Source organism: Porites lutea, chromosome 11, assembly GCF_958299795.1.
Source record: "Porites lutea chromosome 11, jaPorLute2.1, whole genome shotgun sequence".
In the NCBI taxonomy this organism is placed as follows: domain Eukaryota; kingdom Metazoa; phylum Cnidaria; class Anthozoa; order Scleractinia; family Poritidae; genus Porites; species Porites lutea.
Window position 1 is genome coordinate 26,036,453 of NC_133211.1, and position 107,500 is coordinate 26,143,952.

The 107,500-nt window shown below is 38.4% G+C and overlaps 7 protein-coding genes across 8 annotated transcripts in view; 5 read left to right on the top strand and 2 right to left on the bottom strand.

Annotated features, from left to right (window-relative positions):
• The first annotated feature begins 7,866 nt into the window (after nt 1-7,866).
• On the top strand, nt 7,867-26,308 carry LOC140952550 (lethal(3)malignant brain tumor-like protein 4). The gene is made up of 16 exons (XM_073401976.1): nt 7,867-8,185; nt 13,322-13,501; nt 16,304-16,578; nt 17,325-17,460; nt 18,117-18,205; nt 18,578-18,830; nt 19,319-19,401; nt 20,787-21,018; nt 21,246-21,328; nt 21,599-21,824; nt 22,316-22,552; nt 22,899-22,992; nt 23,572-23,754; nt 24,247-24,293; nt 24,978-25,201; nt 25,723-26,308. The coding sequence occupies exons 1-16, from the start codon at nt 7,936-7,938 to the stop codon at nt 25,831-25,833; spliced, it is 2,703 nt and encodes a 900-aa protein (XP_073258077.1). The 5' UTR covers nt 7,867-7,935; the 3' UTR covers nt 25,834-26,308.
• Nucleotides 26,309-28,946: 2,638 nt separating this feature from the next.
• LOC140952553 (ubiquitin-protein ligase E3B-like) lies at nt 28,947-53,265 on the bottom strand. Its single transcript, XM_073401978.1, has 32 exons — nt 53,034-53,265; nt 52,635-52,684; nt 51,646-51,695; nt 51,123-51,187; nt 50,903-50,965; nt 50,182-50,286; nt 49,156-49,203; nt 48,049-48,100; nt 47,778-47,863; nt 47,306-47,388; nt 46,417-46,522; nt 45,839-45,959; nt 45,696-45,730; nt 45,231-45,260; nt 44,685-44,797; nt 44,063-44,199; nt 43,035-43,187; nt 42,639-42,813; nt 41,088-41,209; nt 40,916-41,018; nt 39,703-39,802; nt 38,925-39,047; nt 38,238-38,315; nt 37,152-37,250; nt 35,916-36,029; nt 34,995-35,132; nt 33,816-33,881; nt 33,446-33,504; nt 32,529-32,711; nt 31,167-31,278; nt 30,678-30,770; nt 28,947-29,870 (listed from the first exon to the last, which is right to left on the bottom strand). Exons 1-32 carry the CDS (start codon nt 53,145-53,147, stop codon nt 29,676-29,678), a joined length of 3,171 nt encoding a protein of 1,056 aa, XP_073258079.1. The 5' UTR covers nt 53,148-53,265; the 3' UTR covers nt 28,947-29,675.
• Nucleotides 53,266-53,268: 3 nt separating this feature from the next.
• Nucleotides 53,269-61,932, top strand: LOC140952551 (cilia- and flagella-associated protein 119-like). The gene is made up of 13 exons (XM_073401977.1): nt 53,269-53,360; nt 53,450-53,481; nt 53,585-53,650; nt 54,304-54,400; nt 55,453-55,525; nt 56,236-56,306; nt 56,450-56,520; nt 56,723-56,768; nt 57,092-57,152; nt 57,685-57,725; nt 58,961-59,012; nt 60,573-60,637; nt 61,660-61,932. Exons 1-13 carry the CDS (start codon nt 53,343-53,345, stop codon nt 61,783-61,785), a joined length of 819 nt encoding a protein of 272 aa, XP_073258078.1. The 5' UTR covers nt 53,269-53,342; the 3' UTR covers nt 61,786-61,932.
• A 7,435-nt stretch (nt 61,933-69,367) lies between these two features.
• LOC140952070 (cyclin-dependent kinase 2-associated protein 1-like) lies at nt 69,368-73,124 on the top strand. Of its 2 annotated transcripts, none has more exons than XM_073401485.1 (3): nt 69,368-69,563; nt 70,486-70,653; nt 71,693-73,124. In XM_073401485.1, the coding sequence occupies exons 1-3, from the start codon at nt 69,389-69,391 to the stop codon at nt 71,758-71,760; spliced, it is 411 nt and encodes a 136-aa protein (XP_073257586.1). In that variant the 5' UTR covers nt 69,368-69,388; the 3' UTR covers nt 71,761-73,124. The 2 variants fall into 2 exon arrangements, with proteins under 2 accessions (XP_073257586.1, XP_073257587.1); XM_073401486.1 differs by lacking the exon at nt 69,368-69,563 and adding an exon at nt 70,298-70,414.
• Nucleotides 73,125-76,392: 3,268 nt separating this feature from the next.
• LOC140951924 (mitochondrial translation release factor in rescue-like) lies at nt 76,393-77,841 on the bottom strand. The gene is made up of 2 exons (XM_073401300.1): nt 77,413-77,841; nt 76,393-76,726 (listed from the first exon to the last, which is right to left on the bottom strand). The coding sequence occupies exons 1-2, from the start codon at nt 77,689-77,691 to the stop codon at nt 76,499-76,501; spliced, it is 507 nt and encodes a 168-aa protein (XP_073257401.1). The 5' UTR covers nt 77,692-77,841; the 3' UTR covers nt 76,393-76,498.
• Nucleotides 77,842-77,943: 102 nt separating this feature from the next.
• Nucleotides 77,944-98,954, top strand: LOC140952100 (uncharacterized). Its single transcript, XM_073401526.1, has 15 exons — nt 77,944-78,941; nt 79,998-80,594; nt 81,823-81,871; nt 83,542-83,703; nt 85,275-85,328; nt 86,998-87,045; nt 88,273-88,337; nt 89,533-89,610; nt 90,882-91,163; nt 91,705-91,848; nt 92,539-92,795; nt 94,292-94,341; nt 95,426-95,515; nt 96,671-96,733; nt 98,677-98,954. Exons 1-15 carry the CDS (start codon nt 78,475-78,477, stop codon nt 98,758-98,760), a joined length of 2,490 nt encoding a protein of 829 aa, XP_073257627.1. The 5' UTR covers nt 77,944-78,474; the 3' UTR covers nt 98,761-98,954.
• A 4,545-nt stretch (nt 98,955-103,499) lies between these two features.
• Nucleotides 103,500-107,500, top strand: part of LOC140951535 (piwi-like protein 1) — a 37,747-nt gene continuing 33,746 nt past the window's right edge. The window contains exons 1-2 of the mRNA XM_073400806.1: nt 103,500-103,541; nt 104,779-105,487. Of these exons, the coding sequence (XP_073256907.1) occupies nt 104,817-105,487 (671 nt within the window). The 5' untranslated portion in view covers nt 103,500-103,541; nt 104,779-104,816. The remainder of the gene's footprint in view (nt 103,542-104,778; nt 105,488-107,500) is intronic.

Consider the following 107,500-nt stretch of genomic DNA (forward strand, 5'->3'; position numbering starts at 1 on the left):
TTATGTAATTTCTGGTCATTATTTTACTTCATATATATTTCTGTGAATTCGTGATATCTCAATAAACCTGATGAAGACTGGTATTGGCCAGTCGAAATATTGCAACTTAACTCTATTTCACGTTGTTTGATCAGTCCCTGCAAAAGTCTTCTTGACTGTAACGTTTTTATTTTATCTATTTTGACTGATCACGATCTTTTTGGATCCGACGTTGAGCAAGACTGTTCGTACACGGTTTTTGCAGTGGTTTTTTTTACCTTAACTAAACACTCTCAGAATTTGGTTTCTTCGGAGCAACTCTAACGACGGAAGCTTGGTGTGCTTTTCAACCTACCATGTTTTTTTAAGAAATGATTATTATGGGGTGGCCTGCAAGCCGCACCCGGTGTTACGTTTAAAATACGGTGTTTTCTTGTCTTTAAGGGACAGACATAAGAAAAGTGAAGGGGAGGCGGAGTAAAAAAATACAAATTAAAAAGATAAATCCAGTCTGAGATAAATCCATACATAAAAATGTGCATGTAGTCGTCGCAATGGGAGAAAAAATACATGAGCTAAGGGGAAAAGAGAAAAAAAAAACACGCACACATTGCGAACGAAAAGAAAAATTTACTTGCAATTAGAAGCAGAAACTGCCCCAGCCCCCTTCGATTTTCTAATGGCCCTTGGGTCCCCTCCCCCGGTAAAAAACCTTATTATGGCGGAAGTGGGACAACTATGAAAGTCCTGCGTGACATCCCACGACACGACAAAAGTGTCCTACGGTATCCGTGTTGTGTCGGTTGTGTATCATTTCACTGAATTAGCTTACATGTAAATTATTCATATGCTGCTCGATAAAGGGCAGAAATATCATTGATGCAGTTGAGACTTTCTAGTTATTTTACTGTAATCAGTACTGCGTTACCCTGTGGAGCGGAAAACTGAGGCATCGAGAAAATAGTGGTATACCGGCTTGGCTTTCTAAAAATAAGGCGTTTAGGCTTAATTTCACGAAAGTCAACTGAAACTTCATCAGTTTTTCCAGCAGATTAGAATGTAAAACTCAGTAGACATCAAATCCGGGGGGGGGGGGGGGGTACTTCCTAGTAATACTAATGAGGATGTGCCGCTGAATGGTGTCGCATTTTCATGACTGCATTGACCAATAGTAGGGCTGCATTTTCAATTGAGGTCGCTTGAATTCATGGAGTCCCACATTTTCGGGATTTGGGGGGTCATAAAATTCAGGTAGGTAGGGATTTTAAAACACTGAGGGAAGATTTTTACTTCATTAAGTTTAACAAATGTGTCAATTTACTGCAATCTTCCAGGATGACCTAGTTAAAAGGCTTTACAAGTTGCATAAACAGAAAGTGAAAATTACATTTACCCAAAAGTCAGTAAAATGGGTCAGTATAGTTGGCTACTGAATAGGCTATAATGGGATAAGGGTTCTAAGGGGTAAACAGCACAAACCCAGCAAAAATTAACCCCCCCGGGCATCAAATATGTAAGACTTTAACCTGAATTTCATCCGATTACTTCGAGTCGTTATTACTCCCTCCGTACGACGTTACTGAGGCAGTAATAACGACCCGAAGTAATCGGATGAAATTCAAGCTAGTAAAACTCACGCTTAGACGGATTGTCTTCATTTACGTTTTGAGCCTCCGACTGCTCAAAGCTGAAGCGTGGTACAGCTCTGACGGATGAAGCACGTTATAAGTCTACGAAAAGGTATCCCAAATAGAAAGCCGACAAGACAATATTAATAATCGCGCCAGCCCTTCCCCGGTCTAATTCTCCCCATGTCGGCAACCAACAAACCATGCACGTGAAGAAGTTCGACATTTTCCCCTGTCAATGCAGCTAATCTAACTTAAATAAATCTCAGGCGGAAACACCCAAGGAAAAAATCATCTAGAAACTGAAACGAACACGTATCTTTTCACCCACACACCACACCCAATGGCTAAAAATATAATCGATATTAAAAATCGGACTGGAAAATATTTCTGCCTGCCTGCTCCGATACTGTTTTGCCTTTCGATTCTTGCAGTCCTGTTTGATTCAAATGAAACTGAGGTTAATAGTTTCTCTTGTACGAAAATTGTCAAAATTAACTGAACTATTAAATACTCACACTGAATTTGCCAATTCTTGTCTTGAGGTCCCTCGCTATTACAGATACCCCAATTCATTAAGGGACAGAAAAAAAAAAAACAGCAAAAATGACAGACGATTGACCGAAAAAAAAAAGAACAACCACAAGAGCAGCAAAAGAAATGAAAACTGACATCGCCACCGGGCGCAGTAGTTTAATACGTACTTGGAGCACTGTTTAAAGTCACTTCCGGACACCCAGGAGTCTTTCAGCGTATTCAGACATTTCGTTCATCTTGTATCATCGTTTTTAAGTGAATATTGGTTGAATTTACGAATCACTAGTGTTACGGGCGCGTCAGTCGAGTTGTAGCCGTAAAATCCCTCATATAGGCAAATACTGTTTGAAAGAAAACACTTTTCGCAAACCGCTATTCTGAGACTTTTGCTAATTATAAGTCCTCGCCGACCGAGATCACTAACTTTAGAGGCCCGGGCCTGTATCTCCTTCGAAATAATTATGAGATCTTTTATCCTCTCCGCGTGATTTCCACCAGTTCTTACTACCAGTATGTTTCCTCATAAAAAATGTAAGATTGACAATGAAGGGACAAGTCTTCAATATTTTCAACAGAACTTCGCTCTTCGTAACTGCACATTAATTCATGCGGCGGGTTGTAGTAATTCATATTTTTTGTCTGTATTAATTGGCGTTCTTTGTCGGTGCCTTTTTAGCTGTCATATTATGTCAGACACACTGAAACGGCGAAAAAAAAACCGTTGATTTTATGCATTTTAAAATTTGTTTCAACGAAAATGTTTTCAGTAGAAATTTCTTTTGTACAAAAAGAAATATAGAGAAAGCGAAAATTATGTTAGAGTAATGTTTTACAGCTGACTGAATCAGTAAAAGCGGCTCGAGAAAATATAATATTTTTTGAGTTCGAAGAAGCGCATCGCACTATTTTTCTGATGTTTGTCATGTCGGAAAAAGTCCCAAGACTTAAAGATCTCCTTCAAGACATTTTACCTGAATTACAACTAGAAAAAAAATACTCTACATTGAAAAATACTGAAAGGCGAAATGATGCCAAATCAATATTGTAATAGCCTCCTTAACAACAGAAAACGGAATATTAACGAGAGAAGACATATTTGCAACAAGGAAACATTTGAGCGATATCTGAAAGATGACCACCGCCGTAAGATGATTCATTTTTGCTGTGGTTTATATCCATTGTCGGGTCTTTTTCACCCGATCGCGCCCATCTTGTGACAAGATTATTTTTGGTTAACAAGCTATTCTTTTTTATGGTTAAAACCGAATAATTCACGAAGAGAAATTTACTAGTTACTGCTCTTAGTACTAAAATGAAAACTTTCCCTGGAAATCTATCGTTGTGGAAAACATAACGTGTCGCTATTGTAAAAACACTGTGGTTGTCTATTCTATAATCAAAACCATTATTCGCTCTTTGTGACGCAAAACGTGTTAATTGAAGGGTTCCCCAATCTTGCATACTTTTAGAATATCTAAAATCAACATTTCAAACGACATAAACGCACGACGAGTCACTGTCAAAAGGTTTACAAGGCACATGTTAAACGCGATCGCGAATTTGTTTGCATTCCTGTTTCGTCAAAGAGAATTTTTTTCTCGCTTTTTTCGCACGAAATTGAAAATTTTGGCATCGCGGAAAATTTCCGGTGGTTTTACATAATAAAAGCTTCAATCACGTGTGTCATTGTCCTATGGCATTTGATTGGCAGTTGGACGAACGGCGAGATATCCTATTGTTAGCTGTCAATTCATTTCTGCTGAGAGAACAAGTCTGGGCTTCACTTCACAACTGGTAAGGATTTCTAAATCCTCTTTCTTACCCCTTTTTCCTCTTACAATACCAAGAAATTCACCTAGGAAGGAGGGCAAACAATTTTCCTTCCATTTTCAAACGAATTTTGCTGTCTTTTCGGGGCTTTAAGCTGATTTTAAAAGTAAGTTTTCTTCCAAGTCCTCTCATGCAAAGCCATGACTGGTTTTAAGGGTGTCACATAATAATCCTGTTAAAACGGCCTTGTTCGGTTCCACATCTTTTTGCAAACAAGAAGGAAAGAGTCAGTAGATTTTCTCTTGTTACTGAAGCTTGGGTTTTGGGTGAAAAGATCGAAAACAGTCGTTTAAAACTTAGTGAAAACCAACATGGACTACAAGGAACCAACACAACAAGAATTCACATGGAAGCGAGGTCAAGTATTTCACACAGGAACACTGTACAGTTTGGCTTTTTGTCGCCGTAAATGACCCGCTAGAATCCCGAAAAACCTCTTCCTCGCCAGGCAAAGAAATAACCTTTTTGTTTTAAAAGTGTTCTAATCGAGCAAAATACATGAAAAGAGTGTTTCGATTGAGGAACACGTTTGAAACTTAAGGTTATTGAATATTCAAACACGCACCCGAAAACACCTCAAGCGTGGACTTGACGATTGCTGATAAAACTTGAAGTTTACGGTAAGATTGTTAGCGTAACGCGTTCTTCTCCTTGTAGAAATAACAAATCTCAGTATTTAGGGAGTTTTCGTTCCTTTTTTGATGGGAAAAAACTCGAGAAAAATCCAATTTGTTGTCCGAATTATGGTTAGTACAAACGATTTTTGGTACCCTGCGCGGGTTGTTACGAAAATAGAGTACAAATAACTGATTCCCCGAACTGAATCACTATTTTTCGCTTTTGCTCGTTCTACTTTTCATCGTTGATATTCCATGAAGTTTTATTTTTTTTTTTCTTAAGGCTGTCAAACAGCGATTGATTTTGGAGCGTGGAAATCGTCCGACCGCTGCTGTAAAGGTCGTTTTCCTATTAAAACTTTCTGTTTCTCCTCTGGTGGCCGTCTTGTTTTCGCTTCCAGCAGTGTCGGACGTGAAAAAGGATATGGCTACAACGCGGAAAGTCCTGTTCCCTCCTAGATTACCATGTTTCGGAATTTTAGTTGTCATGTCACCCTTTATTTTGTTCGAAACGATAGTTGATCCAGTTTTGCAAACTCAATCCAACAGTTTTGACTTGATCTGAAATTCATTAAATTTCTGCCCTCGAGCGATTTAACTGATGACGCACGCTTCACGCAATGCATTAATTTCTGAATTCGGAAAAAAAGAGAAGAGAAAGGTAATAAAAAAGAAATACTTTGTGAAGTTTCTTGCTGCCCGGGTGATGTTTTTGACACCAAAGCTGTCATGCGTCCAGAAGAAACGGTTATTTTTCGAGACTCATTTTTCTCGCCTTCAAGGTTAGAACGAAATATGTTTATTAACCGCGACTGAATGTTTCATGACACGGAACTCAATCGGGTCTTTCAGTGACAAATATAAATATATTTGGAATTTTAATCGCCTGTTCGATCTCTTAAAACCAGGGATATCAAATACAACTTTCCTTTCTGAAATTAATTGGCGGTGTTTATGTTTTACTTTGACGTTGCTTTTCCTTGAAACGGTATAGCGCTTCCAAAAAGGAAGTAGCCAAAAAATTAAATACTAAAAAAACTTTTGAAAAATTTATCTCATCAGTCTTCCGCGTTTAAGAAACTTTTCCGAGGAGTTGTAATTGCCTTTTAGGTTCGAGAGATTGCTTAAAAAGAATTTGTTTTATTTTTTGTCTAAAGAAGTGAACACATGCGTTGAACACAAAATCACGTGAGTTATACTGATTAACACCTGGCCTTGAAGGATATTCTTTACAATATCATTGTGTAAAAATGAAACTGATTTTGCGTCATCTACACGTTTTGTCTTAAAACATTTACTTCTGATAGCTATCAAAACAGATAATTAATTTTCAGCTTCTTTTATTTTGAATAAAGATGAAGAACATTTTTAAATCTTTGTTTGCTTCCAACATAATAAGACTTCAAAAAGCTAGAGACTTCTTTTAAACAAAGCAATGTTTTTAGTGCATTTTTATTTTCTTCTGCTCAGGACTTGCATCACTTATATTACAATGTAATATGTGAACCATGTTCAGGTGATTGGTGTTCACATAACAAATATTAAAGACATATGATAATGTCACCTTTTTTTCTTTTTTTGGTGGGGTGGGGGAAGTTAAAAAATTTTATCCATAATTGAGCAGAAATGATACTTCAAGTTAATCCTTGGCATTTAGTTCTGGTAAGTTTGTCAAACTTGCAATTAGACTTTTCAACTTATAACACTGTTTCTGGATCAGTTCAGCTTTGGAAAAAAAACCAAACAAAAATGTAGGTTGCATTCCAGAAAAAAATATTAGTAATAAATTAATTTGTAATGCAGAGGTAGTTGCATATATACTAAATTGGTTAAGTTTAATAGTTATATTATTGTGAAAGGTTTGAAACTGGGAGTCATTTCATTAGTAGGTTGAGTATGATCATCTGGGTAAAGTTATTTATTTATTGTTTACTATGTTAAACATGACCGTTTTAAACATGTTTGTTTTTAGGAATTAGTGAAAGTCACAGCAGGATGAATGGAACAGAAGCTGCTTTAGCCATTGCTTCAACAGTTACTGGAGAAAACTTTGAACCTCAGACTAAAAGGCAGAGAATGGAGAGTCATGGAGAAGAACAGATAATGAACTTCACTCAGACACTGATACCTCCTACAAGCATTGAAAATATTGAGTTAGGTAAGAAATAACAATAATAAAACCCCCAATATTTGAACCCCATATTAAAAGACATAGTACACCTTGTTTATTAAAGCTGGTTTACATGGTATGATTTTTTGGTCTTCTATTTAACAGCCGTTGATCTTTGTCTCATCATGCAACACTTCTCCCAAGCATAATTATTGCAAGGAGCATTGCATGGCAAGACAAAGAAATGGTCGGCCTGCTTTGAAACTGATTTTTAAACAAATTGTAAAAGAAAAAAACAAAACTTAGGCTGATTTCATAAAATCTGGTATGTCTGCTACAGTGTTCATTGTAGAGATTTTAGACTGATGTTTCATTTTGGTGATTTGGCTGAGAAAAACATCTCTTACTTCTTAGTTTTGGTTTTACCAAATAAAACAAGTCCATACTTACATCAAATTGATGTTTTAGTAAATGGGTGAAGACAATTTTCTTGATGCTGTCCACATCTACAGCTGTAGTGTCAGTTACAATTAAGCTGCTGTGGCACCAAAAAACAGTCCCTGATTCCTGTGGATTTTATGTAAGCCCGTAACCAAAGGTTTTGAATTTATTGTTTGCGTGCATACATAGTTGTTCCGATTGCCATTTTATCATACTCTACAAACTCTTATAGTATCAAAGTGCTTATGAAGTCATATCATGCTGACACCAATGTCCTCTTAAAAGTGACCGCTCTCATCGAGGCCATTATCTCAATCCTTGGTTTGAAAAGGCCTTCATACATGTATTATGCAACTTTTGACCATGTGATCTATAATACATGTAGGAATCAAAGAGTCATATTCATTCTCTGATTCATTATAGATCTGCTGGTTCAGCCTGAAAAATGCTGGACAAAATGTTGTGAAAGGGGTAGAGATAGAAAAATCTAGAATGCTCAATCAGGTTGCAGAATTTGTCACCACTGTCACCTTGACCCTTGACCCTGCAGTTTGGGTTCCCTCGAGGATGATGTGGAAAAAGGCTTACTGGATTTTACTCCTCTCTCTTTTTCTCTGGAAGTTTCTTTTCAGGAACCCTTTTAATTTTTCACAGTATTGTTCCCTATAAAATTTTATGTCTGATTGGCAAACTGTGATATTTTTAAAAATTTACAGTGGCAAGTGAAAGTTCCAAACCTTCTAATGAAGACGTCAAGTGTGTTGTCAGCCAGGCTCCAGCCGATCTACCCAGCATGGAAAGCATAACATCGACTAATGAAAAGTTGACCCATCAAGCTTTAAAAGATGAAGTCGTAAGATCACAGGATAAAAGTGATGTCATTAATGGACAACCACCAAATAACAATATAAGTGACAACAAGAGTGCTGACATAAAGTCAAAAGATGCTGCAGTGGAAGTGAAGAAGGAGAAGAAACCTACTTTAGAAGATGATGATCCATTTGCAGCTTTGGACTGGAAGGATGGTATTGCTACTTTGCCAGGTACCTTATTTACCACATATTGTCTATCACAAATTTACTAATTCACTATTTTTGAAAAGTAGAAGGTTGTCTAAGGCTGAGTAGATGGGGGACTAAGTTGAAAAGGTGTTTTTAGAGTTATCTTTTCCATTTTGCTTGAAGGCAGAGAACACATGTGGCAGTACGTGAGTCCCGGCTTCTAATAAAACCCCTAGAGCAGTATGAGGGAATTGTGAATCTGGAACCATCTTGTATCACACAGTTTTCTCACTTCCCTTCCTCTTTTCGAAAAATTTCCTCAGCTTACAGCCAAGTAATTATGTTATTTTTCTTTTCATCACAATTTGCCAGAATCTGTTTATTCAGTTAATGCATATATTATAGTAGTGTATATAAAAAAAACAATCAAAACAAATAATTAATTGGGTTTTGGAAAATTAATATATACTGCTTTTTAATGTCTAGGGTAAATATGCAAGTACTTTATTGCTTAAAATATCCACTTGATTAAAATCATAAAAAAGTAAAATTAGTTCAGCATGTTTGCAAAGATTTTTCAGGTTTCAAACATCAAAAAATAAAAGATAAGATAAAGTACACATGTTGAGTTTTAAGCTCAAAACGTTTTTCAAAATCATGATTGTGTGATTAGTGCATGGGCTGTAAAATGTCATGATTTCATATTCATACTCTCATACCCCTTGGCTAATCAGAGTATGTGTTTAATTTTAGTTATTTTATAAATAGATGATATTCATGTACTTTTCGAGTGAAATATTTTTGAACATGAGAAGAGGAATTTTGTATCTCCAAGCAGCCATGTTCTATTTATTATATGAACACCACTGAAATACCAAGCCATTTCACTTGAACATTTTTTTAACTGCAAAAGGGGCAATTTATCACGTAGCCATTAAGCAACAGTGATCTTGACTTACACACATGTGAAGATAACATGTTATCTTCATGTGTGAAGATACCATAAAATTCCAAAAATAAGCCCCGGGGCTTATATTTTTCAAAGGCCCTTTTTGAGGGGCTTATTTTTGGAGGGGCTTATATTTGGAGGGACTTATCTACGTAGGGAAATTTGCGTCTCAAAATCGATTGGGCTAGCCTTATAGTTGGACGTAAATTTACCGTTTTTGCTTTGTTTTACCTTGTATTTTAGGGCAATTTTCCAATTTCAAGCCCCCATGGGGCTTATATTTGGAGGGGCGATTTAATGGAGCGTTTTTTACATTACCGGTTTAAGGTGACTCGACCCAGTTTTTTTGGGGGGGTACCATCCTACTTTGAAGCTCTCTGGTATCCCCACCTTTACTTTTATCGTAAGTCTAACACATAGAATGGATAACATATAGATCAATCTACAATATAACATAAAATTTTTGGCGATCGGAGTAAATGTCACGTGGTTATAATGTCACGCCCCTTTGAGGTCTGAGTCGAAAATCTGCTGTCGCCGGCATTTTTTCGTGAAAATCTCTCGGCTACACATAGTGCGCACTAGTGCCTTGCGCTGAACAGAGTTTCACCAAAATTGCAAAGACCCAATCCGAGAAATTCAGCGGTTTCCAAATTTAGGTCATAATTTATGCAAAAATGATAAGCAAACTTTACACGGATTATATCTAATAAACTATGAGATTCATCTCTTTATTTTGGGCATCGTTATAACAGATGGGTCCTTGCAAGTCAGCAAAACGCTTTACGGCCTTGTAAATGCGCGCGATTTCGAGCAAAGCAAACATATAGAAATTATAGTTTTCGCTATTTGTTGACGTTTGTCAGCGTTTAAGAGTCCTTCTCACCAAAAAAGCATTTTCTTAAAAATTCGTAGTTTTTTTTCCTTCAAATTTTTTCAGGGCCACAATTGATTAACTAACTACCCGGACTCTGAATTTCATGGTCATTGAAAAACTGTGACATTATCTTCTATAAGCCCAAACTTGAGTAAACATTGAAGATTTTTAGTGTTTTGGCTGAGTTTGTGCTTTGGGAGTTGTCTATTGTTTCTAGTCTGTCATTATACAGCATTCTTGTTCAGCACGCGTGCAATGACCACGCTTGGCTGACTTCCGAATGCTCACCAAGATATTCCCGTCACGAGTTGGTTTAATTATTGGCTTGCATTAAACCTATGAAAAAATGATATTTTTTTAATAGTAAGTAGATTTAGTGTGTAGCACTTCTTGATTATTTTGCAAAGGCACAAGAAGCACGAGAATTGATTAAAAATTGTGAGTTAAACCTCTATGTATCACGCGATGGCCTGTCTCACTGTACCAAAATTATTATATCTCGGTGAGCATTCGGAAGTCAGCCAAGCGCGGTCATTGCACGCGTGCTGAACAAGAATGCTGTATCATGACAGACTAGAAACAATAGACAATTCCCAAGGCACAAACTCAGCCAAAACGCTAAAAATCTTCAATGTTTACTCAAGTTTGGGCTTATAGAAGATAATGTCACAGTTTTTCAATGACCATGAAATTCAGAGTCCGGGTAGTTAGTTAATCAATTATGGCCCTGAAAAAATTTAAAGGAAAAAAAACTACGAATTTTTAAGAAAATGCTTTTTTGGTGAGAAGGCCTCTTAAACGCTGACAAACGTCAACAAATAGCGAAAACTATAATTTCTATATGTTTGCTTTGCTTGAAATCGCGCGCATTTACAAGGCCGTAAAGCGGTTTGCTGACTTGCAAGGACCCATTTGTTATAACGATGCCCAAAATAAAGAGATGAATCTCATAGTTTATTAGATATAATCCGTGTAAAGTTTGCTTATCATTTTCGCAAAAATTATGACCTAAATTTGGAAACCGCTGAATTTCTCGAATTGGGTCTTTGCGATTTTGGTGAAACTCTGTTCAGCGCAAGGCACTAATGCGCACTATGTGTAGCCGAGAGATTTTCACGAAAAAATGGCGGCAACAGCAGATTTTCGACTCAGACCTCAAAGGGGCGTGGCATTATAACCACGTGACATTTACTCCGATCGCCAAAAATTTTATGTTATATTGTAGATTGATCTATATGTTACCCATTCTATGTGTTAGACTTACGATAAAAGTAAAGGTGGGGATACCAGAGAGCTTCAAAGTAGGATGGTACCCCCCCAAAAAAACTGGGTCGAGTCACCTTAAGGGGGCTTATATTTGGAGGGGCTTATTTTCGGAATTTTACGGTATTATGTTCTCATGCAAAAGCTCACCTGGTATTTTGTTGGTGGTTATATAATATAAAAATAAATAATATCATATGTTGCAATAATTAGCAATAATTTGATAAGGTTGAGTATGAGTCTAGGAGGGTGTAATCAGCTGGGGCGGATAACACTCTCCGAGATCTGCATACGTATACAGATCATACAAAAGGCAAACCCAATATTGCTTTATTATAATCTCCTAGTTGAAAAACAAGCTAAATAATGCTTACCCTGATTGATGTTAAGTTTAATTCTGTCTTCATTTGCCTGTTTTCTCTGCAAGTTAAGGATATTAAGATATGTGTAGTCTGGTAGATATTCTTCGAAATAGCAGATGTCATCCTTCGAGATGTATTCTTGCTGTTCTTGCTTTGTGTTAAGGCAAAAGTCTCTTCTTTGCAAAATTTGTGAAATGCTCAGCCATTTTCTGCTACCCTACCAAAACAACACAACCTCGTCCCAGGGTTTCTCAGTTTCCATCGCTTAATTAATTTTTTGGTTATTTCCCCGTACAGTTTTGACATCATTTTCCAGATATCGCAACAAAGGATCTTCCAAATTTGTTCAACAGTAGTTCATGATCACTGAAGAATTAGTTGTGGGATTTCAATCAATCACAAGGCTGTGCTCTAAGGAAAATTGAAGGGAGCCCAGTGGTCTGAAACTGTAAAATCTAGGGTGCCCAGCATAAGATTTGTATGAAAAATCTAAGATTTTCTAGTTGCCCGAGGGCAAAAGTTAGGCACCAGGGGCCACCAGGAGCCCTGAATCAAGTATTCTGAAGGAAAAACAAGATACGACATATTATTTGGTACAAGTTAACATTTTTAGAGAGGGCATATTGCATGCACTCTTTGTGTGCTGCTCTTTGTTTAAACCTAGTGCTGCCTAACAAGTCCTGGTCATTGACCCATACGGGGAAGTGACATGCAAAATATATTACTGGTATGAATGCTCACTCCTCTGACACAGCAGCCTGGCTTTCTTTTACTCTCTTTTCTGGAATGCTGGCATCCTTAATATTATAGAACAAGTGGAACGTTTGTGTTAAATTTACCAGACAGTCATGGTAAACAATGACTGATCACTCCCAGTATTATAATATATGTATGTAATGTAGTTAATTTTTTATCTCAGGTAATTTTTATTTTTCTTTTGTTTAAACTTCATTAGCATACATTATCATACCCAAAAACAAAAGAAAAATTAAAATCACCTGAGATAAAAAATTAACTACAACATATATATATATATCTTTGGGAGTACGGTAAATGATCGATTATTAGCGCCGCGGTGCTTATTTCATTTTCCCTGATTACGTGCGACACTTATACGACAGCGGCACTTATTCGAGAGCTGCGCTTATTTCAGCTACGGGTAAAACACTGAGTGGAATATAGAGAGAATTAAGTGAGGTGCACGCTAGGTATGCGCAATTTAATATAAATAATATTACGTACACCTTGAACGGCAAGATCACTTATTCGAGAGTGGCGCTTTTTCCAGTAGTGGCACTTAATCAATCATTTACAGTATCTATAATTTCTACATTGTAAATTCTTAGCTTTTAGAAAATAGAATGGAATTATATAATAACAGCCAAAAAGATGGTTTTATGTGAGAAAAACTGCTGAGATCTACAGCTGTACAAAGGTGGAACAAAAATCTTAGTCACTCAAGGCAGGATGACAGGTTAACGAAATAGTACCCATGCAAGTGTGCATACCTGGGTCTCACTGTGTCTGCTTGCAGTAGTTGACTCATTATTAAAGCTCAGGGATTAAAAACACAATTTTGACACATATCTATCATTGATTAAACACACAATCATAAATAAACTATTACGTTGTTATATCATGATGGCTAATTGTTTTAATTCAGCTAGATTTTTTCATAAATAATAGAAAAAACATTTTCTCTACATTCACCTCTCTCTCATTTACAGGGAGTAACTTAAAGTTCAAGCTAACTGAGTTTGGCACACTGGAAATAATCAGCACAGTGGAAACAGAGAAAGGAGAAATAACCTGGAGCACTCAAACTGAACATCGTAAATCCGCCAGTGAGGAGACTAATGATACTGTTACCAAGGAAACAGCTACTACTGCCAGTAAAAAGGACAAAGGTATGTAGGAATTTACTTTTAACCCTCGACTAACCCTTGAATTCTGATCATTGTCAGATTTCATATTGTAGGGGACTCCAGGTAATGATAATTCCATATACATGTACATGTATTATGGAAAGTTCAAAACAAGACCTTCATTGTCAGAAGGAGCATACCAAGCTTTACAAAGCTTTACTTTTGGTGTTAATTATCAAGCCAATATTGAGCAAGATAGATCCATTTAATGACTTGAAAAATTGACCTTGTGGGAGAAAGAACTTATAAAGTTTATATGCCAATCAGCTGGAGAGACTAATTTTAGAAGTGGGGATGTAAAGGTTCAAAAAGTCAAAGTGAAAGTTAAGGAGGCAGTGTCACTTGGAAAGCCATAAATTATATCGCAAACAAGCCATAATTTAGCATGATCGATAGAGGAAAAGGGAGTGTAGTATGTTCTTGACTTTGGGCCCAGTTTTAGTTCTTTTTAACCAGTTTGAAAATGGTTCAACTACATTGTAGCTTTAAACGGTGTTTTTCTAGCAAAATCCCAGGGGTAAATGTGGGTAAAGGGTGCAAACATAAAGAATTTACATCATTAGACTGATCTCCAATTGTGTTGCAGGAGAATATTTTGAAAGATGCTCCACATCTGAATATAAAATAGTCATATACTCTACCGAACATTTTCTGGAGAATTATGTGTAGTAAACGGAGAATTCTCCGATCTCCGATGCCTAATGAACACCCTGGGGTAGGGGAGGGGTGGGTACATGTAAGCACCTCCTGATCCATAACTTGAAAAATGAGCATCTAATAAGAGTGAATAAAATGTCACCCAAAAATTAATAGCAAGGCATGTGTTTGAATGCTTCAAAATGAGAAGAGAGAAGGAAGACAAAAAGTAGCTCAAAACATGTGTCTGTGTGTATGCAATTATCTCTATTTGTAATAAGTTAAGTTATGTATAGTGTAAAAAATAGTGTAGCATATATTGTAATATTTTTAATTATTTGGAAAACTGCTGATGTGTCAGCTGGTACAAGACCCCAAATCAAATTTGTCTATTGTTTATAGTCTATTGTCCATTTGGACATGTATAGGATTGGTGCTGAAGTTACAAAATGTGGCCATTCCCTTATCGTAACTTTGCCCCATTTACTGGGGATAAACAAGACTCTAACAAACTATGGCTCAAATCAGCAAATTTGACTGAGATTAAAGTGATTTAATATTCTGCTCTTACATTCACTCAACACATTGGGCGTGTGGGAGCTACTCTCACAACTTGGACAGAAACTATAGTTATGTACTGAATCCTCTGTACTATGATTGGTTCAATTTAACATTCAATGCCACAGTAAGGTCATTCAAGGTGTAGTCCATCACAGTGTCTGGAATATCTTAAAAATCAAATGGAAATTGTCTTCTCTTGTTGTTGACCTATTTCTATAACAACAAAACATTAACAAAGTCTGTGACACCTTATACACAACACTGCTAGTAAGAGGTATGGCGGGGGGGGGGGGGGGGAGTATTAAATATTGCTTTACGGTATGTCTGAGGAACTTGAAGTTTAAGAATACTGGATAACTCTTTAAAAATAATCATCAGAAAGTTTGTGACATCATTCAGATGAATTGTATAGGCCAAAATTTGTGCCTCCATGCCAGGACGTGTACGAGAGAAATGGCCAGATTTTGTAACTTTCACTGGGCCTGTCTTGGGATGACGAATATCTTGTGTAAGCAGTCTTTCAAAAAGAATGTTTATTTAGCCATTCTTGTTTGAGTAAAGTAAAATACCCTTCATAGTTCAGATACACCAAAAGCCATAACTGGTTCAAAATTGTTTGGGTGAAGTAAAATACCCTGCCAAGTATAGAGGCACTAAAAACCATAAAGTAATATACCCTGCCACTACAGAGAGGCTAAAAACCATTACTAGCTCAACCTGTTTGGGTAAAGTAAAAAACCTTGCCAAGTACAGAGAGGCTGAAAGCTATATCCGGTTCAACCTGTTAATGGGGAAGGTAAAGTACCCTGTAACGTACAGATCGAGAGGCTAAAAACTATACCCACTCCATAAAAACTGGTTCAACCTGTGTGCAAAACAAAAGTCTCAAAGATATAACTGGTTGAACAGCATGCCACTGTAACCTTTCTATCCTCCTGGAATGTATTTTTCTTATTCTGTGAATGAAATGATTATACTATACTTGTCGAGTTTTCACTACAGAAATGATCTATCCTTTGGAGATATTGGTTCTGTGTTCATTTTAGGTTTTTTTAATTATTGAATCCTTGGGTTTGATTCTTTAACTGGGTGGCTTTCAATCATAATATCTTCCTTGTCCAGGCACCTCATGTCTTCAAATGCAAGGCAAGACTCACTGAAATCAAATGTTTGATTCAGTGTAGTCTGTATAAACTTTTAAAACTATTATGTCCCTCGGTTTTTGTTTGAAACAGTTACGTTCAACGTTAAAAAACTGTTGCCAAGATGCTTTCTCTCTGGTTCTTATAGTATCCCGTTTTTGTGTCGCCTAATGCAAGAGAATCCAAGACAGTCTTGTCTGGCGGGATTTCTCGCCGTGGATTCCGGTTTACAGGTACTGGATTCTGAATTCTTTGTCAGTGGAACTTGGAATCCGGATTCCAATGTTCAGTGGGATACCGGATTGCTTGAGCTGTATTCCGAATTCCAAAGCCTAGGATTCTGGATTGTGCAGCAAAAATTTTCCGGATTCCAGAATCTGCATTCCCTTACATAAGGCGATTTCTGCGTGTCTCTAACGTTCAATACGTTTGCTATTTGGACTAGTGTCTCCCAAGAAGTCGAAGACAGCGAATGGTCCCCCAGACACTAATGATATACTGTGCTGTGAGGTGTGTGGAAAGTATGGACTGCGTCAGGAATTCTCAGCGTCGGGTCGATTCTGTAGCTTGTCATGTGTGGGTGTCTACACAGGCAGAAGAAACAAAGGCAGAGAGTTTGTACGGAAGGTCAAAACTTCAGATGGCAAGATTGTGAAAAAGAAGAAGAAAGGAAAAGGAAAGAAAATGGGAATGGCAGAAAAACTAGCCACGACAGCTTATGTAAGTAAGCTTCTTTAGTTATATCCTTGCAAAAACGTCTAGCAGTCCCTAGCGATTGTCAGACTACCATCACGTGTCCTGTCTAGCGGACAGTTAATTGGAGCACGATAAAGAAAAAATCGCGGTTGGGCCAAGAGAATAAGCGCCGAAGTCGCGAATTTTTCTCGCGCTCCAACGAAACGTCCAGCTTCTTAAGTGTTAAAAGCCTTAAAGCGCTAGAATTGAAATAAATTTTAAAAGGCCTTGAGAGTTTCATATGGGATGTGCATGTAGAATGAAAACACTTCACATTTGTTTGTCTTTCACTGGTACGCTTTGGTTTGACTGAAAAAGTTGGAGCCTCTTTCCTAGTTAATCAGTGGATACTGTCAAGTGTTTTCCCGCCTTTACGCCGGCTACAGCGGTTCTGATTGGAATGTTTGTGGTGGTTTATTGGCTAGTGTTAAAGATCAGTAATGGTTTAAGGAACTAAACAAAAACACCTGTAGACGTGTTTGATTTGCCTATATAGGTACGTATATAACCTTAAGTCTATTTCACCTCGAATTTCAGAGTAGCTACAGAACGTTTGATACCACGCAAATTACAGTTTGTACGGCGATTAGTAAACATATTCCTCATTTTTGGGTCGGATACGGACTGAAAAATAGGCCCTTGTAGACTAATATTAAAAAATTTTGAATGCGCTTGTTATGTAACGCAGACATTTCAACCTCAGTCTCACTGATTTGTTTTGGTTTTCACAGGATACCGCAGCAGTACCTCAAGATCTTCCTTATATGGGCAAATTTAAATTGAAAAGTAAAGGAGAAAAGCACAAAATAAAAGCAGCCAAACAGCAAATTACCATAGAACCATCCAACCTGATGAACGGAGAGGACGGTTAGTTTACTCAATGTTCTTTCTCTCTCTCTCTCTCTTCTTTTATTTGGCGGATTTCTCCTTTTGAGGACTGGCCGTGAGAAGTGCGCTCACTGAATAATTCGTTGAAAACTGTGATGGTGACGATGATTGTTGCAAGACAAGTAAAAAAGGAAATAGCTGCAATTGTTTATGATTTTCCTAACCCAAGTTAGAGAAAAAACTGGCCCTAGTTGTTTGAAGGGTGGATAACGCTATCCACCGGATAAATTTCTATTTAGTAGATAGCGGAATTGGTTTTCCTAATACCTATCCGCTGGATAGTACCCCGGGTGCCATAGGTTTCTTTTTCTTTCCTAACTCCTGTTAGTTCGTTGTGAAGCTGCGAATGTTCGCACGGGCTATTTTATCCTAGGTATTTCGAGAACGGACCTCTTGAGATTGGGTAGCTGGAGTGATATATCCGGTGATCATGAACAGCGCTATCCAAAGTTTGAACAACCGGGGCCATGCATTTTTATTGACTGCATTTCAAAGTGGGAAAAAAACGTTTTTTCTTTGCCTTGGATAAAGGATACACTGAATTGAAATATTCGCAGCCCTAACTGACTTGTCAGTGCTTCTCAGGGTAAAATGTCTGGTATAAGACCTTAATATGCCATTGTATTCTTGTTTAGTTCCTTATGATTCTACCAAACCGTTTGTGTGGTCGGAATACTTGACAGCTTGTGGCGCTAAAGCAGTTCCAAACATCGTGTTTAAACAGGTCAGTACTGCAAACAATATTAACAACACTGCAACAATTCTTCTTTATTGAATTTATTACATGCATTGGTTGCCAAAATTAACAGGAAAAAATGAATGCTGTTCGCCTGGTTTTGTGACGAGAAAACTGAAGTACGAACTCGCTTCACAGAACCAGTTAATGAGGTTCTCTTTAATTTCTTGACTTGACAACAACTAGACGAGTTTGAAACTTTGATTCAGCTCACCGTATTGATAATGGTAATAAGACTGAGTGGGGTCCAATTCGGTCTGTAATCACACGTCTAAAAATCTAAAGGCCTCTAATGATAAAAATGGCAACAAATATTAAAACTCTCCCGCGGACATGGCATATTTGTCTTTACCTTTTTAGGAGAACCCATCACTAGATGTATTTCCAAAGCCAAACCACTCGTTTAAGAAAGACTACAAACTGGAGTGCGTCGACCCTAAACACCCGTCTTACCTCTGTGTGTGTACGATCGTCAAAGTCAAGGGAGCAAGACTGAGGCTGCACTTTGATGGCTGGTCTGAGAGTTACGACTTCTGGACAAACTGGGATTCACCATTCATCTTTCCTATGGGCTGGTGTGAGAAGAACGGACAAGTCTTGCATCCTCCAAGAAGTAAGTTCTTATAGTCGGTAACCTTACTCGCGACTTTTACTTTATGTATTTTTCATAGGGGCGTTAGCCTTAAAAAACCCATCATGGACGATCTGCACTGAATTCTCGGTGAACTCAAAACAAAACTCGACGAGATTTCCAAATATGATTTAATTAAAACGCTGAAAAACAAATAGTACCATTTAAGAGTGCTGGTAAAGACGTCTAATTGAATGGTCACACCCATTTCAGTGAAATGTTTTTAAACAGACGTCTGGAGTTGGTTCGTACCACTCTTTAGTTATTTTCTTTCGATTGACTCCCTTGAAGACAAACATCTCTCTAAGATTAGACACTTATATAAAGGCCGGTCCAAACGGTCTCAGACCGCCCCCCCCCCCCCCCCACAATAAACTTGTCTCACCCTCCCACAGTTTACTCTGCTTTTAGTGTTACGCATGTCCATGCCAATTTCAAAACCTTTCTTTTTTGTTTACCTCTATCTGCAGGTTTCGCTAAGCAGGAATTTTACTGGGACAAATATCTGAAGAAATGCGGCGCCAAAGCCGCTCCTGAACATCTTTTTAAAGAGGTATGTTGAGTTCTTTGTGAATCCTTTTGAGTTTGCAATCCTTGTGAATACTTTCGTTGACAGCCAGGCCCCAGTTGTTCCACTGGACATGTCTCTATCCGGTGCATCTGAACGAATTTTTTTTCAATGTGTAGTTCCAGAAAATATCCATACCCCCCGCCCACCACCCCACGGAGGGCACTTTTGCTAAAGACCTCCTACCCCCCTCCTGGAATTTCCATTCCAGGGGGTGCTTGTCATATCCCCCATCTTGGAATCTCCGTAATTATTCAGCTTGGTTGGGTGCCCTCGGAAAGAATATTTTTGTCAAAAATGTTGTTGCACTATATTATTATGTGAAAGATAATTTTTTTCTGCGATAAATGAGAAAAAAATCTTTTCACTCATGTTAATACGGTGTCTAATAATCTCAAGGACGTTATTAGCTTATAATTAACCAAACAGGCGATATACCTTACACTACTGACTACACGAATAATGTCACCTGCAAAAGAACCTGTTACATTGAAACTAAACACCATGTGAACTTTTATTACTTCATTTCAGTTAGAACATGTTGCAAGAAGGCTTAGAACACCACCAAATTACTGTGAATCAAATGTGTAATAAAGCAACAGCTAGATAACCGGAAGTTTATTCATAAACCGATGCCAATTGTATTAAAAAAAAACATGGCGTAAGCCATGAAAAAAGCATGTAGCCGACCGTAGATTAAAGATGATCAATGCAAACAATAATACTTGTTTTGAAACAGCGGTAACAGTAAAATAACTGATAGCTTGGTGAACAGAGAAACTGTTATTTATTACTCACCAATCTTACTCAGACCCCCCGGATAAAACCTCTGTAAGCAACCCCCACTCCCTCGGAAAATGCCTCGTTTGGGACCCCCCCCCCCCCCTCCCCTCGAAATTTCCGTTGTTCTCCGTATGGGGGGTATGGATATTTTCTGGAACTACACAATACTTATCCATTTGATAATGATTTATCCTGTGGATAGGCTTCGCACTTTTTGAACAACTAGACTCAGTTCTAGTCACCTTCTCGATTAAAAACCGCCATTAGAAATGACACTAAAACTCGATCGAGTTAGTGAGAGGAAACTGTTCTGCACGGTAAAAAAAAAGGTGCAAAACAGTCTGTGATGTCATTCATCGTACAACCTTCTGGCCCTTATTATAGCTCTCTCATGTACTAGAGGATGGCCAAATTTTTAATTGTCTCATAAGAAAGAAGCTCAAATTTCGGAGTATGTATGAATTTAAAGGCAATGTGCTTGGTACAGGGGCCGTGCGCGGGTGCGAGGATTAATGCAAGCAAATTGGGCATTATAATGGTTACTTTGAAGAGTTTCCTTCCATTAAACGTAAACATTCACTACCCAGGTTCAACCAACCTCGCACGGATTCAAAGTTGGCATGAAGCTGGAAGCTGTAGATCGCAAGAATCCGGATCTTATCTGTGTTGCCACGGTAACAAACGTGATTGGCAATCATTTCTTGGTTCACTTTGATGAGTGGGATGACTCCTATGATTACTGGTGTCAGGATGACTGCCCATACATCCACCCAGTGGGGTGGTGTGCCGAGAATGGCAAGAAACTTAATCCACCAAACGGTAGGTGATTATCTTGTTCCCAAACTAAAATGTCTTGGCCTATCACTTCTTTTCTCAATAAGTGTTGGGGGCACCCAGGCTCGTAAGCGTTGTTTAGTAAAAGAACGACAGAAGCCAGTCAGAACTAGGGCTTCCTCTGTTTAGGGAGTCTGCTGCCAGAGATCCTACTACATTGATTGTGATCCTGCCGATTGCTTTTTCAACTATAATTTTTTTTTGTTTTCTAGATGATGAAGTTTACACGTTTCAGTGGGAGGAGTATCTCAGGAACACTGGCACCGTGGCTGCCTCTCCGGATCTCTTCAAAAAGGTCAGCTGAATGTCTAAATACCTGAAACCCCCCATCTAGGCCAAATAAAAAAAGAATAAAAAGGTAAACAGTACATAAACACCGGTTTTATAAATTTTGTTTTTTCTTAAATTTGCTTTGAACATATCTACTGGAAGAGGAATGAAGCCTTGTGTGAAGGTAGAGGGAACGGCCGCTTTCATATACATTAATTATATCTGGCTGCAAATTGAGGCGATCGTGGCGACGTTTTTCGCCTCCCCTCTCAGCTATCCTCATTGTTTGTTCCAGCGTCCCAAGCCGAGTTTTAAGCCTCTGGAAAAGCTGGAAGCTGTGGACAAAAGGAACCCTTCCTTGGTGCGCGCCGCTCAAGTAGCAGCCGTGGAGGAGTACAGAGTCAAGGTGCATTTTGACGGCTGGGATGACATCTATGATGACTGGTTTGATGCAGACTCTTTTGACTTGCATCCGGTGGGCTGGTGTGAGAAAACAGGACATGCGTTGGAACCCCCTCTCAGTAAGTATGCCGAGCAACGTTGCGCGCTCTACCGCTTCGCGGCTCTTCTAAAGCTCTATTCATACTAGACTGCATAGCTGGCGGAAGGGATTGTTTTGTGCGGAGTACTTTCTTGGCGGTGGAACCGCGAGAGTTTCTCGCGAATTTAGTTTAAGATCAAGTATTCTGTACTTCTGCGAGCGAGGTTGATTTGCGCGGGAGTGTTACCAGAGAAACCAAAAAGTCTGTACACCTACCGTATTTACTCGCTAAACGACGAACTGTTTGCGTGACGATCAATTACTGTCCTCTCTGAAGTCTCCACTCCACTCCACAAAAGATATTTGTGTTTTACATCATAATTCCAAATGATAAACCTTAGTTGTTGTCAGTGATTGAAGAAATTTCCGATTTTGAAATGAACGTCGCATCCGCGGAAACGTTGCGGCCTTTAATCAAGTAAATACGGTACTCACTACCCAGTAAATTGATGTTTTTGGTTTTGTTTTTAGCAACACGGGAGAAGATCTCCAGCGCTGCCTGTCCGACCCCTGGGTGTAAAGGTATCGGCCACGTGAAGGGTGCTAAGTACTCCACGCATCACAGTACGTTTGGCTGTCCTTACTCACTGCAGAACCTTAACAAAGACTCCTGTCTTGTGGATCGGCTCTCTAACAATTCCATGACTGAGGAATCCGACTGGTCGTACGCATCTAAACAGAAATCTGGCGCAGTTAAAGAAGTTAAACGTAAGTCATCATTGTTTCAGCCGCAAGGTGTGGTGTCTGGGGACTCGTCTGCGGTCTAACAACCCTAAACTCTTATTTGAGTTTAGAATCGCCTTGATGCTAACTCTAATTTCCTTCAAATGTGTTAAAGAACGAAAGTGTCTACTTTTCATTTTACTTTTCATGACAAATCTTTTGAATATGTCGTTCCTCCTCTGATGATCTTAGAATTATAGGAAGTCGCCGTTTTCAGAAGTCAAATTTAAATTCTAGGAAAAACAAGTTGCTTTTTAGTGTTCAAAGTCCTTCATTCTTTATGACGTCTGGTAAACCTGTTTTACTGTCTCCTTTGTTCCCTTCATTTTAGCTGAACCTCCCAGTCCAACTGTAGACGGCGTCTGTCCCACCCCGGGATGTGATGGCATGGGTCACGTGACTGGACACTGGAAGACGCATTACACGTAAGTTGCTTTCCCCATAAAACTACTGTGAATTTCAATTTCCATTGTTGCATCAAATACCAGCAAGGAAAATTGGCATAGTTGACGAACGGCTGGCAAAATTTTATCTATTTTTCAGGAGACGAACTTGACAGTGATTCCAGCGTATACCTTGTACTAAGCGCACACAATCATCAGAAAATCCCAAAATCCCATATTTTCTGTAAAATGCTTTTGGGTTTCGGCTTAATGCATGTACAGTTTTCGCTGTATAATTATTTTCATGTTGAGAGGTTACATGGGACATACGCCGCGATTTGTTATTTGCATGAAAAAGATTCCGAGGCAAAACTAGTCCCACTTTCCTTCAAATTGACATCGGACCGTTGTCTTTCAACCCGAATTCAGTGCGTCGTAATCTTTCCAGTTTCTCTTTCCCATCCGTGTCACTTGGGATTTTCTCGGCTGCTTACTATTAAGCCAAAAATGCCGACAATTTAGTACGGAAGCGCCACCTGTCTTTCTTTTGAATTCTACTAAGATGTTCTTTGCCGAATATTTTACTCATAAATCATTATTTATTTGATTGGTTTAAATTAGTTTGTCGGGTTGCCCAAATAACGAAGCAAACTTCTCCAAGATTTTCACAAAACAAGCGTCCAAGTCTCCTGTGAACAAGAAGACATCGCAACTTTCCCCTACTGGACTCATTCCCCCCTCGGCCAGCGGATCACTGAAGGTTCCTGTGGGTGGCAGCATCATATCTACACGGAGCTCCTCCAGGTATAAAACCGGTTTTACTGCTTAAAACTTTTTTAATTCCTTACTATACTATATTAGTAGACGATCCTTTTTAAGCACCAAGTATCTCTATCCCTTGTTTTGACAATCCATGCGTTCTTGGTTCGCAACCACGTTCTAAGATGTCCATCCATGCTAGGTTTGTTAAAACAATGCCATACTTTTTACGCCGAACAGGCAGGAAAATAGAGTTTATTTCCCAGAGGTAGAAGCACTCATGTTCTGCTTGATCACCATCAAGGTCGTAGTTTGTTGCCGCCATCTTCGCGGATCATTATCGTCTAAGCCAGGAGCCTATCAAATTTGATGGGCTCCTGTCTAAGCTTTATTTTCTACAAGTTTGAAATTACCAGCAAATCACTCAATAAAACAAATCTTCTCTTTTCTTGCTTCTCATATTGTGTTTCTGACTGCGGTACAGCTTCTGTTCCACTGTCTCCTGAGGGTTGCTTTTTTTTTACCCTTTTTTTCTAGGAAAGGTTTCACGAAAGATGACAAACATCTTGTGAGTCATTACAGATGTAAGTAGTGTTTTGCTTATGTTATCCTTCTAAACTTTTGTCTCTTTAGCACCATTTATTCGAACATTAGCTAGTACTGTATTTAGTGTATAATGCAATTGGCTCTCTTAACACTGAAATATTTACTGGAGAGTGATTTATTCGGTGGATAGCACCATCCAACTTTGAAATAACCCCGGGTGGGAGGCTCGGTGGACATAGCGTTAACTCTGTTTTAGCTTTTTTAAACTCAAGCGTTCCAAGTAAGGAGTACAGGTCCTGAGATTATTGAATCCTGGGAGCTAAAATCCTGCGCCCGGTTGTCCGAAGTCCCAGTATGGCTAATCCGAGGTTAAATCTTAAGCCGAGTTCCTGTTTCTTTTGTTCAAAGGAAATTTTTCTGTAAATTTTTTCTCTGCATTTTAGAAAGTCCAAAAATCAAATTGTAGGGGAAAAGAGTTAACTGGAATTTGCATCTTAAGAGTTCCGATCTGAATTCAAATTTGGCGCTTGTCCTGGGTTATCTTTGAGCAGCCCGGCCTGGGCCGTTTTCCGGCTGTAAACAGAGCATGTGGGTGCGGGAGCAGTCGTGGAAACTCTGGATTTGCGGGCGCTAATCGTCCCTCAAACAACTCGGCCCAGAGCAAAACCAGTTGATGCGACAGAAGCTTACCTGAGGACAAACTTGTATTTGTTTACTGACAGATGCTGACAAGGCGATCCAGCATAGCACTCCTTTCTCGTTCCCATGGCCCTTGGGAAGCCAGTTCTCAATGATGGGTCTTAGCGAGCTCAAGGCCGCCATTAACTTAGAGAATGACGGCGTGGCTTCTAGCGAAAGACAGCGAATCATGAAATGGACTATTGATGACGTGATGAGTCACGTGAGAACAATAAGCCCGGACCAGGCTAAGGTATTCGGCGAGCAGGTATGTACAACTCTTGAGAATAGTCTCATACTGAAAGAAAGACGTGTCACCAAAAAGGTTCAGACAAAGTAAACATAACATCCTAAGTGGATTTCCATTATCTCAACTACCGAATGAGGTAGACTAACGGACAAAAAGCTTCAGGCTTTCTTTTCGCATCTACGTAAGTTGCGTCTTATGATCTTCTTTTCATTTATTTCTTTATTTTGTTGTTCCCATAAATGATATTCACATATTCATCATTTCATGACTTCATCTCTTCTGGGTATATTACGAACCAATATTAATGACCAGCTCCCAGATGGCTTGCTGAGCAGGCTGTACTGGTTATAGCGCTGCACAAGTATCGCAGAGGTCAGAGTTCGAATCCCCGCAAGCCTGAATTTTTTCAGTCTTTCCTTTCGCTACTACATAGGTTGCGTTTTTAACTACGACAATCTTCTTGGTATTTGTTTAAACGGACTTTTATACTTATTACGCTTTCTTCTTAATGAACTAATGTTTTTTGATGTTTCTTTCAGCAAATTGACGGTGAAGCGTTTCTCCTTTTGACGCAGAATGATATGGTGAACATTCTCAAGCTGAAGCTTGGACCAGCACTTAAAATATTCAACACAATACCTAAACATTGATGCTGTGTGGGCAGGCGACGCAGTAGTATTACAACAGACATCTCGAGTCGTGCCGGATCAATTCAATTAACTTTTTTAAGTGTAAGTTACAAGTGTAGCTGTTGCTTTCTAGGTGTAGTAAACCAATGGCTTCGCTTGAAATTACATTTGAAAAAGCCGGTTTTATCGAGTTGTACCTTTCGTCAAAACTCTTTCAATCTTAACCCTTCCAAATTTTCGAGCGAAAAAATCTCTTCCGCCAAGTTTTTTAATCTTTCACCAATTAATATTGTGCCCCTAGCTCAAAGGCTTGAAAAATGCAAGAAATTTGTTTCTCACTATTCTGAAAAACTTATATAACTTAGAGATAAGCACTTTTTATGCAGCTGATAGGGCTCTCTGCCAATTGAACACTCCAGACCAGGATCAAAGGTAAAAGCTCTTGGCAAATTCATTCAGATATTCAAAGTCTAACTACAAAACATGACGTGAACCAAGATTTTTAAATCTTGGTTCACGTCATGTTTCTTAGACTAATTAAAATTAGTCTAAGAAGATTAAGTTATATTTCGTGTATGCATACATACAACGTCCTTTATTTAACACCAACGGTGACGTCAAAAGCCCGTAGCTTACACAGCGTCTGAATTCTTTGATGTGATATTTTCTGGGCCTACTCCGTGGCTGGCTGTTTGCTTTTGAAGAATTAAGACGGAATCCATCAGGAAATTGAGTAATTTTAATTTTTCAAAACCGTGTACCAGGATAATTTAAAGCATATCGCATTCTTTTTCGCATTTTTGAAAGGCTATAGATATAGTTAGTTAGCTGTAATAACACCGAAGACAATGAGTTATGGGAGCCTGAGAAAATGAATTTTAAATTTCACAGGAATTGTAAAAACGCAAGTAAAATTTCATGCGTAAGATTTCATTTTGGTCCATTTTGTGAAATAAGAAATTTATTTTCTCGGGCTCCTTAAAGTAATTTTTTTGTGTTATTACAGAGAACTAATTTCATCTATAACTCTCGAAAAAAGTGAAAAGGAATGTAATATGCTTTAAATCATACTGGTACAGGGTTTTTGTCCACTGACAATTAAAATTACTCATTTTCCTGATGGATTTCGTCTTTAAAATTTAATTTGTCGCGTTCGTCAGAACGCATCCTAATTTTGCTGTTCCTGTGGTACAAAGCCACAAATTTTCGAGGTGTCGCGGGTGACTGCCCATTGGCCACCCCTACTGATTTAAACAGGGGCGTCTCGGCCGGGAAACTGGACCCTTCGACTCGATTTCGTTTGCGTAAGTGACGAACGCGGATCCTTAGTCAGTGATTACTTCTAGTTTTGGATAGAGCCCTTTGTGTTGGGCGTAGAGGGACAAAAGTTTAACAAGTCACCCAATAATACACATGCACTAACCAATAGTAGAATTTTTCTAGTTTTAAGCTTCCATAATGACTTCTTCTTCTTCTTCTTAATTCGACAATTGAAGGTCTCAAGTTCTGGGTACCACCAAAAGGAAACCTTTCTGATTTTAATACACTTTGAATTACTTTTATTATAGTCTTTTGAATTGACAGTAAAATAATACTAACTTTGCATAGCAATGACAGATAAGTTGCTTCTCACCTTACTCCCCTAGAGTTTTTCGCTAAAAGATTATGAACCTGCAGTTAGAAATTAAGTGATCAGTGAGGTTGCTTAGTAACAACGTATCAATGGTACAACGAAAGTCTTTCTTTTGTCTGATTGGACGATGGAAGGCGGATGCCTTCGTGTAGTCGCCCTAAAGTCATGGTCTGTTTTTGTATAATTTGCTAAGGTACGTTTTCGTACGTGTTGGTTGATGTTGTTGTGTTAGCCAGAACTTGGGTCAAAGAAATAATACAATTGCGTCAAAATTTAGGATCCGTTTACAAATGAACTTAATATATTTGTCGTGGTGAATCTTGTACTAGCGAATGCAAACATTCTTAATTAGTTAGGATTATTATAATAAACTTGGTTTCTATTTATGCGTACACCAAAAAATACGAACAATTATCTAATTATTGTGATAAGGTTTAAGAATAGCCTCTTTGTACATATATTTTTGTAAAATCAATTTTAGCATAAGTAATAAAGAAATGAACAAGGGTTGTGCTGCATTGTTTACTTAGGAAATTAAATCCATCTAGCTTGCTCCCAGCTCCCTCCTCTTACCCGAGACTTGAGCTCTTTTCTTCGTCGAGAAAAGCTTTCCAATGAATACAAGATCGTATCTTGTAAATATAGCTTTGCGAAACCACGACGAAAATAAAAACTCCTGAAAAAGTGAAGTCTTTCCAACTTCTTCCCAATTTTTTCAACTCCTTGAAGTTTTAGGCTCGATTACCAGCCGCTGTTCCGAAAATGAGCCGCCGCTCCTCTCTCGAACAGGCATTTTGTTCTCGGAGCCTAATGAAGTTTTCAAACAAACGTGAATTTTCCTGACGTTGACTTTTTAGGGGCCGCATCCAACTGGACTTCACGTCTTATAAAATGTCCTCAAGTTTCATTTCCCAATGTCAAGCACGTGCAGAGTTTTTTAGTGCTTTGATCGTTAAATCCGCAATTTTTCGTACCTTGCCTTTGTGGTTTCGTAAGACTGAGCACCACTTTCGGCACTTGAAACAGTAGTCAAGTTTGTCTCAATTTAAAACGTCAACGAGGGAAACGCAACATTCATGCCGCAGAAGGGGGAGGGGAGGGGGTGAATTGGATGGAGAAAGAGGAGAGGAAGGACAACTGGAAGGAGGCACAATCTTCCCGTCTCAGTTCCCTTAGCCGGTTTCAGGCGTTCAGATGGTGGAGGCGCACGTTTCTTGAAAGTCCCGTTAACGTTTCGGGCCTGAAATCAAATTTTCAATAGTATAAGAGAGAATAAAGAGAATAAAGCGTGGGTCCTAGCTAACAAACCAGTTCATTTTGTTTAGTTGACAGATATTTTCATATTGTCATCTGGAAAACTATTGAAACCCTTATCTTGAATATAAACAACAACAGCTTTCAGGTGGCTTTCCGGGCCCGCTATTCATTAGGACTTTCGAGAAACGGGCCCCAGAACCCAGAGTCTGATCAAATCATGAGTGCCAGAACAAGTGCAAATTCGTCATTTGTTATGTCCTGTTCTTGCGACTATTCCCTTCATGACACAAAAATAAAGTTAAAGTTGACAGCCGTTACACAAACTTTGCTTATTTGTCCTAACTTGAAGAACAGAAACGTTTACACAATCTTTGCTGTTTCTTGGTAGAAAAAAAAAAAAAAGACTATAGCTGGAACTACCCCTGCACTGCTATTTCTAGGCAACACTTCTAAACTTCGATCCCCTAAACAAGTCGCAACTACTGTCTTTTAATTCCTTAGTTAGCCTACGTAGCTGGCGGAATTGTTTTGACGTGTGTGAGAGTTTTGGCGGTGAAGCCAGAAAGGGAAAGGAATTTTTTGCTCGCGCTAATTAACAATGCCGCCGACTACGCAGGCTATTCCTTGGTTAATCAACTGAGGTCGCTGCCCGAGCCTCGTGTCTTTTGTGACGCGTAACATGATTCACCAGTTAACGTATATTTAGCATCTTTCGTCGATGAATAATACAAGATTCATAGAATCTGTGGCAATATCAGAACACTTGTACTCGATAAGCGAAGAGCGTGAAGTGTTACTTTTAATTTCACGCGATTTTCATCGACGGAGTTCTGTCTTCATGCTGTTACAGTTCCTTTTGAGCGTAACTTCTGCGCGGCTCTTCTTTGTTCCGTAGTCCATAGACACTACCAAGATACCAAGAGCAGCTAGATGCTGTTTACTTTCACTTCAGTTCTTTCCATTTGATGCCGACTCACGAGAGTTCAAATCCTGCGTTAGCGTTGATGGCATAGCGGAGTTTTTCTTTAAGCGTGGTTTTCTTTCTGTAATTTGGAAGTTTAAGCAAATTAAAACACGTGGAAGATGTTGGCAATCTGCTGACCGGATCACGCCTGCGTCCGATGCTGAAAAACCCGCGAAATACGCTACCAACCGTGTCACCATCATCCTGTGGCGGGAAAATAAAAACGGTACCAACAGCTAGGTCAGCAGGCACAACCGCAATAAGATTAATGATTGCAAACAGTATTTTACAATGTCAAATTGAGGACTTTTATCCAATTTTGAGTTTTTGAGCTACGTAGAAAAAAATAGCTCAGTGGTCTGAGCGTATGTATCTTTGTGGCTTTGTGTGTTTGTATGTGTGTTGCAGAGATGAAGGGCCAATAAGGTTGGAGGTAATATGAGTTGATGGTAGGAACCAATGAGATTTTGACATCCAAACGTCATGTTGCTAATGGTCAAACAAGGGCAATTAATGATGTTAGGGTATCAATCTTAACATTGAATGGTGCATAATTTTATTGCAGATGTTAGAAAAGGAGGTGATTTGTTTAAATCGTTTGAGAAAAGTAATCTCGTAAACAATTTGCGTTCTTTCACGTTCAAATTGTAAAAGGGGCAGAGTCCAACATCGTCACGTGCAAATTGTGTGCATGAGTTATTTCTACAATCCTGGTTACTGCATTATTGTGTGATAACTCGAAATCTGGATTCGTGTGAAAGGGGCCTTTAACCGCTGGAGAGCGGCTTGAAAACGATGCAGTTTCGGTGAGCGGATTTACTGCTTTCGTATGGACGGAAAGTCGATTGTGTAAAAAAAGAAAAAACGGATTCGAAAATATCCAGATTCGTATGGATGGAGCCTAAGATGCATTACATTTCGTTTACTTACATTAAATAAACAAAGGGACGCAGACAACCTAAATATTGAGTAACATGAAGGGTAGTTTTAGGTAAACAGTTCTTTTCTTACCTCGTCATCATTACACTCTACGCAGCGAATTGAGAATGGTGGCTCAAGATGAGCAAAGCCGAGCAGAGGAGGTTTAGAGCAACTTGTAACAAACTGCAAGAAGATACAAAAAAAGATGATCAGGGAAGACGTCAAAATGGCCTCAAACCGAATGGCTTTGAATGGTTGATCAAGTTAAATGGTCTGCTTAAAATACCAACTTCCTGCTTCGGAAACGTAATAAATAACAAAAATTCAACCCAGAGCAAATGATTTTGTGCAAAAAGAAGTATTTCGACGTTATGCCCATAACGTCTTGACGAGTCGTGTGGCCATTTCGTTTCTTTAGGATTCTGTCTTTCCAGTCCTCTGAAGTTAGCGCCTGGACATCCTCAAGGGCGAAGAAGATGTTGCGATAAAGTTGAAATATTTTTTATCGCATAAATATTTTGCAGTATTTCGATATTTTTCAATATTAAAAAAAACTGTTTGTTTTTTTGTTTAAAATACCTTCAGGAATCTGGATTTCTCCTCTTCATTAAACTCCTTTTCTAGAACATCCCACAACCAGTTGACTACTCTGTGGTTACTATGGTAGCCACCGTAATATCGTGTGTGTCGCCTGTGTTGTTTAGAAAAGGAAAAAAGGTACATAACCGAGTGATCGAATTAAAAAAAAATGTCCAAAAAGAGTGATATTAAGGAACTTAAGCAAAGCATTTTTAGCCAACGCACGTCAACTGGAGGTGGCTTTTTTGAATTATAAGGCAGTAACTTACTCCATGGGGCAAATAGTCTCTATAACAGAAAAACACTAAGCAATTCAAATGTGGTAGCGTCAAAGCATGTTAAAAGGTAAAATGCCCCAATTCCGCTTGACGTGTGTCGCTCAAAAACGCCTTTGCTCAAGCTCCCTAAAGAAAAGGAGGACGAAGAAATGATGTCTTTCAAGGAGGTCATGATGTTAAGGGTAACAATATGAGCACGGTTGTTCAAACGTTGGATGGAGACAAATTGAACTATCCAGCGGATAGCTTTATCCACCTTGCGAACAACTGGGGCATGGACTATAACGGACTTATTTCCGTGCACAGGCCTGCCTTGTAACGTCGTACGAGGTGAAAATGCAAATGCCTAGTTTATATTTGAAGTGTATCAGTTTAGCAGATCTACCGTCAAGGAGGTTGCAGACAGCTCACATGAAAAATCGCAACCAAATAATCCATACCAAACATAACGTGAATAAAAGCCAATTGACAGGAGACAAACTAGTTACATGTGAGTATTTATAAGCATAGTCCAGCTCTGAGATCACTGAGAGAAAAATCCAGCCATTGGTCGGAGCGATACTTGCCATCTTAACTGACACTGGCCATGTCCCCGTCCCTCTTTCAAACGTCGGAAAAGGCAATGATAATGACTCACAATAACAAACTATAGCTAATGAATCATTAAAGAAGCTGTGTCACAAAATTTATCAAAATTCTAACAGCAGGAACTACCACCAAATTGAGTGAAACATAAAAATGACCAATCAATACATTAAAAAAGGTATTAACAACACAGTGAATACATAAGAAGGCAAGGATGGACAAACTTGGAAAAGATTAAAATGGATTGCGGTTGTGGGTTTTTTAAAATTTGTTAGCCTTACAGTTTTTCAATGTTCATTTTCGTTGTTTGTAACGTTTGATATAATGCCTGGGAGGATATTTGTTGGACAAGAATCTGTGATTTTGTCATGTACACGTTATTCCTTCGCAAAGATTAAGTTTTAGAACGAATAAGAAAGCGTAACTGGCAACATTAACAAAATGAACCAGACAGCTGTAACACAGCTCCTTTAACTGCAGCATACTTAGCCAATTCTACCTGAGATCACTGAGATCCAAGGCAGCACTGTCACCGGAAATGAGCCTCTGAAGCTCAGGACCGGAAAACATCTGTAGCCAATCAGGACGCACGATAGTCTTAAAGCCCCGTATGAAGGCTGCAGTCTGCTCTCGGATTTGGACACACATGCGATAATGCGCCATCAGGTGAACATAACTGATCCTGTATGAAGAAAAAAAATAACATTTACATACAAGTTATTTCTCATCCAAAGTGTTTTTAAAGCTCTCCCAAAATTTAGTTCCAGACGAACAATATAGGGCGTTTACAATTTTTTAAAACTAGTCGATCCGGTTACCGGTAAGTCAGTTGGTAAATTCATATCCACTTTCATCACATGTAGTTGGGTGCACCTAGACGTTCTCCAGGAATAGAGGTAATAGTCTTCCAGGGATGTGAAAAAACATTTTAAAATGCCAACTGTTTCTCGGAAATGCAGAAGTAGTGCAAACTCGGCAATTATCAGGGTTCCCATTAACCCACACGTGTGCATATTTTATGCTCAAAAAATGAAAGGGACGCACGCTTCTTTGAGCCGAAGAGTCCCAAGAACGCAGAAGGACTGGTTTCTACCCATACATCTTTCCAACCTCTGGCGTCATGTAAGACGAAATTCTGGACATTGCTGTGCATTAATCACTTGTGCAAGGGGAGCTGTGTCAATGTTATTGTATTTACTACAAGAAAGACATAGGACAATGTTTCAAAAAACGTTTTGCTTGATACCACTCTTCCCCCCTCTCACTTTTTTAATCACATCCACAGAAAGAACGTCTGGAGATCCTTTAAAAAAAGCTTAAAGTAAGGGACCCTTAAGTTCCTGGGACTGGAGGTCCTAAGGATCGCTAATTTTCAAAACGATTATGACTAGAGTTTACACAAGAAGCATTACTCACTTGTTGTCGTTCGTGACATTAATGGCACTTCCTCCAGGCAAAAGCGGGTGTGTTACCACCTAAAATATACACCAGAAGAGTGTAAACAGAACAACAACCAACACAATACGATCGTAACTTCATAGAGAATAAGAAAAAAAAAGAATGAGAAAATAAATAAAAACAAACCAAACAATTCACATCATCATAAACTGGCAATAATCTGTTAAGTATCTCAATCACTCTGATATTCTCGTCGTACGTATTATTAACTGTTGAATTTCACAGACTAAGATACAAAATAACCGTCTCAACTCCTCTACAAGGAATTCTGCACATTATTTTCCATCGCTATTTTTCCTTCAGGTTTAACGAAGCAAATCATGCTCACCTTGCCAAGGACATCCTCATCAAACGAAAAAGTTAACTCAAGATCCCTAATATCACCATCATAATGCTGTGCGATAACAAAAAACAATGTGATCACTTCAAAGCGTCAGAGCATCAAACTTACATAGCCTTTTTACGGCCGAGGCCGCTACCCCTGCTGCCGGGTCCACCCTTAGTTCCAGAGGCCGCTGTCCCTGCGGGGTACCTCCCTTAGTTCCCGAGGCCGCTGTCCCTGCAGGGTACCTCCCTTAGTTCCAGAGGCCGCTGTCCCTGCAGGGTACCTCCCTTAGTTCCCGAGGCCGCTGCCCCTGTCGGGTCCACCCTTAGACCCCGAGGCCGTTGACCCTGTCAGGTCCACCCGTAGTCCTCGAAGCCGCTGCCCTGGCCTTGCCTGGGTGCCACCCTTAGTATCAGAAACATTTGTGAAAAAAAAAACAGTGAGGCTCAGCGGATCTTGAGTAGACCTGGATCATTAACATCTTCAATACCAAATTTTAAAATTACAACAGTAAACTGGTCCTTACGGCAGGAAGAGTGATAGACAAAAATAAATAAAGAAAACAAAACTAAAATAGTGAATTATATTTGCTCGATATTTCGGTTTGCAACAAACACCTTCAACGGGGGCTAAAAAAGAAAAATGAATACAGATATAAAATGAACGTTACATGTGAGAGATTTGAATCCATAGTAAACAGAAAATTATACTAGGCAACTAAAGAGATAAATGTTACCAATTAAGTTTATCATCCTTGGTCTCCGAAGACGCTGCCCCTGCCAGGTCCAAGGCAGGCGGTTTTTTTTATCAACAACTGAAGGATAAGCAATAGCATCACAAATGCAGGGTTGATCATTTGTATCATTCGTTACAAATTGGTACTGATGACTATCAACAATAGTTATTCTGCCTGTGTATTGCTGGTGCTTATCCTTAAGTTGGTGTTGTAAACCAGCCTTAATACTCCCCTAGTCCATGTACATTCTTCGAATTTTCAATGTATTTACCGATAATGTTTTGGACGACTCTGAATTGTTTTCCTTGAAGTAGACAGTTGTCGTCAACTGACTCGGCAGACAAGGAAGGAAAACAAAGATGGAGAAGAGAATAACAGAATTTTGCAAAAAAAACTACCATCCGAAAAAGTTACCTGGAAAATAATTCGTTAAAGGTGTGACGAACCTTAATGAAGCACAAACTCTTGTAAAGGGACTGATCAAGCGAAGGTAGTTCATCAATGGAGCTGTAAAGACCAGTGTTTTGACGGCCAAGAACGTGACTAAGAAAAAACGACGCAAAGGGTACTTCAACAACCATGCCCTGGTAAGGACAAACGAAAAAAAAATGAAAATATGTAAATTGTGAGAAAAATATAACTCATCGACCTGAGTGAAATTTTATGCATGTCATGTGACGTTCACTTCTCGGAGACCAGGGCAGCTGGTCGGGACGACAGTAATTTCGTGGGCGATTCGTCCCGAATAGCTGCCCTAGAACTTCGAGGATGTGTGACATTCAGCAGGAAATGATTGAATACATCGAGGCAAAAATGCTGTGATACTTTCAACTACACTCTTTTCTGTGTATAAGAATATGCTATATCGAGGTTGAAATTTGTGAAATTTTAAGAATATTTTAAGAATATATATAACTTTCTATGTTGAATATCTGTAAATACAATACATGCAGAGTACAATACTATACATTTTTAACTTAGCCGTATAAAATTATTCCTGTCTCTAAAAGCCAAAACTAGCAAACAAATTGAAAAAAAACTGCACTAGCTATAGCCAAATGTTCAGTGCTAATGACAGTTCGATGAACGGTACATGTACTACATTAGTACCGTAGATATAGCACAAAATAAATGAACGAGCCGCAAAGAGTATCATGATGTATTCTTTCTTTTTTTAAGTAAAATACAAAAATATTTCCAGCCTAAAAACGGCAGATAAAAGCGGAAAATTCAGCCTGGGTCGGGAAAAAACGTTCTTATAAAAAAGAGGTAATTTTTGAGTAACAAACAATGTTTTTGTAAGCAAATTATTGGAGGGACAAAAAATATCAAAATATGTCATGCAGAAAATAGAGAAGGATGGATACCTCGTATAAAGCTTTTCCCAACATTTTACCCAAGAATTCGAATAATTTCAGATGGTTGTTATGAATGCAGGATGTAGTGGACGGATAAAGACGCTCTTCGTCGCCACTTGTCATCTGAAAAACAATAACAATAATAAGGTTTTACAAGATTCGATGAACTCAACAACGAACGAGGTTAGGAAAGTAGCACCGTCGCAAAGGATAGTGCATCACCCAATGTTAAGGGTAAAGACATTTGAAGAGATGCGAGGCTACTGACTTGCAGGCGTTACTGAGGACGGTCAGAGAGCGAGTCTCCCAGTCATACTTTTGGGATATGAAAATTCCAAAAAAGTTATTTTTAGAAACTATGTGAACCATGCGGAAACAATTTTCGGTGAACTAGTTAACTTTTGCAAGACTCGCTCTCATGCTTCAGTGCGTTAAAGCGAGGCGGAGTCAACAAATGAAGAATATGACGCACTGAATTATGAAAGCGAGTGTTCCGGAAGTCAATCAGTTCACCGGAAACTGTTTCCGCATGATCCACACAGCTTTTAAAATTTACTTTTTTGAAATTATGATATCCCGGCCAACGCCCCTAGACTGTCTATAACAACCTCAAGGCCGCAAGTAAGTGTCCTTAAGAGTCCGCACAGTGGAGTGCAAAAAGGAACATTTGTATTAGAGAAGGAACAACTTCAACTAATGCTCGACAAAAGAATCGTAAATCCAACCAAAAAGGCAATTAAATGGTTTGAATGTTGCGAGATGGCGCTCAATATTCGTTACCGCAAAGGTGTAAAGTACAATAAAATTAGCCCGCAAAGCAGGCGTACTTTATATTTGCAGTGCGATCGATAATTTTTTTCGGGAATAATGCTATCCTGCCATCTTGGACGTTGAAACTACCAAAGCCGAGTCAAAAACTGATTCAAGGGAGAGGTTGATTGTTTAGAGTGAGTCCATAATAGAGAGTCCTTAATAGTGGGATTGTTTTTCAGTCAAAAGTCTGTTATCATTTCCCGGCAATATACCTGGTGTCCGCGGTTTTGGTAATAGACACGTGTCCAAGAGGGGAAATTTAACTGTAACACGTGTAATTAGCCAAGAGTACAAGAAAAGAGCCAAGAGAAAAAGAAAATACGCGCCATATTAAATCGGACGAAGGACTTTTTTGAAAGTCTAGTTATCCACAATCCTTCCTTCTTTTGGTGGCGGATTGCAATTTCTCTTTGAGCTTCAATCTACTATTACCTTAAATAAACCAAGCGAGGGATCAAATCCTTTCTTGACCACCTCTTCCAAGAATTCTTTGAACACACCGTCCTGGTCAATACCAGCTTCAGAAAGACCCTGGAAACAGAACAGTCTATCATTTGTGGATGTAAATTTAAACCTCGAGAGAAAGGAATGAATATAATCCTGATGGGTTTTGCTTTGCTTTTGACGTCTGAAAAGACAAAGAAATGAAGGTGCTAGTTTCTAAAGGAACTGTGGTTTGTGTTGGTGGGGAAGTGAAATACAAAGATTTGGTTTTACCAACTCGGGGCCCGGTTCCTCGAAAGATGATTAAGTTTAACCCAGGATTAAGTCAAATTTTAAGCAAGGTTTTCTTGTCTAAGAACATGTATCTCAAGCTTTCAAAATACTGTTGAGTCTCTTCTGAGATACAGTAATCATTACTCAAATTGTTACTCTAAGCAATGCATAGGAATTTAAATACTAAAAGTGGAACAAAATTTTAATCCTGGATTAGCGCTAATCGGCCTTTCAAGAAACGGGCCCTTAGTTGATTAGGTGACTTGGCCACCATAGGGGGATTGAGAAGCTGAATTTTCGAGCGCTAGCCCATCGTGAGATTGTTTCACTCTTCCAAAGACGCAAAACCTCAGTTTGGTTAGATTCTAACACCCTAATACAAACTTATGGGAGTATCTGGGGAACTAGAAAGCCAAGATCAGTAAATATACAGCACTATCAAAGTATTTTGGAAATATGAGATATGAACTGTTTGTTTTACTCGTTCTTCACTATTTTGAGGCAACCTGATTTTCGCGGCGGTTGCTCATTGAAGACAAATAAATTCAAAAAACAATCACTTACTTAACAACCACATTTATGGAGTGACACGGGGGCAGAGCGAAAGCATTACATGAAGTAACTACCTCACTCTCTACCCCCCCCCCCCCCCTCCCCAGCCCCACCCAACACCCCCAACCCAAACAATTCCGTAATCTTGCGCGCCTTCTCTGGGTCCCCGGCTATCACTATTCTCTGAAGTGAGAATGAAGCGAGTAGGAGTGCGCACCTGTGCACAACGCGACTAAAAACACGACTCACCTGTTCGTTAATAAATCTGACACGAATAAGACCTTTGAATGTACGAGCTGGAAGCAAACTCAACTGCTCGTAACCATCCTACCAAGTAAGCAAAAACAAATTTTGAATTGCTATGGAATTAACTAAAACAACACTACAGCGTGCAAAGAAAGTCGTGTGTGATCGCCCGCGGCTCGTGGATTTGACGATCGGGCTAGTGAATTCTGTTCTCAGCTTGCCCAACGGGCAAGTGAAGTTTTTAGGGGAATTCATATTACATAAGTACTGTGAGACAAATTAAAAATTCCTCATAATTTCACGTGGATTGAAAGCCGTTTTTCTAGTCGATCTGACGAAGTGAAATCTGCAAAAACAAGTGTCAAATTACATTTCATGTCAGACTAGATGCGTGATCCGCACAATCTACGGGTAAAAACAATTAAAAATACTTTAGAAGTAAGCTCCTAGGGCTAATAAAGCTTTCGTTAAATTATAGCTTACTACAAAGAATTAATAAAGCAAGTTATTAATTAAATAATGGTGAAAAAGATGAATAATAATTATCTGATCATTAATCCTGCTCGTCAGAAAAATTTTCGGGCTAAGCAAAATGACTTTCGGACTAGTTCATAACAACAAGCTATAAAACTGACTTTCTTTGCACCCTTTTAGAAACATTAAGAAACGCAGAAGGAAAACGTATTTAACCTCTAACAATCTGGAGCGTTGAATTGTGACCAGCGTGCCGTGTGGTAGAAAGTCATCCGTTGGACGGGTAATACCCAGGTCCTCTTTGTCTTTTGCCACCAGTCTTCTGAATAACTGCACTCGCTAGGACAATAAAGAGTATAATAATAGCAGTACAAAGTAAAAAAAGTGACTTTCACTCTGTGACATCGATTTTTCGGTTTATTTGGTTCAATAGAGCCGCACAGCAGCTGAAAAGAACGTTCTTTGGAGCCTGTAAGCAAGATCTCTAGAGGAAGATATATGAAGGGAGATCACAAGCGAACGGCGACTTAACCTCAAATAAAGTATAGCTTGCTAGCCTGCAGTGCAGGCGTTTTCTTCGGACGCGCGAATGTTTTTGCTCGCGAAAGCGCCATGTTGAAACTCCTGAAGAGAGGAGGAAAGGGAGCGGGGACGGGGCGGGGAGAGAGGGTCGAGCGAATCTAGCGGCGCGCGACTCCACAAGACTAATCCCCCAGATGGAGAGCTTGCTCGCAGGACGCGTACGTGACAGTTATTTTGAGAACTTGGGAATCGGACGCAAAAAATGTCTAAAAGTACAAAAACTTACACTGGTATGTCAAATGAAGTCCTTCATGTTGGATAAGGGGAGGTGATTGCGTGCGATAAAAAGCTCACGAAAAAAAGTAAATACTTATGATACTTATCTCACTCGAAGTGAAACCTATTCTGAAACGATTCAAAATCCTGAACTTCTCATAAAAATAACTAAAAGTTACCGCTCAGAGTTGATTACCTCTCTGTGGGGCAGAACATGAGGAACTTTCTGAATCACTAACATCGCTCCTTTCTTCTTTTTTTCGAGCTCAGACACAAACGTACTCATTTTAATGTTCCTGTCAAAAAGACCAGTGAAAATAACAATTCAACTGGATTATTTTGTTTATCAGCTAATTATTAGAGAAATAAGTAAACCTGTTTGTCGTGTATCGTTAAGTTATAAAGGCACGGGAAAAATTTTAAGAACACGAGAGAACTAGGAGTGAAGCATGAGCAACAAGCGTCCCTTCCGGTAAAGTCAAGGAATGAAACACTCGATTAAGAACAAAATCGTTCGATGCGGCGCCTTTCGTTAGTTTGTTGTTGTTGATGTTGTTTTCTTTTGGCTTTTTTGTGTGTGATTTATTTTTTGGGGGAGGGGATGGAAACAAGCTTTTTAAGGTTAGGTTCACACTAGAAGGGATTTTTCGGGATTCGTCGTGTTGGTACCGCGGATTCGTTTTGCCGTTTACACAGAGATGCAAGAATTTGAAATACACCTTCCCGGTTTAGTCACATGGCCGGAGATTTTAATCCGGAATCTAAAGTAAACACTTTCAATCTGAATAAATGTTCTCGGATTTACTAATTTGTGTAAACACTTACGAGTCCGAAAACTATAAATGCAATAAATCCGGAAACATTAATGAATTCAGAAAAATCTTCTCTAAGGTAAACCTAGCCTAAAGTAGTTTGTTAGCTTGAATATCCGTAGAGGAAAGATGAGTCTGGTCAGATTTCAAGGTCCTCTTGTTTCAGGCCTCGTCCATACTAATGCGTTGTCGATTGAAAACGCATACATTTCGATGCGTTTAGGTCTTCTGTCCAAGCTAATACAATAAAAACGCATGCATCGATTTGAAAACGCTCTTGAAAGTGGATCAAAACCTAAACGCATTCATATCGTATTAGTGTGGACGGTCGAAAACGCATCAACATGAAAACGATGAACGAAAATATCGCAGGTGCGTGTGTTTGTAGCATACACATAGAGTTCAACTTACGTCACAAGTCAACGCGCAATTCTGTTGTTTTCGAAAGTTCTAGTGTAGGCTGTCGAAAACGCATCAAAACGGTGGTGCAGACGCGAATCGATCGATGCGTTTTCGATGACAACGAAAGCGCATTAGTGTGGACAGGCCTCAGTTAGGCAGGCTAACATTCTGACTATTAATTTGCTTATATCTAACCTGATCAGCCAGTGATCTGGAGTGGTGAATTTTCGTCTACAGTCTCTGTCGTAAAGTATCATCAACAATGTATGAGCTGAATTTAGCATCTGTTCTCTGGTTTCTATAAAAAGAAACACAAAATTTCAGAATTTCAGAACGGTTCTCTTAAAATTATACAAGCAACACCTACCATCCACCATGTCGTTCCAAAGCATTTTGAAGACCAAGGCGTTGAGGAAAGCCGATATTTGAACCAGCTCGTCCAAACGGAATGGCTTTTGTTGTTCGTACATTTCAGAGTCGTCGACAATACTGCGAACAGAAAAACAAAACAATCTTTGAATTTGCGAGCCAAGAATTCAAGTCCAAAAACGTCTGGGCTGTGGAGGACCTAACAAAGATTGATTATTCTAATAAAAGCTACCGATAAGTGGGTGGAGCATAATCGTCCGGGTGAGCGTGGTCCTCAAAAGGACTGTTGTTGACAGTAACTGACGTTTCGACAACCTGTGCGGTAGTCATTTTCAGAGTCAAAAGTGTGTTGTATCACGTCAGTTTATTATATTAAACTTTGCTTATTGACCTGATTGGTCAATTAAGTAGCAATGTTGTTGGTCGTCTGTCAGTCAAGCCAGCCGTGATATTAGTGGCTATGAAGACTCTTAAATGTCATTGGTGCTTCCTGATCCGTCTATTTAACTGTCACAGTTGAACAGTATTGAGTAGCGTTTGGCTTCTGTATATTACCCTGTACCACGTGATTCAGAAGTTTGAGCCTTTGTATGAACTCATATGGTTTAAACATTTAAAAGAAAGTTGATGGTCAGCTCTTTCGGTGGTACCCTACTCTATTGCAGTGGCTCCAACTGCAATTTCAATTTAAAAAAATTCCATTGGGGAAGATATAGCTGTCTTATATGACAGCAGGCGCGGATTCACACCGGCTTCCACCATTGAAGTCTGGAAAACGGTTTGGACTCGCCTTGCTCCATATTCACTGAAATCGGAAATTTGTCAGATTTTTCGTAATAAATATGTTTTTAATAAAAAAAACTTTCAAGTTGAAATCTGGAAAATGGCTTGGACTCGCCTTGCTCCATGTCCACTGCGTGGAAATTGACCTTCAGGAAATAATCCGCCGATTTGCAAGGCTTCATCCGAGGAGAATGGAACTGTGCCAATATCCTGTCTGAATGACTTAGAAACCCAGGAAAGAGAACTTTGGAAACTGAGTTAAAATCCAAAAAATTTCTGGGGGAGCATAGAAGCTCCGGACCCTCCTAGAAGCTTGGGCCTTCACAGTATAACTGTGACTGAAATCCTTAACGAAATCTATTGAGGAGTAGATTACTTTGGTCATGTTATTTATCATACTGCACGATATGGCTTTCACTTTGAAGTTAGTAGAGACCACAAGACTTGAGGACGAGGACGACTCTGACTGAGGACGAGATCGAACGTAAAGTTTTTTCACCTCTTCTCAAAAAATCAACACTTCGGAAAGCTACATTGTGCTTTTTTATTTTACTAGAAAAGTTCAGCCCTCTCCCGATGGCAAAATGATAAAACTTCTAACATTAGATGACTTGTTTCCGCCACTACGACTTTCTCGCTAAACCCGTAGTAGAATGACGACGGCTGCCATGTTTTTCCGCCAAAATGACGCTGGTCCCCGTAGTCGTCCTTGTCCTCGAGTCTAGCTCTAGTGAGTAAGATCCGAGATCAAAAACTCAATACTCACGGTATCAAATGACTACAGCAGTCGCAGAACAGGATAAGAGCCGCTTGCAGCTCACAGTTATTAAAAAGACCAATTTTTTCCAAGGTCACCAAACGCGCTTCTGCAGTGTCCTCGAAACCAAGTGATTCAAAGAACTTCCAAAGACGCACAACGAAACCCTCTTGGTAACTCAGCCCTGTAAAGAAGGAACGGAAGCATTTCTTCTGTGTATTCCATTTGTTTTATTTCTAGAGCGAGTTGCATGAGGCCTTACCAGAATTCTGGCCTTACGTAAGACGAAACTGTGAACGCCTGGCATTAATGTTAAGAGTTGTTAAAAAAGCTGACTTTATAGTGGAAACACAATTAATGGTAAACCAGTCGAGTTTTCATGATTGTTTTTTTAACAACACAAACCTGTTAGTATGTCCAGCTTGATTTGCGAGAAAGAAGAGAGAACCGTTTGATACATAACGCAGGCTTTCAAAATGAGGTCCGTTTGAGAACTGGATAAATTGGTTTGTCCTGATCTGGAGCGACCCCTCATACGGGACCATGGCTTTTTATTACCTCAAAAAATAAGTTCAAAAAATGTATTAGTACACTTAAAAAGTCAAGACAACATATCACTCTGAGTATTCACAAGCTACCAAAAGAGATAGAGTACCCATTCAAAGACACTCATGACAGCTGATTGCCAAGGGGCTCTAGTTTGTCACACCAAACGCACCAACATTGCTAAAGTGATTAGAAAATAGAGTCGAAACAATTCCTCGTAAACGTTCACATTTTGACCGTAGGGAGCTTAAGCAGCGCAACGAGGACGGGAGTGAAAACGTCGCTAAAAAATGAATTTGCATCCTTTCAATTTCTATTGCGTCTTTTTGGACCCGCTCAATTCGACAAATGTAACCGGCGATTTTTCCTGGAGTTGAATTATTAGAATTATATATTTGAATTATTATTCAGGTTCAAAAAGAGAAAAGAAAATTCGTCGTCGCATGTTCCCGTCATCCATAAAACGTCGCATTTGGAGGTTTCACATCGTCGTGCAGTTGACGTCAAAGAAATGTACTAAAAAGCGTGCAGAGCTGTTGTTTTGCTCAAAAACCAATAGACCAATTCCGATATATTAAAATTCATACTTGGCTGCGAGGCTTGGGGGAATAAAACAAAAGAAATTATCTCGAAATGAATAATACATTTCTTTTGTTTTACTCGTCCAAGCCTAGGAGCAAAGTATGAATTTTAATATATCGCAAATGGTCTATTGTTTTTTGTCTCAGCGAAAAAAGAAAAGATATCAGCGAGCACACTGTTCTCATAAAATCGAGGCATTTTTTTTTGACAATAGTTCCCTTTATTTTCATGCATATGAACTAAACATTTGATTAAACAGCAGTTCGTTGAGGAGGTATAGGATGCTAAATATTATTTTTTCAAACCTTTGTCCTCCCTGTTCTTTGTCTCCTGGTTTTCTGTTTCCGTCATTACCGTTAAATCTTTAAATAGCAGATTTACCACTTTGCGACTCCACAAAGACTGTAGTTGTTGTCTCACATGAGGAATAGAACTGTTTAACCTGTTAAATGAAAAAAATAACTCAGGCAAATGAAAAGTACTTTTCGAGCAAATTGACAAGAAAAACAATAAAAACAACAGCAACAATAAAAAGCGTTAAATTAAACTTCCTAACTGTGTAAAAGGATATGGGCTAATCGGTAACGGATTCTTCCACACGTAAACTGTCACCCTAAATGCTCGAATTTGCGCCCGAGGAACTCTTTTGATTTTATAGACCTTAAGTAACGACGAATTTTAGGGTCTACTTTACATGCTTTTTCCTGTTTTCTTTGGCCTGTTTGACTGACAGAGAAGGATTTTGTCTACTGCGTTTACAGGAACATACAAAACGGATCGACATTCACCAATCGCAAATCACAAACCATGACTAAGATGATTGACGGCAGCAAAGAACGCAAACGTCGGTTGGCTTTTGAACTTCAGAGTTCGCGTGTTTTTGAAATGTGCAGTAACGTTGAGGCGCTCTATCAAGAATTTTTTTACCTTTCATCTGTGGGTTGTTTAAACCATCCTAACACTGGATGCCAGTTTGTAAGATTAGACTGCTTTTTGGCTACATATGACTGACAGTAATAAAGCAGCTTTATTACAACTTCCTGTGCAAATGAATAAAAACAAATAAAACACAACTTTAGTTACCTGGCAGAAATAAAAAGTTATTGCTACTCACTGGCGTCGAAGTAGAAAATATAGCGGATCTTGATCCAGTTAGATAAGATTTCCGACACTCTCTCAGGGGAGGCGCGAAGGCTCATATTGGAAGTAAAAGTGTCGCTTGTGAGTGAAGCGTTAAGCGTTCTTATGTACGAAAAAAAATACTACACTTTTAATATTCCAAAATATTCTTGTTATCTAGTGTAAAGACCACCAAGGCACTCTAGATACTAGAAATGGGGATTGGGCTTCTTTTTACCAACAACTCTTTTGAAACAACAGCATTATCAAGACCACCTCTAGGAACACTGTAAATGTTCAGAATCAAATCAGCAGTAAAGATAATTATTACATCAACTATTTAGTAATACGTACAATGAAACTTGTTAGCTTCTGCTTAAAAATCTGAAACAGAAGGAAATACGAATGCAGTAATAAATGGATTTGTCTTTGAATAAACAGCACATTCAAAAAGTAATAAACTGACCAGCTGTTCTCTTATAAGCAATTGTGATTTTTTACCTTACAAATTAATTATTATTATTATTATTATCATTATTATTATATATCATTATTATTGTCATCATCACCATCATGATTCATTTGCTAACTAACCTCAACATTTTACAATCATGTAAAAAATTAATAAATAGGGGATATTACATGATTGTGCAGTAACAAGTCCTTTCACTACTTGTTGAATTCGCTATACCTCCTGGTTTGCCACACGTACGCTGTACATTACTTTCTGTAAACAATTGAAAATAATTCGTCAACCCCGCAAGTGCAAGTTTTGGACTTTGGAAAAGGCAGCGAGCCTGGTAAGTTTTTGACACTAACCTCTTCTTGCAGCTGGGAGAGCTCTATTAAATTGGCTGCAACAAAATCATGAGAGCACTTTAATTGCCAGTCAATGTGATGTCAACTTTAATGTTAAATTTAGTATAAATAAATGTTGAGCAGCTTAGAGAGAATGAACTCACCTAAAAGACAGAGGGTGTAGCTACATTCTAGGGAATTTAAAACAATTCTACTGCTCTGTTCTTGCTGAAGAAATGACAAGACTTTCTCATAAATGACATGTGTTTTCAGTGGCTTTAACCCCTAAAAAATTAAAATTAAGGATGACTCCATAAATTTCTCTTTGAAAAACTCAATAAACTTACATAAACTAAATCATTAAGCAGCTTTGACAATTTGCTCCCAGTTTTAAATTTTGTGTTGAATTACTTGATTTTTTTAGTCTGTGGATAAAGTCCAAGCGCTAAAACTTGGTGTTTCCATTGAATCTAATCTGTCAAAACCAAGTTTGATCTCGACTTTATGTTTAAAAAATTCCAGCCCATTTGCTGATAGTGCATTGAAAGAAAACAAGATTCCAGGTTCCGTAAGATTCTATTATCCTTCCTGGATTCAGAATTTCAGGCACATTTAGGTCTGAGATACTTGTTCCCCAGCTATCAATGCACGTATATTAATTTTATTGGAGGCTATCTACTCACAATACATGTGCATTTGAGCAGGTGAAGATTCAGCTAATGAACATGACTTCATAACTTACATCTGAAGCCATTGTTGAGAGATGAAGGATAAGTCCAGGTACAGATAAGATGTTTAAAATGAACAGACTGCAGAGATTTTCTGAAAAATTGCTCAGCACAAGAGGCCTAAAAGAAAATAAGTTAGTACATAGTTAGCATACTCCTAAATAATGTGTGCCACAGGAAGTGATAATAACCACTAACTCCAAAAATGTTTTTTTTGCTAATCAAAATCTCCTTATTGTTCTGATTACTAGCGCTCAAAGAAAAGCTTTGGCCTCAGGCCCCTTTTTTCTTTTATTTTTTATAATTTGTCAATGTTTTAAATGTGGACATTTTTTATGGCCATTACCAAGCACTGCGAAGAATGGGTCCAAGATTTGTTGTGACATCATCAAGCAGTTCAATTTCATGTGAGCAGCATGACCTTCTCTGGAATAAGAGTTGGAATCATGCCCGATGCCTGTGTTGTTTTCGGGGGTCCACAAAATTCCATTCTGGGGTTATATGCTTGCTGAATGTTTCCGGAGAAGAAAGATCTGACTCACATAAAACGCTCTCCCCTTTCTCACTTCCCAGAGATATGCTTATGAGTAGACTGCAAATTGTTTCCTTCAATGACGTTACAACAGTGTCATTCCCAGCTCCCACAAATGCTCAATAATGGGACATAAGAGACCTAACTTCAAACAGCCATGGAAACACAGGGATTTTATTATCAATCATGATTATTATTTTTTTTTTTTTGGCACAAATCACCATTAGGGGTTAATTGCACTTTAAAAGAATTAACTTTTAGCCATAACAGTGAACATATCTTGAAACTGTTTCCTTGTAATGTCAGAATTTAAATGTCATGATGCAGTGGCAGTGAATATATTATGAACTTTAATACTTTATGTGCAGTACCTGAGAGCCAATGTGATGACTGCCATGAAAGAAGCAGACTTGAGAGAGGGATTACTACAGGCAAGGCCAGACATCAAGAGCTCCTAGACAAACAATAATCAGCAAAACAAATGTTTTGTTCTAGAAGATACATGTCCCCTTACCTCAAACACAGGGTTTTTTGTTTCAGCCTCACTCCCTAACCCACAACTGTGGAAACCCCAGTTAAACTTCAGAGTAAAGTTTCCGAAAATATTTTTGGACGAGGCTGAGTATGATTTGAAGAACTAGGCAGAGCCCGGATCTGCATTATCCTTTAGATACAATATAAGGCCAAATTCAAAACCTTGTTATCTGTAGCATTCTGGAAAAAGATGCTAAAAGTTAACGACATACGTCAAAAGTGGATGGTCCAAGTAACTTGCTGAAAACACAACCCTAAAACCAAGGGCAGTGCTGTTGAATTACAGTATAAAGTTTTGTTGTTCATTACCTTTAATGATGGGTATAATCCTTTAGTGTTCAGATGTCCCAAAACATTTGCACAGAGTTGCTGTAAGCTAGGTCGCAATGCCTCACCTAAAACAATGTTCATAAATAAAAAAAACATGACTGGAGCCTTAACTTGCCCAAAGCATATTATCACTAAGTATATTAGGTTTTGTGCAATAAACCTAGCTGTAGAAACGTTTCTTAAAAACTAGTGAAGAACTATCCTCATGTCAATTTGACAGTAAACTTGTACTGTCATGCATGCAACATACCTCCCTTAATGCTGAAAATCTTCCAGTTCCCACAGTCAGTAAAAATAATAAGCTACAAACAAACAGAAAGATTAACAACTTAATATTTGTCCCCTCACCTATATTAACTGCTGCAATAGAAGAAAAAACAAATTGTCTGCTACATGTAAATGTAGAGTATTTTAAAATTTCTGCTTTATTCAAGTGTCAATACATAATTTATAAGCACAAAACACTGTACTGAGGACACTGTTCTTACATTATTCATCTCCAAACTACTGGTGAAACAAGACTGCCATTTCAATACTATGCAGGTTTAGGATAGAGATTCCTTTCTCTTTTCTGTTTTTAGGTATGCCTGAATAACATACTTCATTTGAACAGCAATAAACTCATTAACAAAAGCCATTTGGATGTACAAAAGGGACTTAAGCAACAACAACAGCGATGTCAACAAGATGGCAAAAAAGCAATAGGTTTAGATTGGCAAAACAACAGGTTTTGTACATTTCTTTGCCACCACTGTATGACTACTTTTACGACATGAAGATGTCTATTTTCATGTTTTGTGGATGACGTGAACACAACACAAAGACTTTCTTCTTTCCTGAACTTTAATTTTGCTACAGTCTTTTAGAATTCAACCTCCAGAAAAATTTGCCAACATTTGATGAACTAAACGAGATGGAATAAGGGTGATAAAGTTTGAAGAAGCGCAATTTAACTTTTTAAGTGATGTTTTCTTAGTTGTCGTCATTGTTATCGCTTAAGCTCACGAGTGTTACAAAGAAAGATGACAAGAGGCACTTATAAGAAACTCAGCACCACAAACCACAGATACATTGTATGAATGTATTAATTTGAAGATGCCAATCAAGCTTGTTTGTAAGCAGCAGTACTCTTGTTATAAACTGTAATTCAAGGCAAACCGTACACTAACAGGTGAGCAGTTTAGTTCCTCTCACTCATGGGTTCTGAGGATCACAATTAACCCATGAGAGTCACTCTACAGTCCTGTACTCTTTCCCCTGGCCTAATCCTGATGCAATTACTTCTCAGCAATATCTTAAAAATGATAATAATTCGCAATTTCAAATAAATTACTATTTAATTAATTTTCTTGCCTACCATGTTTAAATAAATGCTGATCTTTTTTGCTTCAGTAGAAACATTAGGCTGCATGTAAAAAAAGAAAACAACAAACACATTTTAATCATCAATTCTTGTAGTTTACTGTAGTCATGGAGAAACTGATCCCTAACCTACAGGTAGGGCCTTCGTACAGACAATCTACAAGTTAAAATTAAACCATTCACCACCTGCAAATTTTGTCAAAAAAATTACAATTATAATTTGAAGCAAGGTTAACCATCTTCTGGTCACTATCTAGCCCAAAACAACCAAAATTGCCCAAAATGTTGTTTATAAGTTGAGCACTAAGCTGCTTTCTACTCCTAATGGTAAATATCAGCTTAAATATCACTGAGCATTAACTAATGCTTCATTACTGTGGGGCAAGTTTAGGGAAAACGTTTAGGATCTTAAGATTAGCTTTGAAGGAACTGATGATGGCAAGTGGAAAAAGTTTTAAGTGTAATCTTCTGAGATGATTTATTGTTTGCATTTTTCTTTTGTCCAATTGACTGAATGGTGCTCAGTGATTATGGTTTGAGATATCTCTTCACTCTGCACAAGTTAGATACATGTCAAAGTTGTCTGTGACCATTGAAACTGATAAAGTGATAAGTGGTGCAAAGGCCAAGGAGGCAGTTACAGGCAGTCCAGATACGAATGGGATTTTTACATCACTATAATTTTATTTTTTTCTAAAAAAAAAGTGAATTGTAGTTGTGATCCTAGACATGTTGTTTTGAACATATCAGGGTGCAAATTAATTAAGTCAGTTTTTTTTAGGGACAAGCTGTAGCTAGCATATACTAGCCTAAAACTCATATCAACTAGCCCCCCCCAAATTTTGATGAACAGGATTTATTACAGTTCTTCTATGATTTAAATTCCCCAAACAACTTCACTTGCCCACCAGGCAAGTTAAGAACAGAATTCGCTAGCCCAATAGCAAAATCCACTAGCCCCAGGCTATCAGGCACTTCTTTCTTTGCACACTGCATGCAATTTAATATGATTTATGCACACCTTCAATTGACGAATCAGTTTGCAGCAAATTAGTAAAATATGTTTGAGCTGCTGTAGCCAAAGAAGAAGGAGATCTTGAGACAGCACAACAGACACATAGCACAACTATAAATAAGAAAAAAGAAAGGACCCAAGCTGAGAATATCATCTACAAAATAAATCTAATAAAAATTAGTCCACAAAAAACATTCTGTTGAATGAAAAATCATATACCAAACAAAGAATTCAAAATTGATCAAATGCAGACCAAAGTGTAATCAGGGAAATACAATAGTTCACATCATTATAGGTCTTAATTTGCAGTGCTGTGACAGGTCAGTTTTGTGGACAATATCCTATTTAAATGCCATGGACGTGCTAAATTTGAAAGTTTACTTTCCTGTGTGCTCAATTTACCTCAGAGTTATAATAAACTAAAACCTTCAACAGAAACCTAGTTTTCTAAGTTTACACTGTAGGTTATGAATAAAACACAATGTAGTTTTTTCCTGTTTATTCATTGACCCCACACTTTGCATGTGGGCTATAAAACAATGGGGGAAAAATCTCAGTCCATAGCTTACACCAACTGACGTTGAACTCAGTTAGAAATTCTATTTAGACTTATTGCCACTTCAATACATGCTGCAACCTTTATCTCAAATCAAAACAACATAAGAATAATGTACTGCCAACAGATAAAGTAAAAATTTCGCAGTGTAAAAAGTTTAAATAAACTCACCTTAAGTTCATTCTGTGCTGGCTCCATACTTCCAAGAATGAGCCTACATAGTGTCTCAAACCTCTGAAACAGATAACGGAGTTAGTTAGATAAGGCTCTTTAACAACATAATAGTGCTGCTTTCAAGAAACAACCTTTGGCAGAGAAACACAAATATTAATTATTAATACAAACTAGTTTAAAATGACAATTGCTTCATGATCATTAGAGTTTTGTCTACCTTTTCATCATCTTTCAACTGGAAAGCGAAAAGAAATTTTCGAGCAATATGAAAGACATCTATTCCTAAAAGAGAAAAGAAAGCAAAAACTGCATTATATGATCAGATGTATTATAATTTGTACATTTAACCTGTATGCCATAGCACTAAATTACCAGGATTAAACAAGTCTGAGGTCATGGAAAACGAAATTTAAAAATTAATGTTAACTAATAATGACTAAAAATTGTATGTCACCAACAAAGGAAAGAAAACTATGTGACCTTGAAAACATTTTTGGAATGTTCAATTAATTATTAGATTTGACTAATCTGTGTCTTTGACCAGTCAGAAGGAGATAACTTGGGCCAGAGTCATGCAACGCTTCCTGTCTGAACTACCGCAGTGACTCTGGCATGAGCAGCTGCACAGGAGGATAACCAGCCAGAGTTTTTCCCCAATTTTTTATTATTAATTAATTTATTTATTTATTTATTTGGGCAATGGCTTTCTAGAAATAATAAATACTGGCAGTGAGTCATACCTGGAGGTTTGTTAGTTGTACTCTGTTCCATGAACCTGTCAAATTCATCCCTGCATGTACCAACAAAACATAAGAGACACTGAGTGAAAGGGTAAAGAGGTCTATTTATTGAAGGGGTACCTGCTAAAGCAATAAGAGACTTTTAATCAGCTTCTAGGTTCTTCTTTCAAATTGTCTCATATTTGCTTAGAAACAAGAGGAGAATTGCCTTGAATGAGATGATGAATTAGTTAAGGCTTGTTTTCCTTGCATCCCCCCTATTTATTGTACAACCTGGGATCAATACAAAACTTATACCCGGTATGTACCTGAGTAACTCGCCTCACCCAACCTCTCCCCTCCTGGGGCCTTTAAGTGCGTTCCAATAAAAGATAAGTACTCCTTCAAAATGACCTCTTCAAAGTACAGAGTGGAATAATTATTTTAACAAGGCTTGTTTTTAAAGCACTCAAATAAATAACCGGTAATACAAAGAATCGATTCTGAATTGAACAAAGAATCCAAAATTGGTCAAGATCAGGGGATGTCAAGGAAACAGTTTACACGATAGGCTAGATATGCTGTACGTGATTAATCAGTTTTGTGGACCATATCCTTTTATTATTGGAGCACTAAATATGAACGTTTCCTTTCCAGTGTGCTCAATTAACCTGAAATAAAATTCTATGGCGTAAGTCCTTTCATGTTCAAAGTCACCTAACTTGTTCAAAGGGAATAAGTGCGTTTCATCCAACAATTGTGGATTTTGGATCCATTTAAGCAATGCCTAACACTTTGGGAATCACAGGACCGTATAGAGTTAATTGACCAGAGCTAATGAAACAAATTGACCACCACCAACTCTGTCCAAAGGGCTAGTGCTTAAAAAATACCATGAAATATCCCTGGTTTTGAATATCTGTCAATTTGGAAGGATACTTTATCAATTTTACAAGATAAAATTTGCTTTGATTTGTATCTTTTAAAAATTAAACCTAACTTTTCGATACCTTATTTCTGCCCTCAGCCGTCCAACACAAATAAATCTTCTTACCCATGCCTACAAAGCACCAAAATAAAACGATACAAAATCTGAAGGATACGTAAAATGCAAAAAAAAAAAAACATTCACTTGAGTAAAATTTAACCCTTTCACCGCCAAATGTAAGCCAAAGGCAAATTGCGACCAGATTTCCAAACTTCATTTTGTAAAATTTTGAAAAACAAATAGCGCCATGTGTAAGTACGGAAAGCTTTCATTTGAATGGTCACATCATAGAATTTCGTCCACAGACCCAAAAGTTAGAGTCACCTTACAAAACTCCATCAAACACTCTGGCAGTGAAAGGGTTAATAAGAAAATATGACAAAGTTCTGAAGTGGAAAAAATAAAATGAAACAATGCAAACCTGAATCTGTATGGCAGCTTTTTCTCTCTCCTTCCCCTCCGCTCGCTGCTGACGTGCAGCCTGAACTTTACCAACAAACTCTGCATTTTTATTTTTACCACTACTGCCAAACATTACGTTTAAAACTGGTCGATTTTAACGAGCGAACACTGACATTTCACAAGATGTCAACTTTCCGCCATTTTGTTATTTTCTTGTCTTTAGCTTAGCAGCCGCGCCAGCGTTCAAATCGCGGGCTCAAGATAAGTAACTTGGAAACGAAACATGGCGGGTGTTGACAGTCAAGATAGTTAGAAAACGTTTTTTAAAATGCCTTCCTTAGACGAGGTATAAAGTACATTTAGTTCCTTTTTAATACTTAGTGTTCGTGACCTCGAAATTTATCTAACTTTCTTCTTCTGGGCCTGTTTTTGTAGGGGAAAAAGTTTAAACCAAGGGTCTTAGTTTGGTAAGTCTGTAGGGTTAGCAGTTTAATTTTAGGCAACAATCTTTACTCATTAACAGTTAAAGGTGACTTAGAACTTCTTTTTAATTTTTAATATTTTTTTCAGGACTGACTTGACCCTTGACAATGTAGTGAACATCCAAAGAAGTGAAACCCCAGAAGAAGTTCAGTGGTTAGTATTCAATTTAAAAATAAGCTAAATGGCTTGTACAGCACAAAATAGTTAAACAATAAAAGAATGATATAAATATACTGATCATGTAGAGGAAGGCGTTTCTGTTGCTCAGCTAATTGGTTATAGCTGGGTTCAAGTTCCCCCACATTAGTACAATATGCAGCTTTCAGCTGAATTTGATTCTCAGTTACCTGAGTTGAATTCAACTCCTCGTTACAGCCTGCGTACAAGTGAAATCTAATTTTTATTATTTTATGTTTTCTTATGTTATGATATTTTGTTTGACCTACTTTTTATAAGCCTTGTTGCATAATTTTAGGTGGGAGTTAATCGATACAACTAGCATTATTTTCCTCCTTGGGCACCAGAGGTTTTTTTTTCTTGCCTGTGGTGGGATGCGTTGTTGTAGACTGCAGGCCAACATTTCTTTGACCCAAAGAATGAAATGAAAACAATAAGTTCATTTATTTTTAGTCACCTTTTATTTTAGTAGGCCCACTTACTAGCCTTCATTTGGGAAATACACCTGGATTACACCTCCAAATATTTAATTAACTGTTTGAAGGTTACAGCTGCAGCTGGATTGGAGAAGTTGCAAAATAAATTGTTGGCTTTTTTTTCTCTTATATTTTTCCTTTCCAAAATGGAAGTTTACTGGCAGATATCTTCCACTTAAGTGACTGGAAAGATGATCTTAGACAGGGGATTTTAGTGGATCTCTATTTTTATACATTGCAATATCCTTTTGTAAGTGCTGATTAAGGGCTGATGATACTGACAGTCTGTGTGAAATGATGTTAGTAGATATTGTGTATCTGTTATGTGACGTGTACTATACTGCTTAACTGCATATATGCCAACTTTCTCAGATCACCCAGGAGTCTCCCAGATACAGCACAATCTTGGTCTTTCATACTGGCCAGCAAATCTCCCAGATAACATCAAGCTTTAATTTCAGAGCTTTTCTGTGCTTTAGTTTGGAATTTAGCTCAAATTTTCCCCTGAATTCAAACCTTTTTTTTTTACGTTATAATATTGTTATTTCTAATTTGTTTTCCCATGGAACACTTCTTTAAAGGAGTTCTAAGAACTTGTTAAAATGTGTCTGTGCATTCCAGATCAAGGTAGAATTTAGAAGTGTTGGTTTTTAAGGAGAGGTGAAAACAGGTAGTAGTCAGAGAAAAACCTTTGGAGCAAGAGAGAGAAATAGCAACAAACTGATCTCAACCCACTTATAGTCACACCCACAATTTGCGGGTATCAGTGGAGGGCTGGATTGATATTTGATGGGGTAACTGCAGAAAAAGACTGTCTCCAGATTTTAGTTCTTCAGAGGTTGACATAACTATATCTAGAAAAACAAAGTATTTGTCAATAACATTAACTGATTTTACTTGCATGTAGGTTCTTTGACAAAATAATAAAACCTTATCTTAATTAGAAAACAGACCCTTAAAAATATAGCTAAAAATAAAACCAGAAATATTTAAAGTAATGGTGGCAAAATGGGAGCAATTGGTTATGACAGAATTTATGCAAAATATATTGTTGTAAGTTATAGTACATAAGAAATTAATGCTGGCTAGGAGCTGAAAAGTTCAAAGTCCCTTTAGCCTCAAAGAAACATTGTCACCTTCATGTATAGTCATGGGCACTAATTGCATGCCTGCACGGCTTTAAATAAATATGAAGACACAGAGGTTAAGAAGTTTAATTGTACAAAGTACCCAGAAGAAGTACAGCTAATTGTAATTTGCTACAAACTGTATTTTTCCTTAACCTTTAACAAATTTGCAAAGGACAATGAATTTTCAACTGAACAGACATCAGCGTGGTTCTCTATTATCAAGTCTGTGCATGAGATGACTGTGGGTAAGTTTACAATATTATTTTGCTGTATTTCTACATTCTCATTTGAATATTTTCGATTAGTGGCGGTGACTATTGTTTAATTCATTACAATGAAAAAGGTGGATTTTTTCAGTACATTCTAATAAAAATAAAAGTAATATCTTTATTGCTTATAAAGAGTTGCAGTAACACAATCATCAAAAACAAGATACACTGTTTTTTCTGATATTCAGACACCACAAAACACTGACTTTGAGGTGGCTGGATATCAGTTGAAACACTGAGTGGAGTGTTTTGATATAGCTGCTCAACTGAACAGTAATTCTTGAAGAAATTCAAAAGAAATGTTTGCGAAATTCTATCAATAGCAATTAGTGTGTGATACCAAACCTCTGTCATGGCACTGATTTTGTTTTCCCTTCATGAGAAAAATGCTGTTTTAGGTCAGTTATTCTGGGCTTAAGGTGTTTCTTAGTGCCTGTATTTACAATATACCTTTTCATCAGGGAACACTAAACATAATAATGTGTAGGTGATTCTTTTTCAAGTTTCAGTCTGTGTCCATCCTTACCATTCATTACAACAGATATGGCAGGAAACAGTTTCAAATAATGCCTTTTAGTAATATATTCAAAAAACCAAAGCTGGACCATTATAAATTGTCGGAACTTATTAATTTATTAATGCAAGTAGCGTGAAATAGCCCCTTTGATAAGCCTCTTGATTGACAGATACCCCATATGGAAATGTGGATCCAGTGTTTAAGTACTTCAAGGAGCTACTGTTATGTCACTCTGTGAAGGTCAGTTAATTGCTGCTTAATTACCATCTTTGAAATAACTAGGTTAGCATTTTTGTAGTCAACATAATTAAAACTTTCAGAACATGACAACTTGTTTTTACAATGTGATTAATATGTCTATGCATCCTTTAAATTTATCCCAGAGGCCTCCGTACAGTGTTGCTCTCTTCTCTGTTGATCAAGTAAAGAAATTAACAAGCTATGCAGTTAATACGTAAGCATTAAATGCAATTTTGTTGTTGTTGTTTGATCTTATGATTTTAATAATTGAGACGATGGGTGGTCTATTTTTTGAGAATACAAGAAAAACATTTAAGTCAAATCTCGCACTCATAGTCTTTCTTGTCTTTGAATCTAAAGATCTCTAATAACTATTTTTCAGAAACAAATTGATTCTTGTTTCCTCTTTACATCAGGTACTTTAGGCATTTTAAAATGTACAAGTATGCATTTACACCAAAGGTAAGGAAAAAATATGACTTTTTTTACTAGTCCTAAAACTGATGTCTGATGTTAAAGTTAAAATGATTTTTGGTTAGGGCTTTTATATTTTTATTCATTTCCATAGAAAACAGCCTGTCATGTTGTCACACCATATAAAACCTAATGAGAAGTGAAAAACATTGATGTATTACCAACAAAAAAAATTATTATTTACTCATCCAAATTTCAAGCCATGTATGTCATTTTACCATGTATTTTTCAGCTCCTGAATGTTCAGGTGCTCATTTGGGATTGCCATAATGATTGCAATAATATCTACATTATTATTTCCTTTGTATTAGGTACGTTTAGATCTCAGTTTTGAGTATGTTGGATTACCCAAGACACCAGAACCTTCTGAAGGTAACAACAAGTTTCATTCATTTGTAGGCTACATTTTTAAAGTACTAAAAATTTAGTAATTGAGTTATAGGCAGCCATCCATCGTGCTTTTTAGCCTGGGAAAACAACTGACATTTTGTGATGCCTCCACTGGTTTGTTGACTCTTTCCTTACAAAGACTCTGTTACAGACAGTACTCTAGGTCTCAAAAATACCAAACTTCATTCATTAAATCTCTACGTCTACAATAAAGTATACCTTTGGGATGCAGACATTATACACTTGGCTCATTCCTTTGGTGTCTGTATTAAGGAGATTTTTAATGGCAATTAATTGCTTGTAATGAGTTCATCAATAAGTCAATATTTGTACAGTGCCAATAACTGCTACCTTTGATTTTGTGGTATTCAGTTCTAGGCTAGTAGTAGTAAACATGCGTTCTTTTAGTAGTCTGAAGTAAGCGTAGTACATTTAGCAGACTGTATCCCAGCCAATGTGATGCTTCATAAATAATGTTACAGCAAATTGACTTGTTTGTGAAACTCTGTTTTAGTTGGTGATGAGGAAAATCAAGGCACAGTAGAGGCTGAGCAGGTCAGATCACTGTTTGGTCAATAATTTTATAAACTAAGTGAACTACAGTCATTTTTTTTCTCAAAATCAGTCTTGCAAAGTGCAAAGTGCTGGCTTGAGATTCTGGTGCAAAGTGCATGAGCTTCATACACTTACATATTAAGGAGTCAACTCCTCTACCAGTGCCACCTTGGGGACAATTATATTGAGTAGCCTGTGGAGAGGGTGCTGTTAGGGGTAGGTAGCAGCACAGTGTAACCAGTTTGAGGAGATGGGTAAAACATTTTTAACTAGAATGATATAAATACTTGTGGAATATCAATACATAACCAAAAGTATCAAAATATATTAATGAAGTAGAAACCAAAATTTTCAGAACATAACTGTTTATAAAACAAAGCAGCTACAGTGCAATGTGTGTGTCAGTTTGTACATGTTTTGTTTTAAATGAGAGGTCATTTTGGCAGTTGGGACTGCAATTTGTCATGGTTTACCACATGTTATAGGCAGGTGGCTGTCCTGGAGAAGTGAAAATAAGAGTGAAATAATGAACTGTCAACTCAGACAGTTGGCCATCAGGGGGGGGGGGGGATGGTGGCTGTGGATTAATGAACACAGCCTTGTACTCTTAAAGAAAGATTTTTGATCTATTAGGCTTGCCTTTGACTATTTTCCTGTAATGTCACTGGCATTTCTGTAAGTTACCATTGTGTTTTCTACCCTTCTATTCCCTGTATTTTTTGTTCTTCTTCATGTAGGGCTTTTATGGTCTAATGTTCTCAATGGCATCTGACCCCACTCAGAAGTTTCTGGTCACTATCTTCATACACCCTTTTCCAGTGGCCACAAGCTTGCTTTTCTTGTGTATTTTTAATCGTGAATTTAATGAAATTTGATGTGTTTGAACTGTGGTAGAAAGTTTAAACATGTGGAAATTAATCACAGGCATTACTTTGCAGCTGCAAAAAGAAAGCCTGTAATAAATTTCAGGCTTGAACAGCATAAATTGCTGCTTTCAGCATTGAAAGACAAGAAAGGCAGGCACAGAAAAGGGACACAACTGAAAGTCTATTTTAAATTTACTACTGAAAACAGCAAGGAAACATAATGGAATTAGGAGGAGAGCAATCCTTTGAAGTTTCCCAGATGATAAAATAGATATTCAAGGATGATTAATATGGACCAAGACAAAATAGTTTTCGCAGAGCTGAAAATTTATTCTTTCCATGAATTTTTTTTATTATTATTTTGAAAAGGCTACTGACGAAGCAGTGAAAACTGAAGAAGCAGTAGCTGAAGAGGAGGAAGGTTTGAATTATATTTTTACAATTATATAAGTAATCAGTTTTTCAGGTGCTTAATGGTCAAGAGCCATGGACGATCAGAGCACAGGCAGGAAATGATATGATGGTGCCGCAATTTTTTTTCTCTTTCTTTTAGGCATCTATAAAGAACTGCCAAGAATGTTATTACAAAAAACAAATCAACAACAATTTTCCATCATCTATAATCTTATTTACAGTACGGAACCCCATTAATACAGTCACCAATGGGCCAAAAAAATTTGGCGGTGGTAACGGTGTGGCCGTATTATCAGGGCAGGCTCAAATTTCATGACTTGAGGACCGTACTGACAAATACATCGCTCAGCACATTCGAATTTCTATAAACAACTGTTCTCATTGAACAAAACAACTGGAATGTAGATATCGCGTGCAGTAATTGAAAAAAAAAACACTTCTTAAAATTTCCCTTCAGTACATAAGACACTTTTAAAATATGGCTATAAAATCGCAACAAGTGCACTTTATGTGTACTGTAGTCTAAAAACAGTACAAGAACAGGCTCAGAGTACTAGGTCAATAAAATTAAGAGGGAATCCATCAGGAAACTGAGTAATTTTTATTTTCAGTGGACAAAAACCTTGTACCAGTGGAGAATAATTTAAAGCATATTGCATTGTTTTATACATTTCTCAAGGGCTAAAGATGTAATTAGTCATCCGAATTAACACCAAAGAAAATTTCTTATGGGTGCCCGAGAAAATGAATGTCAAATTTCGCAGAATTACATCTTACTCGTGAAATTTTCAGAATTTTACCTGTATTTTCACAATTCTTGTGAAATATGACATTCATTCAGTCTAACCTTAACCCTTAGCATAACCTTAAAATGGCCAATGTTGGAGAGAGTAGCTGTTAGCAAAGATTTCAGATTTTTTATTTTTAATTTGCACTATTAAGAGGTTACTTCATAGATTACAATACATTACAAAAGCAAGAAAAACAAAATAGAACAACAAATTATATAAATCATGAAAGGTGAAATGTGCACGGTGACCAAAAGAGCTTAGGCTGTCAAGTTGGCTACTACCACGGGCAATTAACTGGCGTAGATGATATTTGCATAAAATTACAAGTAACGTACAACGGAGAAAGGAAAATTAAAAGTGCAAAACGTCATACTTAAGATTTTTTTAAAAAAAACTATAGAAATGACTATTCAGTGGTAGTATGGGCAGAGAAATCAAATTACTTTAGTATTGGGTGTTTAAAAGGTAAACTTTGTATTGCTTATAGAAGTCGTTATAACATAGTTTTTGTAATTGGGAGGACGGGTGAGGGAAACCTATCAAGCTAGATCATCAGAACGAAATTTGATGAACTATTTTAATCCACTTACGTCCATTTAACCCTTAATAGTCACGAACCAGTTGGTCTGTTTCGCTGTCAAAAATGCCACTGATAGTCAAAATTAAGGGATCAGTTTTAAACTTGGATATGTTAGCAAACAATCCGGGCTGATTTTCTTTTTCTCAAAGGATTTTGATAAGTTAATAAATTTTAATATGTTTGTGTTTATTTTCAGATCCCCCAGCGGTAAAGGAACTCAAGGCAATAATTAACTCCGCACTTTCTGAACAAGTTCAACAGGTATTAATTAACTTGTGACTTAATCTGGCCAAAGATGATGTTGTGTGGGAACTTCATACAGTCAATCCTCCCTTACAAACACAAATAATATGTAACGATAAGTTCATTTAGTGTTGAATGACAACAAAGAAAAAAATTTTGAGGTTGAAGCCCAACATTTTCGATAGCGCGAGATAGAAAGGGGTTTTTCTTCGTCTCCTCATCATTGACCCGAGCTGGCCCGCGCTTCGCACTTCCCGTGGACCGTTAAAATTAGGGAGCTTTCAAAATTGGCAACGACGACGTTGACGGCAACGAGAACGGCAAAAAAAAAGTAGTTTTGATAAGCGAAAAACAACTTTTAACCTGCAGCAAGCTTTTTTGTACATTTCTTTGCCGTCACTGCACTACTACTACATGAAATTCCCTCACAGGACGTTTTATGGAGGTGGTAAACACAACACGACCATGTTTTCTTCCTACTTTTATACTTGGATTCAGTCTCCAAGAATTCAATTCCAGGAAAATTCACTTACAAAGGACATTTTAAGCAAATCGGAAAAATAGCGACAAACTTAGAAAATTATTGAAAAAAGTCCTTTTGAAAGTGGCATTTGATTTCGCTGGCGTTGCTGCATGTCGTCGATGCTAATGCTCCCTTTTAAATACGGCGGGGGCGATCACTGGAAGTTTCTTTTGGCTAGAAACGAGATGGTAAAATATGTCAATTGGAATAATCCAGGCTGATAGTACCTTACAATCAACAAATTATTTCCATGGGGTAATTCTGATAGCTTTTTTCTAAATCATGTTACCAAATTGTGATCCTAGTAATGTGGACAAAAAGGATATAGATTCCCGTTTTGTTTACCTGCTCCCCTCCTCCAAAAGGCTAGCGCTTAAACTGGAAGAATCAAAGATGGCTGATGGGCTTTGTTAGGCTCATAGAGTTCATTATCTTGTCCTTTCGATGATATAAACGTTAGACCAGTCACTGTTTGCTAAACCTGACAACCTGTGTTTAACTTTCGCCTTTTTCTTAGCTCAAAACCAGTGTGGACCAACAGATAAAAGCAAAAGACGAAGAAATGGCAAAGAAAATGGGTATTTCTACCGACGCTTCCGGCCCACCTAAAAGCCCAAAGCCGAAAGGAAGAAAGGGAAAATAGGTTGTAGCTAGAAGATAAAATGCGCCGAAACATGTGTACATATTGTCAGCAATGTGTGTTGCAGTTATTAACGGGGAAGTTTCTTAGACCTTTCTGTATTCCGTTGATGTTTTGCATACCACAAACGATTAAATATTTGTTTAATGATATTTGTATCCCATTTATAGGGATTAAACTCCCAATGTGTTGCATAACAATTAAAGTTGCCACAAACAGTATATTAAGCCGTGGTTGCTGAATACGTGAACGAGCGAAAAAAAAAATATATGTAGTTTGTTTGTTGACAGTGACAGTCTTCTTAGCAATGAGCTTGTTTTCAGAAGCAACGTTTCCAAATTTAAGATGGCTGACGCCAGAAAAATCCCTTTCCCAGTTTCGGAGAGCTTAATCAACGACGACGACAACGAGAACGTCGACAAAAAAAAAAACAAACAGTTTAAATTAGCAAAAAAAAAATAGGTGCGGTTACACTAGACCTTTTCCCTATAGCTCCCCTTAGGGAAATAGCTACCTTGGGTTGGGTACGCTGGGTTTTGATGACTTCCATGTTTGTGGCTAGACGAACATAAAATGCCCAAGGGCCGGGTGAAGAACAAACTTGAACCCGGTTTCGTCGTAAACGTCCCTGTTAACAGTTGTCAGTTGAAATTTTGGGCTATTTGCATGTCAGTTGAATAACAACCTGAAGCTGGTTCGGTTTCGGCCTTTTTTTGAACCTCCCATAATGACCAGGGAGGTACACTTGATTCCTATTTTTACAAAATTAGATATACCCAAGATCTTAGTTTTGCAAACAAAATGAACACTGTTTTGTCTAAGTACTCCTATGTGTTAAGTTTTACGATTTCCGCGGCCATAGACGACTCTGATCATGTTCCTTATAGGTCCTTGCGACTTTGTCGACCGGATCTGGGGCCCATTCCTATAAAGGCCCGGTAACTTTTCGGCTGCCGATGCTTTGATTGTACAGTTTTTCAAAGGCGAAGAGCTTGTCATTTACATCATCAAACAGAACCATTATGGAGAAAGGTGTCATATGTATATCCCGCATGAATTTATCTTGGTTGAAATTTTTCAGGCTACGAAAACATATTAGAGAGATTAAGATTCACGTTTACGCCAGACGGCAAACGTGAATTTGTACCACGTGACCAAGTTTTCCCCTTATTTTCCGTTTACTTTTTATTGCTTCTACACAAAAAGAAGTAGTTTTATGCCAGTTTTAACCATAGGAATCGTTCAAGACTGTTTTTATCTGCTTATTTTCTATTCTGAGAAATTCGTAACTTGAGTCTGACGTTTGCCGTTTGCGATAAACGCGAATCTTACAACCTCGTCCCAGGGCGCTTTTACCTCGTCCCCAGGGCGCTTTTCCCTTTTCCCGCCCCGCCCCCAAAGCCAGGGAAAAGCGCCCTGGGGACGAGGTTGCGAATCTTAATCTCTCTATTTTTCGTGAACGCGATCTACGCGCTAAAAACCGTAAGACAGTAAAAAAACAGCAAATGATCACTGATCTCAGTATCCACCACACCAGATGCCAAAGCCCTTGTCTTATCATTAGTCAGGGCGAGTCGAGTATTGTCTCAGTGGTTACGGTCTTACGAGTTGCTTTGGTAATTAAGCAATGACATTATGACATTGTTGTCATACTGCTTACACATTTTTGTTAGCCTTCAGCATTTTAATATGACTTTTGGGGAGGCGACCGAGCATCTTGATAAGAAAAATGAAGCTTTAATTGGGGGTGGAGCATTTTAGTGCGGAAACTAAAGCATAAAGTGCAAAAGCCATTTATCAGAGAGATCGCGGTTTCTGAGTACTCGTATAATTGTGGTGAACAGACCTCACTAATAGCCACAGACTGAACAGTCATCTTGACTTCCGTCGCATGTTGAACCTCCCCCCACTACTTCGCCTGATCTTTCTGTTATTTTTGTACTTCTAGAATCTATTTCTTTGTCAGTGCTTAAGTTCACATTGGTGCAATTTGTTTCATTGGCATAAACTGCAGGTGCCAGAATCCTAACCTTGTCTTCGAATAATCCCACCTTTGACAAGTTGATACTTTTCAGCTAGTTCTTTCACTGCTATTTCAATTGTAGCACTAATCTGTGCAGACGGATCGAAAAGGCTCTATGAATCCTTACACTGGCAAACTCCAGGTTAGGCCGGCCTAGGCCAAACGTCGAACTATTCATGAGACGAACTAAACTCTAATTTGGGTCGACCTAAACTAAGTTAAGATCGTTTGTTCCCGGGGGTATACGTCGAACTTATATTAGGACGCGCCGAACCAATCAAGTGAATCAGGCTATAAAAAAGCAATTTTAGCCGGTCATTAATAATCTTTCTCCCAAACGAGGTTAAATATACATTATCGTACAAATTTTTCATTTATTAGTTTAGTTCGTCGCATATGAAGATCGACGTTTGTCCCGGAGACGACCTTCAGACGTTCTATCCGTTTGAAGTCGACGGATAGAGCGTTTTGGACCTGATCCAAACTCATCCAGACGAGACGTCGAACGGCTTTTCATGAACTTTGGTCGTCTCATGAAACGTTCGCGGACTTTTCATGGTCTAGGCCGTATTCATGTTATTTTTTTGAGGAAAAGGGTAATAGGACTTAACGTATGTGAATTATTCGCTCCCCAATCGTTGTTCTCTGACCTCATGATGTTATGGTCCCAAAATGTTGCGCATACAGTAATGCAGCGAAAGTCTCGTGCTTATGAGAAACTGCATGGAAGTTTTCGTCAGTAACAGGAAGAGTGCATATCAATCAACTTTGTTAAGGTAATCTTTGTGAATCAAGTCACATTCTCCGTCAACCCTTGCATTCCCTACTCTAGGAGCGTTAAGGATGTTCTCAAGTAGACTAAGACCTGGTTCTAAGTCATTTGTTATTTTTATGCAAAGTTTCCAAAAACCGTTGTTTAAGAAATCCCCCAGGAATAATAGATGGTAAGTTCAACTAACCTTTAAAAAACTTGAAAAAAGAAATCAAAATTATCAGGTCACGTGATCGACCACGCCCTCTTCTGTTCGAAAGTTGCAACCAACGATGCGCACCACTTGCTAAACGCGTAGCTCCAGTTTCTCTTAATCAAAAACTTTGACCCTACGAACAGCCCTCTCTCCTCTCCTCGCTCCTCGCCTCCCGGCGAAACGTCTCAAGCGGCCAAGAGTGAGGAGAAGGCTGTTTTCGCAGGCTAGTGCCTTCCAGCTCATAATAATTAGTTGCTACATTTTAGGCTTTGATACTGTGCTTTTGTTTTACTTCCGAAAGCATTCTTATTTTCGTCAGTTCTTGAAGAGATACTAGAGCTTCTCCTGTGTTGTGACTGACGTAATCGGAATCATTATCATTCCTCTTCATCCATAATGAACTTTGTTTACCCCGCGAACTATTTTACATAACCATTGTTTCCAATTGGATATTACAGTTGTCCCAAGAGACAATCGAAGACCATAGTTATGCAAAATTTTGGGAGGTAAACAAGGCCTGGTAATCTTTCATTAATTTTTTTATCGTCCATACGCTACTTCAGTACTTGAAATGTACGTTTAGTCCCGGTAAGATGAATATGTTAATTAGAATAAGTAATCACATGATTTACACAAATTAAAAAAGTCCTAAATAAGCAAACGTGAAATTTCCAGGGACAAACAAAACTGAGTTCCTCTCAGAGGAGCCAATCAAGACGACTGAGTGTGTGTTTTTTTTTTCATGTAACTTTTTACGCAGGTAAAATGATTTCAAATCGCTGTTTTTTGTTGACGTTCTGGGGAATTTTTGCCTCTCTGATATTTCTTTTCTTTTCTTTCAAAATGATCCGCTGGAAAGGAGATCGGGACGCAATGCCTCAAGTAAAAAATATTAGTATAACTATTCATTGAATTTTAAGTGATTTTTTCGGTTTCACATTTCAAGCCGGTTGCATAACCTTGTGCGATCAACCAGAAAAAGATTTTAAAACAAGGAACTACAGTACAGATGCAATTTGGTCCCTTTTGACATTATTTTTCAGTAATACGTCAAAAATAGGTCATTCTGGCAAGGAGTTTAAGCCAGCGTAACATTCCTTTACGTATTTTCGGAGCCGGTCACAGCCGAAAATTAAAGATGAATGTTCAGAGATGTTATTAAACACGCTGATTGACACATGTCGCATATAAATCATAGAAAACTGAGAACGTCAATCACATGTGTCGAGCTGTCATAAAAATTCTAAATGAAACTTGCCTGAGGTTAACTCGCCAGCGAGGTAAGTCTGCTTTCTCTTTCAAATAATTCCGATTCTTTGTTGTTTTATTCAATAATTCAGCTCTTTAAAGTTACCTTTTATAATCAACAAGAATATTATCAAGTACCCCAGGCCTAAAAAGATGGTTGCGTTAATCATATCGGAGTTAAAGTCACTGAAATGTTTTCAGTGTTTTCAGGTGTCACGAGTCGTATGAATAACCTGAAACGTTCTGTCGGCTTGAAGGAGTTTCTTTTGCTTCGAAATTTCAACTTTCTATCTATTAGCAGAAGTTTAGGGAAAAACTCTCATTAAGAGTCGACTTATTTCATCATAACGTTACCAGTTTGATCGACGACTATCATGGAGTCCAGTCGTTCATTTATATGTAAGGTTATATTTAAATCGGCTCGTGCAGTTATTTTTCCTTTGACAGGATTTGCTGTATAGTAAAAAACAAAGTAGAATTCTTCGCCTTTGTTTAACACGCATTCGTCCTCTCCCTGAATAGTCCTTACTGGTTACATTAGAAGCTAATACATTTTGTTTGGCAGAACTTTGACAAAGCACTGCTCACAAATATTCGACTCACCACGGATCACTGAATCCAGACAACCTCTTCAATACTTCAAGCGTCTTCATTTGGTTTACGCGCAACAAGGAATATAATTTACATAAAAAACTAACCTTGAATGTCTATGTCACCAGATTCAAAAGAAGATACAGAAAACAATATCACCCTTTTCAAATGGGAGTATTTATACTAGCACGGAAATTCTATACGGTCTTGCAGCCGGCTGACTGACACGACTTTAAAAGCTTTTTGACATTCTGTAGTGATGTACCATATGTGTTTCAAGCGAGCTAAAAGTAACTACCTTGAAAAGTCTTTGAGTGAAAAACTGGGAATGGAAATGACCCAAACCATTTCCAGCATGATTTCTAATGCCGCATAAAACAGCAAAGCAAGGTCGCTCGTTTTTGTTTTTTGTCATTAATTTTTGATTCGGCAGTCTAGCAGGAAGGCAGTTCATGAAAGTTGCAAAAGTCGGAGCCAGTCAGGTTTGGTTTCAAGAAGAAACATTAACGCTCAAGAGTGTTGGACACTTATTAATACCTCTATGACATGGTCAAATGTCATTTTGACCAAACAGTATTTCCTCGAATAAGCGCCCGCTGGTTTTAAACCAAGTAGAGAATGGTCTAGTTGTTCCTGGGAAGTTCACAGCATTTACCCAGAGCTCGGCAATCGGAAAAAATTAAAAGAAAAGATAACGCACCTAAGAACTCTGCAAGCGCATGGATATAGAAATAACTGGATGTGACTTAAAGGAAAAGAAACTATTCTCCTTTACTAATTCCAGTGTAGTCGACGCCTGAAAAGTTGAAATAAAGTGGCAATAAAAGCTGGTTTTGGCTTGAATCCCTTCCCTCCTATTTAAGAGAGTGAGGGGTGAGGGGGAGGGGCGCTTATTTGATATTATGGCCTTCAGCAGCGGAGGGATGGCGCTTATTAGAGTGTGGGCGCTTATTCGGGGAAATACGGTATATTTTGACCACGTTAGCAGAGCGTGTCTTTCTGGAAAGTGTACAGCTTTGTTAGCGTCTCTGGTAATCCCTGGTATTTCGCGTAGTTGGCCGAGAAAGATTGTCAGTTAGCAGAGTAATTGTAATTGTATACAGTGGTTTGTATATAAAGTGTTCACCTTGTATATACCTTGTGTTTTCCTTCCAAAAGCGCGAAGAGAAGACTGAAACCGACTTCCGATGCCCATGCAGTTTGCCCCTGGCAAATCCCTGGCATGTCATTGGTCAAGTTGTCGTTGTTTCGTTCTCGTTCCCATAGCCCCGTTACCCAAAAGAAACGAAGGGCTCAGGGGACGAGAATAGCAACCTTAAGCAAATACGAGGACGACGACGACAACTTCAAACAACAATACGTTTAATGATCAAAACAACAGCTCTGTACGTGCATCACGCTTTTTAGTACCTTTCTTTGACGCCCACTGCACGACTTCGACGTGAAACCTCCTAGTGTGACGTTTTATGGAGGACATGGACATACGACGACGAATTTTCCTTCCTCTTTTTGAACTTGAATAAAATGTTTAAGAATTCAACTCCAGGAAAAGTCGCCTGCATTTGACATATTGAGCGGGTCCATATAGACGCGATGAAGTTTGAAAGAACGCAAATTCACTTTTTTAGCGACGTTTTCACTGCCGTCGTCGTTGTTTAAGGTCCCTAATGTCGTTGGTGATCGAGGTTTCTGTGGACGTGTCCGGTTTATAAACGTGTCACTGTGCCATACTGATTATAACGTAGTTTACACAAAAATATAACAGACCTTCGGAGACTCCAGAAAATTCGGGTAATATTGTCCCTCTTAATATTAAAAGCAACGTTTGTTCTCTTTCGCACTTGCAACATTAGCTCTTTTCTTTCTCGATCTGGTTTGGAAAAGGGGAGTTCTATCAGATTTTTCCTCGATAAATTTGTATGATCATGAATGTTTTATGAATGAGTGAATACGATAACTTATACTTTTGCCGTTATTTTTGTCCACCAGTATGTGTGATTGAAACACTCCTTTCCAACACGGGAGTCACTCAGTCGTATAGCAATACAACAAAAAGAAGCTGGACAGAATGGCTAGGGGTGATTTTTGTACTAAAAGTACCAGCAGTGTACATTTACGAGACCTGGATAAGCTAGTTTCTTCATTCAACGAGGAGCGAAGAGCTGTTGATATGAAAAATCGTAAACTTGTCTCGGGAGATTGCCTGACGAGGGATAGAATCGAATATATATCATTTGGGACACTATCGTCCACAAATGAACAAGAAGTTGCATCCTTTGAAGAACGTTTTGATGGCACAGTTATTGAAGGAGCAATAAAAAATGAAGTTGCCTTCGATTCGACATTGGAATCAGAATCAGACCCTGGAATTGATATCCAATATTCAACAAACTCTTTAAACCTGATAAGTGAGCTTTGTGACAGGCTTATAACAGCCTCTCTCCCAAACAACAGCAAACACTGTGTCAGGCAGCCATCATGGAATGAAACATGGGCCACACCCATTGCCAATGCGACTCGAAAATTAGAACCAGCTTATGACCAAACTATGCTTTCACCGGAGGGAGCTGGACCTCCTAAAGGCTCGTCTTGTTCCCGAGGCTACTCAACTCAAAACACAGCCACCTTGCAAGTTTCTCCACTGATGATTAAAACGAATGATGCAATGAATAAATCGAATGATGGCATTACAGCGCCCTTCGGCATGGAGCTTTCTAAGACTGAAGCAGACAAAGAAGCGGAAAACAACAAGCAAATTGGTGATTACGCGGATCAAATGCCTTTAGATTCGTGTCCTCAACCGATTGCAGCCATTTCTCGCATGCAGCGAATGCTAGAAAGGATATCACCAGCACTTGGGAGAGGAGCAATTACAAATCAGGGGACTGCTGAAGATCGCGATTGTGTTTCATCTGATGATTCGTTGCAAAGCGCCTCAGCCTGCGAAATAGGTATAATATAATGCATCTCGAGTAAGGTTGATCATAGTTTTTACCCCACCTTAAATAACACAGACGTCTTGTTTATTTAATGGTAGACCTTATAACCGGCCGACTGTATAGCATGCTTTAGGGTCTTGTTTTATGTCTTGTAGGTTATTCTAGGGACCTGGGGTTTGATAGAAATACAGTGCGGGATTTAGGAAACGCAAAATGTCTTGACTTGGTTGACTGCTATTCTGGAAGCGGGATTCGCCAAAAGCTTGGCACGGAACGCGGGAAATAGAACGGTATTCGGGGAGAAGTTCGGAGGAGCGGGAGTGGGAGATCAGGTCACGCCCCTCCCCCCCCCCCCCCCCGTTCCTGACGGCAAGAGAGAATAATCTTGTAGACGTATAAAACATGTTGGTCCAGTGTTGGATTTCGATGGATTAGCCTCCCGCGAAAACGCTCTAAGGCCTTCTCACACCCTCCTTCCTCTTGAACCTAGTGTTCATGGATCCCTTTGACCCGAACATCAGGGGCCACTGTAATCGGGGTACATATTTCAAACTATTCGAAAACGATGCGTGCGGACGGGAACTTTCGCCATTTTTTTTTTTTTTTTTGAAAACGGAGAAAATGTTCAAATGAAAGACAGACACGGGACGTGTGAACAAGGCCTAAAGTTTAATTTTTCATAGACCCTTCTTCCCTCCCCCACCCCTGCTGGTCAGAAATATAAGGAACTCCCAGCATTCTTCGCGCCCGGAGTAACACGACGCCATTTTGATTCACAAAGAACATTTGACCATTGTTCAAGCTTTAAAGATAAAAAATTAGATTTTCCTAAATGGAGAGCAAAGCACAACAACCTGCGCAAGGTAGAGATTCAAACGAGAATGATATAAATCTCTTCTGATTCTTTTACTGATCAAAAGATTTTGAATTTCAGCCATCGGTTCTTCTTCTGCCACCCCAGCTTCTGTTCAATCTTCTGTTGCACCGAGCCAGAATTCCCCTGGAAAATACTCTGAACTCTTAGCCGTGATTGAGGAGTTAGGCAAAGATATTCGTCCCACGTATGCTGGTAGTAAAAATGCCGCGGAGCGGTTAAAGAAAGGTGAGAAACGGTAGATAGACGTCACCGACAGGCGATTACACAAAACATTCTTTTATAAGTATTTCTTGGGAAATATGCACGATAGTAGTAATAACCTTTATTCGCTTGATAAAATACATATCAAAAGTTACAAAATTCATATTAAATTATAAGAATATAAAAAAAGATGCACAATTGCAGTAAATAATATCTGACTCCCCCCCCCACCCCCCAGGTTTAATGCATCCGTCAATTCCAGCTGCGCCCAGCGCCCCCCTCCCCCGGGCTACTGCGGGGTATTTGCCCGCATTTTCTGTCCCTGGGGTGGGGCATCTGCAAATTTTGCACTGCCCAGGGGCTGGGCATTTGCCACCCCGGGGCTATTCCTGGGCTTTTGACACGCACGCAGTTCCCTATCAGAATATAATTACACAGAGGATATTACTGGAAAAAAGGCAGATTGGCCCATCTGTCAAGGACAGGGGTAAGGCATGTTCTCAATTTTATGCATGCATTTCTTCATTGCTGTATCAAGCCTGAATTACATAGTGAAACTTGGGAGCTATCGACGGGAATCAATGTTTTTAGGTTTATAGCGAATCAAATTTCTGTTGATATTATTAATTTTGAGGAACATCCTTTCATATTAATTTTATAATCTATTTATAACAAATAACTTTACAGCACTCTATTAATTTTAATGTCAATAATTTTATATCAATACTAAAACCATAAACTGGTGCGTGTTGTCGCGGTGTCAAGTCTTAATAATTCGAATCCTGGCGCTATTACAAAGGAATACATTACTTGAAACGAAAATTCGCACATTAAAATGTGTAGAACGGCACTTTTGGACTGTGCAATCAATGAAAAATGTTGCAGTCACAAATTTCCCAGCAATAGACCAATATTTTACGGATTTTCAGGGATTGCAATATTATATGTAATCTTTAGGGGTAAGCAGAAAAGTCTTCAAGGGGAAGGAGGAAAGTGTACGGATATCATAAGCAATAGTCCAGTCCTTTGTTTCAAAGCATTTACATGTATGTTTGTCTTTCAGGCATTATGCATGCACGGGTGCTGGTGAGGGAATGCCTCGTAGAAACTGATAGATGTGCAAGACAATAGGACTGACAATATCTCTCATGAAAAAAAGTTATGGCATAACAGCTGCTAAAATGGTAATAAGTCATCAGAGACTGGAACAAATAAATCAACAAAATACTGTACCAGTGATTTCTACCATATTGAAATCATCAGGTTCTGTACAATACCATTTGAATACTAGGGGACTTGGTCACTGGTTTGTGTACCAGTTCAGTTTTTTGTGTGGGTACATGGAGCTGTGTTCACGCAAGTCTGAGAAGTGTTGTGATAACACAAAAAAGCTTTCCTATTTAAGCTTTAAAAAAGGTTGGAAAGGCTGCAAATTAATTCTCTTTAAAAAGAACACAAGTCAGTACACGTATTTTGTCAGACAAGCCAGGAATGTTGTCAGGACATACCACAATGTTACATTAACTTTTAATTTCTTTCATACTACAGTTGCTTGCATTTATGTGTGGACATGAGACAAAAAAAAATGTGTTCTGATTGCGTGTTTCACCTCCAACATTTAAAGTTTGTCAGTCATCATCTAGGAAAGCAAACCACCAAAGGTTCAAGTTGTTGATATGTTTTAGATCAGCGCGGCCCGCTAATGTTTTAGAAACGACATTCATTTTTCCAGACCAGACGTTATTTATTGGAGTCAAAATTCCTCAAACTTTTCTGAGGGCAGCCTCTTTTGAAGAAGCAAATGTTGATTTACACGCTGCAAGCGCAAAAGTTCATATGTGAAATACAAAACTGTAAGTGGCTGCTTCTTTTGTTTGCACCAATATGCAAGGTATTTTTCCCCTTTCAGGAATATTTATCACTCAGAAACAGCACAGTTACTTTTAAGAATTATTCTTTGGAGCTTTACAACCCCAGACATTCTTCTTAACATCTAAAAATTCTCACGAGGAATATCCTTATCGAGCGAAAACGAAGTAAGTCAGATGCCATTTGCATTAATTTGATTTTTACAGTCAGCATTTCCAACCACAGGATTTCGTTATTGTCCAATATGTGACTTTTAAATTATTGCTTCTCTGCTAGATCAAATAGTCTAAGAAAGGATTAATAAAATTATACTATCCTGATTGGAAGACACTGCTAATGTGTGTTAAATTAGTTCAGAGAGTACAGAAGAAGGCTTAAAGCATTCATCAGCAGCAGAAAAGGGGAAAAAATCAAAAACCAATGATATTTAACTTATACCGCAAATTATGTCAACTGACTAGTCTCATTGTTTTTTCTCTACTCCAACTTTTATGATCTTTTTCTTTATATCTACTTTACTGCAATAGAGTATAACCTATTTTAAGGTTATTAATGCTGTAAATAGATTTTTAAAAAAGTTATGGTGATAGAAAATAAAAAATAAAACAATAGTACTTTAATATTTAGCCAATATTTAACACAGTTGCTTTTGTTACATCACATCTTCTGGAGACTGATTGGGGACATGTTTGACATAAGGGGACATTATTTTATGTTTATCCAGGGGTTTTTGATAGGTGTTAAAAGGGCTATGTTACGCTATTTGAGATTCTTTTAAAAAGCAAAAACCTTTTTTAAAATCAATAATATATTGAATTCCAAATCTGTAATTGCTAGGGCATTTCCATTGGAATAGTCAAGTTTTAAAATGGGCTTGGTTTTTCTTTCTGGCACAAATCACCCTCTGGCATCTTCAGTGTGAGTGCAAGATGTAAGAGTATGCGTAAAATAGGTCATTGGACTAAACCAGAGCACATGTTAAGCGAAGAAATCTGTGTCACCTGTATTCAGTGTATAAAACTCGGTGATCACAAGAATGAGTTCTGGCACTTCTTACACCCGAAATCTTCATACCAAATGCACACGTTGTTCATCTGTAGACCTACCATAAAAGATTTTTGTTTCAGTTCAATCAATGACAGACTTTACAAGACCAGTTTACTAACAAACTCTTTCTAGTGAACCTTATCAAGAAGCCCTCTCGACGTATTGAGCTACCAACGGAATTTAAACAGTGTGTTTCTGAACTAGGATTACCTGCCTCCTTACTTACACTTAGCTGCCTAGTTGCAGAATAAGAAACAGAACTTCAATTAGCTTTTGTGTAACTACAATCTTGCTCTTTGCTTTGATGTAATGGATTTTATCTTCCAGGCTTTGTTTCTATGACCTCTACTATACAATTACTGCAATCAGACTATTTGAAGCAGTTTATAATCCATCTAGTTTATTAAATTCTAGTCAATGAAATTGTTTCCTGTTGTCTGTTGCAAACAGACCACAAGGATGGGCGTGGATTTGAAACTTGAAAAAATTGGGCCAACCAAAAAGATTGTTATGGTTTGTGCTCCCAGATAAAATTTGAAGAGCAATATCCTCATGACAAAGCCCCTTTAACCAACAGAATAATTTGTGCATAACAAGTCCAGTATTTTTGCATGACTTAAAATACAGTATTTCAATCCATATGAAATCTGTAAATCTCCTAAAGGCATAAATAGGCCTGGGAGGGGGGGCACTCCACATATGAAATGGGAGGGGATGCTTGTCATCTCACTTAGGGGTGTAAATTTTGGATTTTGGTCTCACTTAGGGTGTTCTGGGCAAAAAGCCATCATACATAGCCGTGCAGGTCTCGTTTAGGGTTGCACACGAAAAAAACTTAAAAATGTAATAGTTTTTATATTTGATATGTATATTTTTAATGTTTTTATTTACTCAAGTCATATAATCCATGTTTTCTCTTTTGTCTGTGTTTTAAAACATGGTCTTTTTTAGGGGTCGAAAAAAGCCCAGATCAGTCTCTGTTAGGGGTTTAATTCAAAATTTCCAACAATTTTCCCCACCCCTTTCATCATATGCTGAGTCACCCCCCCCCCCCCCCCCCCCCGTGAATAGGTAATTTGCACAATGACGGGTTTTTACTACTGACAAGACATCATTACAGTTTTTATTTCATATTTAAATTTGGTTATCCCAGTGAGGTTTAACCCATTCGCCCCTGAACCGCCCGTAACCGCCCGTGCGGATACACGTCCTTTCTACCCTTTTTGACGTCATCAGTTTTAACAGTCAAGGACAACTTTTTCCGCTAACTTGTGCAGAGTGAACAGATCTTTCAAACCATACCAGAATGAGCACAATTCAGTCAAGGACACCGGAGAAAGAGGCAAAAAACCATGTAACATTGACCTGAAATCTCCATGAAAATCTTGTTCCATTGCCCACCTACCTTTCCTTTCACCTAATCCTAAGATCCTAAAAGCTTTCCTAAAAACTATTCCCACCAAAATGAAGCCTACTAAATGCCCAGCAAGAGAAAAAAAAAATGAGGCAAGAAAACCCAAAAACTATGTCGAAATTTTGCTTTCTGCGCATGCCTGAACTTCGCAAGCTGATATTTTGCATCTGGATCAGAAGGCCATGAAGTGTATGACCTGTAAACCGGTTTGGGGTAAGTTTTAGCTCTTTATAGCACAACAGTGACCAGAAAACCACTCGATTAGCTTCAAAACTTGTTTTTCGGCAAAATCTCCAGGAGCAAATGGGTTAATTTGCACAAGAAAGGAAAACCCTGAAGGATTCTGGTGGTAGTAGTAAAATGATGCCATCATGCAAATGGCCTATTAAGTAATGATCCGGTTTCTTTGTTTTTCAAACTGAGACCAGATTTTGTTATTTGGAAGATGGTTGGAAAGTAAGGATGAATATATGTACCGCTTTATGAAGTTTTGTTAACTTTTGCTGTTTAAGCCAATCAGAAGTAAGTAAGTAATAGAAAAGTTAGCACCTTTTTTGCATTCCATCATGTTCATTGCCGTTGTTGCTATCGTTCTTATCTGGACCGTTTCTTAGTGAAGAAATAACTCTACTAGTCATACACTTAAATGATATTATACTTTTTCAAAGTATTATGCACTGCATTTCATGGTGGCCACTGGGCTTAAGTTTTTTGTATGTTGCGTTTGTCCCAACCCCAAGCACCTTTATTTTTTCCTCTGACTGGCCAGTGTGACAGGTTCCTGGTTAATACTGACTTTGGGGCTCATGGCTGGGAAGTGCAGATTTACCAGTCATGGGGGCATAACTCTGTCTAGGGCATGACTTTACTGGAAAGTAAAGTTTCTGGATATCCTGGGCATCCTCGCAATGATCCACATTTCTAACATGCTGGTCATGTGATGAAGCACAGTTGTCAAAACTGTTGATAAGACTACATGATGCCATCCTTGAAGTGCAGTGATCATAAAAAGGTTGGTGCAAGACGGTTAACCGCTTATAAACCTTATTCTGAATGACCTTCTCTCTTCAACTCATGATGAAGAGAGGACCTGTGACAGGCGCGGATCTAGGATAAATGCTGACCGATTTTCTCAACGAGCGCCGAAAACGCAAGCTTCTTGGGGGTCCAGAGGCATGCTTCCCCAGTAAATGTTTTAGATTTTAACTCCCTAAAGTCTCCTTTCTCGGGGTTCCGAGTCACTCAGAAAGGATATTGGCCAGTTTCATTCACCTTGGAAAGTTTTTATTTATCAAAAATATGTCTGTTTAAGAAAAATCTGACCAATTTCCGTAAAACGGTGACAACCGGTGTGGATCCGCGCCTGTGTGAATAAGGTTGTTGTAGTTATGGAGACAATTAATGACAGAAGGACTGCCTCGCAAAGGCATTTAGTTTGCATCTGTCACACCCTGAGATATTCAGCTGGGTAAGCTTGCAGTGGTTATGGAAAATGTTCAATGATCATTCACAAAGGCAATAATTTCTTTACTCTTATTTTTAAACATCACATGAATCTGCTGGTCCATCTTTCACATTTTGCAAGCCAGTAGCAATAGCTTCCTCACGTAGTCTCCTTTTTCTTGCATAATTTGCTTTCTTTTTCTTTTTCTTAGCAACAGCTTGAGCAAGTTCACTTTCCTTGCCATTGTAAAGAAAATCGAGTTTCTGTCTCAAGATTTCTCTGGCAATCACTCTATTTCTTGCAAGGGATCTACTTTCATGGCACTATTAAAAAGAGAAAAGAAAAAGATCAAACAATGGTTCACTGAGGATGGGGCTACCAGCAAGTGCCACCGAGGTCCCCAAATTTAGGCCATGTTCACACTAAGGCAGATAGCTATTGCGCCAGCACAAAAACCATATCAGATAGGGCCTTTGTTCACATATGAGAACAGTGATTTTGTTATGAAAGATATTGTTCATTGTAGATAATGTGTATAAAGGGTTTCGTTTATTGTTTGTCTTATGATTGTCAAATAGACATTGATCGTGATGTTTTGACCACGTACTGCAGATCTTCATCAGGCGGTAGTGTCAATTCACAGAGTATTTGTGCCACCCTGCTTGTTGATAAATTTATTTTGCCAACTTACAACATTTACAAGAACAGCATAGATTAACATAGATCAGGCAAAAAAATTACTCAGAATACTAAAAAAAAACTAAACAAGCTGAGTAGTTACAATAAGTAAATTACATTTTATAGGGTTGCAACACTCAAACAACACTCGAAAGATAGTGAGGAAAAATATCATAAATTTAGGAGAAAAACAGTAATAAAAACAAATAAATTAATAAATGAATTTAATTAAGATAAAATAGGACAACATATAAAGAGCATAATTATAGCATATCATAGAATTATGTACAGATTATAAATAAATTTTTTACTAAAAAGTATGTAGTCGTACCTTAATAATGATACCAGTAGGTTTATGTTTCAGATGAACACAGTTACTGCTCTTATTCACTTTCTGCCCTCCTTTTCCCCAACCCTTGATAAAGCTCTCCTCCATTTCGTCTTCAGTTAGATGCACTTCATGGTAAAATCGAGCAAAATAAGCAGTTTTGTGCAATCGCCAACAGCTCGATGCCGCTATGACAAACTGACCAGTTTTAGGAGAAAGAGCTGAAAGGCGAGAAATTGTCAAGGTGAAACTCTGACATATTCTAGCTGCCGAAACAATCATTGCTCTGTTTACTCATCTGCGTTCGAAAGGTATCAATAACAGGCATTCTGAAATTAAAAATTTCAAAATTGTTCATTCCTTCGTACGTGTAAGCCTACAAAACACATCGCTAAGAATCGCTTCTACATCGCCGCCATGTTGAAAGAAGCGAGAAACCGTCAGCTGTTATCTGTCTTAAGCATGCGCTTTAAACCTTCATTCAGTGCAAGATGGCCGCCCGCGAGAGCAGTGTTAGCGCGGTTTTTAATTTTTATCTTGTATGTCTGCTTTTTTCTTTGTTAGAAAATAAGCCGTAAAGGCAGTTTATTCTAAACAAAACCATGGCTTGGAAAAGACCTCTAGAGAAAGATAACAGCGAAGAACTGAAAATCTGTCCGTAAATCGTGCTTCATGACTGTAGCTGGTGGAATGAGAATGATGAAAAATGCCTAAAAGAACGGTGCGAATATGGTGGACTTCTGGATGAAACTTTGCAACAATTGTTTTAAAGTGGAACTTTTTATAATGCAGTTCCCGTCTGCGAAGGAAATCGAAGGTCTTTGGTTGCGCGTGGAACTTCAATTAGCGACGTCATTTTCACGTAGCAGATTTAGTACGTCAACAGTCAAAACTCAAAACGAACAGATGTCGATGCTACATACTGAGATAAATACGTACAAATGCAAATACGTATTTTTTCTGTCCATAGAAAAAAACTAGAAAACGTGTGATATGGAGAAGGTTTCTTAACGATCCAAACCACCGAATTGAGAAGGCGCTCGTCTAAATGTAAGTTTCTCTCTGATGCAGCGCACTAAATTTAAGGGTGGTGACAGGAGTAAAGGACAAACTCCACGGCGGCTGGATTCCGATGGAAGTGGCTCTGTGGTCTCCCTACAGTCATCCTCTTCAGATGATGGCAAATTTCCAGGCAAACAGATTTCCGAGGGTGTGAATCGTCCACCAGTGTTCCAAGTGGATTCTTCTGATGAAATTGTTACACAGAGGTTTTCAATGAACAGAGGAGGTGATGACTCGGCTCGAAAAAATTTAGATAAAATCCAGCAGAAGTTGAGCACACAGCCAACCCATGATACTTTGGATGAGATAATTTCAAGCATGAAACACCATGCTGGTATTAAGGATTCTTCAGCTACTGGTATGTCCTTTCCTTTGCAAAGTGATTCAGCCGTTGGAGGGAAAGCATACACATTGGCACAGTCCTATTCAGGTAGCTTAGGGTGGAATTCATCAACACCTTTGCAAATGAGGTAAGTAAATTAATAAGGTTATAATTAACTTAACCTGAGTTAGATCTTACACAGTACTCTCTCTCTCTCTGTCTGCCTATTTTAGTAACATATTTTATTCCATTGGCCACTTGCACATCTCCCATAAAACATCTGGTTTACCCTACCCAAATTTTGCATAAGTACAATGTATTGACAGTCTTTAATTTCTCTTGGGACAACTGTGAAACCAACGACAAATTAAAAACAAAGGTTATGCAAAATTTTTGAGGGAAAACAAGGTGTATTAGTGAAGATAATGTCGCAGTTAATTTTTTTATTTTGTTATTGTTTTGGGGTATGATAATGTATGCTAATGAACTTGAAACAAAAGTAAAACAAAGATTAACTGCAACATATACAAATGGTCATTGAATGCTCAACCGGGTAAATGTGTCAGTGCAAAGAGCAAAATTATGCAACTGAAAATAAGAAAAATAGAGGGAGTGAAATTGAATCTCTGTTTCTTGAGAGAACTATTTCTTACCTACCCAGTTTCTACCCTTATCCTCCTACAGGGAAACCTCAATATAACGAAGTGTTGAGGGACTGGGGAAATTTGTTCACTATAACAGTGCTTTGTTATATCAAGGTTCTTTTTAATATATTTTATTATTAGTGGGGCGAAGAAAATCATTTATTATTCCATGGAGTTGGGGTTTGTCATATTGAGGTTCCACTGCATATTCTTTTTGCTCATGCTCATCTTTCTTGTAGCCTGCATGGCAGGGATTCGAAATAGAAGGGGAAGGGAATTTGGGAACTAGACCACACTCTTGCACACCTTTTGCATTTCGCACGCCTTGGAGTCCCCTTTCCTTCCCTTTCAAATGCCTGCCACACAGGCTATATGTGAAGCTTAAACTCTCTTATTGTTTACGTACAAAGCATTATTTTTACTACTTTGGAGATACAAGATAATATTTATTGTAGGTTAACTGCCAGTAAACCATCTTTGTTGAAAAGGTTATTCTTAGTATGTGTTAACCTATTTTAGATTTGGCAATAACTATATTTTTAAAATTGATCTCCTTTAAGTGGCCACCAGAAATTTGGTGAGAAACATGCAAGACAACTCAAGGATATAACAGCACACTTTGAATCTGAAATAGACAAGATTCGCGACCATTTGAATGGTGTGGGAAATAACCTGTCAGCTCTGCAAGATGCATTGCCTGTCAAGATTCTTGAAGCTGCTAATCATAAATTGGAAGCAAGGTGTAACGTTCTAGAACAAGTTTGTGAACAGATGAAAAATAAATCAGCCAGGCTGGAACAATCCAACCATGACCTTGATAGTAGCTGTGCACAGTTACGACAAATTAATCAGAATCTTGAGGTCCGCTGCTTATATCTGGAACAAGTTTCACAGGCAAATGAGAAAGAGAAATCTCACTTACAAGAAAATTGTCGAGGTCTTGAAGCAAAGGTTGTGGAGCTTGCTGCAAGTAATGAGAAAGCAATCGGAGCTTGTCGTCAACTTGAAGAACTTAACCAGAAGTCTGAGAATAAGCATCAGGAGGTGGAAGAGTCCAAAAAGCTTCTGGAATCACAATACAAATCTTGCGTAGTGGATAATCAAAAGCTTGAGGCCCAGATTGGACAATGCCAAAAAACTTTGGAGCAATACAAAAAGTAAGGCATACAGTCACGCTAGGTCAAGTGCACCCCATAGATTCCATTTATGAATTTATTATTAGAAAATTAAACCCATTAGTCATTGTGGCAACCAGCATCAATTCAAATCTGCATTCCTGCATGTGTAATGAGCAGTGGATTTTTTACGAAAACCTCTCTGTAATTGGTCGGATTGAAAAATCTTTGAGTGGGTGCAACTGCTTTGAAGAAATCTACATCAAATTCAAGAAGACTGAGCTGGTAGAAATAATTATTTCACAACTACCTTGCATTGGAATTCACTGTTCATTACTTATGCAGGAATGGAATCTTGGTGGGTTTGCTTGACCTAAATTGATTTTTGCAAAACGGCAGGAGATGTTAAGGGCTGTGTTTCAACAAAATAATATCAGTAAGTTCAAACTTCCTCTAGCTCTGGCAAGTAAGGTCATAGAAAGCATTTGAAAAAATGCCATAGATTGGATCCTTATTATATTATATTTTTAAAATTTCTCAACTCATGCCAAATATAAAATTTGTTTTATAATATAAGCTGTATCTTGGAGCAGAGGAAATGCCAAAAGAATGCAGTGAACAAAGATGAACACTGATGTAAAGTTGTAATAATTTGAGTTGCAAGTGGGGTTGATGTTGAGATTCAAATAAATATTCTAACCCTAACCTTTATCTCAAATTCATCAATGCATATTCATTATCACATCCAAAAGCTAGAAAAAAATTAAACTGTGGATTAAATTAGGCCCGCAACATCAACCTGTTGTCAGAGTTGTAATTGTAATTTGTTGTATTTTGTTTGTAATTTGTTAACCAACGGAGCTCTTAGGTCGGAGCTCTTAAGAACTCGTTGAAACTTTTCTGTGCATTCCGGATTGAATTGGAATTTGGAAGTGTTTGGCTTTTAAGGAGAGGGGAAAACCATAGTACCTGGAGAAAACCCTCTCAAAGCAAGGGAGAGAACCAACAACTAACTCAATCCACATATGGCGTAGATGCCAGGAGTCAAACCTGGGCTTGACCACAGCACCACCCTTGCTCCAAATAATTAGTTGAATATTATTATATTAAAAAATCACAATTATACACAAATAGATCTGACTTTGATTGACAGGCAACTGAAATGTCAGGTCACAGTCATTAAAACTAGTCTTATTCAGAACTACACTCACCTGGACAACAACAGTCAACCTGTTCATAAAAACTAATCATTGTTTTTGTAAATGTGTAGGAAATTTAGAGACTTTGAGGAGGCAATTAACACATCAAAAAGAGAAAAGGTATGTTCTGAATGCCTTTTTCAGATGTGAATTTAATGTCCAAATATTTCTTCAAGGGCTGATTGTTCAAAGTGCTCTCTTGCATTGCAAGGTTGAAAACCCTAAAAACAAATCTCCTCTACAAAAAGGAAATACAAATACTTGTCCTTTCTAAGCTGTTTGCAAGCATGAGCAAAGAAGTTAATTTGGGGCTGCTTGGCCAACCTCAATGTTAGTAACTAGAGTTGAAATTAATTTTACTGCCTCCCTTCACTTTTAAAAAGCCTACTATGACTGCAGAAGGACTAACTTTGTCAGTTGGGCGGTTCAATTCCCAGGGCCAGTCAATACTCAGGGTCTTCAAATAACTAAGAAATGAAGGAACTGCCTTTGACCTCAAATGGCTAGACCTTGGTGTGGCTGAGATGACCACATAAAATAAAGTGGCAGTCCCCTCTCCAGTAGGAAATTTTAAAAAGTTTACCCAATAATAATACTTTTGTGCTAAATACATTGACAATCGAATGAAGTGGTTTTTTGTTAGGGATGCTGTTAATTAATAATTGAAGCACAATTCTAGGTTGTTATTAAGGGCTAGGGGCCATGGATTTTTGGAAAGTATCAGAGTGTGAATGCCAGCACAGTGGATTTCAACACCATAATCAAAGAGTTCCCACTTGTTTTGAGTGTTAAGAATAGGTCTGAAGGACCTCCAGTCCTAGGAAATTGAGGGTCCTTTTTGCTTTTAAAGGGTGCCAGACCATGTGTATGTATTATAAGAGTGCAGAAAGGGGGAATTTGCGGCCTGCAATTTCTTCCTTTGCTATAAACAGAGCCATTTTTACTTAAGCTTTCAAAGTATAGTCATACTTGATGTGTCTTCCACATGTTACATGACCTTTTTCCCAGTCGACGGAGATCTAAGGCCCATCGCGGAAAAGAAGTTGGATCATGTACAAATCGTTGGGATGGTTTTGCCAAACATCTGTATGTCTCAAGACATGTTTTGCATTTTCATGTGGTTATCGGTGGAAATTTACATAAACAATAAAAACTCTTTGAGCAATTTGGACTTGAAGGCACGCTATTTGAGCATCTACATCAGTTTTTCTTTTGTTTCATATAAACAAAGTATGTGTTTTTTTTCGTCGTTGAGGACTGTGTTTTCTGGGTGGACATAATTTTTCCTTGAGTAGACAAAATGGGGTATTGATAAGGCATGTGGCATGGGGATTTCTAAGATGGTTGCAAAGATGTGTGGGTGTAGTGACCAGTCATTGTGCATCCCTGGGACGCTTGGGTTCAAAGAAATGTGTGTTTTTTCATTTTTGTGCAAAATATGCGCACATGTGCATTGATGAGAACCCTTGTTGATTCCACCAGTCCTGTAATTTTTTTTAAACAATCTACAGCTGACCATCAGTCTAGACCGCTTTTTAAAATTTGAATTGAATTCAAAATACATTTCTACAGTATAGGGAACAAATCTACTTGCAGATTTTCTATGAGAACGCTTTGCCTTCCCCCACCACTGCCCTTCTCATCCCAGTCAAGGAACCTGAAAAAAGACTAGAAGGAAAATTGCCTCAGGTTAGGTGGGAAACAATGAAAAAATGAGGTTGTTGGGATGTATTTATTGAAGTCAGGACAGTTGCTAAGATATAATTATATTTTTTTCATGTTTAAACAAGGAAAGCTTAGCTATGAAGCTAGAATTTTTGAACAAAGGGCTCACTCAGGTCAAACAGAATTATGAAGAGTTGAAGTCCATGTGTGCTGCAAAGGACGAGCTGATTACCAGGCTGGAAAATGAGATGAGGGAACTGTCTGTGTTTGTGGAAAAAACAATCAAGGTATTTTAAGTTGTCAAAAAAATCTTAAACACTTGCTTGTATTCTTATTTTTTTTATTTAAAGTATTAACAGTAATAAAACTGATTTTGGTGGTAGCATGTATGCTAATTTATATTTTGCATCATTTTCCTTAGTAATATTTCCTGTCAGTGTGCTCCTATTGTGGATGGTTTCTCCTAAAATTTCTGCAATATTGCTATGGGATTTTTTATTGAGCCGAAACCAAATGCGCAATTGCATGCATTTAAGACATCTTACGGATGAATGGTTATTATTAGTAGTTAAATAATTACTGGAGCAACTGTGTCATTTTTTTTTAATAGTCTGCCCCTTTGAAATATCCTGATAGAATTTGAATTTGGAGGAAAAAATACTCTTAAAAAACTGGATTATAACTAGAGTATAACTACAACTGGAGTACCCAGAGAAAACCCAAGAGCACGAATCAATAATAAACTAACCTCAAGCCACATAAATGGCTGGCACCTCTGGGATTCAATGACATGGGCATGTTGGTGTGGGCAAGTACTCTCACGAAGCTTGATTTTGGGATGTATGCTTGACTTTTTGAGGAATGTTTAAAAAAATTAACATACGTACAGTGTATTGATTTAAAAAGCGCTTGACATTGAAGGAATTTCATTTGAAAGCATACAGTGTTGACAATTTTAATAATATCTATATAACAAGTAAGTTTATATGTGACAAGTGATTGGAGCATGATACTGCATACAGCTGACATTCTAAGCAAGAGTATTACCGGTAAGTACCAGTACAAATACATTTTACAAAATGTCAAACATTCAAAACTACACACTGGCAAAATCAATTAAGTTAAGACTTTTTATTGTTCCGGTGTTGTTTCAATTTATTACTAGCTTTATTAGTGAGTGGAAACACCAGTTTTTATTACAGTTAAACCTCTCCACAATGGCTGACTTGGAGACAGAAGAAAGTGGCCGTTATGGGGAGGGAGGGGTGTAATATGACAAATTTTTTTTAGGGAGTGCAATTGTTTCTTCGTTCATGCTTGTAATTACTGCCCTGTAAATGTGTAAATTTACTACTTTTTATTTATTTAAAAAAATTACATGGAATCTATTTTATTTATTCCATGTAATTTTTTTTCTTCCAATTTAGTCTGTGTAATCTTTTTTCTTCGTTGTTTTTTACTTGCAATAAAATAAAATAAAACAAAAAGTTCATGCTTACTGTATCCCATAGTGGTATTCCAGTCATATATAAATATGGAGATAAAATACACAAAACCTTGAAGAACGTTTTGAATCAAAATGCTAATGTGACAAAACAACCGGGGTTCTCAACATTTTGCTATAAGTATTGTAGACAAGTTATGCTTACCGCAGCAGTATAAATAACACACATGCAAAATACAATTGCTCTGATAAATCATCAACACACCACACAGATTAAATCTCATGACCATTCTTGACCCTTTCATCAGTTGCTGAAAAAAATTGGCCTTTGTTTAGAGGTGGCTGTTGGTGGAGGTTCAATAAATTGTATTTCACATAAAGTAAATTAATTGCTCCTTTACAATCTTTTTGCAGGAAAAAACAGAAGCTGAGAAACATAGCAAAAGAGATAAGGAGCTTCTTCAAAGAGTAAGTCCTAAAAACTGCAATCAGAGTTGATTTTTGCTGCGACCAAGCAGCTCACTTACCGTATTTTCTCAAATAATGGCCAGGTGTGTTAATTGATTTTTTTTTCCGCACCAAAAGGGAGTGATTATTTGAGGGAAGGAGATTGTTTCCGATATTGCTCATGGGAAGTTGTGCTTGATCCAAATGTTTTGTTTTATTTTCCCATTAATTAAAAAATAAAATAACCACATCAAATAAAATAAACATGGGCATTTTTAGTGTTCCAAATTTAGTTCCTTGATTAATTTTTAATGTCAATATCTTGGGTGCCAGACCGGATTTTGAATTGTCACTGATCAGTTTTGCCTGCGTGCAGACGTCTCCTATTTCCTTTGTTGCACGCGGAAAAGGGAGTCCCTTTTCCGTGTGCAACAAAGGAAATAGGAGACATCTGCACGCAGGCAATGATCAGTTTTGCTTATTGTAAGACATAGTGCAATTTGAAATATTTAACTCGATAATACGGCTTCCAAATGGTTCTAGAAGTGAACAGACACACAACACAACTTGAGTCATTTTTATTGCAAATTCTTTCAAAAATTGTAAGTTAGATCGTATTTTGCTTATTTTCATCATAGTTAATTGAGTGGAATGGTTATGAAACCCGTCAGACTCCTTTGTTATATGTTTTTGTGGACCTGAAAGTGCACAACGTTCAAAAGAATTCCTATCATTTTGATTGTATTGACCAATAAAAACGTTGCATTAATTTATTCCGTAACAATTTGCCAACAGAAAACAAAGGATTGTGCACTTTCAGGGTGCTTCCAACATAAACTGCAGCACTGTTGTTTTTATCATTGATGTTTGCCGCTTTTCATGTGCATTTTTGTATAAAATTCAAATTCCAACAAACTCCCTTATAGAGTCTGGGCTGCCTGTGTTGTAAACTGGCCAATGTAAAGACCCATTAAATCACAAATAACTTGTGATTATAGGAATTCTTGTTGTCACAACTATAAAAGATTGACCCAATAAAAGGGTCTGTAGTTAGCTAAAATTTAATGTCTATGTCAGTTCATTGTTTCTGAGGTGATGTTTTACTGCCCAGCATCATCTTAGCTCACTTACAATTTGCAACCTCAGGTTTGGTAAAAATAGCAGAAACTTATATAAAACAACAGTGAACAAATCAAGATCTTAAGACTATTTTGGAACTTTTTGTGCAAACCTATTAAAAAATGGTTATAAATATTTTTGTTCAAAAAATAAGGTTAATTAAATATTGATTGTTAAAATCAGTGAAAAATATAGGGACAGTCATTGAATTAATGGAAAGGAAAACTCATGACTGGTAAAACATGACTTTACTAGCTAGTGGTATTTAGATTTTTGTTTTTAAGGGCACAGAGAGCCAGACGTTTCAACTCACCACTAGCAGCTGTGCTGGTACTAGTACTTTTTTGGAATGGAAAAACGTGCTCTTCAGTTCACATGTTTGTTGTTATGTAAACTCTGTTGTGGTTCGATAAATATTTTAAATTTATTTTTAGTTTAAATTTCAACTGTTACAATCTTATAACCGTACATAACAATTTTCCAAAACAAGACAGTGAAATAAAATTTAAACTAAGTAGGATATTAAACCACAGCAACTAAACTATTCCCTTTTTTTACTTTTTTTAAACAGATGTTAATAGAATATGATGTTTTAGTTAAAGATCACCAAGAAGCACAGGTAGGTTTTAGAGTATTTTAAGTTAACTTTAGGCTTGCGATTAAAGTCAAATCTTTTAGATAATAATGGACATCGAGGGGTGAGAGTCAATTGGCTACATTATAGAGGTGTCTGTTATATAGAGGGAAGGTTTTTATAAAGCTTGGTATCTTTGGGACTATTAATACAACTGTCTGTGATTGAGAGGTGCCTGTATTGTAGAGGTAGTGTTTATGTTTGAAGTTAAGTATCCAGGGCTGTCAACCCCCCATGTCTTCAAATATTGAGAATTGATAGGAAAGGGGTGATAGATGATGTCATAATGTACGACACATGACATCATTCGTGCAAAAAATACTTGTTGACTCCAATCGTCACAAATTTGCAATGACCACAAAGTGTGCGTAAAAGATGTTGTTGGCTTTGTAACATATGAACTGATTGGTTTACTTCCCAGCAATCATATTATTTCTTATATAACAATGGCATACCAGAGTTTGTGAGGAAACGTTCGATGTTAACTTTAAAATAGCTCAAACAAAGCAAAATAGTTGAAATGTTATTGTTGGAAAGTCGAGTCTACTGATGATTATTCAGGAGATTTCATACTCTAATCTGGAGACTGGGAGATACGTTCCCCCTAATGAAATCTTGAGTCTCCCGGATTATCTGGGAGAGTTGACAGCACTGGGTATCTTGGGACCAAGAGAACTGTCTGGAATATAGAGATGGTGGTATCATGGAGCTGAGGTGGAGGGTTAGGAACTATAGAAGAGGTTTGACTCTCGGTGTTGTTTTATTAAGATTCTGAGAGGGAAGGAGATAACAAAGAATTGTATTAAATAACGCAAGATGGTGTTCTTTGTTGTTAATTTCATTTAATTGCATTTTAAATGTCATAGTAATCTTGAAACTTGACACTCACAAGATGGCAAAGGGTTAGCACATGAAATGTTTTTTTGCTTAACTTTTGCCAAGCAATTTTGTAATTGTCTTTTTTTGTAGCATCTAATTGAACTATTTTGTTTTCCCAGTTTTTTGCAAAAATTTTCGTCACCATCATTGTGAATTGAATGGAATTTCCTGTGTGGAAGCAGATGTGATCAGCAAAGCAAGGCTTTGAGACATTCAATTGAAATTTGAATAAAATCATCTTCACTAATCCATAATAATTTTATAGCACTTAGCAGAATGTCTAATATATCAAAGTTAAAAGCTGTGATTGATAATATTATTTACTTTTTACAGGAATCCGTAAAGTCTATGCATGATAAACTCGAGTTGTCACAAAGTGAGATGGCAAACCTTAGAGAGTAAGTTCGCTGTTGATAATAGAGGGCTTTAGATTTGGGGATGAGAATGAGTACAATTACGAGATTTAACTTAAAGATTTTGCGCATGTTCTAACGAAAAGATTCTCCAGAAAGCTTCATTTTACTTTTTTTTACCAAAGAAGTTAATACGATTATTTATACTGAAGGAGGTTAAGCCCTCTTCCAATAGCAAAAGGATAAAACTTCTTACATTTGATGACTTGTTCCCGCCACTACAACATTCTCGCTAAAACCCATAGTAGAATGAGGATGGCTATCATGTTTTCCTACCAAAATGATGCTGGTTCACACGTGAGCAATAATCAGTATTGAGAAAATCTCGTACTCGTAGTCGTCCTTGTCTCAGAATTTAAAGCTCTCCATTATATTATTGGAAGGTATTGAATGACTCCCACGTCGTGCAAAACTGACAAGGGAAAGAACTTAGAAACAAATGAGGGCATTTTTATTTTCATTGTTGGAATGGTTAGTAGAAAAAACAAACAGTCAAGTCAAGTCATTTTAATTTAACTCGCACAAATATTTACAGATACCTGCCTCTGTTATCTGTAAATAATAACTGACTAATAACTTTTATACTTGCCATTTTTATTAGTCAATATGAAGCTGAAGCAACCACGATCCCGACAGTGTCAAAAAACAATTGGTTTTATGAGCAAAACAACAGCTCTGCATGTGCATCACACCTTTTAATACATTTCTTTGATGTCCACTGCACGACTATGACATGAAACCAATGTTTTATGGAGGCTGTGAACATACGACTCACAATGAATTTTCCTTTCTCTTTTTGAACCTGTATAAAGTCCTTAAGAATTCAACTCCAGGAAAGGTAGCCTTTATTTGGTAAATTGAGCGTGTCCAAACAGATGCAATAAAGTTTGAAAGGATGCAAATTAATTTTTTAGCGATGTTTTCACTGCCGTCATCGTCACTGTCATTGTTGCTTAAGCTAATAATAATAATAATAATAATGTTGCACCTACTACTTTGCATGACCTAATAATGTCGAGATACTCCTACACTCTCAGAACAGGATCTTCCAAAGGTAAATTCGACCATCTATGACCTAAAGTTGTAGTGCAGCAAAATAATGAATTGTAGAACAATTTACCAGATGGGTTTCTTTCCTATAGTTATTTGTATGTTATTCGTTGTTTTCTCTTGCTTTCAGGACCATATCAAAACTAGTTTCAAGAGGTAATACTAAGGAGGATGTAGCCAAGGAGCATAGTTACGTCCAAGAAAATAGGTTTGCATATTAAATCTATTTATAATAATGGTTTCAATACTTGTACGAGCAGTGGATGAGTAGCTACTTAACAGTTTTTTTTTCCATTTTAAGTAGACAGAGGTTCCTGAAAAATACAGGCTCCTGTTGTTCAAAATTTGGATAGCCCTATCCACCGGATAAATTGCTATCCAGCAGATAAGTGTTAGGGAAATCAATTGCGTAATCCACTGGATAGTGTTACCTACCTTTCGAACAACTGGGCTCAGATGTAGACAGCATCCAAATGACCCACCCTTTTAGTGGTGGGGGTCTGGATGCTGAGAAATGTGTTTCACAGGTATTTTTGAACCAGGAAACTCAGATATTAGATGGGTTACCTAAACCAGAATTAAGCTGCAAAATAATTTTAGATATGTTACAATTTTGAACAGCACATATAGTGTGTCTACCAAACCCAGTGATTAGTGTGACAAAGTTTTGTCTTATCACTGTGGCTCACTAGTAATATTATCAGATGTTAGATGTCAGAACATTTTGTCCAGGATAACTGCTTTAGTTTTAGAGAAAACTGCTGTCAATGCAGCTCCTTTCCAAAAGACCTTAGTACATGCTCTGTACCAAGCAAACAATCCTTCAAATGTCTACTTCCTTTTTTGTTTGTCTTGACAACGTAAAATTAAGGTCAGTGCCTTTGTTTCACTTCAAATTATACCTGCTTGTTAACACTCAAAAACTCTTCTAAATTTTCTTGTGGCAGACCAAAAATTTCAAAATACATTCTTCCAAGCCTCTAAGCAAGATTTTTGAAACAATGCAGAGCTCTGTAATCTTATGTTTCTTAACTGTCCCTGGGCATAGTCAAAAGGTCTTTTATGTGTTTAGTTATAACAGGTAGCTCAAGCATTGATGACAATGACAGCAGTGAAAACGTTGCTAAAGAATGAATTTATGTCCTTTCAAACTTAGTTGTGCCTATTTAGATCCACCTAAAAAATGTGAAAGGAGGTTTCACATCATAGTGTAGCAGTGGACGTTAAAGAAATGTACTAAAAAGTGTAGTGCACTGGCGGTGCTGTTGTTTTGCTGACATGAAACCAATAGCTTTCTGATGTTGTCGTTGTCATCAAGGATGCTTAAGCTCCCTAACCGTCACAAATTCTTTTTTCTACCAAGCCCAGCTAAGTTTAATGACCAGTTGACAGTTTCTCCTTGTGAAAGATTGTAGCCGGCGAAGTAAATACAACCATGATTAAACAATTGTTTTTTTTTCTTGGTTTTTTTTTATTAAGTCACATTGAACAGTCCACGGGTAAAAATAAACTATTTACTGGACGGAAAACTTGGGAACAATCCACTCCCATAAAAAAGCGAGATATTCAGAGAGCAGACCAGAGCCAACTTGCTTCATCCTATACAAGCCCAGAAATTCCAAGAGATGTACTGAGCTCTGAATTGGCAGCAAGCTGTCATCCACATGCCACTTCGCCAATACATTCTGGCAGTCCAGCTGTACCAGATGTTTTGAAAATTCCATCATGCCCTACCAAAAAGCAAGATTTGACATCTAATGGGTATTTATGTTTGAGTTTTAATATTATATTTTTTTTCTGGTTGTTCCTGCTTAAAAATGTGCAGGCCGGTTGAAGTATTTTACTCTGTAGCTTTATCGTAAATTTAAAATATGGTACAAGCAGAGCTAAAGATAGCCTGAATTTCAGCTGTCTCCTTAAGTCACAAACTCAGGCTAAGCTAAAAAAATAATGCTTAGGTACGAAGTGATCTTGAAATCTTAATCTGGGTAAATTAAGAAAAGTAGGTGGTGACAGGAAGAATTATGTATTATTACAAGACCAGACTGTGGTCCCTACTGCCAGCAACATTGGTTTATAGTGCACAGCCATATGGTGCCTCGTTAGGTGACCATTTAATGGAGGTGCCTACATTATTATGCCATAAATTAAGTAAAAATTGAAAGAAACAATAATCTCTAAATTACTATCCTATGACCTGTGTTGGCAAAACAAAACTTATTTAAGATGAGGTCTGTTTTCTGGGTAGGCTATAAATTATAACATTATTGTTAAGCTGATTCTTATATTTCAATTCATCAAGACGCAAGTCCTCAACCCCCTCCAGTCAGGGTAAAAGTGGTCAAACAAAACCTGTCACAAGTAAAGAAAGTCCGGACACTGCAATGCCAGCACCTTATACTGTTGCAGGAGGAATGGTAGTCAAGAAAACTGATCTTCTTACTAGGTTGGAAATGAAAATCATTGAAATAGAGTACAATATGCATGTTTGGTTGGTCTTTATTGTTTTGCTTTGTGATTGGTTATAGACGAGCCTAAGGGACGGACCATTAGAAATTTTATGGGGGGGGGAGGGGAATTTTCGAGCCGCCGGAATTTTTTTTCGTTATCAAATTCCTTGTATGAATTTTTTTTAGGCCATAGCATGAATATTTTTTAGGATTAATTGGCGTGCATGAATTTTTTTCATTTAATTTTCCCTTGCGCAAATATTTTTTTTGTACGTCGCCCGCTCCCCCCCCCCCCCTCATAAGTTTTCTAATGGTCCGTCCCTAAGTAGAAATGGGAAGGGGATCAGGAGGAAGTCCCCGTGAAAAGAAAGGTGTGTCCGGTAGCCCAGGATTAGTGGATTTTGCTAACGGGCTGGTGAATTCTGTTCTTAAGTTAAGTGAAGTTTTGGGGGGAAATTCAAATTACAGAAGAACTGTCATCAATTCTGCTCATCAAAAAAAATTTTTAATGACTCTTGGGTTAGTACATTCTAGCTAAAACTGACTTTCTTTGCACACTGCTTACCAAGTAGTAATAGATGATAGTGCTGATCAGCATCATCATCGTCGTCATCATCAGCATCGCCATCATTATTTTGGCTACCGATTCTTTCATTTCTTGTGTTGTTTTATCTTTGCGCATAAAGGTTTGACGTGGTCTTTGAAGATACTAAATCAGGTGAAGAAATGATTCGCACTCACACCGGAAGGACCCGCCGCCTCTATGGTGAACCCGCCCAAACAGAGTCTAGTTTTCTAGCAGCTGGCGATGAAGCCGCTGGCGGTGAAGCCGCTGGCGGTTTTCCAGAGTCAGAGTTTACTGGTGCACACGATGCGAGACTGTTAGCAGTAGAAGATTATGAAAGGACAATTTCTGAACCAAGAAGGACCAAGGATAAACAAAGTGGGTGGTGGTGACCTGTATCGATTCTTTCTGGGTGTCAGTAAAACACCAACTTGGGCTTGAGGCAACCCCATCTACCCTGGGCTAGAGGTTGGGTTTGCCGTTGTTAAGGTCCATTATCTTTTTGTTTTGCACAAGTTCGGGGAAAATTATGGCGCCAGGGCCACTTTTTTCTCGTGCAATGGCAGCTCTGCTACCAACATTTTTCCTGAACTAGCACAAGTGAGCCTGCTTGCAGGCTGCTTTTTCTTTCTTTCTGTAATGCTTTAACCAACACATCAAAATTAAAAGAAAGAAGAACAAATGACTTCCTTGTTCCACTATCTGAATTTCAGCTAGTGGAGCATGGGCGAAATGAGATTAACCAAAAAAACCGGGCCACCACTTTTCATTTTCACTCGCTCTGTGTTTTTTACCCGTACTTCACTATCTGAAGCGGGAATCAGGGTACGGTTATATTTATAGGAAGATGTATTTTTAACTCATTTTGCGGTTTCTTATTTACATTTTTTGTTTCTTTATCACAGGCTTATCATTTTCGGATAAAGCTTTTAAAATAACATCTCTGAATATTGAAAAAGCATAACAATATTACTTATCTCTGAAACTTTTTAACCCAATATACCAAGTAGTTTCGGAAGAAATTCGTTATTAAACACTCGAAATGTAATGGGCTCATAAACGTTTTTGTCACCCAGCAATCTGGCAGTATTGGATGCCTGATAATTCATTTGATGTTGCCTAAAAAGAGCTGAAAATGGCACAAATTGCTGAAGTAAAGCAGCTCTTTCAACTTTTGAACTTTAAAATTTGTATATAAGGTGAAGCCGTGGTGTTTATCTAAAAATGTCCTTGCCCTTGGCTATTTATACCTTTCCCGGGGGGATATAAGCCATATAGGTATATGCCGTCCCAAAGGGTATGGTTTTTGCACCGTTTTGGTCTTGAAATGGCTATAGACTTTGCCCATTTTGGTCTGGAATCGGGTATAGTTTTCGAGGGAACTACGGGAATGTATGAGGCTATCAAAGTAGAGGCCTTTATAAAGACTGGATTTATATGGATAGTTTCTAGCAGGAAAGCTGAAGGTTTTGAGCCTTGTTTTACATTCTTGCCTGGTGAAGCGTGTCCTTACAGACTCTATTAATGAATTGGTTATTGCCGTTATCGCTTCTTTTCTGTATCCCTGCATGAGTAATGTCGGTAATGAGTGGTGAATTTGCACGCAACGTGGTTAGATATCTTAGCAGCTCAGCTTTTTTCTTAAATTTGATATAAAAGTCTTCATCGGAATTTTATTCACTCAAAAGTCCGAATTCTTTTCAATATGAGAAAATAAAGAGAAGCCCCAGACCAAAATAAGTTGGTAATTATGCATGCAGGAATTTGATAGTAGTAGCGGCAAAGGCTAAGGGAGTCAATTTTCAAATAATCAATTCATTAATCTGACCTATGGGGGTACAAGTGTAATAACACTAGAATCGTTCTTTTTACAGCAGTTACATACAATATCGCCGAGAAGGACCTGGGCACGAAAAACAGCCAGGTGAGCCTTTAGAATAGGTACAATCAAAACTCTGTACATCGGACACCCACGGGAGCGGCACTAAGTGAGCTTGTGCACACGCGCCTGACCTCCGCCCCTCCCCCTCAGGAAAAAAAAACAACGAGAAAGAGACAAGAGACGACGTCTCTCTTCCTGGAGGCAAATGTTCATAGGATAGCTTTAAGTGTCCTTGTCAGAGAGGTGTCCATCTGAAAAGTAAAAGATGGGACCGACTGTGACCAACTGTAGATGTCCGAGAGGAGAGTGAATGCAAGAACGTGAGTGGAAATGACAGGGACCAACTCTAGGTATCCATTTTAGTGAGTGGGGAGGGGGCCGTGGGGGGCGAGTGGAGAACGTTGCTTCTTTAGTTAGATCAAGCAGGGACCAGCGGAACATAGCGGAACCCCCTGATCCCAATGAAGGCCTTCAAATCAGCTATTAAAGTTACAAGTAACAAGATAATGCGCATGCAAGGATGATTTAACATACCCTGCGAGCAAGCTCTCCGGGAGACGCGAAAGTAGCCTGCGAAAACAGTCGACATTTAGCGACGCCACCACTAAATTCCCGCGAAGAGACGTCTGTGAAACGAGTGCAGAAATTCCAAACTGATGAGGCGTCACTCCCCATATCTGGGTGGTGCCTCTGATTGAAAGCACTTCCTAGATCTGGATAGTGATGCGTCGTCAGTATGGAATTTCTGCGCTCGTTTCTCAGACGTCATTTTGCGGGAAAACCAGTGGTAGCGTCGCAAAAGGGAAGGCTTTCCAGGGACACTTTTGATGCCAGTCATAAAAAATAATAAATAATTCCGTTATTTACCCTCTGCAGTATTTATAGCACTTATGCTAGTGGGGCCGAGCAAATGTCTGAAACAAATAATGTAAATCAAACTTAACAGGGTTAACCTAGCGGTCAGAGTAGGACTTGAATTCAGGGCCTCCAAATTGCAAGTCCAGCACTCTAACCACTCGGTTCAGTATAACGTGAATCTCATTAGCGTGCATATATATTGCGTAACCAAGCCTTTTTTAAGATTGTGAATACCTTTGTTGTGTGTTAAATTTTTGTTGTGACTTAGGCCGGCAGCAAGGATCACACTGAAGAGAGTGAAAATGACATGCATTTAATGGAAAGAAAATTTTCAATGCTTACAGAGGAAAGAAAACGAGCAAGTGCTGTTTTTTTTTTGTGATTTAACCCTCTCCATCTTAGACCAAGTTGTTTACGGTGGCCCATAGAGGACACGCTACCTACATTTTTATATCGCGCGTTAAAAAAACAGTTTATCGCGCGATAAATCGAAAATATCGCGCGATAAATTGAGAATTATCGCGCGATAAATCCAAATTATCGCGCGATAATTCTCAATTTATCGCGCGATATTTTCGATTTATCGCGCGATATAAAAATGTAGATAGCTTGTCCTCAATGGGCCACCGTAGGTTGTGGCGTGATACTTTTGTCAGGATAACTTTAGAATCTGTGAGAGAAATCCTATGCTGTTACGCTTCGGCTGAAACCTTTCGCAGCACGTTTGTATATAATATTTCTTAGGATGTAAAAAAAGGAAATTTGAATTTTCTTACAATTTTTTTTCTTTACCCACCATCAAAAAGAAAGAGTTAATGAATTTTTTTTACTACATTTCTTTTATTTTCTTGACTCTCGTTAGTGAAACATTGTTTTTGCCACTCAAAATTGAAAACTCCTATACAGGGATCATATCTTCAGCACACTATATAAGGGAGCACTCAACAAAGTTTTATACAGGGAAGCTCCGATCCGAGGTCCAACCCCTTGCCCTTTGGACCGAAAAGGTATCCCTTTTGTATAGCTTCTATTGACAAATGGTTCCTCTTTCACATACATACAATACAACACTGCATCCATTTAACTGTTTTGACTAGCCTATCTTTTTAATAAGCATCGAACAAAAAGCCAAAACAGGAAGTTTTTGTGTCATTATCACGACGTCTAATTGCGCATATTCGAAAATGTTTGAAATAAGAGCCTTGTTTTCCTTTTCACATCAAGTGGTGAAATTCCTATCCTATACCTGCAGCCTGAACTTAAGAAAAATTACCCCCTCCGCGGGGAAGAGCCTCCCCGTAAGGCTAATATAGGAATTGGCCCCTCCTGGGTAATATCCTCTTCATGTAATAGCCTGGAACCAGGCTCCTCAGTGGGGAAAAAGGCTAAAAACGGGGTGAAACAGCCAAAAAAAAAAAGCGGTTGACTGGGAATTTTTTTTTTCGCCTTTTCTCCCCCACTGCGAAGCCTGGTCTCAGGCTATATTAACATAATGTCTCTGTTAATACTGCAGCTTGAGTCTACTCTCAGCCGAATTCCAACGCAGAAAATGACGAAACGATCAAAGGAGGACAAGGTATTGTGAACATGCTTTGTTTTTCTTCGAGGTTTATTCATACGAGGTTTTCGAATCACTGCGTGAAAGTTTGCGCACGTTTATGCTATGAAACAATCTGCAGAGATCTTTGTTTCTACTTATTTGGGACATTTTTGTGTTTTGTTTGTTTGTTTGAAACGGGGGCACTCAACGACTGTTTTCTGTCAAATATCTGTTCGGAGAAGCAAAAATTGCCTATATTTCTCTATAGTTTGAGGAAGGCTAAAAAGTTCTAGATGACCGTTCCATTCATGTACAATTTTCAAAGCTTATCTAATAAATGCGATTTTCTGAGGTTTCATTTTTCCCATTTCACTCCCCAGGTTAAGTTATTTTTCGTAGAGAAAGGAAACCTAAAATTTTCGGAATCGAAAATGCGATGAAGAGAGGAATCAGGAAAATTATTAATTTCGCAAAACTTTAAATTGCACCTAAAATTTTCGGGAAAATAATACTGAAGCCCTTGTAATTTCGAAAAGACTCAATTTGCCCAAGGATGACCGAACAGATATAATTTATTTAGCGCCACTTAGAATACATTTCTAAAGATCTAAAAGTTCTCTGGATAGACTAAAGAGTGCTTTCAAAGCATTTAGAACACCGTCGTTGGGGTGCTTCTGTTGAAACCACCCGGAATGAGGGAGTACCCCCGGGTAAGATTTAGACAGCGAAAGCGATTTCTAAAACTGTGCAAGCCTGGCCCTGATGCTGTACACTGTTTGGATTGATAACAACAAAGTGAATATAAATCGTACTACGTAAAAGTTAGCTTTGCAAGACATAAACACGACATCTTGCTCTTGATAGAACCCAAACGTCATACTCTGGCCAAGATACCGTCGGTTATAAAGCGGATCGACTTGCGCCGGGAAATCCCTGGAGCCCTGATGCTCCTGTTTACGCGAAAACCGCGTGTGGGATGAGGAGAAACGGGGTTTCGCCGTTTTTTTTCTCTCTCGCTTTTTATTTTCGCTGCTGCTCGTCTACACTGACCCAGAGCCTTGCTTGCAAAGGCTACGTGACGGGAAAAAAGATATCTTACTTCCCCTTTGCATTTACTGACGATAAGTTATCTCAGCCTTTATCTTGCACTTCGAGTCTCTACTTCCTGACACCTGCTTCCTGAGTCTGAGCAGGTGTTGCAAAAAAACCGCTCCGGAAGCAACTGTTAAAATAAATATCTGGAGAGCTTCAATCAAGCTGGTGTGACGAGTGTGTTTCATTTGCGTATTTTGCTCTTGTCGCACCAATGCTCGCATCTTTTATGCCCTTTGTAAAGGGACTACTTTTAAAAAAAATTTCCTGTGTTTCAGGAGAGCGTTAGGTGCTATGCAACAAGAATGGACGGGGGGGGGGTACTCGACTAATATTTGGATATAGGTTTGAAATCCTGACCCTGTTTAGGACAAAAAATTCTTTAAATTCATACCCTGTTTAGGACAACATCCTCTATTTTGTTACCCTGTTTAGGACAAAGGACAAAATGCACGCCGTGTTGTTTTATAGCCATTATTGGCAGTTACAGTACAGCAAATTCACGTTATGCATGTAGTCATTGCTTTTAGTACAAACAAATTTCATGCATTGTTTATGACCGGATGGCACGAAATTATATACCCTGTTTAGGACGGACAGAGAAGAGAAAAACCATCCCCTGTCAAGCGGCACATCCCTGTATAGGCCATATAAGGAAATCCTTCCCAGGGGAGAATTGAGAGGGAGTGTTCTTGAGATCTCTTGAGCGCGTAAGATGATAGGCGAGGTTTTCGGAGTCTCCCAGATTGAGTAAAAAAGGCTCTCTATTTCCTTTGTACAAGGTTTATATCGATATCGTTTTGATTATTCCTGCTGACTCTCGGGCTGACTCTCGGGCTGACCCTCGGGCTGACTCTCGGGCTGACCCTTAGTCTTCTTTTCTTCAGGCTTATCTCGAAAGCCGGCTTGATGAAGTGGTCAAGGAGATTGGAGCTGTCAGGATGCAACTTCGAAGACATCACGCCCTTTGAAAAAAGTACAAAACTTGAAGTATCACTTCGTCTGACCTTCACTGGGCAAGAAAGAAAGAAAACGTTTTGTTAAGCTTTTGAGATGAAAGTAAATCTAAACGATTTGTACTTCTGATTATATTTTTTATAAATGCACTGTTTTGTATTCAGAACTTGAACTGATTGAATTGACATTAAAGATGTTTTTTAATCTGCCCAGCAGATTTTATTTTTCTGTGTACTTTTAATTTAATAGTTTACTGATCATTTTATCTGCTCATTATTTTTGTCCTCTTATTAGTTGTACGAGTCATTTGATATAATCCGCCCCATGTGAGAGATTCGTTGTCAGTGGAACTTGGACTCTGGTTCCAATCGTTAGAGGGATTCCGGATTCCTTGAGCTGTGTCCAGATTTCAAAGCCCAGGATTTCGGATTCCGGAACCCTGGGGCGATTTATTTTCCATTTTTCCCAAACCAAAGAATAACAGATCAGTTAGAAAATAACTGACAAAGAAGTGAACAATTGTCGAATTGTAAACTGGTACCGTATAAACCTCCACCTCTCCAATTCTCAGTTTGGAAAACCTGGAAACGTATTAGAGATGGAAGACGTGCGTTTAAAGGGGCACAAAACTGCGGTTTCCCCATCGGATCACGGCCTTGAAACGCTTTTTTGCTATCCAGAACGTTTGGATCTCTAGCCATCTATTCTAAGCGACGTTATAAATTTAGTGTCTGTTCGGTCAAACTGGAGAACTTTGAGCCTCTTCAAAGTTACAAGGGCACTATCATTTTTCCGAAAGTTAGGTGCAATTTAAACTTTACGAAGGTGGGAATTTCTCTGATTCCTCTCTCCATCACATTTTTATAAAAACCCGAGCCCCGCTGCTCGTCGTCTCATAACGGATTTTGGTCTCACTTCGATTCTCAGGATGGAAACCAATTTTTTATACCCATGAAGGGAACGCTTAGGGTTGGGCTTGAAGAAATACCTTTTTAAAAAATACCGTCATTCCGTGGTAAACATTGTTAACTTACGCATTTTCATATCAACTTGGAGTTTCGTTGTCGACGTACATTTCAAAAGTGACTGTTCCAGATTATGACAAAAACAGTAAAAAAGTGATTTGGGCTCTGGAACTGAGATTAAGAAAAATCGTAACATTCAAATCAACGGCAATGAGCCTTAAGCTTTTCACTGCTGATGCCTGACATTAAAAGCTGCAGCTCAAGTTCTTGATCTCATCTTTTTTTTACAGTCAGTGACAATCCAATTAATCTGATTTACTCGGCCCTTAATTTCAAAATGATCCCACTTGATATTATGTCCGGTGGTTTTGACATTGTCAGCAGTCTGACATGGGGTTATTTTTAGCGAGGGCTTTGAAGTCGACTTTCAAAAAAGTCCTTGGTTGCTTGCTCGTCAAGTATATATAAAAATGTGCAAGTTCCCAATTTTTGCCAATGACAGTGAGCCTGGGACTCTCAACGAAAAGTTAAAATCAAATAGCCTATGTACAGACGCCCCCCCCCCCTCCCTCACTCCCCTCAGAAAGAATCGGCGAGGGAGACGACTTCTCTCTTCCCGATTTTTTTTCTGAGGGGAGTGGGGGGGGGGGGAGCGTCTGTACACAGGCAAAAATCAAACCACTATAGGATAGACCAATCTGCGAGTCTGGCGAGTGGCTCATACTCCAACACCGTATTACGAAAAGACTTAATTCCTGGGCCATCGTTACAAAAACTTCTTTGTTGTTTCTGTTCTTATATGGACCCTCTGATGCAATGTGGCATTGGTGCTGATGAAGTCGTTCACAAAAAATGGTGTCTTGACTTACTGAAGAGCGCGAAATTAAGGTGATTCAAAGTGCAGAAATTTCGCAAAACCAAACTTGCGCAACGTAAAAATAAAATAAACGTGTTGTGAAAACGTCATGTAATAAGGTAGTCAAAATAAATCGAACGCAGACTTTATTATCACGGTTAGCGTTGTCATGCTAAAACACTGAAAAAAGAAGAATATAAGGGAAAATAATAGAAAGTCAATAACTATTCTAAAACAAGACAAACAAATTGATTCAAATTGACACAATAGAAAAAGACTTTCTGACCCCATAAATCTGAAAAATTTTCTGGAGGAGCATGCCCTCAGCTCCCCCTAGTTTGCAGTACCTTCGGAGGTCCAAACTTTCTTTCCGTGACCTCACGCTACCCCCCTGAGCAACCGAACGCGCGTAGATTTCCTCAGTTTAGCTGTCCAGTCCACTTCATTCCGGGCCTATTTTCTGCTGTCCAGTTACGGTGAACAAGCACACGCAGCGGTGAACTTTAGCGGCGCTAGCAAGCAGCCGAATCTCTGTTGCCGGAACAATCGATTTTGTCACCTCACAGACAATGGCGCCAGAGTCCATTTTTCTTTGTCTTGGACTTCAAAGGAAGCTCGGGATCTTCACTCAATGTATCAAGCAGTCTGGTCCCGAAATCTTTTAAACCGTGTTCTGAAACACCCATGTACCCAACCGGCCAAAAGTTGGCGATGTTTAAAACTGATTCCACCATTATAAAAGCCCCCCTTTTCAATTAATATTGTTAATCAGCTGTGTCAATATGAACCCAGAACAATAGTTTTTCAATCAATGAATGTAGTTCTTTGCATGGTCTAGTATCCGTTTCAACATACAATGCACGTTCAGGTGATTGTTTTCCTTTTTTTGGTTTTGTTTCTCTCTTTTCTATTTGGACGCCCGTACTTTCTAATCACATACAGCATGCTTTTGTAACCTTCGTGACATTGTTAAGATAAATGGGATCAAGTTATACAGAAAAAAGTTTTCCAGCAAGGGTTTGGCTCGGCTATACTAAAACAAGAAAATGTATCTGGTTATGATCAAGAGATCAATAAAAGAGCTCCAAAACAGTCGTAAAAACCAAGGATCCGTGTGTGCAAGATTTTAAAAAAGAAATACCCTTGTCTTACATTTTGTACGATTCTTCACACGTACGTACGCCGAAATCACCAACATACTATAAATTATTGTGACCCGCCCGATGTGGCCGGCGCTTCTACGACCCCTAAAAAGCCTTCGTTGAAGGCATCGTTCGTTCTAATTTGTTATTACTGAATCCGTGTAAATTTTCTTGAAAATTCCTTTCTTGAAATTACCATGGAAAACAAACTTGACTACCCGATACAAGAGATATAGCAGCTCGGAGACCCTAACCTCCAAATTATTCCGTTTCAGGCCAGGCGACTTTCGTTTGCATGGCCTGACTGGCTTTTCGTGATCCAGCAGTAATCGGAGCTACTCACGGCAACCGGAAGTGGAACCTTTTAAATTTTTATTGGCCTTGACACTACCAGGATTGTATTTCCAAGAGCCTTCATTCTTGAAGAGACAATTTGCGTGAAATTTTGGCAAAACTACTGCCCAAGATTGAAAAAAGTCCACTTGCGATTGACGTCCGTCTTTCAAAAACGTCTTTTCTTGCTTCGGAATATAATATCACGAATTTGTTTCATATGATCCTAGGCTAATCTCCTTTTGTTCTGTCATATTCAACCTACTTTACATGCGGTTTGAATAGCGTGAAAAACAAGAAGCCGGATATATTATATTGTGAGTCAGAAATGCAATTTTTCGAGAGCACTCGAAGCCGGCGAAAGGTCCCTGCCTTCTCCATAAGAAGAGTCTGTCACATAATTTTTACTTGTGGCTCGGGTCTGCAAAAGTTGACAAACTGCCCATGTCCTTAATGCATAAGCAAATTACTTTTATGTCTGGCATAACGGTGTGAAGTTTGACGTTTATTTTGGGCTGAAGTCTTATATTTCCATTTCATCAAAAACAGTTCATGAAGACCTAATTTTTGGCATTTTATTCTACCACATCACCATGAAAAGGCCCATACTTGGTGTAAAAACCTGTGAGGTCACCGACTGAAGCCACTTCTTAGAAGTCAACACAATAACTTTTCGGATCACTAGACTTTGAGCTAGGAAATCTGAACAGATGAAAAATTTTTAGGGGATAAAAATATGCCTGTATCTACCGTTTAAATACTAAAATAGTTTAACAATGCTATGTTTAAGGGGTTTTGAACTATATTCTCGTTGGGTGCCCCTGTCTGGAGGCTTACTCAAAGCGCCATTGAGAGCACGTGGAAAATCATTTCGCGCGGGTCGCGCCCCGGAAAAATGGCGGGAAATCTTTCACACCCTGGAATGAAATTTGAAACCCAAAGCTCAAGAAAAGAAGGCGCCTCAGACGAGATGTTATTTATCCCTTTTTCTTTTCGCTTTCTCTTTGAACGATTTCAAAACACACTTTAAAAGTTTTGTTTTGCTAGAAGTGACTTTATGTAATTGAATGGTTGCGCATTTGCGTGCATTATTTGGGAGACAAGGAGCTTTTGTCTAATTGCAATAACAATTAAAACTTCTCAAAGAATACACTGTCAATCATGACATGATCATGAACACGGCTTTAAACTTACTTAAACAACATACCAAACACGTTAGCTTTCAAATGCTCAGAACGTAGCTGTACCGTAAGAATGAAAAATATCGGTTGATTAAAAAAAAGATTTAAATATCTCGTCGGAAAAAACGTGTGAGAAGCTTGTGAGATGATGATTTCAAAGCGAATCTTTGTCACTTCAAGGTGTCACAAAATCTCCCGGATCTTCTCAGAACAGAACCAATCATGATCAAGAAGAAATGACACGTGACCATCACGACTGCATCTTGTCTTTCGCAGTCCATGCTTTCAATGGGAAACAAGAAGCGATCCAGAGACTAGGTGAGTTTGTCCGTTTGGGTTGTTTTTCATCCACGAATCAAGGCAATTTTTGGCCAGATTTACATCGTAACTGTTTGAGAGGCGACAGGTGAGCAATTGAAAAAGATATTTCCTCAGAAGTCATGAGAACTCATGAGAACGCCTGAATTTCATGATAATCCAGAACGTCGACTCAGATAAGAAACCACGAGGCGAGTGTACGTTCGCTCTGTCATGAAGCACGTTGGTTTTCATACCTAACCCCGAATTTGGACGGCCCTAGTCTCTTTTTTCGACTCTCCATGTACTCAGTTCGGCTTATTCTGCCCGCCTAAGATCCTTTGTTTATGTGTTTGACCCTGTGTGACGCCGTTCCGTTTGCATAATTCCTCGACGAGCTGGCTTTCAATAAACAAGAATGGCCTAGTAGGTCAAATTATGCAGGCTACAGTGATTGTCCCCGTTATTCCACTGTGAAGTTTGAGGTTATATTTTGAAAACTACGAAAGCAGTGTAATAGTATGCTTTCATTTTTTGACAATTCTCAGCTGTTGATCATATGTATGATACTCCACAACCACGTGAAGCTGGTTGCCATTGAAGCGTGAAACATTTGTCGTTTGCTAAGGTATCGGTCAAATCGAAGCTTCAACATGCCCCCCCCCCCCCCGGGCAACCCCGCGGGCATTTGACTTTCTGGAAAATTATTGTTCAAATTCCCCCCTACTCGGGCCAAAATGCCATTCAAATGCCCCACACTAGGGTCCATTCAGGTGATCAAATGCCCCCACCCCGGGGACATTTCACAGGCACAAAAATGACAGAAACGGACCGCGGAAACACCTTCAGTTGTCCAACAAAATATTTATAAATATAACAAAAACTGAGAAACACCGTTAGCGTATTTACTACGAACAAAAGTCTCGTGCAAAGCGGTGGAAATCGCTGCTACAAGGTCACTGAATGCTCAGCCTTTCTTTGTCATGCAACATACAAAGCGTTCTATAAAAAAAAGATCCCACCTATTGAGATTACTACACCATGACTAATTCCCCACCCCCTGGAAGACTCTGATAATCAAATTCCCTCCTCCCCGGGACGGCAAAGGTGTCAAATGCCCGGGGGGTGGGGGGGGGGGCATGTTGAAGCTTCGATTTGACCGATGCATAAGTCCTGGGTTTGCTTGAAAAAGAACAACTTTTTGCAGTATGTCAAATGCTTTGAGTTAGGCTTGATTGGTGCTTGTTTTGCTTTGCAGGGTTTGTTCTTTTTGCGGGTAGTTAGCAGCAGAGGAAAATGACGGGTCGAGCAAGGGGAAGAAGCCGCGGCCGCGGTCGCGGTGGAGATCAGGCCCGAAGACCCGGAGATGTGTCGCAGCAGGAGCAGGCTCCCCCAGGAGGAAGAGGAAGATCGCGAGGTCCTCCGCCAGCACAAGCAGCTCAAGCTCCGGCTCCTGTTCCACAGAGACCACCTGTAACACAAGAGCAAAAACCAGCTCCCGCACCACCAACTCAGGCCATGGCAGGGATGAGCGTCAGTGAACAAAGGCCATCGCGCGATCGGTGTCGATTGAGGGAGGACCCAGACTGTGATGTAGCCTCAAAGCCAGCCCATATTTCAGATAAGAAGGGTTTGTCTGGTGGACCGGTAACCTTGCTGACAAATCACTTTAAGCTCAAGACTAAAACAAACTTTGGTGTATACCAGTACAATGTCAGCTACCAGCCTGTACAAGATTCTAAGAGAGTGCGTGTAGGCCTTTTGAAAAGCCAGAAAGATGTGATTGGTTCAGTCCACGCCTTTGATGGAATGATGCTGTTTCTCCCCATCCGCCTTCCAGAGGTTGAGACTGTACTGAATCTAACCAAACTGAATGGTGATCCTGTGCAGATGACAATCACGTACACAAATGAGGTTCCTGTGGGATCCCCAAACATGATGCAGTTGTTCAACATCATTTTTCGCAGGTCAGTTTTTGTTAGTATATAGTGAAAAATAATGTTCAAGTTTTGCTGCTAAAACTAGCAGTGATTCAAAATTAGGGGAGCGTGCTGGAAGCAGGGGAGGGGTGGGTAATAAGAGTTATTGGTAAGGGGATGTAAAACCTTGTGTACTTGTAAGATTGATAAATGAAAATCAATTATTTGTTTTCGCTGTTACACAATCAAAATGATAAAATGCAAAACATTCAGTACAGAAAGTCCAGAATCTGGGAAATGAAAAAATATGAATGCACGAAAAGTCTTGCCAGGAAACAGGACTGTTCAATAATTCATATGCAAGATATTTGGAAAAGAGGTTTACGCAACAAGGCTGCTGCCTAATGGGTGCCCATTCACCAGAGGTGCCTACAATAATCCTGCAGGCGGTTAAAATTTTAGACAAGTAGCCCACACGGGTGTCTAAAAACCAAAACTTAATGCGTCTTGTCGACTGTGGGTAGAGAATTTCTGTGGATAAAAAGTAAACAAACAACAGGGATGGCACTAGGATTTTTCAATCTGGGTCCTCAGACCCACATGTCCAGTCAAATTGGTGACCCTCCCCTAAGAAATTCTTTTTGTTGTAGTTATGAGAAAGAGTGACTGCCAAATTACTGTTACCTAAGCTTTATCGTCTTTTTTTTGTTTGAAAACATAAGCTAGCATAGTCACTTGTGGTTTTGAGATGTTGCTGAAGCAACACTTTTGCCAAACTTTTGTGATCCACCTGACTTGTGATGAACAAGTGCCTATCTTTGCAAATTTTTGCATCCAGTCGTGAACGCCTTCTTCTTTCCAGCTTTTGTGTAATCCTTACAAATCATCAATAAGTCATCGCCTAAGATTCTTGTTTGCAGCCATCCAAACTATTTCAGCCATTTGTCCAAAAACTGATTGTCTTCCCCCCTTTTCACATTTCATTGCCATGTTACGGGCACATTTAAGTGGGTACTCGACCAGCACAGTCAATCAAACAATGAACAAACATGGCAGGAGCTCATTAAAGTTTCCCAGATGTGTAAATTGTTTCCAGGCCCCTTTGCGTAGTTAAATCCAATATGGCAGCCACAATGTGAATTGGCTTTGTTCAAAATTTTTTTACACGTCGCTCAAACAACAAACTCTATTCAAGATTCAACGTGAGTGGAGTGAGTTCTGTAAGTCAACATCTTGCATCCTGGGATGCATTAAAATTTTGATGATGCATTTTTTGCATTTTGTTTGCGTAAGAATGCCTCATTTCTGTGTTAACATGATCTCTGCAAGCACTTGTCTTGAAATTCGCTTCTGTGACTTTCACTCCGGCTTTTCAATGAAGTTTCTTGTCTGTAAAGGATATCAAAGTATAATAGTCTTAGAATAACTTTTGGTATCCAAATCATGACTTTTCCCAGCGTTTTGCCTCAAGAAATGTTAGGCCGTTGTTGTATGTTAAGTCGAGATGTGTGCAAAAAGCAAGAGGTTTCAAATTATATGTAACATTTACTTGCATCTACAACAATGCAAGTTAAGCATTTTATATCTTGCTACGCATGGTACAGTTGGCGATGTCTGATTTTATTCATTCAGCGTTATCTATAGAGTAGAAAGCTTTATTAATGTGTCGGAGCCGTATAGCTTGGGAACAATCCCATACTAATTTGGGGACACAATTCATAATTAAATTATTGGAATTACCGATAAAATATAAAAGTAAAAAATATTTAAACTACGCATAATATGTTATACTATAATGATAATCTAAAATAACTAAGAGAGAATTGTAAAATTAAATGGTTATGATGTGCAGGGAGAACAGCTCTTACATCCATCATCTATCATTTAGCTTATATTATGTGTTTTTTTTGTGTTGTTGTACATTTTGTGGTAATTTTTGGAGGCTTGCAAAAACATTTTTGAAAGATTCATGGCAGCTATTTCAGCTCATATTTCAATCTCTTTAACCCATTCGCCCCTGAACCAACCGTAACCGCCCATGCAGATCCATGTCCCTTCTAC

What these genes read in the sequence shown, in the direction of transcription:
- LOC140951924 (XM_073401300.1), bottom strand. Translation starts at nt 77,691, where the DNA reads ATGATTGTTTCGGCAGCTAGAATATGTCAGAGTTTCACCTTGACAATT. An exon ending in CTACTGGTATCATTATTAAG is followed by an intron (nt 76,727 to 77,412) that starts GTACGACTACAT and finishes TCTTTTTAATAG; the next exon opens with TGCCATGAAAGTAGATCCCT.
- LOC140952551 (XM_073401977.1), top strand. An exon ending in AAACCAAGGGTCTTAGTTTG is followed by an intron (nt 53,482 to 53,584) that starts GTAAGTCTGTAG and finishes TATTTTTTTCAG; the next exon opens with GACTGACTTGACCCTTGACA. An exon ending in GACACCAGAACCTTCTGAAG is followed by an intron (nt 57,153 to 57,684) that starts GTAACAACAAGT and finishes ACTCTGTTTTAG; the next exon opens with TTGGTGATGAGGAAAATCAA.
- LOC140952550 (XM_073401976.1), top strand. Translation starts at nt 7,936, where the DNA reads ATGGAAAGCATAACATCGACTAATGAAAAGTTGACCCATCAAGCTTTA. An exon ending in TGGTATTGCTACTTTGCCAG is followed by an intron (nt 8,186 to 13,321) that starts GTACCTTATTTA and finishes TCTCATTTACAG; the next exon opens with GGAGTAACTTAAAGTTCAAG. An exon ending in CAAACATCGTGTTTAAACAG is followed by an intron (nt 18,206 to 18,577) that starts GTCAGTACTGCA and finishes TTACCTTTTTAG; the next exon opens with GAGAACCCATCACTAGATGT.
- LOC140952070 (XM_073401485.1), top strand. Translation starts at nt 69,389, where the DNA reads ATGCCTTTAGATTCGTGTCCTCAACCGATTGCAGCCATTTCTCGCATG. An exon ending in CGCCTCAGCCTGCGAAATAG is followed by an intron (nt 69,564 to 70,485) that starts GTATAATATAAT and finishes TTTGAATTTCAG; the next exon opens with CCATCGGTTCTTCTTCTGCC. An exon ending in CGCGGAGCGGTTAAAGAAAG is followed by an intron (nt 70,654 to 71,692) that starts GTGAGAAACGGT and finishes TTTGTCTTTCAG; the next exon opens with GCATTATGCATGCACGGGTG.
- LOC140952100 (XM_073401526.1), top strand. Translation starts at nt 78,475, where the DNA reads ATGCAGCGCACTAAATTTAAGGGTGGTGACAGGAGTAAAGGACAAACT. An exon ending in TTGTGGAAAAAACAATCAAG is followed by an intron (nt 83,704 to 85,274) that starts GTATTTTAAGTT and finishes ATCTTTTTGCAG; the next exon opens with GAAAAAACAGAAGCTGAGAA. An exon ending in CAAGATTTGACATCTAATGG is followed by an intron (nt 91,164 to 91,704) that starts GTATTTATGTTT and finishes CAATTCATCAAG; the next exon opens with ACGCAAGTCCTCAACCCCCT.
- LOC140952553 (XM_073401978.1), bottom strand. Translation starts at nt 53,147, where the DNA reads ATGTTTGGCAGTAGTGGTAAAAATAAAAATGCAGAGTTTGTTGGTAAA. An exon ending in TGCTGTAGTCATTTGATACC is followed by an intron (nt 41,210 to 42,638) that starts GTGAGTATTGAG and finishes TTCTGTTCGCAG; the next exon opens with TATTGTCGACGACTCTGAAA. An exon ending in TTGGATCTCAGTGATCTCAG is followed by an intron (nt 31,279 to 32,528) that starts GTAGAATTGGCT and finishes TAAACAACACAG; the next exon opens with GCGACACACACGATATTACG.